The following is a 144,179-nucleotide window of genomic DNA, read 5'->3' as shown; positions in this document are numbered from 1 at the left end:
TCTTGCATTTTGTTTGTGGCACAAGAAACTCTCCGTTTTAAACAAGTAATAACATTGAAGAGCTCATATACAGCGAATGCGACTTATAACGTTTTCGAAAAACTCACGAAAAACGTTGTTGGTGGGAAAAGGTTTTAAACGGGAAATTTCAATAAGTGTTAGTAAAAGTTAGGATCACGAAAATTAGTCGTACTAAGCGAGAAAACTTTTTGAATGGGACCGTTAAGCGGAATATGCTGTAGTAATTTTAAATTCATCGACATTTTCAAATGTAGTTCTAACGTGTTTCAGAATGTTTTTCTTTATTTTTGTCAATTCCACACCCCCCTCCCCACATCCTGGAGCAGGGCCCCTAGGCTGAGAACTTTAGCGGGCCCACAACGCCAGACTTTTCACGGGCCCTTCTGTAATGAATTTATTGCGTGAAAAAAAAATGATGGGGCTATTGTCCCGGATCCCCCCACGGCTGGAGATCTGTCAGCAGTGCCGTCTTAACGTATGGACCCACCCGGGCACTGCCCGTGGGGCCTCAAGAGGAAAGGGGCCTCACAAAAGTGAGATATAGTTGAAATTTTCGAGGAGCATAGATGTAAATTTGCCTTGTAGGGCCTCAGAAAAATCACTTGGCCCGGGGCCCTATGGTGTTCTTAAGACGGCCTGGCACCCGAACAAAGTGATATATCTGAGCCCCAACCCCTTCCTTCTGGCTGGAAATGTTCATCTAATAATTCGTACGAAAAATGCAAAAATGCTCCGAAAAAAGTTCACAAAATCCTATTATTCTGAGCCTCCCCCCCAGGGGGTGCCCCAAAACCGGTTTTCTAGCTACTCTTTTCGAAAAATCAAGTGACGTCACCCGATTCCTCACGCGACCGCCTCCCGTTGGAACACTGAGTAAAATTACTGTTTTTTGATGATTTTTTTTGCATACTTTTAATTCACAAAACTCTACCATTTTCTCAGAGCAGATGCCACAAATACCGCTGATTATCAAAATGTATTTTTTTTATTTTTTTGAAAGATTTTTTTATTTTTGACAGATTTTTTTTTCGACCCATGTATGCAATGTTAAATCAATGGGAAGTATGCACGTTTGTAAAATCGAAAAGGGAAACGGAAAGGGAATTATCAGAAGGGGGGAAAACATTTTCCCCATAAATGATGGCCTTTTGATATTCAACGTTCAGTGGGAATATATTAATTGGAATAAGTTGTTTTCATCTTTTTCTTATAACTCGGCCTTACATTCGGAGCCACAACTAAGGGGGAGAGCAGGCGGTTTTGGTCTGGGGGGGGGCAAATTTCACCCTTTCACCTCTCCTTCAATCAACATTACAAGCAGGGCCGCAACTAGATGCTTGGTCACCCGGGGCAAGTGCGCATTTTAGCACCCCCTTGTAATGTTGAAGGAGAGGTTTGGGAATGAAATTTGTGCCCCCCTGGTCCAGCGCCCTGGGCACGAGACCCACCTGCCCCCCCCCCCCCCCCCCACGTTTCTACCTTGATTAATTACAAGGGAACGCCAGAATATTTACTTGCTTGGCTGACCAAGTATCGGTTGCGGCCCTGCCCACATTACTTGTTGAACATAGAACAGGGCCTGATTTCCGCATGGGGAAGTGAAACATTTTCTCTGGGACAGGACCGCAAATAGATGCTTGGTCAGTCGGAGCAAGCAAGTATTTTGGCTTCCCCTTGTAATGTCGAAAGAAAGGTTAGAGGATAAAATTTAGCCCTGGATCCGGAGCACCAGACCCACCCGTTCCCCTCCGTTTTACGGCCCTGCCCGGGAGCTCCAACATTTAAACAACATGCGTTCACTGATTAACAAAACGTCCTTGATCCAGGTCACGGATACCCCCCATGTTTGATTTGGGCCCCCGACATGGATGTTCAAACTCTTCGGTTTGCAGGCCATATGACAATGAAAACAGGGATAAAATTAATTTCAAAATGTTTAATTGATGCTTGAATAATTTCTGCATAGTTACTACTGCATCACAATCAATAGTGCATTATATAATATAATTTGATTTCGCATACGTGTTACCCAGGCGTGTACTTTTTAGCTGCGGGCCACAAACTCTCTCTGATACAATTATCGTGTTGTAAGCACTAGGTACTTTCTTAACAACACTTTTTCGTGAGCCGTATGGAATCTCTTGTCATCCCACCACTATGGGTGGGGGGGGGGGGCTGGTTGTCCCGTATATATGGGACTTTAGCCCTTATGCGAGAGGGGCAGTGGTTGTTGCATTGTATATTTATTAATTATGGGGGGGGGGGCTCAGCCCCCTCGCAAAATTTATTAGGGAGGGGCTCGAACAGCCTCAACCCCAAGTTCCAGTGCCTATGGCCTGGGGGCAGGACCGGGTTTAGTCATTCAGAGGCCTGGTGGTCAAGCGGCCTGGTTTTGCGGTCCTGGTGATAGGGGTTAGGCCCAGAGGTTAACTAATTTTTGCTCTATAAATCCACCGGAATTTCTTTTGGGGCGGGGGAGGGTCTTCGAATTTGAATCCATAAAAAATCTTTCCCAGGAGGAGGCCCCAGTAAGTAGGGCCGTTCTAGCGCATGGGCAGACTGGTTATGGGCAGTGCAGGTGGTTACAAAGATTCACGTTTACGAGAAATATGTAAAACAATATAATGTCTAACAGGGCTGCAATTAGGGGGTGAAGGCGGGTCTGGTGGCCCGGGCGCTGTGCTAGAGGGGGTGCAAATTTTACTCTTTAATCTCTCCTTCAACATTATGAAAGGGCGCCAAAATGCATGCTTGCCGCGGCCTGGGCCGTCTTACGAGTATCAAGGGCCCCCGGGCCAAGTGGTTTTTCGGAGGCCCTACCTGGTAAATCCTAGAAAATTTCAACCGGATCTCATTTTTGTGAGGCCCCCCTATTCTCTCACATTCCGGGCCCATGCGTTAAGACGGCACTGGCCCAGGCTGATCAAACATCTAGTTGCGGTCCTGATGTCTAATACTGTGAAATAAGATTTTGAATCGGGATGACTGGCGTTTTAGGTCTGATAGGGTGAGTCCCTTGCACCGAGGGCTCATCACAGTGTTAAGGATCAGCAGAATATCAGAATATTTGCGGTACAAATAGCAATGGCATCTCAAGATGATGTGGCTCACCATTCGGGAATCACAGCCCCGTCACTGTCTTGCCCCGTGATTGCTTACCAATTTGCATGCTTAATCTCGAACGATATCTCATTATCATGAGGGCCACCTCTGCGTGAGACCCCCAGACCGTGTCCGGGTGGGCCCATGCGTTAAGCCTACACTAGGAAAGAGCGAGATTACTTTTTTTAATGCAGTTAAAAAACGACCGAAAACCCCTTCCTCTTGTTGTTGCCCCTTACCCACGGTTCCGTGGCATCCTGTTTGGGAATCAATTTCACTACATTATAACTGTTTAAACAAGTTCAGGTGTGGGCGAGTTCAAAATAATGAATAATAATAAATAACTAGTAATAAATAATAATTAATAATAACTGTTATTACCAAGAATTTTTTTTTAATTCAACCAAAATAGTTAAAACACTTTCAAATGTATCTAATATTTTTCTTTCCCTGTATGTTTTTTTCTCCGTAAAGACGTTCGTGATAATTTCCCTCTCATGGAAGGGAGAAGCTGCTTCCATTGACTTAACATTGCATACATGAGTTGGGAAAAAAATTCATTAAAAATCAAATAAATTTTTTAAAAATTAAAAAATAATATTTTGACAATAAGCGGTTTTTGTGGCATCCGCTCAAAAAAAATGATGATGTCCTGAGCGTGAAAACTATGCGAAAAAATTCATGAAAAACCAACAATTTTACATTATGCTCCCGTTTGAGTGGGTCATGTGAGGAATCGGGTGACGTCAAAACCAGTTTCATTCTGAAGCGCGCGCTTGCTAATACTTAACCTTATACAAGTATATTCTAGAAACCTTCCCCCCCCCCCCGGGTGGATAATGGCCCGTAAAAGGGCTGGAGCAACCAGAGTCCCGCCTGGAGCAAATAGGGGGGCTTACAAAATATATACACTTATTTTGCATGATAATAAATCTTTTCAAGAGGCCCCAAGAAAGCCCAGGGCCCCGAGAAGGCACGCTATCGTCCTTGGGTGGACCCCATAGGCCCCTTCTCACAAGCAGGGTTGCAACAGGGTCGATGCTTGGTCAGCCGGGCAAGATCACATTTTCGTTTTCTCTCTGGTCCGGTGATAGGCGCACTGGACCCGCTTGCCTAGGCTGACCATATTTCTTCTAGAGAAATACGGGGCATTAGGATTCTAAATACGGGAAAATACGGGACATTGCCAATTATCACCAAAAACGACGCCACAATCAAACAAAGTTGCCAAATATTGTTGAAATTGCGGAAAATCACAATGGCGGGAAATGATGCATTACTGCAAATTGCAGTGGATTAAAATGTATTCCACGAAAAAAAACCATTCACCAAGGCAAATGTGGGAGATTAATATCAATTTTTTCAAATCAATTTATTCATTTACAACATACAAAGATTTAGATTAGTTTAAACAAAACAAAACATATTTATCATCCAGAGGCTGTGATGCCTGTACGGATGATTGAAAATTTACATAATTAATGAATAAAATATCTAAAAATATACGACATGAACAGAAACATTAAAAAAAAAGAAAAGAGACAGATATACAACATAAAAGAGACAAAATTATCACTATCAAATAAAAAAATACGTAAAGATAAAAAAAAAAATCAAGAACGAAAAAACGTACACAACACAAAAAAAGACAAAGTTCTTAATGCATGGCGAGAAATGTAAAATAAAACAAAACATTATAGATAAAAAATATATGAGGAAAAAAATGAAACTCGCACATACATAGACAAACACAAACAAGAACAAATTTTTTTTTATTGAAAAAATATGCATAATTAAAGTGGCAAAGCTAAATTGAATGAATTTTATTGCTCCTCCTAAAGGTCAAAATAAGAGTCTACATCGTCTATTGAAATTAATAATTTGAATAATGATTTTTTAAATGCCGCGTGTGTGGGTATATTTTGTATTTCTAGAGGTAGTGAATTATATAATTTCGGAGCTAAATAATAAAAATGTTTACGAAAAATTTCTTTCCTAAAAGTAGGAATACGGTAAATCATATGAGGTCTACGCTCGGAAACATTATCTTTTAAACTGCATAAGCCTTTATTACGGTTTAAGAACAGAATAATACGAAAAATAGCATTACGGCGTAAAGGAAGTAGATTAAGATTTCTAAAAATTGTAGAGGAATGAGGCTGACCCCGATTCAAAGTTTTGAAAACTCTTTTTTGTATTGAAAATAAAGGCAATAAATTAGTTTTATAATCACCACCCCATATAATTACACCATAATTTATAAGTGAATAACACCAAGCATAGCAAAGGTCTTTTAAGAAATTAGCGGAAACTTTCTTACTTATATAATAAAAATTATATAAAACAAAACGGAGTTTTTTAAGTAGTTCATGAACATGAGATTTCCATTTTAAATTGCTGTCTACATTTAAACCCAAGTATTTAATACTATTTACTTCTTGAACTGCATCGCAATGACAATGAGGTTGAAAATCACAAGTGAGGGTATGAAATTTTAGATTAAGATGTAAATCAGATTGCATAAGATTGAAATTAACGTATTTTGTCTTCTGTAAATTTTAATTTTAAATCATTAGCATAGAACCATTTTTGAATTAATATTAGATCGTGGTTAATATGATTCTTAAGTCTGTCAAGATCATCACACGAATACATTAAAACAGAATCATCGGCATAAGTGATCATGGAACCGTCAAATTCTAAATTACAAAGATCATTAATGAAAATCAGAAAAAGTAAAGGACCCAATATAGATCCTTGTGGGACTCCTCTATTTATATGGACATAATTACTGAAATTATCCTGTATTTTGACTCTTTGCTCTCTATTATATAAATATGAAGTGAACCAATTTAAAATATGACCCCGAATACCAGCTGAATTAAGTTTTTGAATGAGAATATAATGGTTCACATTGTCAAAAGCCTTTGAAATATCTAAAAATATTGCAACAGTAAATTTGTTCTTGTCAATGCCATTATAAATAAATTTCGAAAAGGCCAAAAGGGCATTTTCAGCACCTCGTCCCTTTAGAAAACCAAATTGGTTTTTAGCAAAAAAATTCACAGAATACAAAAAATTATATATTCTAATTGAAAGAATTTTTTCAATAAGTTTAGAAAAAATCGGTACAATTGAGATAGACCTATAATTCAGCAGAGAATTTATTCTTATATTAGTTGTAATTATCATAAAATAATGAGTTGAAGCATAATGTCAATCTTTGACTTCAATAAAGAATAAAAATTCAATTGTAAAATACGGGAAAAACCGGGATAGGCAAGCGGCTTGCCTATCCCCACTAGTTGCGGCCCTTCTAACAAGAGTATGTAGGTCTGCAACGACTGCATTCCTAGAAACATTTGAGGTGAATTAACAATGGCACTAACAATTTTAAGGGAATTAAAATTAATTTAATACTCTAGAACAGTGGTTCTCAACCGGGGGCCATATGGCCTCAGGGGGGCCCTAGGCAGGGCCGTCTTAAGACCATCGGAGGCCCCCGGGCCACTTGGTGACCCGAGGCCCCCCCGAGGGTAGGTCCTTGTGAAGAATTAACTCTCTATGTTTGGCACAGATGGCGCCACTATACTGGCAAAAGATACAATACCGCTATTTAGGTCATCTCGTCTTACTTGCGGAGCCCCTTTTCCTCTTTTTTATTTACTTAACAAGTTTACTGATTTATTTTATTTTCTTCGAGCTGCCGCGGAGCTCTTGGGAGGTGCACACGAAGCCCCAAGCAATTGAGAACAGCTGCCTTAGAGAGTCGCATATAAAAAAAAGACAAATATACTGAAAAATTGAATTTTCTGGATGTTATGCCGAAATTAATATTTGGAAAGAAAAGTGACTTGCTTCTCACTTGCGGGAATCAAACCTGGATCCCCCTGCATACCGGGAAAGTGCGCTAACCAATACACCTCAGCGCTTCTCGCTACTAATGCGTGTTATAAGGAATCGAAAACTGCGTCTCTGTGTATTGGTTAGCGTACTTGCCTGGTATGCAAGGGGACCCGGTTTTGATTCCAGGAGGAGACAAATCACCAGTGGCGGATTACCGCACAGGCGCATGAGGCGCGCGCCTGGGGCCTCGGCAGAGCGGGGGGCCTCCAAATAGTTGTGTGCTTCATCCTACATATGAATTTACATGCGCATCAACAAATCTCTTGAACTAAGTACAGTATCTGCTCTCCCTTTTTTTTTTAACCGCAATTTTTTTTAATTTTTTTTTATGTATACTGTACGTATGAGTTATGGAAGAAAAACGGGAACTGAAAGAAAATAACAATTTACAAGACGCAGCTCTCAAGGGCCAGTTCTTCCCCGACAAAGAAAGAAGAGACATTGTAAAGCGATCATTCAGGGAGGGTCATTTTCAAACAGTATTTCCCTAAGGGCACAAGCAGGAGGAGGGATGAGAACAGCAGGTCCTAATGTCTGGCCGAAATGAAAATTGGAGTGAAGGCATAAACAGGTGTCTCATTCCACAGTATTAAATGCTTTTATGGGCGCCGATAATACGACAGCTTTGGTGTAAGCTTTTGTATACAGTATAATGGCTCCCTTCGGGGAACCCCCGTATGGCGAATCACATTCGCCGGGTCGGGGTAAGTAACTCATACAGTATAATGGATGGCAAGATGGCTATCGGCAGGCGGCGACATCGACAGGAAGAGACAGTCGTACTAATTAAAATGAATGTAGTAGAGCTCTTATTGTGATTTTGTCTCCCACTTGTTTGAATGAAATACTATAAGCTGGTTCAAACAACATATACATTTGCAATCTATGACTGGAACCATACGACCATATGACAAAAAAAAAGTGGGGTTTGAAATGAATGCTGAATGACATGCATTCTGAATAACGTGATTTTTTTGTTTCTCTTCACTCCCTCCCCGGCTGAAAACAATCAAGGGGGTTTCTTTTCCTTCTTTCTAAAAAAAAGAGCTACATTTTTGGATTGGTCAAGGAGGCTTGGGTAGACAACATCTTTGTGTCAGACCGAAAAGTGTTTATTGTTAATGTAATTGTAATGTGTGTTATTGTAATGAAAAAAATTTTCGTGCCGATCCTCAAGATTTCCTTTAGGATTTAGATTGCAGAATCTCCAAAAATAACGGTAAGCAAAACTAAAAATATATAAATTATCTGATAAATTTTTATTTGAGCATTTCAATTCAACTACAGTAGTCTCTCGAGAATTCGGTCGTGCTCTAATCCAGCACGTCCAGTAGTCCAGGATATTTAGGTGGTGTGGTGTCACTTTTCTCCTGATGCCCTAACCCCTTAACACGTTCTAATATTTCTTAATTGCTGATCAAGTCCTGACTATGTCTTTGCACGAAATTTCATATATTATTTCAATGGGTTTCTTCAAAGTTAATCCAGCAATTTCGGTAAAATCTGGCACACCGTGGTCTAATACGTACCGGATTAGCGAGAGTCTACTGCAGGAACCTTTGAGGCATAGCAGGCCATATTGAAACATTTTATAAAGTACGCGGGCCACAATGTTATACTGTGGCATTTTTCGTTATTAAACGAAACGGGGGAGGGGGCATAATATAGAAGATTTTTATTCACTCTGAATACAAATAATGCAAAGGCAAAGGCCACAACAGGCAGAGTGCCCAACGAGGTGGCTGAAAGAGAAAATAATAATAATTAATATAATAATAGTAAAAATAAAATAGAATAAACAAATAAAAAATAATAATTTCTAAAAAAAAATTTTTAAATAATTTCTTTCATTGACAATAATTTTAATTCATTCTGAAATAATTTTAATTCATTCTGAAATAATTTCTTTCATTAAATTTAATTCATTCTGTAATAATTTCTTTCATTAAAAATATAATTCTTATATTTACTCTGATATAATTTCTTCCCTCTATTGAAGAAATGTTTTTCTATTAAATATTATCAGTATCTTTATATCAAATCAAATATATTATATTTGAGATATTATCAAATCTTTATTAATCAGTAATATTAAATTACTAAAACTATGACGGATCTCCATTTTTGCCGTGTGGCTGAAGGCACCAGGACGGACATCTTAGATTACTAAAAATATGATGCAGAATTTTACTGTGATTTTTTTTTTTTTTTAATGGGAGTGTGATTATTTTTCATCTAGTACCAGAGAATATCATTATATTTCCTTATCTTATTTTTGTGTTTATGGTTTTGGTGATGCAAAAATAAAAAAAAAGTTATGATTTTTCATAATATTGTTCATTTTAGTGAACCATCTCGTTCTTATTAGGGCCAAAAGGGTGCAGTGGTGGATAAACGCAAATTTGTGGGTGGGGGCGGTGGTTGTGACCATGTGTTCAATTTTTCAGGACGGTTCTGATTTTTTTTGGAAAAAATTCTGAATTTTCCCCCTTTTTTAAGCAAATTTATTTTCTTGGTTTGTTATTCAGTCAAAAACGTAGAAAACATTTTTTTTTTCCATTTAATTTTTCTGCTCTCGGGGGGGGGGGGGGGTGTGTGTGACAGCCCCTACCTTTAATCCGCCCCTGATAGGGGGGCCTCCAGATCAGGTTGCGCCTGGGGCCTCCCAAAATCATGATCCGCCACTGCAAATCACTGTTCTTTCCAAATACGTATTAGTTTCGGCATAACATCCAAAAAATTCAATTTCCCTACATATTACGAGCAGAAAAAAAATACCATCTCTTAATACAAAAGACAAGCAGATAGGAAAGAAAAATCTTCAAATTCGCCTCACTTTTCCTCAGGGTCGGGCTTAGGAATTTCGCGGTGTGGTGCAAAGGAAATTTTGCGACCCCCTCTAAAAGAAATTTTTGTAGTAGCTCCCCGACTGCCGACTGACAAACTTTTCCAGTTACGAACATAAATCTTGAAAGGGAAAATATTGTTCAGAAAGAGAGACCGCATCTCATTACACTCATTTTTTCGTTATTTCAGGATCGCGTTCATCGTTTGGATCGTAATCAAACACGATCCATTGAGAGGGAATTTTTATTAACTTGACAAAATTAATAAACAATTAGTAATGGTTAGAGTGGTCCACCTACTTATACTTCGTTGTGGGTCGAATCATATTGAACAGGCATACGTTACTAACATATGTTTAAAGCATTTCATCTTCATCAAATGTTGCAATTCTTTGATAATTTTTCGATAACATCATTTTTTCATTCATTCATTGATAACTTTGATTATTTTTCGAATTTTTTAATCTGTTTCTGTTGAATTAATGCAAGACCGTAACTATAAATTAAATTTATTTCGGAGGGGAAGGACTAGTATTTCGGGTACCAAAGTGATAGAGAACAATAGATTTTTCCATATTATCCCATAAAAATCAGTAATTTTCTAACATTTCGGGGGTAGGGGGGAATGGGATTCCCTGGTCCACCCTCTCGTCTAACAACAACAAATGTATGTGCGGAGAAGTCGGCACACCACTCCACTATGCCACCAGCTGCCCTTACACAAAAGTCTTCCACCTGATCAAACCAAGGCAAGAGCTGGTGAAGGAGTGGTTTAGGAGGATGAGCCGGCGCGAAAAAGAATCACGAACCCTTGAGAATCTCGTGCGCTACCTCGAAAAAGAGGGCATTGAAAAACTACACAGGAGGAGAATAGACATAGGCACCCACACATCTAGACCAGAGCAGCCTACGAGAAGATCCAGCAGACTGGCAGCACAGGCAGCAACACGGCACATTGAACAATAAGTGAGCGACCAAGTCACGGCCCAAGAGACCCCGGGACAAACTGTGATCAGGGCTATGAATGGTTGTGCATAAAAAAAAAAATGTCGGTTTACATAGTGGCATGAGATCTTTATGTATATATCATGTACATATTTTTTGTCTTGCTTTGTAAATATTTCTTCATAAACAATAAAAAACCCGCATTAGCCCCCCACCCCGAAAGGGATTCGGCAGTAAATTGTCCCTAGACGATTTGCCGGGGCTATTGTCGGCGAATTGAATTGGTCCACCCTCTCGCTGCGGCCTTGAATGAAACACGTTAGGACTGTATTTGAAAATGTAGATTAATTTAAAATTACTAGAGCTCTTTAATGCTATTACTTGTTTAGAACCAAGAGTTTCTTACAGAAATAAAATCCAAAATTGCAATTTCAATATTTGAATAAGTCAAAAATATGCCCTAGTATAGGTTGTCGAATATTAACAACACCAGCTGTAATCATATTAAACCTCAGGTATAATTTATTTAATAGTAGCAAACTCATTGTCTTAGCAGATGATGAGCTACCAGGGCTGCAACGTAGCTTATATCCTAAATTTTCGGGCTTTTGTGTTCTAAATGTATGCATGAACTCATATTTCATGAAACAAAATATCTCTAATATAGGTACTGTACTTTTCAAATAATTAAATTAGGAAAAAGAAAAAATCAGAGATAAATGCCTTACCTTTTTTTCAGAAGTTCAGTGGTAAAAAATTGTCAAAATTTAGAATTTATATATTGTATATCCGTCTTCCTAAGCATGCTGGAAGAAGCTTTTCACTGATGAAAATGAAAAAGGTATATAGCAGAAGAGAAGAAACCAAAAGCTACTCGAACATTTAAATAGTTTCGTTTGTGAATTTGTATAACGATGTTTTGTCAGCATCTGGCAGCTTCTGCATAACGCAGAAGGTATGAAGAGGACAAAAAAACGAGGAATCAAATAGCTTGCGAACAAATGGCGGTCTCTTTTCGCTTTGAATCAGTCGGAATGTTTGATCAGTCATAGTTTGAGCCAAGAACCGCGTCTTTTTAACATTTCAGCTTTTGAAACCTGGTAAAGATTAAAAGCACTACCCTCGAAATTCGGACAGGAATGAGGGTGGGAGGTATCATCTGTTCATTGGAGATACTTCCCATCACACTTGTTTATCCATTTTTGAATAGAGGAGAGACCCCTCTTCCCTTTTCTCTTGTACGGCTTTTAGCTGTTGTAGAGATAACGATGCTATCCTCCAGAGGGCTGTTGTGGTTTTGTCCATTCATATGTGTTTTTCTTTTTTTTAGTCTGTGTATTTTTATTCTAGCCTGAAGTGACCGGTCTTTTTCCCAGAAGACACAGCTCGTTGAAACTCATGTTTGCTGCGGTTGGTCAAATAATGAAAATTGGTATACAAAGAACATGTATACACACCCTCAGAGATAGAGGCGATATATCTGTGTCTCAATACTGCAATTTTATTTTTCTCTCAAGAAAGAAAACGAAAATTGTTTCCAGGAAGCTAAAACTGCGAACAAGATGAGGAAATCGTAAAAATTATTAGAGTCCAAAAATATCTAGCAGATATAACCCCCCCCCCCCATATTGGCAATGACCGTTTCAATTAACTTTTGAAACAAATAATTGACACATTCGAACATACTTGTATAAAATAAAATAAAATTTTTATAAGCATTAAGGAAATGTAATTTATGTAATATGTTGAAATTAATCAACCAAAGTTTTAAAAGAAATTAAAACATAAAATTAAATTTCATGCACGTGCGAGATGTTTTATTATACAGAAATATACAATTGCGTAAAGAATTTGAAATACAGTAGAACCTCTCTAACATATCCATGATCCGAACACTTCTGACGAGAATTTTTTTTCCCTCAACCGCGGACTTTGACGTTTTTTCTTTACTCAAATTCCGTTTCAGCTTTTGGAATCAGAAAAATCTACTATTACAATCTTCAGAAGAAATATTTTTTTCAGATCAGCCGAATGCATACAAAAAATAAGTAAAGGGATCTTTTTACACGTAACGTTATGTAATTTGGAAAAATGGTTTCAAATTAAATTATCTATTATTATATGCATATATACAGTCGATCGCGTTCATAACGTTCCCGGTTATAACGTTTTCCCTCTTAGTACGATTTATTTTAGCGGTCTCAACTCTAAGTAATTCTCATTGAGATTTCCCGTTTAAAGCGTTTTCCCGCTTACAGTATTTTTAAGACAGGTTTTGAAAATTTTACAAGCGCGATCCACTGTATATATATATTGGTTTATTAATTTTATTTTAAAGGAAAATATGAATCCAATTACTCAAAGAAGAACATTACTGCTTTAAATACGTCAACTTGGGAAATAACAAAAACTGGATCCGAATTGCCTAGGTCCCGAAAATGTCAGATTAGAGAGGTTCTACCGCGTAAATCAAAGTTAAGGCGTGCGCCTTAAGACGGCACTGTCTATATGCAATCCAAGCAGATAATGTATTGGGACTTAGTAGGACTAAGATTGACACCACATCTTTAAAGTTTTTTTTAATGTATACTGTAATGCTTCCTATTAACTGCCCTACTACGTAAGCCTGCTGCTGGCCTGCAACATCCCAAATAATTTCAATACAATTTTCCTATCCTGCAAGAACAATGTTGTGGGCATTAGAGAAGAAAATTCTAAAATGGCGTATGACCACATTTAAAGCAATTTAACTCCGTTTATTAGAGACTCACTGCATCTGCTGATTTCTAAAAAAAGTGCAATAAATTCTCACGTAAGTCTTCACTTTGAAATGTCCATAACCGACCGGATCAATGCGTATCTTTGTATCAGTCAACCTGAAATTTGATACCTAAAAATGATAATACGCATGCAAAACCAATTCAGCGACGCATTTTTCACAATCTGCAAAAATCTCGTGGATTTGAAAGTTGGAAATGATGTCTAAATGGCAAAGATTTGGAGTTCGAGTCAAAATGAAAGTGTCAAATAATTGAAATTGTGCTTCGTATAAATGAAATATTTTAATATTGAAAGCTATGTATAGAGGTTAATCGTGACCGTAGTCAAACGTCTCATAAATGTGAAATTTTGTCATAAAACTGAGAGTGAGGCCCGAATCCCCTTGCGCACAAGTGGAATTTCATGGCATTTACGCACAACAGAGCTCCTCTTGGCCATTTTTCTTTTTTTTCTCCCCACCCTTTCTTTCTTTTGTTTCCTTCTTAAATTTATAAAAGTAAAATGACATAATCACTATAAAAAAGACTGTTTTCAGTTCAAATTGCAAAAGTTCAATTACTTTAGTGGAAAAATATCAGATTTTTTTTGGTGGGAATATAGTCAAACCCCATTATAATGATCTCCATTATAATGAGCGGCCACATTATGAACCAAAAAGCCACTTGAAGGTAACTTGTCATCCAACGAAATATCAGATTTTCACCGTATCGAAATTCAAGTCAACAAACTGATAAGAGGGGGTTTCGGATTTGCTGACACTTTTGATGACAGGGTGGGGGGGGGGGGGTTGAAGGTGGCTACGTTATCGACCACCCCTTTTTGAAGATATGAAATATTCTAAGCTGCTTACGGGGGGGGGGATCAGTGTTTTGCTTACAAGGGGGGGGGGAAGGAGGTCAAAAATGGCTGAAAATCTGCTTACGTAATACTTGAACGGCCCCTTATTTATATTTTCCGATGGACTTGAAATCCTGATAATTAATCATTATTATGTTCACATGAACAGTTTTGTCACTGCGTTACGCAATGGCAAAATCCGTATATACCGGGTGACTCGAAATGTTACGTCGTCCGCCAAAGCAGTTTTTTTTGCCTTGTAGCATTTGCAGCGAATTCACAATGGCACTAACAATTTTAAGGGAATTAAAATTAATTTAATACTCTAGAATACTTTAAGAAATTCATTTTTAAAAATATTGTTGGTGCTGCTACCTACTTTCAAAATTAGAAGTACCTTATGTGGTGATGACGAAAAGCTCAGCTATAAAAAACTAAATTCTTCATTCAGCTACGCTCCTTATAAACAAAGCTTATAAACTGACCAGAAAGATCAAACTTCCAGTTCAGTAATTTTTTCAAGACCCAAAGAGACATCCAAAACAAAGGACCTCCAAACAAGCAGACGACAGTTAAGATCGTAAAAAGTGAATTTTTCCACACTGCACTTTATAGCAATGTGCTGCCATCTAATGTCAAATTTAAAAGTGACTCATGTGATGATGATGAAGTTCAAAGTGAAAAAAACTATATTCTTTATTCCGCTCAGTTCCTTATAAACAAAGCTCGTGAACTGAACTGGAAATTTAAACTTTAAGTTCGGTTATTTTATTTGAGCATAAGGCGACATCGAAAACAAAGAGCCTCTTAATGAGCAGACGACAGACGGTTTGTTCGGTTCCCTACAAGCTAAGCTCACAAACAGAACTGGAAGTTCGAACTGCCAGTTCGGTTATTTTTTAAGGACACAAGGAGAAGTCCAAAACAAGTAACCTGGAGAGAAGCAGACGACATTACTGGTCGGACTTATTACTAAGGGCGCATCCAGCCTCCGCGACTGCAGCGACATCAAATGCAAGGAAATTACGTGACTCTGTGAGAACAAACTTCCCGCCTGGCAATTTTTCCAAAGAAATGTACGGTTCGGTCTCTAAATATTGCGTTTTAAAGATTTAAAAAAAGGATGGAGAATTCATCTAAAGGTGAAAAAAGATTAAATTATTTTCATTTAATACCGGAATAATTTCCTTCATCATTTCTTGAATTTTCCTTCATCAATTCTGGATTTCCCTTCATTATTTTTTGAATATTCTTTCATTAATTCTGGATTTATTTCCTTTATTAATTATTATTTCTTTCATTACTTCTGAAATAATTGCTTTCATCAATACTGGATTTGTTTCTTTCATTTATGCTGGAGTTATTTCTTTTATTAATGCTGGAATTATTTCTGCCATTGATTCTGAAATTATATCTCATTAATTCATTAATTCTGGAATTATTTCTTTCATTAATTCTGGAATTATTTCTTTCATTAATTCTGGAATTATCTTTTTCATTAATTCTGGAATTATCTCTTTCATTAATTCTGGAATTATCTCTTTCATTAATTCTGGAATTATCTCTTTCATTAATTCTGGAATTATCTCTTTTTCATTAATTTTGGAATTATCTCTTTCCTTCATTCTGGAATTATCCTTCATTAATTTTATTATTATCTCTTTCATTAATTCTTTCACTAATTTTGGAATTATGTTTCATTAATTTTATTGTTATCTCTTACATTAATTATAGAATATTTTCTCCGATTAATGTTGAAATTATCTTTCTTTAATGCTGAAATTATAACTTTCATTAATTTTGGAATTATCTCGTCCGTGCTGAAATTATTTTTTCATTTATTGTTTTAAACTCCTATTTATGCCATAAGAAAATAACGGGGGGGGGGGGATCGTGTTTGTTTTCGCCGAGTCACGTGATGTTCCGACAAAAGATGTTGGGGGGGACAGTTCTTAGCACTGCCAAGGCGGAGACCGCTGACGTCATACTCTCTCCGGAGGCTTGATTTATATACTGCTGGTGCTGCCATTTAATCTCGAAATTTCAAGCAACTCATGAGATGATGAAAGAGAGATAGGAAGAGTTCTTTGTCATTTTTTGGCTTGAAATTTTTTTATGAGACGAAAATTTTGGTAACAAAATTCGTACATTTGCAATAATCGATTTTATGTAGAAAAAATAATTATTTCTTTCCACAAAAACATTCGGGCAATATGGATGATCGAACAAATAAGTGAAAATACTGATTATGTGGTCTTCAGATAGGGTTACCAGATTCAATTTACGAATTTTTCGAGAATTTTTTCAGGTAGGGCCCCCAAAAATTCCTTTGGCCTATGATGCTATTACGACGACCCTGCCTGTCAGCCCCACTCTTGTGGGGGTCATGAAATTCTAGTACCTCATTCCTTTACTTCTATTAATTTACATTAATTAAACAAAAACATCAATAAAAAATTCGAAAAATGATCAAAGTTATCGAATTGCAACGTATATTTGATAAAGAGATGATGAAGCGCTTTAAAAGCATGAAAAAAATTTATGACTGTTCAATATGGTTCGAGCAACGATGAAGTGCCAGCAGCTGGACCACGCGCCAATTATTATTAATAATCTATGAATTTTGTAAATTTTATTTAAATGTCATTCTCTCTCAATGGATCGTGTTTGATTACTATCCAGACTATCAACGCGTTCCTGAAATAATGAAAAAAAATGAATGTAATAGAATGCGTTCTTTTCGTGAAAACAAAATTTCAAGATTTATGTTCTTAACTCGAAAAGTTTGTAAGTCGGGGAGCAACTACATAAAAAAATTTTAGAGAGGGCCGCAATTTTTTTTTTTTTTTTGCATTGGGCCGTGAAATTCTAAGCCTGGACTGGTCTCCGATTTTGAATTTAAATATCTCAGGAAATAATGGAGTTAAAAACATATAATTTGTTTGTTGGGCTCAGAAGAGAAAGAGCAACAACTGTCTAATTGGAAGTTAGAGGACGGGGGGAGGAAGGGATCGTATAAAAATTTCATTTTTTATTTTGTGTACACTTTATTTTCATCCTCAAAACTCGTACAGGGTAATTTCTGGTCACATTTTGAGAATTTTTAAAAATTAGAACCATACCACTACGACGAACGGTTGATGAGATAAAGACTGTACCAACACTCCAAGGAGAAACCTTTGAATCTTAGAATGGCCATAATATTACCAATAGGCAGGGCCGCAAGTAGTGGGGATGGGGGGAGCAGGCGAATCTGGTGCCCCTGGCGCATTAAAAAGGGGGCGCAGATTTAACCGTTCAACCTATCCTTCAGCATTACGGGGGGGGGTGCCTAAATGAGTGGTTGCCCCGGCTAACTAAGTATCCAGTTGCGGCCCTGCCAGTAGGTATATTATTTCTGACGATTCACCGTTATATATATTGGGTATTTTTTATTTTTAGATACATTCTCAAGTCTGTAATTTACACCTGTTAGCATTTCTTTTACTTCTATAGATCAAACTACACAGTTGATCCACTAATAACCCACAAAAATCATGCCCTCATTGTGTAGAACTTGGTTTACCGCATGGGCCCACCTGAGCACTTCTGGCAACCAAGTGACAATTAGATCTGGTTCCGATTTTCAAGAGTAAATATGCAAATAGGTAGGTAGGAATTTTTAGCTAGGTAGTAGTGCCTCTCTCAGAAAAATCGCTTTGTATGCGGGCGTGTGATAATGTTAAGAGACAGCCCTGGGCGTACTTTATGAAAATTGTGAAAAGCTAATCAAAAAACTTAGCAAAATAATGTGGTCTAGTTTGCCATATTATTAGTTTCTCATCTTTTGTGCCATCCTTGTGATAATGATCTTCAACTACTACTAATCAAGTGTTCTTAAAATTTCAAGCCGGGTTTTCCTAGGAATAGGTTTGTTGCGCAGCGTGAACCGAATTAGACTATTTCGCGCCGACAGAAACGTGTTACACAATCACGCCACGCGTTTGTGTTTTCCTAGCGAGACGCATCAGATCAGGGCGGCTATATAAAGTATATGGCTTTGGCATCAGCTACTCTGTAGTCTGCATGCTCCGGTTTGAAGGGAAGGGAAAGAAAACACAGAAGAGTGAAGAGAATATCGGCAAAACCGCGGCGCACGACGCATTTGACTCCTCCAGAAGCAGTCGGCCAATCACGCCGGACGTAAAGCGCTGTCGTCAGGCGTATTGCGCTCTGTGGGAAAACAGTCATGCTGCTTTTCTTACTGGTGAGTGGACGGCGTGTCGCGCTGGGTGAATCACGTTGCGCGTGGCACAGGAAACCTGCTCCTAGGAAAACCCGGCTTTAGAATCTATCGGACGTTCAATGTTGAAAAAAAAATCGCGCATTAAAAAAAATACCATATGATATCTTTTTGTGATGCCCTTTTTGTACTGATGCCTTAAGCACGTGCTTATTTTGCTTAATGGTTAATCCGGCCCTGTGACTGCGCTCATGATTTCTCTGGAATGAATGTTTCAAACAAATATTTAAATATTTTTCACACGTACTTTAGTTCATTTTTTTTAAGTTTATAGTAGGGCTACAACATGAACCTATATCCTTGATACATGTATTATTGTTGAAAACGATGTGAAACGTTGAACTTTTCAATTGTGATTAATTTGGGTGGCTACTCTCTCATTACTACTTTTATCCGCATGAACAGAATAAAATTAATAAAACTGCTTGCTACCACTTTTTGCGATTTTTATCACTACAAGAATGCGTATTTTGGAAGCTACAACTGACATTTTCTCAACGAAACCATAATCATTTACGCAAAAATAAACTAATTTGAAATAATACAAATTTCATCCATGGTGAATTTTCCTACATGTGTAAGCGTAAGAGGGTTCTCATACTAGGGGATTTCAATTACCCAGGTATTGATTAGGTGAACCTTTCATCTAGAGATCAGTATGAAAGAGACTTTCTTAAGTTGGTGTTCGAGAATGTTTTGTATCAGCATGTATCAGAAGCCACTAGGGGTACTGCTATTTTGGATTTAGTTCTTACTAGTTCTGAGGATCTTGTTGAACATGTTTCGGTGGGGGAAGAGTTTTCTTCCAGTAATTATCGTATCGTCAGATTTCACTGTAACTTTTCCTCGGGTAAGGTCGATAACAAAAGACTGGTTCCTTGTTTTCGAAGAACTAACTTTGATGTTTTGAGAAGAAGGTTAGCGGAAGTTTTCAAAGACCGGTTGGAATCAGTAGGGGTGGTAAGTCAATGGGAAGAATTTAGTACGAAGCTGTCCTCTGTTGTGCACGACGTCATACCCTTTGTTCGAAAAAAGCGTATTTGTACATCGCACCCTCTATGGTTCACGGATAGCGAGCGTAACCTTTATCTTGAAAAGAAAAGAGCATTCAGAGAGTATAAAAGTGGACGAGGTGACCTATCATTGTTTACTGATAAAAGAAGAGTGTTGAAGAGAGTGATAACGGATAGTAAAAAGGAAGTTGAATCTAGGTTGGCAGATAACATTATCTTTGACTTAAAATCATTTTTTCGATGCGTCAGTAATGGATGTAAGGGGACGGTAGGCCACCTCTCGATAGGAGGGTCTAGGTTAGAGAGCAATGTAGCCATGTGTAGTGCTTTCAATGACTTTTTCGCGTCGGTTTTTAATGGAGATAATGATATTCGATATACGAGTGTTGGATGGGGTAATAAAACCCTCAACGATATTCAAGTAGAAGACGTGGAGGTCCTAAATCTTCTAAGAAATGTATGTGCAAGAAAAGCACCAGTATCAGATGATATCAATCCCAGGGTCCTCAGGGAATGTGCTAACGAATTGTTGGGGCCAGTCGCACAGATATATAGGAGTAGTGTTGCTGAGGGTATCGTCCCAAGGGATTGGAAACTTGCTAATGTTGTTCCGATATTTAAGAAGGATAGTAGAGAAGCGGTGTCCAATTATCGTCCAGTGAGTTTGACGAGCTCCATCTCGAAAATTTTGGAAATTATCATCAAAAGGCAGTTTGTGAAGTGGATAGACGAGAATAATGTATTGTCGGATAATCAGCATGGGTTCAGGAAGGGGAAGTCAAGTGTAACTAACCTCCTTTGCTTTTACGATCACGTGACTAAGGCTTTGGGTAAGAGCAAAAATGTAGATGTTGTTTACCTTGATTTCCAGAAGGAATTCTCATTGACGAGCGGCTTAGGTTTTCTGAACTTTGTTCAGCGGTGGTCAAAAAATCGAATAGAATGCTTGGTCTCATTTTCAAAAAGGTCTCTTCACGTTCTCCTAGTCATTCATTTGCTTTTTCGAGGCTTAGTTCGTCATGGACTGGAGTATGCTGTAAGGTTTTGGGGACCATACCTACAGAGGGACATACACTTGGTTGAAGGGGTGCAGAGAAGAGCTACGCGTGTCCTTATTGGCACACGGGGCTTGAGTTATGAAGAGAGACTTCATTTTTTGAATATGTTTACATTGGATAAACACAGGTGTCGAGGAGATATGATCGATGTATTCAAAATTTTCAATGGGATGGATAGGATGGACCATGAACTTTTAGTACACCGCCAATTGACTGCTTTTACAAGGGGACACAAGTACCGATTGGTGAGGGACAATGCAAGGTTGTGGTGTCGCAGGGAATTTTTCTCTAATAGGGTTGTTAATAAATGGAATAGCTTACCCCCGGAGGTAGTAGATTGTAACACAGTTGACACGTTTTTAAAAAAAATACGACAAACATGTTGGGGTAAATCGAGAAGCTATCCATTCTTAGATTAAGACAACCATAATATTCTTTATGGGCATTGTATAGTATTCTATAATGCATATATATATATTGTTTATAATTTTTGTTAATTACATTTTTAATTGGGTTGCTGTATTTTTGAAATATATGACATCCATATTTTTATGAGCATCTTTTTCTCAGACACCTCGTTGTGCGTTTTGCCTGTTGTGGCGTTGTATTTGTCGTCTTCAAGCGCAGAATTTACATTGATTGAAAATAATTTATTCTAATTTTTTTACTTTATTCTATTACGTTCATTTTGCTCTTTCGTTATTTTCATAAATTAAAAATTAATCAAATTAAATTCAAACATATTTATATATTTTAGACAATTTTTGAATAACTATCTTCTAATAGAAAAACGGGGGGGGGGGTAGAAAATTATTCATGTTCGCAAGAGGGGGCCATAGGAATAAGAAATGGTTGAAAGGGGGCCATGGACAAAAAAAGGTTGAGAACCACTGCTCTAGAATACTTTAAGACATTCATTTCTGAAAATATTGTTCGTGCTGCTATCTACTTTCAAAATCAGAAGTGCCTTATGTGGTGACGACGAAGCTCGGGTATAAAAAACGAAATTCTTCATTCAGCACTAGCGGCTAAAAATCCTACATTCCCTGGTGAACTTGGCCAACGCCATCTATAGCTAGTGTGCTACAGAAGGTGCTGACTTGGCCAATCACAGAGGAGCGGGAGTGAGTTACTCTCGAACCGGTCGTTACTTCGTGTAAAATACTTCGGAAACTGTTCGGAACTTACAATGCGCAAGCGCGTTCTCCGTAATTTTGTAATATTCTGCGCTCTTTTGTCATTTTTTTCTGGCTCTCATCTTTATTTTTTTCCATCAATATTTTCTACTTAGTTCTCTTTTTTTCATCAATTTCCTGCATTAAATACATTTTCCTGTTATTATTTTTTCTACATTAAGTATATTTTTTTTATTTTTCCTGCATTACGTATATTTTTATTATTTTTCCTACATTAAAAGTACATTTTCCTGTAATTTTTCCTACACTGTGTATTTTCCTGTAATTACTTTTCCTACATTACATGTACCTTTCTGTTCTTATTTTTCCTGCATATTAAGTACATTTTCTTGTAATTATATTTTCTACAGTAAGTATACTTTCCTGCAAAGAAGGATAAAAAATCTGAAAATCCTCTCCTTCAGAAAATTCTACGTACACCTATGCTTTCCTGTAATTAACAATGTCTAAGTCTCTTCGCGCATGTCGTTTCCATGATTTATTCAATGTGGAAAAAAAAGGAACCAAAAACAAAATAAAGCTGTCTAAATTCATTAACATTTTGCGAGCACTTTCAAAGTGGTTTACTGCAATTTCTGCTTGTATCGCTGAACTTTTGTGACAAGCTTATGACTTTTGAATTTAGAAAACTAATATTTCCACAACCCTTAAAGTTTTTCTTGACTTGGTACTATGACTACAACACATCCTCAGACCGATATTTTGGGATTAGCTCATGATTAGTGGTAAGTTATTAAAAGTTGTTTTAGCCCCACTGTTTGGGAGGGTCAGCTCAAGTTGGTTTTTCAATTTTAAGGTGCAAATCTAAGCCAAACTCCCATTTAACCCTTTAAGTGGTTTTTGAAATTTTCCTGGTCAGCATTTGAAATTGTCACATTTGGAATTGCAAAACCTTGCCATTATGTGTGTGGCTTTCTATGAAGAGAACCCTTTTTGTATTATTTATATATTGAGCATATATTTCTCTTTTTTTTTTCTCGCTGCTTCTTCTTATCTAACCTAGAACCATAGCTAATTTGACAAGATATCTCAGGATTGCCACTGAAAGGGTAAAAAAGGTCTCTTTGGGCAGAGCAACACGGTCTATAATATTAAAAATTTAATTCGTGGTCATGTTTATTTTTAATATTGTAGAATCGTGTCTGCAATGTCTTATTGATGGCCTTATCCGCTCGGCTGTTAGAATAATTGTTTATTCTACAGTTTATATCTGTTTATCTACTGTATATATATGTTTATCTTCAATGTTATAGAATGTCTGATCTCATATTGATTTTGATGGTCTGATCCTCTCTGCTATATCAGGAAATTGCTTATTCCATAATGTATACAAATTCAAAACACCACGTACATCTGCACAGTATTACAGAATACTATGAAAAATAGCATTTTCAATCTACGGAAATACAAGCAGCAATTAAAAAAAAAAATTTCAATTTCAGAATATATAAAATCATGTTTATTTCTAATTGCATTTGGGACTATGACATGGTGTGTGCAACTTTGTTTATTTATGTTAAACATCATTCAATAACATATGACTTAATAAAAAATTTTGTGTTCAAAAATTTTTTCCCTCTCACTGTGTATAATTATTTGTAAATTTCTATTATTCTCACAACCGTTCAAATATTACGTAAGCACCAATAGGAAAAAATAGGGTTTTATATTTGCTTTTAATAGCAAGGAAGGAAGGGATTGGAATGAAGATTATCTAAGCATTTGGATGAGAACATATTGGCATGGCTTTCTTCAAATCGGGTTTGCAGAAAATTGAATATATCAGTTTATCGAGGATATATAACTACAGTATCTTGGCTAACAATTTTTTTTTTTTCATAGTTTTTCTGCCTTGGCTAACGGCTGTGATTAATGAACATTTTCTTTGATATAAATGCAAGCAATGACATAAATCAGCTGCATCATGAGATGAATTTAAGCTAATCATTGTCAGAATGTCACTTGAACATTGATTTACTCACATCCCCTTTTTTGTAATGTTTTCCCCAGATGTACCAAAACACAAATGGATGGGGGACACCTACACACTCGATTGCGTTAACACTGGCTTAAGCAGAATAAAGCTGGTGTTTGTGTGCATAGTTTAAAATAAAAAGATCTGTATCTTATACTCCTATAAATTCTCATTTATAGCTCTCAAAGCTATTCATTTTAGCGTTTGGTCAGTTTTTATCGTCTTTATAACATTCCTTGGTATTTTAAAAAACAAACTTGGTATTTTAAATTTTGAGCCATACCTGGAATAAATCAAACAATATTCCATAGAAACTTGTGGGAAATTGTGTTTCAACAAACAAAAGTGATTGTGAAGCGAATTTCTTCATACAGTACTATATCCTCATTCAGAGCTGCAACTAGATACTTTGTCACCCAGGGCAAGCTGGAATTTTGGCGCCCCTTGCATGTAGAGGAAGCAGTCAAAGAGTGAATTTGGCGCCCCTTCTGGTTCAGCACCCAGGGCACCAGACCCGCCTGTCTTCCCCCAGTTGCAGCCCTGTCCTCATTTCCAACCAAATCTAATACAGTATCTCATACTACTAAAGACATAATTATCAAAAATTTCCTGTTAATTGAGCATTAATCGCACTGATATAGATTTTTAATAGAATCATTTTTCATCCTTTTAATCAAAGCATTGATATGTGATTTGGAAAATGATGCATCAGTACTTGGACCAGAGGCACTTAGATATGCTACACATATTAGTAAACAGCTCAGCAAACCATGCATTGAAGATTATTGTTTAGATCAGTGGTTCTCAACCTGGGGCCTTATGGACCCCTTGCAGTCCTGGGATATTCTAGGGGGGCCACGGGAGAAAATCAAAAGAAAGGTGATACATGACAGGTGGTGAAGGAAGTCATAGAGAGCTGTGAAGAGAAAAGCTTTAAAAGTGAAACATAGTTGAAAAATATTACTACTTTCAGAATCCATCAGAAGAAGGGGGCGTCTTAACCCTTGGGGTCTATGTGGGCATGACCTGGATCTTCATGTCTATAATGGAGGGACGGGGACTGCACTACTATATGGGATCTGCTACTATGATTTTCATATGTAAGATGTTACTTAAAGCTAAGTATGGAGGGCCGCCAGAACAACGGTTGATGTGTTGGTAGGGTCGATTTATCGTGCATGTTCGTTGAATCGTCCTGTATTTCACACAGACCATTTTTTACAATATAATTTGACTCCTGGGAGAGATGATAATCCACCATTTGAATCCGTGCCTAGCCAGGATTCCAGAGATTGATTTGATTTATTAAAATTTCATTCATAATAAAAAATAGAGAGTATCTCACTCTTGGATGAGGGGCCCTGGATAGGATAGAGGGCCACGAGAAAAAAGTGTGATCCATGGGGGGGGGGGGCCATGAGCTGAAAAAGGTTAAGAAACACTGGTTTAGATGAAAGGGGTTTTGAAACCAACTTGATCGATGCTCTTCTGGGCATTCGAAATGTACATGCACTATTAAGGAATCAAAAAGTTATTTTTTTAGTTTTGCTGGCAAAAGATGTAAGTAAAATATTATAAAGCACAATGGCAATTGATGGTTGTTTTGTTGATTGGTAGAGGTGCTCACCTCAGCAGTGCAATGTCCTGAAATCCCGATCTATTCTACTAGGTTGCTTCAGATCAACAAGAGAAGTAAAGAGGGTCCGGGGGGGGGGGGGGCTTACACAGGACCTACCTTTACGGGGGGGGGGGTACAGGGTAAAATATTTCCTCTCATCACAAGCTTTCAAAAAACATTTTAAATTTACAGAAATTAATGAAAACAGTACAGATATTTTTAAACGATATTTCATTAAAATTATTTGAATTTAAGTTTTTAAATTCAATTTTTATCCCTTGGAGGTCACTTGGGGTCATCCATTATACAATATATCATTATATCCCCCACCCGCGTATCTCTCGAGAATGGGGAGGGCAGCCGAAGTCTCCCTGGTTAATAACGGTGCTAATGTAGAAGGTTTTGGTCCAGTTTACTTGATTTTGCTGACAAGTGGGGTTGGGGAGGGGTAAAAACCCATAAAATTTTGCTTAAGTAATACTTGAACGGGTCTATAGTTACGGCCCAACCACTTCCTTCTGGAACTATTTTAACTTTTCTCCGGCTCGGAAGGTTTCAATCTGTTGTTTACACTTCTCTTACAGTGTTTACGCCGCTAAATTTACGGTTCGAGAGTAACACATTCCCGTTCCTCTGTGATTGGTCGAGTTCACTAGGGAATGTCGGATTTTTAGCCGCTAGTATTTTTTTAAGACCCAAAGAGACATGGAGGAAAGAATAATTTTATTTATTTATTTTATTCTTTCCTCCATGCCAAAGAGACATTCAAAACAAAGGACCTCCACACAAGCAGAAGACAGGTAAGATCGTAAAAAGGAATTTTTCCACACTCCACCTTTATGGTAATGTGCTGTCATCTAGTTTTGGACATGAAAGTCACTCATGTGGTTATGATGAAGTTCAAAGTAAAAAAACTATATTCTTTATTCCGCTCAGTTCCTTATAAACGAAGCTCATAAACTGAACTGGAAATTTAAACTGAAAGTTCGGTTATTTTATTTGAGCATAAGGAGACGTCCGAAACAAAGAACCTCTTAATGAGCAGACGACAGACAAGAAGTCGGTTTGTGTCCGGTTCCCTACAGGCTAAGCTCACAAACAGAACTGGAAGTTTGAACTGCCAGTTCAGCCATTTGTTCAGGACACAAGGAGGCGTCCAAAACAAGGAACCAAGGAAGCAGACGACAGAGTTTTTCAGGCTTGCATCGTGCTTATATTACTGGAGGGAGCACCCAGCCGCCGCGACGGCAGCGACATCAAATGCAAGGAAATCACGTGACTGTGAAAACAAAGTTCCCGCCTGGCAATTGGCCCATAGAAATGTACAGTTCGGTCTCGAAATATTGGGTTTTAAAGATGAAAAAAAAGATAGAAAACTCATCTAAAGGTGAAAAAAGATAAAATTATTTATTTCATTAATACTGGAATCATTCCTTTCATTAATGTGGAATAATTTCTTTCATTAATGTGGAATCATTTCTTTCATTAATGTGGAATCATTTCTTTCATTGATTCTTGAATTTTCTTTCATTGATTCTTGAATTTTCTTTCATTGATTCTTGAATTTTCTTTCATTGATTCTTGAATTTTCTTTCATTGATTCTTGAATTTTCTTTCATTGATTCTTGAATTTTATTTCATTAATTCCGGAATTATTTCCTTTATTAATTATTTTATTTCTTTTATTACTTCTGGAATAATCGCTTTCATCAATTCTGGATTTGTCTCTTTCATTAGTGCTGAAATTATTTCTTTCATTAATGCTGAAATGATTTCTTTCATTAATGCTGAAATTATTTCTTTTATTAATGCAGGAATTATTTCTTTCATTGATTCTGAAATTATATCTTATTAATTCTGAAATTGTCTCTTTCATTAATTCTGAAATTGTCTCTTTCATTAATTTTGGAATTATCTCTTTTTCATTAATTTTATCATTATCTCTTACCTTCATTCTGGAATTATCTTTCATTAATTTTATTATTATCTCTTTGATTAACGCTCATCTGAAATTTTTCTTCATTAATTCTGGAATTTTCTTCATTATTTCCTGAATTTTCCTTCATTAATTTTGGAATTATTTCCTTTATTAATTATTATTTCTTTCATTACTTCTGGAGTAATTACTTTCATCAATTCTGGAGTTGTTTCTTTCATTAATGCTGGAATTATTTCTTTTATTAATGCTTAAATTATTTCTTTTATTAATGCAGAAATTATTTCTTTCATTGATTCTGAAATTATATCTCATTAATTCTGGAATTGTCTCTTTCATTAATCTTGGAATTATCTCTCTTTCATTAAATTTGGAATTATATATTTCCTTCATTCTGGAATTATATATTTCCTTCATTCTGGAATTATCTTTCATTCATTCTGGAATTATCTTTCATTAATTTTATTATTATCTCTTTGATTAATGCTCATCTGAAGTTTTTCTTCATTAATTCTGGAATTTTTCTTCATTATTTACTGAATATTCCTTCATTATTTCCTGAATATTCCTTCATTATTTCCTGAATTTTCCTTCATTATTTCCTGAATTTTCCTTCATTATTTCCTGAATTTTCCTTCATTATTTCCTGAATTTTCCTTCATTATTTCCTGAATTTTCCTTCATTATTTCCTGAATTTTCCTTCATTAATTCTGGAATTATTTCCTTCATTATTTCCTGAATTTTCCTTCATTAATTCTGGAATTATTTCCTTCATTAATTCTGGAATTATTTCCTTTATTAATTATTATTTCTTTCATTACTTCTGGAGTAATTGCTTTCATCAATTCTGGAGTTGTTTCTTTCATTAATGCTGAAATTATTTCTTTTATTAATGCAGGAATTATTTCTCTAATTGATTCTGAAATTATATCTCATTAATTCTGGAATCGTCTCTTTCATTAATCTTGGAATTACCTCTCATTAATTTTGGAATTATCTCTTTCCTTCATTCTGGAATTATCTTTCATTTATTTTATTGGATTAATGCTCATCTGAAGTTTTCCTTTATTAATTTTTATTTCTTTCATTACTTCTGGAGTAATTGCTTTCATCAGTTCTGGATTTGTCTCTTTCATTAATGCTGAAATTATTTCTTTTATTAATGCAGGAATTATTTCTTTCATTGATTCTGAAATTATATCTCATTAATTCTGAAATTGTCTCTTTCATTAATCTTGGAATTATCTCTCTTTCATTAAAATTGGAATTATCACTTTCCTTCATTCTGGAATTATCTTTCATTAATTTTATTATTATCTCTTTTGATTAATGCTCATCTGAAATTTTCCTTCATTAATTCTAGAATTTTCCTACACTATTTCTTGAATTTTCCTTCATTATTTCTTGAATTTTCCTTCATTATTTCTTGATTTTTCTTTTATTAATTCTGTAATTATTTCCTTTATTAATTATTATTTCTTTCACTACTTCTGGAATAATTGCTTTCATTAATGCTGAAATTATTTCTTTCATTAATGCTGAAATTATTTCTTTCATTAATGCTGAAATTATTTCTTTCATTAATGCTGAAATTATTTCTTTCCGTTAATGCTGAAATTATTTCTTTCATTAATATGCTGAAATTATTTCTTTTATTAATGCTGGAATTATTTCTTTCATTGATTCTGAAATTATATCTCATTAATTCTGGAATTGTCTCTTTCATTAATCTTGGAATTATCTCACTTTCATTAAATTTGGAATTATCTATTTCCTTCATTCTGGAATTATCTTTCATTAATTTTATTATTATCTCTTTCATTAATGCTCATCTGAAATTTTCATTAATTCTGGAATTTTCCTCCATTAATTCTGGAATTTTCCTCCATTCATTCTGGAATAATTGCTTTCATTAATGCTGAAATTATTTCTTTCATTAATGCTGAAATTATTTCTTTCATTGATTCTGAGATTATATCTCATTGATTCTGAGATTATATCTCATTAATTCTGCAATTTTCTTTCTTTCATTAATTTTGGAATTATCTCTTTCCTTCATTAATTTTGGAATTATCTCTTTCCTTCATTCTGGAATTATCTTTCATTAATTTTATTATTATCTGTTTGATTAATGCTCATCTGAAGTTTTTCTTCATTATTTCCTGAATTTTCCTTCATTATTTCCTGAATTTTCCTTCATTAATTCTGGAATTATTTCCTTTATTAATTATTATTTCTTTCATTACTTCTGGAGTAATTGCTTTCATCAATTCTGGAGTTGTTTCTTTCATTAATGCTGAAATTATTTCTTTCATTAATGCTTAAATTATTTCTTTTATTAATGCAGGAATTATTTCTCTCATTGATTCTGAAATAATATCTCATTAATTCTGGAATTGTCTCTTTCATTAATCTTGGAATTATCTCTCTTTCATTAATCTTGGAATTATCTCTCTTTCATTAATTTTGGAATTATCTCTTTCCTTCATTCTGGAATTATCTTTCATTTATTTTATTATTATCTCTTTTGATTAATGCTCATCTGAAATTTTCCTTCATTAATTCTAGAATTTTCCTACACTATTTCTTGAATTTTCCTTCATTATTTCTTGAATTTTCCTCCATTATTTCTTGAATTTTCCTTCAGTATTTCTTGAATTTTCCTTCATTAATTCTGGAATTATTTCTTTTATTAATTTTTATTTCTTTCATTACTTCTGGAGTAATAGCTTTCTTGAATTCTTGATTTGTTTCTTTCATTAATGCTGGAATTATTTCTTTCATTAATGCTTAAATTATTTCTTTTATTAATGCAGGAATTATTTCTTTCATTAATGCTTAAATTATTTCTTTTATTAATGCAGGAATTATTTCTTTCATTGATTCTGAAATTATATCTCATTAATTCTGGAATTGTCTCTTTCATTAATCTTGGAATTATCTCTCTTTCATTAATTTTGGAATTATATCTCTTTCATTAAATTTGGAATTATCTCTCTTTCATTAAATTTGGAATTATCTCTCTTTCATTAAATTTGGAATTATCTCTCTTTCATTCATTTTGGAATTATCTTTCATTTATTTTATTATTATCTCTTTCCTTCATTCTGGAATTATCTTTCATTCATTTTATTATTATCTCTTTGATTAATGCATCTGAAATTTTCCTCCATTAATTCTAGAATTTTCCTTCATTATTTCTTGAATTTTCCTTCATTATTCATCGAATTTTCCTTCATTATTTCTGGAATTATTTCCTTTATTATTTTTTATTTCTTTTATTACTTCTGGAGTAATAGCTTTCATGAATTCTTGATTTGTTTCTTTCATGAATTCTTGATTTGTTTCTTTCATTAATGCTGGAATTATTTCTTTTATTAATGCTGGAGTTGTTTGTTTCATTAATGCAGGAATTATTTCTTTCATTGATTCTGAAATTGTTTCTTTCATTGATTCTGAAATTATATCTCATTAATTCTGGAATTGTCTCTTTCATTAATCTTGAAATTATCTCTTTTTCATTAGTTTTGGAATTATCTCTTTTTCATTAGTTTTAGAATTATCTCTTTTTCATTAGTTTTGGAATTATCTCTTTTTCATTAATTTTGGTACTATCACTTTCTTTCATTCTACAACTATCTTTCGTTAATTTTATTATTATCTCTTTCATTAACGCTGAAAATATCTCTTTCATTAACGCTGAAAATATCTCTTTCATTAACGCTGAAAATATCTCTTTCATTAACGCTGAAAATATCTCTTTCATTAACGCTGAAAATATCTCTTTCATTAACGCTGAAAATATCTCTTTCATTAATTTTGGGATTAACACTTTTATCAATGCTGAAATTATCTCTTACATTAATTCTAGAATATTTTCTTTCATCAATTCTGGAATTACCTCTTTCATTAATTCTGGAATTACCTCTTTCATTAATTCTGGAATTACCTCTTTCATTAATTCTGGAATTACCTCTTTCATTAATTCTGGAATTATCCCTTTCATTAATTCTGGAATTATCTCATCGATGCTGAAAAATTATTTCTTTCATTTATTGTTTTAAATTCCTGTTGATGTCATAAGAAAATAACGGGGGATTGTGTTTGTTTTCACCGAGTCACGTGATGTTCTGAGAAAAAATGTTGGAGGAGACAGCTGACGTCTACTCTCTCCAGTCGGGGCTAAGGCAACACCCAGTGCCGTCTTAACGCATGGGCTGCCCGGGGGCCTCACAAAAATGAGAAGTAGTTGAATTTTTCGAGAATTTTCCAGGTAGGGCCTCCGAAAAACCACTTGGCCCGGGGCCTCACGATACTCTTAAGAGGGTCCTGGCAACACCCACTAGAAAACATTCTCTAGTAGGTGTTGGCTAAGGCGACTTGATACCACCCATGGGCGGAGATACGGGCCCCCCCCCCCCAGAGTCAAACGTGGAGTTGACTGATCTAATGTGTATATGTATAGATGAATTGACATCATCATCATCGTGCCCCCAGCAATAATGACCTTGCCCCCCCCCCCAGACTTCCAAGTCAATCTCCGCCTATGATACCACCCCTATTGTAGTGGCTATAGTCGGGGCTAAGACTACTTCATATATTAAGGAGTGTATTAAGGAGTTCTAGTCGGGGCTATAGCCACTATAATACGGACGGACCTCATTAAGTCGCCTTAGTTCGGGGCTAACGAGAAAGAGAGTCTCTGAGACTCAGTTAACCCCGCTCTCCAGTAATATAAGCTGGATGGAAACTTTATTTATATACTGTTTGATTCCGAAAATCCAGTTTTCCCTACATATGCCTACTTCGAGGATGTGATTAATCTTTCACACAAAAATTGGCAATCATCAATTCGTCAATATTTTTATAATCAACCCCTTTATCCAGTTGCAGATCGTTTCTTCGATGCTGTTAAAAAATTTTCGTCCTATTTTACTAGCCGCAAGTTTGAATCACTCTTTTATCGTCTCATGACCAACAGAGCACCTACCAATGGTTACCTTCACAGAATTCATCAAATAAGTTCACCTAACTGTATCTGTGGCAACAATTGTGAATCTAACAATCATTTCTTATTTACGTGTCCTAAATGGTCAATTTTTAGGGAACGCTTTCTGCAGAATGTAGGCCTTAGTAATAATCAGATATCTGACTGGCACACACTCATTGAAGTGACTCCGAGCACTTTGATCAAGGAATTTGAAATTTTCATGGGAAAATGTAATCGTTTTTGACATTGACTGCTTTCATTTTTCTTGGAGCTGAGATTTTTGTGGTTTTTTTTTCTTTGCATCATCTACCAGTTTGTTTTGTTTTTATTTTTTATTTTTTTGCTAAGACTGTTTCTCTATTGTACTTTGTTCCCCACAGTTCTGTTGTTCCTGTTCATCTTCGCAAATGTTTTTGTACAAGATTGCACTCTGAAGTTTGAACTAAAGCTGTCCTAGAGCCCTAAGCAGGCATAGAGGACGTTAATCTATCTGTATCTGTATATACTGTTGGTGCTGCCATCTAATCTCGAAATTTCTGGTAACTCATGCGATGATGAAAAGAGATCGTTCTTTGTTATTTTTTAGCATAACATTTTTTTATGAGACGAAAATTTCGGTAACAAAATTCCTACATTTGCAATAATCGATTTTTTATGTAGAAAAAATAATTATTTCTTTCCACAAAAAAATTCGGACATTATGGATGATCAAACAAATAAGTGAAAATACGGATTATGTGGTCTTCAGATAGGGTTACCTGATTCAAAACTGAAAAAGGAGGATGCCTGGTGGGAACCTTAGGCAGTGGCGTCTTAACGCATGCCTCCCCCTTCCCGGGTCGTGCCCGAAGGGCCTCAAAGAAAAGAGGTGCCTCAGAAAAACGAGAAGTAGTTGAATTTTTCGATAATTTTTCAGGTAGAGCCTCCAAAAAATCCCTTGGCTCGGCGCCCATGATGCTATTAAAACGATCCTGCTTGTCAGCCCCACCCTTGTGGGGTCACGGAATTCCAGTATTTGAATCCTTCTATCAATTTACATTAATTAAACAAAAATAGCATTAAAAAAATTCGAAAAATTACCAAAGTTATCGGATTGCAACGTATATTTGATAAAGAGATGATGAAGCGCTTTAAAAGTATGACAAAAATTTATGTCTGTTCAATACGGTTTGAGCCACGATGAAGTGTCAGCAGGTGGACCCCAGCTAATTATTATTGATAATTTATGAATTTTGTAAAATTAATTTAAATGCCATTCCCTCTCAATGGATCGTGTTTGATTGCAATCCAGACTATCAACGCGTTCCTGAAATAATGAAAAAATGAGTGTAATAGAATATGCATTACTTTTATGAAAAAAAATTTCCCTTCAAGATTTACGTTCGTAACTCAGAAAGTTTGTAAGTCGGGGAGCAACTACATGAACATTTTTTAGAGATGGGCCACAAAATTTTTTTTGGATATTGGGCCGCGAAATTCTCGTAAGCCCGGACCTGTCTCAGATTTTTGAATTTAAATATCTCTGAATAATAGTTAAAAACATGTAATTTGTTTGTGTGTTGGGCTCAGAAGAGAAAGAGCAACAACTGTCAAATTGGAAGTTAGAGGACGGGGTGGGGGAGAGACATAAAATGTCTATTTTTCAGAAATCCGGATCAAACTTCGAATTATCCAAAACGTTTAGAAAAAATCGAATTAAGCAAGTAATTTCAACATTAAATTGAATAGGAAACTTCAAGGGAACAAACTCTTAATATTCAAATTACCCAACAATTCGAATCAATCAAGTTCACCTGTATCTTAAAATCTCAAAAAAGATACTGTAGTATAATCATATCTTAAGAAATAAAAAAAAAGAGTAATAAAATAATAAGGCGCAAGAAAATCCGATGTCTTTACACATAATCCGCTGATTATATGCAAAGAAATACGATGTATTTTTATTTTATTTTCGGCCATGTTTTGATGTGCGATATTTTTGTTGGCAATGATTTTGTCACAGCGATGTTTTGACATGCGATGTTTTTGTTGGTGATGTTTTGACGCGATACCGTCTCCCCAAGAAAGAAAGTACATTGGCTCAGTGCTTTCTTAACTCATGGGGCCCATCCGGGCACGGCCCAGGAGCCCTCGTGATAATCAAATTTGGTGTTATGAATTTCAAGAGAAAGCATATAGAAATTTATAAGCAAGTACTTTCAGCTAATTCGGGAGGCCCATGATGCTGTTAAGACGGAACTGCCTTGGCTCCCAGAATACATTTGTCGACATTAATCCTGATACCGTACTAGGAGAGCCGTTTGCACACCATATCACTATGTCAGACATGCTCATCTTCTGAGCAGCTGCTGATCAGAATATCATCGAGAAAAGCAAAAGCGAAATCAGAGCCATACAAAACTTCGTGTATAAAGCGTTGGAATGTCTGACCAGTGCTTGATAGTCCAAAGGGCATAAATAAAAACTCAAAAAGACCGAGTGGTAATGGTGTTGTAATAGCCGTCTTCGGCACGTCGCGTAGGATGGACTGGTACTTCATGGTTATGCCCTAGTCAAATCAATTTTTGACGTGTTTTTGCCAAATAATGTCTGGGAAAAATCTTGTATGTGAGGCAGTGGATAGCGGTCCTTTTGTGTTTGTTTATTTAACCGCACGATAATCGCCCGTAGGACGGAAACCTTACACAACACTAAATATGCACTCAGACTGTTAAGTAAGTACACACACTTCCGACAAAACTCACTCGGTTCGGTAGTAAATTGCCCATGACGGTAGAGCTGGAGTTGTGCTTGGTTTGAAAGAGAAAAAGTAATTAAATCTCACGCTGGTTTCGTTGAAAGTGCGGGAAGAAATCGGGGCATTTTTATAGAAAAAAGTGAGGATTACGGAAAAATAACGGAAAAATCCCGGGGAATAATTTTCATGTGGTCACCGTGGTCAAAACGTTACCGTATTCTGATTGATTGGGGTGACCGGACGTTCTCCGTATTTCAATTCAAATCAAATTTATTCATTTTCAACATACAGAGATTTAACATTAATTTTGTAAAACATATTTATCATAAAGAGGCCATGTTGCCTGTACAGATGATTAAAAATTTACATGATAATTAATGAATAAAATAAAAACTACGACACGTGAACAGAAACATTAAAAAAGACACACATACAACATAAACAAGACAAAATTACCAACGTCAAATAGAAAACGTAATGATAAAAATCAAGAACGAAAAAACATACATACACAGCATAACAAAAAAGGCAAAATTCTTAATGAATGACGAGAAATGTAAAATAAACAAAATATTAAATAGAAAATAATTATAAGGAAAGAAAAATTCCCCGGGACATTCCCATATTTTCCTGTAATTTTGCCCATCCCAACTTTTTTTTAGATAAATGTTTTTGTGTGCTGCCCTGGGGGATTGTTTTTTTTATATCCCGGTTTTTTTTTATATTAGAGACTACAAGTAGTCTCCACTTCAGTGCCTCACGCCACAGTGCGTGAAACAAGGAAGGCAGTCTCCAGTGGTGTAAGTGATAGCATGCTTTCCCGGTATGCAAGAGGGCTTGGGTTCGAGTCCCAGCGGCGACATGATGACTTTTCTTTCGAGTCACCTCAGCATAATATCCAGAAAATAAAATGTTTCCTTGATATTTAGGCTGAGAAAAAGCCATGTTCGTCTCCAATTAGCTGTGGTGCTTTTTTTTCTCGCATGCTACCCGTTCACCTGCGTTTGGCCTAATTGCTTTGAATATGCAGTAGAACCTCTCGATAACGGACACCCATGGGACCAAAAATTTTTGCTGGCGGGGAGTAACGATATACCACGGAACCTCATTTATACGAATTTTTCATTTACACGACGTTTTAGCTTCTGTGCTATTGGTTCCTATGCATTTTAATTACTGCAAAAGTGATGCACTGGTGGTTATGCATAATCACCAATCGCCTCGAAAAAAAAAGTTTGTTTAAATATCGCTACATTTTTAAAACTTTTACCGGCGACTATGTGTAATTCCCAAATAAAGTTAGAAAGTCTGATAAATATGAAAAACTTACAACCTTTTGTATACTATTATAAATTTTCATGTCTTCATTAAATCAATTAATTATTTTGATCCTTTTATGATACTCGCACCAAACATTTTTGTAATAAAAATTAAATTTAAATAAATGTGAAGAAGATAAAAACATTCATAACAACATTATCAGTCTTATAATGTTATATTGTCTTATAATGTCACAAGGTATCAACAAACAAAATCAACATTGCCATTCGAATTCACCATTTTGGAGCATTCAGTTAATAAAGCAATTAATTGATGATTTATCATATTTACTTACACGAGCTTGGGACATAATCTTGTTGAATGTGGTAAATTCACGATTTATGGCCAAAAGTTAACAAATTGGAGTTTTCCAGATTTTACTGTCCGCTATCGAGAGTGTCCGCTAACGGGGAGTGTGAAATACACTGCTGGCCACCGTAAATGCAACACCCTGAAGGAAGCATGCAAATAATATGAAATTTACAACATGCATTAGCGGAGGTGAGATATGCAAATGATTAGAATTTCAGCGCAGACGCACATCACGCGCGCCTGTGGCGCCACTTCAAAGCGCTATTTTAAAGGCTTGGAGATTTCGACGATTTGAAGTACGGCAATTGTGTTTTTCTTGTGGTTTTTTCAAAAAAACGATCAATTATGCCTCGTAGAAAACAGCGATCATCTTTTGATCAAGTATCCGAGTTCGACAGAGGAAGGATAGTGGCCTACCGAGATTGTGGATTATCTTTCAGGGAAATCGGTAGTCGTGTTGGACGAAACCAAACAACTGTAATGCGGATATGTGATCGTTGGATGCAGGAGGGTACGACGGACCGACGTGTTCGATCACATCCACCTCAGTGCACCACTTCACGTGATGACAGGCGTATTGTGCGTATGGCAGTGACGGATCGCTCAGCCACATCACGAACCATAGCACAACACATTCAGTCTGTACCGCATCATCCAGTGTCTGCGCGTACCATTCGACGCCGTTTACAGCAGAGTGGTTTGTCCGCAAGACGTCCATTGCTTCGTCTACCCTTGACGCAGAACCACAGACGTCTCCGCCGCCAATGGTGCGATGAAAGAAGGATGTGGACGGCAAAATGGAATGAAATTGTCTTTACTGACGAGTCACGCTTCTGTCTGCAACACCACGATGGTCGGATTCGAGTCTGGAGACACCGTGGAGAGAGGATGCTGAACAGCTGCGTTATGCACCGCCACACTGGTCCTGCACCGGGTATTATGGTATGGGGCGGTATTGAATATCACTCTCGCACTCCTCTGGTACGCATTGCCGGTACTTTAAAAAGCCAGCGCTACATCTCCGAGGTGTTGGAGCCAGTTGTCCTTCCTTACCTTCAGGGCTTGCCCACAGCCATATTTCAACAGGATAATGCGCGACCACACGTGGCACGCATTGTCCAAAGGTTCTTCGTCAATCGCCAGATTGAATTGCTTCCCTGGCCAGCTCGCTCTCCGGATCTTTCGCCGATAGAAAACATGTGGTCCATGGTTGCTCAACGATTGACCCAGATTACATCCCCAGCTGCCACACCAGATCAACTTTGGCAACGCGTGGAAGCTGCTTGGTCTGCTGTACCCCAAGAACACATCCAAAGTATCTTTGAATCAATGCCGAGGCGTGTGGCAGCGGTGATCTCCAACAATGGCGGCTACTCTGGCTACTGATTTTGGCAGGAACCACACTTCACAGAAGTCTGTAAATTTAATCATTTGATGCTTGGTCAACATGTTATCTACAAAATAAATATTGTTGCGATATCTCTTGTCTTTCTTGGTGTTGCAATTTGGTTGGCCAGCAGTGTACATTAAAGAGCTATTCTACGGAACCGGCAATCAGAAAAGTGCCGTTAACGGGGAGCGTCCGTTAGGGGAGGTCCATCTATATCATTCATCATCATTCATCATTCATCAATCATCATTCATTAAATTTGAATGTTTATTTATTTTCAATTAACTTTCATTCATTAATTAAATCTACTCTTTTTGATCAATTGTTTCTTTCATTAAATCTGAAATTTGTCTCGATAATTCGGAAATTATTATTTTCATTAATTTTAAATTTATGGAATTATTTCTTTCAAAAACTTAATTTTTTAAATAAATTATTACTTTCAACAATTCTGAAATTACTCTTGACAATTGAACCTAAGTTATTCTCAATAATTCTGATTTTTATCGGTAGTTCTGCAATTTTTGCTTCCAGTAATTTTGTGACTATTTTTTCATTAATTGTAAATTTTAATTTATCCTAAAATTTTTTCTTCAATTCGATTTTGGTTCGAACAACCCACGGTTCTCTTACGCGTTGAATGGTGTCACTATCCCGGATGCAACTAGGGTCAGCGATTTGGGAATTTTCATTGACGAGCGGCTTAGGTTTTCTGAACATTGTTCAGCGGTGGTCAAAAAATCGAATAGAATGCTTGGTCTCATTTTCAGAAAGGTCTCTTCGCGTTCTCCTAAAGTCATTCTTCCGCTTTTTCGAGGCTTAGTTCGTCCTGGACTGGAGTACGCTGTAAAGTTTTGGAGACCATACCTAAAGAGGGACATAGACTTGGTTGAAGAGGTACAGAGAAGAGCTACGCGTTTCTTTATTGGCACACGGGGCTTGAGTTATGAAGAGAGACTTCATTTTTTGAATATGTTTACATTGGATGAACGCAGGTGTCGAGGAGATATGATCGAAGTGTTCAAAATTTTCAATGGGATGGATAGGATGGACCATGAACTTTTAGTACACCGCCAATCGACTGCTTTTACAAGGACACCAGTATCGGTTGGTGAGGGTGAATGCAAGGTTATGCAGTGGCGGATTACCGCACAGGCGCATGAGGCGCGCGCCTGGGGCCTCGGCAGAGCGGGGGGCCTCCAAATAGTTGTGTGCTTCATCCTACATATGAATTTACATGCGCATCAACAAATCTCTTGAACTAAGTACAGTATCTGCTCTCCCTTTTTTTTTTAACCGCAATTTTTTTTAATTTTTTTTTATGTATACTGTACGTATGAGTTATGGAAGAAAAACGGGAACTGAAAGAAAATAACAATTTACAAGACGCAGCTCTCAAGGGCCAGTTCTTCCCCGACAAAGAAAGAAGAGACATTGTAAAGCGATCATTCAGGGAGGGTCATTTTCAAACAGTATTTCCCTAAGGGCACAAGCAGGAGGAGGGATGAGAACAGCAGGTCCTAATGTCTGGCCGAAATGAAAATTGGAGTGAAGGCATAAACAGGTGTCTCATTCCACAGTATTAAATGCTTTTATGGGCGCCGATAATAAGACAGCTTTGGTGTAAGCTTTTGTATACAGTATAATGGCTCCCTTCGGGGAACCCCCGTATGGCGAATCACATTCGCCGGGTCGGGGTAAGTAACTCATACAGTATAATGGATGGCAAGATGGCTATCGGCAGGCGGCGACATCGACAGGAAGAGACAGTCGTACTAATTAAAATGAATGTAGTAGAGCTCTTATTGTGATTTTGTCTCCCACTTGTTTGAATGAAATACTGGTTCAAACAACATATACATTTGCAATCTATGACTGGAACCATACGACCATATGACAAAAAAAAGTGGGGTTTGAAATGAATGCTGAATGACATGCATTCTGAATCACGTGATTTTTCTGTTTCTCTTTTAACACTCCCTCCCCGGCTGAAAACAATCAAGGGGGTTTCTTTTCCTTCTTTCTAAAAAAAAGAGCTACATTTTTGGATTGGTCAAGGAGGCTTGGGTAGACAACATCTTTGTGTCAGACCGAAAAGTGTTTATTGTTAATGTAATTGTAATGTGTGTTATTGTAATGAAAAAAATTTTCGTGCCGATCCTCAAGATTTCCTTTAGGATTTAGATTGCAGAATCTCCAAAAATAACGGTAAGCAAAACTAAAAATATATAAATTATCTGATAAATTTTTATTTGAGCATTTCAATTCAACTACAGTAGTCTCTCGAGAATTCGGTCGTGCTCTAATCCAGCACGTCCAGTAGTCCAGGATATTTAGGTGGTGTGGTGTCACTTTTCTCCTGATGCCCTAACCCCTTAACACGTTCTAATATTTCTTAATTGCTGATCAAGTCCTGACTATGTCTTTGCACGAAATTTCATATATTATTTCAATGGGTTTCTTCAAAGTTAATCCAGCAATTTCGGTAAAATCTGGCACACCGTGGTCTAATACGTACCGGATTAGCGAGAGTCTACTGCAGGAACCTTTGAGGCATAGCAGGCCATATTGAAACATTTTATAAAGTACGCGGGCCACAATGTTATACTGTGGCATTTTTCGTTATTAAACGAAACGGGGGAGGGGGCATAATATAGAAGATTTTTATTCACTCTGAATACAAATAATGCAAAGGCAAAGGCCACAACAGGCAGAGTGCCCAACGAGGTGGCTGAAAGAGAAAATAATAATAATTAATATAATAATAGTAAAAATAAAATAGAATAAACAAATAAAAAATAATAATTTCTAAAAAAAAATTTTTAAATAATTTCTTTCATTGACAATAATTTTAATTCATTCTGAAATAATTTCTTTCATTAAATTTAATTCATTCTGTAATAATTTCTTTCATTAAAAATATAATTCTTATATTTACTCTGATATAATTTCTTCCCTCTATTGAAGAAATGTTTTTCTATTAAATATTATCAGTATCTTTATATCAAATCAAATATATTATATTTGAGATATTATCAAATCTTTATTAATCAGTAATATTAAATTACTAAAACTATGACGGATCTCCATTTTTGCCGTGTGGCTGAAGGCACCAGGACGGACATCTTAGATTACTAAAAATATGATGCAGAATTTTACTGTGATTTTTTTTTTTTTTAATGGGAGTGTGATTATTTTTCATCTAGTACCAGAGAATATCATTATATTTCCTTATCTTATTTTTGTGTTTATGGTTTTGGTGATGCAAAAATAAAAAAAAAGTTATGATTTTTCATAATATTGTTCATTTTAGTGAACCATCTCGTTCTTATTAGGGCCAAAAGGGTGCAGTGGTGGATAAACGCAAATTTGTGGGTGGGGGCGGTGGTTGTGACCATGTGTTCAATTTTTCAGGACGGTTCTGATTTTTTTTGGAAAAAATTCTGAATTTTCCCCCTTTTTTAAGCAAATTTATTTTCTTGGTTTGTTATTCAGTCAAAAACGTAGAAAACATTTTTTTTTTCCATTTAATTTTTCTGCTCTCGGGGGGGGGGGGGGGGGGGGGGGGTGACAGCCCCTACCTTTAATCCGCCCCTGATAGGGGGGCCTCCAGATCAGGTTGCGCCTGGGGCCTCCCAAAATCATGATCCGCCACTGAGGTTATGGTGTCGCAGGGAATTTTTCTCTAATAGGGTTGTTAATAAATGGAATAGCTTACCCCCGGAGGTAGTAAATTGTAACACAATTGACGCGTTTAAAAAGAAATACGATAAACATGTTGGGGTAAATCGAGAAGCTCTATCCATTCTTAGAATAAGACAACCATAAGTATTCTTTATGGGCATTGTATAATATTTTATCATGTGTATATATTGTTTATAATTTTTGCTAATTGCATTTTTAATTGGGTTGCTGTGTTTTTTGAAATATATGACATCCATATGTTTATGGGCATTTTTTTCTCAGCCACCTCGTTGGGCATTTTGCTTGTTGTAGCGTTGTATTTGTATTTATTTATTTGTATTTGTATAAAAAGCACACATAGCCAATTAGAGACGAACTATTATTATTATATTTTTAACATTGCATGTTCACAAGAGTTTGAAGTTTTCATTTCAAGAGCTCGCAAGTCTTATTTAATCATATTTTTTTAGAAAAATAATTTAAACAGAGGCTCATCTACGTCCTATGCATCGAGAAGATATAAGGTCCTATGCTTAGAGGAGAAATAGATAGAAGGGGGGGGGGAGAGGACCTATGACGTTTTCCTTTATAATCTTGCTCAGCTCATGTTTGTTTGGAATCAGTGCTATCAGTCGTGACGTCACACTAATGCGCCCTATACCGCGTTTTTTTAGAGAAATATGGTCAATTCAACATTGATGACATATGATTCACAGCTCAGTGATATGGTCACACTCTCTCTAATATGTTTCAACCAATCAAAATAAAAGCACATGATTTTGGAAACTTGTAGGGGCGCACAAAACAAAAACTCCGTTGTCGAAAACCACAGTGTTCGTTATGGTGACATTGAGGCTGGTTTTGATTTGAGGAAAAATATTTGTTTTACAGCAAGCTCTTATAGCCGAGGACCGCAGTTCATGGTGTTGTATGAGAAATTCGTTTACAGCAGTTATTTTTATCTTCAATTTAAACTGCCATATTCTTATAACGGAGCGTTATATGGGAAATCGTGCCATTTTGTTGCACTGCAATGAGCGGAGATGTTAAAAAAAAACATTATTTTTTTTTCTCCCTGTAGTAGTTATCTCTGATGTTGCAATGTGTTTATTTCTCAAGGTATGGTTCGCTCAATTAATTAATTCATAGGTTAATTGATTAATTAATTAATATGTTTGTTGTGTATGGAACTCATGAACTTCTCGCCATATTTGTGCACCCAACGGGTTTTAGGTTCGAGTCGTAGTAAAGATATCAAAAAGGTGTTTGTAATATGAAGCAATGTTTTTCCTCATGTGATTTTATAGGGCAAGGTTCTCAAAGAGGGGTCCTTGGAAAGGAAGGTGGGTCCGATGTTTCCTTGTAAAAAACTCATTTTTGTAATAGTCCTTCGCCTTCATGGTCACTCCTGTGCTTTTGAACTCGCTATGTTATTATTTTGGCCGCTGACCTGGTTGCTTGCTTTCCAGGTCACTATTTTGGTCACTCACACACTTGAAAACTTTTGGCAACTGATATGCTTAAAATTTTTTTGTCACTTGCATGCTTGCAGACTGTTCTCGTCATTCGCATATGGTTGCATATTATTTTGATAACAAACTCTCTAGGTTGTTCTTTTGGCTGCTCAGCAACCTGTTGCCTTGCTTTCTAGGTCACTCGTTACTTTTCTTACATCACTCTTATAGTTCACGTGGTTGCAGACTGTTTTCAATTGTCCAAATGCTTGAACATTATTTTGGTCACATAGAGGGCTGCAACTGGTTGATCGAATTTCACCTTTTAACCTCTCCTTCAATATTAAAAAAGGGGCGCCAAAATACATGCTTGTCCTGGCTGTCCAAGTGTCCAGTTGCAGCCCTGGTCACAAACTCTCAAGGTGGTCACGTTTTTGACTGCTCACTGACCAGTATGCAACTGCCTTGGTTTTAGGTCACACTTTTGGTTGTGACATGCTTGCAAATCCTTTAGATAACTCATTTCGTCTCTCACCGACCAACTACCTCTCTAACAGTGGCAGATGGTTTTACCACTCGTGATCAGAGAAAAATTTTCAGCCATTTTTCCATTCGACTAATTTTCGCAACGACCAAATTCATTTTTCAGAATTTTCCGCTCCTCTTAATGTGCTGTCCTTAACTATAGCCCGTTAAGTCCCCTCTGTAAATACACCTCTGTCACGCTTGTTGTTTTTTCTAGGGGGCTCTGTGGGTTTCATATTATTGCCTCAAGGAGTTTGTTGAACATGAGAGAGGTCAGGAACCCTTGATAAACGAGGATCTTTTACTCTTACCTTTTTCATCACTTAAATTTTGATACACGGAATTGCAGTATCACTCTAGATTTGATGAAGGTTACACATGGTTGGTGCTTGAGAGCAGCACTGCTGTAGCTGATCTTCACCGACTGGAATTTGCAGACACTTAAAATAAGAAGCAGTAATTTGTTAAATATATCTGTTATATGGTAAATGTGATAAATCTAGTTATGCATAATAACTGGTTAGTATGCATAATCGGCAACCATTTCTGCAATTGTGATAAATTTCCCAAAATTTGTCACTTTTACTGCGATTATAATATGATGCGTCATTGGTAAACATGATAAATCTTACTAAATTCATCACATTTGCTGATTATTATGCATAATCACCATATTTCATATTGGTAAATATGATAAATTGGTCCCATTTCCTACAATAAGATTTATCATTATGCATAATAAATGCTTATTATGCAAAATTGCCAATCATTTTGGTAATTTGATAAATTTTCCAAAATTTGCTTTTTTTACTGCGATTATAGATAATACCTACTCGTCATCTGTAAACATGATAAACCATACCAAATTCATCACATTTGCCAGGGCTATTATGCATAATCACTGTTTCCAAATATTATGAACTGATCCCATTTCCCATGATAAGATTTATCATTATGCATAATACGATTTCTTTCAAATTGAGCACAACTCAGGTCTATCGCCATGGGCAATTTACTACGTAGTGAGTTGTGCCATAAGTGTGTGTGTGTGTGCGCCTTACATGTCTGAGTGCATATATAGTGTTGTATCTGATTTTTCAGTGCTTCCATCTATATTTCAGGAGTAAAGTGTAATGATTGAATATTTGTATTATTTGTAGGCCTGCTGCTCTCTGTGGCGAGACTTCTATTAATGAGGAGATAGACTCGTATTAGACACTCGCTCCTGGAAGTTAAGACCCATAGAGAACAAATTTCAGCCGACCACCACTGTGTCACTGGTGGGGTTCGAGCCCAGGACCTTGTCATGCAAGTCCATCATTATGACCGCCACAACAACTACTTATAATAGCCAGTTATTATAATCATACACCAGTTATTTATCCAAATTACGAAAATGGTTGGCAATTATTCATACCAACTGGTTATTATGTGTAATTGCCAACTATGTCTGTAATTTTGATAAATTTCCCAAAATTTGTCACTTTTACTACAATTATTCATATTACTGGCTCGTCATTGGTAAACATGATAAATCATACTAAATTCACCACATTTGGTGGTGGTTATTCATAATCATCGGTTCATATTGGTAAGTATGATAAATTGGTTCCATTTCCACGATAAGATTTATCATGCAGATAACCGCATTTGTGGTTGGTCCAGAGTCCGAACTGGATATGATGAATGCTCTATCTCTCTCATTTAAGGAACTTTTCCGAAAATCCCCAAAATAACTCCTATAATTAACTCTTGTTCAGTGGCGGAATGAAGTCGGTTGAGGCCCCGGGCGCAAAAGAAAATATTGGGCCCCTTGAATTAGAAAAAAAAGTGTAATGTTTGGGTTTTTCGGGGCTTATCACAAGTCGGGGCCCCGGGCGCGCGCCTGGTGTGCCCGCCGTTAAATCCACCTCTGCTCCTGTTTGACAAATTCTGAAACTCGACTCCGATGCAACGAACTCCTATCAAACAAATTCACAATTGAACCTCGATATAATGAACTCTCATTTAACAACCTTAAGTATAACTTAATTATGACCAACAACGCTTGGTTATTATGTACAACCACCAGTAAAAGTGATAATTTTTCTAGCATTTTTCGAATTTCCCCGGCGCGCGGGGCGCTTGGGTATTTTGCATCATCCATCGCCCTTAAAAAGTGATGAATTTATCAGAGAAACTGAGACGATTGGCGATTATGCATAATAACCGATTTATCGCTCTTACCGTAACGTCGATCTGTGGGAACGTGACCGTTTTTGCCAATTAAACGGTTTTTTCCCTTCACTTCTATCATTGCTTAAACTATGATACGTGTAATTGCGGTACCCTTCTAGGTTTGGGGGAACGTTGCAGGTGGTGCTCGCGGTCACTGCTGTAGGTGATCTTCACTGAAAGAAATTTTCTCATAGATCAAGGGTTTTTGACCTCTCATGTTCAACAAACTCCGCTGCATAATGGACAGAGGCTTATTTACAGGAGGGGAGGCGCCCTTACTGGGCTATAACCCCAGGGCAGCAAATTGAGAGGAGCGGAAAATTCTGAGTAATGAACCGGCCCGTCATTTGGAGGGGGGGGGGGCTGGCTTTTTACCCCTATTTGCGCTGTGGTGGTCAAAGGACGGACTCGCGTCGCGGGGATCCGGGTTCGAACCCCGCCGTCGCCACAGTGGTAGTCGACTGGAGTTGGTTTTCTGCGGTTTCCAACGTCGAGGCGCAAATGCGAGCCGATCTCCCCGTTGAAAAGTCTCGCCACGGAGAGCAACAGGACAGTACAAATATTCAGTCACTTCGCTTCTGGAACATAGATGGCAGCACTGAAAAATCATACATGACAGTAGATACGCGCTCAGACTGTTAGGTACACACACGTACACTTCCGGCTCACTAGGTAGTAAATTGCCCATGGCGATAGAACTGAGTTGTGCTCGGTTTCAAAGAAAGAAAGAAAATAAAGGCTTTATAGAAATATATATACACTAGAAATGGTTTTCATATTGATTGCATGTTCTTTGCCCCCCCCCCCCCCCGGAAAATGTTGAAACGACGACCCTAGTTATGAATTCAGTGGTCTAGAAAATTAGTAGAAGGGTGGAAAAATTTGTTCTCACGAGTGGTAAAACCATAAATGCCATAGTGTCAGGGAATTGATCGGTGAGTGACCAAATGAGTTACCCAGAGGACTTGAGCAAGCATGTGAATGATCTAGAGAGTTTGCGACGAAAATATTGTGCAAGCATGTGGCACGCGAGTGACCAAAAAGTATGCAAACGTGTGGGCGAGTGAAATCAATGGCGCAGCACACTTTAAGAACCACGGGTGTTGGGGGGGAATGGCAAAACTCATTCACTCCCCCTTTCCTCCAGAAAAAAAATCCTAGTTTCGAATCAGTTGTGGATGCTGACGATCATATAGTACATGTCAAGGGTGTTCAACCTTTAGAAAAGGGCGGGCCACACTTCAATTGGATAACGTGCCGCGGGCCACTTAAAAACATTTTTTTTTTCTCTATAATAAAACCGATGTTAATTCCCAATCGGCCGTTGGAATGTCAAGTGGTCTAGAATAGCGCCGCGTCTCACTTGAGTGATCCTTGGATATCCCGCGGGTCACTTAAGTGCACTGTAATGTGCCATGGGCCGCTCGAATGATCTGGAAGTGTGCCATGGGCCGCTCGAATGATCTGGAAGTGTGCCGCGGGACACTCAAGGGATCCTTACATGTGCCGCGGTTTGCTTAAGTGCTCTGAAACTTTGCTGCGGTGATGTGAAAATGTACCGTGGGCTACTCGAGTGTTTTGGAACCTGGAACTTTACCGAAGTGAAGATTTATATCTCAGTGACCGGACCTTAAGTGTCGTCGATCAACACGCACACATTTGCACATGATTTGTTTGGATGTGCGTTTGTACAGTTTTATGCCTACTCGCAATTCGTCGGAACGAACACGTTGGAAGTTCACGATTATGTGTTTTTTTTAAATTATGTCTTCGGTGATCTGAAAATGTGCCACGGGCTACTTGAGTGTTCTGGAACTTTACCGCAAGTCCCTCAAGTTATCCGATGTGCCGCAGAACCACTTAGGTGGTGTGGAGCTGCACGGCCGGTCATTGGGTATTTTGTCTGTTGTGGCGTTGTATTTGTATTAAGGTATCTGGAAATATCTCGAGGGGGGGGGGGATCTGTAAACTTGCCGGGAGCCACCCAAGTGATCCGGAGAATTTCATGGTGCAACGAAGTGGTGTCGAACTGCACCGCTGGTGACGATAGTGGTCTGGAAAGTGCCACCTTAGTTCATTTTTACAGAATCAGGTTTGAAGTCACGGGCCGCATCAGACGACTTCGATTGCCAGATTTGGCTCGCGGGCCAACGGTTGAGCATTCATGGTATATGTGGCCAACTTCTGTTTGTTTGAGGGCTAACATAATGGTCAGATGCAGAGTTGCGGGCAGCACCACGACCTCCTATATAACCGTTATATAGGAGGTCGTGGCCGCACCCGGAAAATCCTTAGATTAGTATACTCACATAAGAAAAAATGGTGAAACACGAACAATTTAGTCGTTGAACTTTTTTTACCCAGGGCATTGTATTCCTCCTTTTCATAAACTTTCCACTTATCTGGTTGCATTCTCAGCTTAGATGCAATACATCAAAAATTGCAGTTTCTTCTGAAAATTATTCCATTCACACACAGTGCATTCTTTTTACGTGAGCAGGGGCGTCGGAAGTGTTTGGAACTTGTGGGTGCTTTCTCGTCTTAAGCTTTATGAGCTTTTTTTATTTCCGAATCAAATCTAGATTGCTTGGACTCGTGCCAAGAATTACCTTGGGTGCTCGAGCACCCGGAGCATTCCCGGCTTCGACACCACTGTACGTGAGCTATCTCTAACTAGAATATCGGCGATTCGGTTTGAAGTGACAGTCTGGTGCAACAAGGAATGCCACCAACCTGACGTGTCGAAATCCAGAGATGAATGTTTCTGTTTTTTGAAATCGCCATGTCCCTGTGTGGGAGTTCCGGTACAAATAAACCCACTATCAAATATGGCACATCTTTACCCAGAGACTGCGTGGCTTAGTCAATTGAAGTTTCCAGGTGCCATCGTTCGTTGGCGTCTACTACGAAAAAGTTTCGTCGCCATGAGCATAACACCAAATAATGCATTCAGATATGCAATCAGATGCAACAAGCAACTTGCCCAACGAGAGGGAGAAAAAATAATAGAAAACGCCTATAACAAAAACTTCATGAGCAATTAGTGAATTAGTGTGAAAAGGCAGTATGGTGCGAAAATTATTTCCGTCACTCGAAATAATGAATGTTTGATGAAAATTGTTTTTTTTTGGGTTCGAAGACCGTCGTCCGTTTGAGTTAGTTCTCAACGTTTCCCCAACAGTAGTGGTTGGCATCATCAGAAGAATAGATAAACTGGATCAAAGTCAAGTTTTCCGGAGTCTCAGGTTGTATTTACGTACATAAGTGGCTTGACCTACACTATTCTCCTTATGATCATCAAATGATGGCCGCGAAAACCTTATCAACTAATGAATGTTAGTGATTCCAACCACAGACTTCCTGATTAACAATCTCAAATAATGATCACAAATTTATTTTGATATGCAATATTTTTGCGTTGTCACTGGCCGCACAAAATCGCATCGAGAGCCAGCTGTTGGCCATCCCCCAGGTATATGCGGCATCAGGGCTCAACCATAGGCGGGGAATGTTAGACGGGGGCAGTGGCGGATCCAGGGGGGGGGCGATGGGGGCGATCGCCCTCCCCAAGAGCCTTTAAACAATAGGTGAAGGGGCGATCGCCCCTCCCAAGAGCCTTCAAGCAAACATAACTCCAGTTACCTCACTTTTTTTCTTTATTAATCCTTAATTTTTTTAATTAATTTCCTTTTTTTCTCAAAGTTCCTTTCCCTAAAATTTGTTCCCCAAGTTCCACCTTGACATTTCTTCTGCTGGTAAGGTCGAAAAAATAAAGAAGTCATAGCCGGAGTCAATTGTATTCCCACCAAGGTTCTACAGGGATTCCATGCGATTCGGCTGTCACGCTGCCTTTTCGCTGCAACATACCCCCTAGCGCCTAAGGGCTCGTGTAGAGAGGCAAAAAAATGTACACCCTTCAGTTTTCTTGGTAACGCGCAATAAAGCACAAGCCATCCAATAAGATGAATCATCGTTTTCTAGCCTTTGTTATCTCTTTTTTTTAAAATTCAGTCCTGAAACCCGCAAGCTTGACGTGGATCAAAAAATGGCCATGTCTTCGAAAAAAACTGTTTTCAGTAAGCAAAAATTTTAAAATAAATGGATCTTAAGAAAATTAATTCTATTACTTTTTGTAGCACATCTGGGGTTTTCCCAGAGAACGAAGCTGCATTCGCTTACGGATTCACTGATAATGACATTAATGGGGGGTTCCCCCACAGAGTGAGGCTAACAGGGCTCAGGACGATTCTTATTTTTTGATTTTCACTCTGCAAATTCCCTATAGTGGGGCCTAAAAGTATGAAAAATCTCAGCAAATCCCCTCCCCCCCCCCCCCCCCCCCATCGAAAACGTAGCTCAAAAGCCCTGCGCCAGAAGGTGAGCATTTGAACACACATAGCTTCTCTATAATATCTATGAAAATATAGGCCTCGGCCCCATCTAATAATTAAAGCCTTTGTAATTTGAAGTAAGTACCTGGATTAAACATTATAAGTGGATCGCGCGTATAATGCTTTTCCAAAAACCGCCATAAAATCATTTTAAGCGGAAAAACGCTTTAAACGGGAAATATTACCTATATTTCCCGTTCAAAGCGTTTTTCCGCTTGCAACGTCTCTATGGTCTGAGCATTAGTTGAAGATGGAACCACGAAAATGAATCGCACTAAGCGGGAAAAGGTTCTAAGAGCCGTGCCGCAACCAGTTGCTTGGTCAGCATCTTGGTGTCCCTTGTAATGTTAAAGGGCAGGTAAAAGGTTGAAATTCACGCTCCCCCCCCCCTCCGGTCCAGCGCCCGGGGCACCAAACCTACCTCCTCTTCCCATGTTTCGGCCTTGAGGAACGTTATAAGTGGAATCCACTATATAGAATTGATTGTGTGGTGTCGGATGTTCTGCGGGAATTAAATTTAACCACCATCTTTTCAGACAAAAAATCTGAAAATTAATATTGTGCACTTGATAATCATAATTAAATATTAATGAAAATCATTCCAATTTGCATGAAAGTAAGCTTTTGCTATTTAACGTATCTGTGGCGAAAAACTGTTTTTGAATAGGTTTTTGACAACAATTGTCTGCACAAAATTGAATAAGAAATTTATTATTTTAAATCGCGCAATATTAGAATTTCATTAGAAAGTTTTTTTACTCTTAAATTTTTCTTAATTATGCAGACAAATTAGTACCCACATATTTTATTGAAATATGCGTCAATTATTTCTTGTTATCGAAAACACTCTACACTTGTTTCAATAACTTTTCAATGCTATATTTTCATATTTTATCTTGTCCTATTCGAATAAGCAAGATTTACCATTTAGTATTTCGTGTATTTGTGTTTCCAAGATTTTATATTTCCTGATTAGTAATTCTCTGAAACTCGTGCTAAGGTGGTTCCAAATTAAAGTTTTCATCCTTTATGAGTTGTTTATTTGAAACCGAACCAGAGATTCAGGTTAGGAGATTGAGAGTAATTTTGATGTTCAGTCAGAAGCGCATTTATGGTTTTGCCGATTTGAAGGCTATTCAAATTTCACCGCCCTTCCACTCTAGTCTAATTTTCTCGACTACTCTATCCACGAATTTTCCATCCCATGTTATAGCCCCCCCCCCACTCCTGCAAGTACACCTGTATTAAAGTCACTCTTTTAAAGGTCCGTCCCACGAGAGTTTGCTAGGTGACGCTGGATAAGATAATTAAAGTTAAAGATAATAAAAGTCTTTGTCAGGATCCGCGGTCGCCTCGGGGAAGCAATAATTTTTAAGGCTTTCAATACAAAGGCAGAGGAACGAGCGTCTTCCTTTGTGAATGACCGAACAAGCACGGTTTACTTCACGCCGGCTGTTATTTTTGCGGTTTATGTCCGACAAAGACTTTTATTAACTTTAATTATCTTACCCAGCGTCCCCTAGCAAACTCTCGTGGGACGGACCTTTTAGTCATTCCCATGTTTGCACCCTGTTTTGGTCACACACGTGTTTGACGCTGGTTTTGGTAATTGTTTCGTTACTTACACGCGCTCTAGACAATACCGTCTTAACTCATTCCCCGCGGGCGGGGGCTGAGGGGAAAAACTGAAAAATTACCAGCAAAAAAAAAAAGGCTGATGGAATTCAATTTTTCTAGAACTAATAGATATGAATTATTAGTACAGTAGACTCTCGCTAATCTGGCACATATCACACCAGGGTGTACTGGGTTAACGAAATCGCCGAATTACTGCAGATTGATTGAAAAAGTCCATTTAAATAACAAACTTCTGCTCATAAACATGTGCGCACTATGTTTTCATCTTCTATGCTCGGAGAAAACCGGCCTAAAAACACCGGATTACTGGAAGGATTATTGAAAGTCTGACTCTATACGTAGTAGGATGGGAAACTTTATTTGAAGACAAAAATGGGTTTCAGACGCAAAATATTTTCATAAATCGGGTATACAAAGCTGGAAATTTGTAATTTTTTAAATTTTATCGTCTCGTTTGAAAATTATAAGTGATAAATGAGGAAGTTAAAGGTATTATTTGCAAAGACAGACAGATAAATGGGTGTTTTATTGTGTGTAGTAGTTATTTTCATTTTAAGAAAGGATAGTTTGGAAGTTTGGTGTGTTATAAAATTGTTCACAGAAAGAAAAATTAACTGTCTAGAACGTGAGTAACTGAAAGAAGACTGCTTAATGTTCTCTACACCAATCGCCAAGTCCTCGAAGCGTATATGTGAACACGAAAAGTTACTGGAGTGAGTGTAGCTCGGCTTTGGATGCTTGAGTTTCCAGCAGCGGTTCCGAACCTTTTCAGTGCATACGCCAAGCAGATCATGAGTAAACACCAAACAAGGTATTGAGCGAAACAAGAGGGACCACCTTAGGGACCCCATGGATGGAAACAAAGTCCCTTTGGTCGGGTCCAGTGCCGTGTGGGGAGTACTGAGCTGATATGAATTAGTACGAGACGAGCAGAGCCAGTTGAGGGCCCCACATGGATCTGCCGGCAAATAGATAGAATTCTCGATCGAACGAGACAGACCACAGAGGGCTCACCTGGAATCACTGATGTAAACAAAGCTCATTTGGCCGATCCCATCACCGGCATTCAAAATCTGAACAGGGAAAACATCTACCCTGTGCTGTACTGAAACCGAAACTGCCTTATCACGGACCCTACATATGAGAGGACAAAAGCTGCGCCGCATAGGTTCAGCTTTTTATCTGAAGCCATGAAGTCATTTAAAGTTTGGGCGGTCACAAGAATTTTTCGCAAGCTCAGTGCGACCCGTTACGGGTAAGGGGGCTGTCGGTGTGCGCGTAGTAGCCTACGTATTTATTTGATAACTACTTTGTTGTTGTGCGTAAATTTCATGCTCCCAAGGGTGGAGCTGACGGGGCCGGGGACGATTCTCATCATTTTTTTTTTGTTTTTTTAAGCTATAAATTAACTATAAAGGGGCCCGTGAAAAGTCTGGTCTGGGGGCCCACTAGAGGCTTTAGTCTAGGGGCCCCGCTCTAGGATGTGGAGGTCATGGTCAGGGCTTTAGATAATTTTTTTTTCCTTCAAATGTTCAAGGATCGTCTCTCTTAAACGAGGTTTCTTGTATCCGAGTTAGCTTAGAATTCATTTCCTCTGGTTGACCGAGATCCTTATTTTATTCATATTATTTTGCCTAATTGTTATTCATAACGTCACAAAGAGAAACGTTTATGACATGAAACGTTTAATACTTTCACAGGGATCAAAAAAACTAAATTTAAACGGAAAGTATCTCTCTACTTTGACTTGAAAAGCTGGAAAAAAGCATTTATCGAATACATTCAGATGAATTTTTGTTTGTGCACATTGGTTTGTCCGGTTAACTGTGAGCTTTAATTTTTAATTTTTATCAAGCGAAGGAGGAAGAAGTAGTATTCTAGGAACATTTTAAAATACCAATTCTTCATACGCTTTTCATATTCTGCTCTCTTTTCATCTGCAAAGTTTTTATTTATTTGTACAATTGCTCATGATACTGTTAATAAAAAAACATTTTTAGCTGGTAATGTGCGTCAGAATTCCTTACAATGTTTATAAATATAACAACCCATTATTCAGTCTGCACCTCCAACTTTTTTTTCGTACGGTATTTTTTGCGAGGGTAGCCGGCACAAACGTTCAAATTTATCAAAAACAGCTTATTCATTAATTGTAACACCAGTTGCTGCAAGCAAGTTTTTAAATAAGTATGTTGCATATTGAAAAAATATAATTTTTATAAATATAAATTTTAATTTAGATATAATTTTTAACTGCCTTCATTTTTTAATTAATTTTTATTTTCAATTAAAATGTAATCGTAATTAATTTTAATCAATTAATTTTTTAAATGAAAATTAATTGAAAGTTTTAAGTAATTTTAATTCTTAATTAATTTTTTATTGGTTTTTTTATTTTAAGTACGTTTGGCACCTGCGGACACTAGGTTGGGTCTCACCGATCGACATCTTCATTGTAAAAAATCGCCCCCCCCCCAACACATCACCCTGGATCTGCGCCTGGACGGGGGGGGGGGCATGATGATGGCAATCCATAAATATATGCATCAGTCGGCTCCGTCATTGAAGCTGTTTGCCCCCGTGTGTGCCTTCGCCCATGGGCCCAACTTTGACATGAAAAGGCATTGGAGTACGTTTAAGGGTTTTCCCCGCGACAAGCGTCCAAAGTCAGTGAATAAATATATAAAAAAAAATTCTGCCCTAAACTTATGGGGGGGGGGGGGGGGGGCTCTGGACAGATGCCTTCATGGAAAGCAGGTCTAAGTGAGAATGAAGCATTATCATCTTTAGAAGAAAGAGGGAACTCTTCCCTATAAATGGGAAAAAAGGAACTGCTAGTGGCACTGATTGGAAGCGTGCCTAAAATGAGGGAGAGGAGACTGGAATGTTGCAAAACTCGTGTTTACTTTAGAACAAATAGCTCTCGTAATGGAAAAAAAAAAAACCCTTCCCCTCTCTCTTGTAGTGAGAAAGAAAAGTGAAAGAAGCCTCTACTGTTTTAATGAGAAAAAAGAAAGACTACGAACTTGATCTGCAGGCGTAGAAAAAGCTGGTCCTTGAACTAGTCGCGCCATTGTTTCTAATTCATGCGTAAATCTCATTTTAATCACGCGAAAGTTCTGTTTGTTTTCTTACTTTAACGAGCAACGATGATACATAGATGGCGGCCCTTGAATAATATGGGAATGGTTTGTTGTGGGGGGACGGGACGACGATATATGCATTCAGTAATCGCTGACGCGCGGTTTATTAAAAGTCATCCTTCATTGAAGACATTGTCATTTTCATATGTTCCGGCTCTCGTTAATTAAAATGGTCGTGGATGGATTGTCTTTGAGAATCCCGATTGCCGTTATTTTGTTTCGTCTTCGATGGATTTCGTTGTAGTTTCGCCAGACCGTGAAAAAAGTAATTCTGAATTTTTATTTTAACGTGCATATCGGACGATGAAATGATGCATCTTACGGGGATGGCAATCCTTTGAGCCCGCGAAAATGGGACGTGTACCAAAGCCTCCTAGAAGTAGTATCTAAGAGGCTTTGCGTGTACCCACCCGCCCCCCCCTCCTGTCCAATGTTTTATTAGTGCCAGAGCCGCGCCTTTAGGCATGTGTGACAGGCAGAGCCGTAATTTGGGGGGGGGGGGAAGGGAGGGTTGAAGCAGGCGACTGGTGCCCCGGGTGCTAGAGCAGAGGGGGCGCGAATATCACCCTTTAACCTCTCCTTCATTACAAAGGGACGCAAAAATGTGTTCTTTCCTGGCTGACCAAGCATCTAGTTGCTGCCCTGGTGACAGGAGCAGTCGCCCCTCACTTAGGCCGGTATTACACTGTAAAAGTTTGATAAAATTCCTTTTATAAAACTTGCAAAATCTAACCAATAAGGTTATTGGTTACATTCTAGAAAATGCAACCGGTGACCTTGTTGGCTGCATTTTTAAAGTTTTATAAAAGGACTTTTACAAAACTTTTATAGTGTAATACCGGCCTTACGGTAAATTATATCGACGGTTTCACAAATTCTGAAATATATTTTTTTGTACCGTTAATTCTGTGTACCTTCATCAATCCCGGAATTTTTTCTTTCATGAATTTTGAATTCTCATCAATTCTGGAGTTTGTTTCCGTAAATTCTGAAGAAATTTTCATCGATTCTGGAATTGATGGAATCGCACGCTCCCTAAGGGCGGCTTTGTGTAGACGGATGGTGTTATGCTGACTGCACGATTGCCAGGGCCGGATCTTGAACCCTGCGAACTACGCAGTCGCAGAAGGGAGGCCGATTTTTTAGGGCGCAAACTGAAGAGGGGCGATTTTTTTTATCACCGGTTCGAAATTCGTGCATAAAAACTGTTTTTTCGCAATTTTTGTAATTATTTTTCTCCTTCACCCCTGATTCAGTGGCCATAGGCAGCCTAGAGGCATTCTATGGTGGTTTAATCTAGAGCCACATAGAATATGGATATATAAAGATGTCTTCATTCCGATTCTCACAAGTAGTCGATGGGAGAAAATGTCTTCAAATATTTTCAAAATATTTTGAAAAAAAAATCCGTCTTTTCGGAAAAATATGGAAGAAAAATTCCAAAAACATCCAATGTTCGAAAAATCAAATCCAAAAACATCCAAAACATTCGATGTTCCAAAAAAAAGAAAAAAATTCAGGAGATATCAAAGAATTTGCAAGTAGTAAAAAAGGGAAGGGGTAGAGACTTTCAAAATGCCTGTGCTTAGAAATATTCACATCACAATTCTGTCTTAGGCCGGGATTACACTATAAAAGTTCGTTTATAAAACTTGAAAAATGCAACCAATAGGCGGATCAGTTAAGTTCTCTCGAATGTAACATGTGTTTATTGGTTACATTTTTCAAGTTTTATAAAATAACTTTCATAAACCTTTTAGAGTGAAATCCCATCCTTAGATTAGTCTCACTTCTGAAGTATAAAATTTCATTTTTTAAGTTTATAGACTGAATATCGAGTAAAATATACTTGTAGGTATCGAGGGAACCACCAAAAATATTCAAGTGCTAGGGTCTTCAAACGTCGTAATCCGGCCCTGAGTGAACACCGTACGTGGATAACGTTGTTTAATAAAAGTATTTTTTTTAAAGTTTAAAAAAATTAACAGTTAAAAAATTTAAAAAAATAACAAATATTTAAAATAATATTTCAGATATTTATATTTTTAAATAATTTTAAAAATTTAAAAAGAAAAAATTAAAATTTTTAAATTTAAAAGTTATTAAAGTATGTAGTAAATTAAATATTCGTAATGGCTTATAATTTTGGTCCCGTCAGTGGCCGTTGTTGACAGGTTTTTTGTATAAAATTGTGAAATATGGACAAAAGGCAGTTAAAGTTGCTATATCTCCATCTCAGAAGGAAACGGAGGGATAGACGTATGTAGGTACATCATATTTGATGAACAGGGACCCTCGTATGGTGTTTTTAAGGGTATTTATGGCAAATAATTAAAAAAATTCTGTGCAAAATCACCTTCAAAAAGTAGCCAAAGATGCGGACGAATTCGCTCCGCATCCGCATCGTGTGAATAGCTCCGAATAAACCTATTGTCAAAACTTCTATGTGCGGATGCGGAGCCCGCACTTAGGTTTTGACACATGCGGACGACGTCCGGACCCGCATGAACATTTCCTAGGTGCGGAGATTTTTCGGCTCGTGTGAAAGGCGCAGTATATTCCAATTGTTAAAACTTCTTCCGGACCCGCATCCGCTCCGTGTGAAAGGGGCCTTACGTGACACGCAACAATCTAACGTGTACACCAGCACCCGGAAAATTTTCGCACATTACCTCTCTACTTATTTGTAGCTGATGTGCTGCACGAATAATTATTGCGATCCTGTGATTCAAAAAAAAAAAGATCATATAGGGATCCTGCTGGGTATTTATTTCTATCCTGGTCTCATTTACGGAATGTTGCAGGCATGCGTGGGAGACGGTGTGATTGGTCAACGTTCCCAAGAGCCGAGTAATAATGGGGAAAATTGGTCTCCTCCCCGGCTTCATTAGCAGCTAAAGATTTCTGTCTCGAAGATGTTTGGTTTCGCTCAGGGGAGGGGGGGGGGGATCGCCCTCAAGAGCCGAAAAATATGAGAAAATTTGTTTGTCCCGTAAAATACGGGCTGATCGAACGAACTTTCGCAATAAGTCGCTCCCTCTCGGCGCATCGCCCTGGATTCGCGCCCGCTTGCAGGTAATGAGACCATCGTTCACCACTCGAAGCGTTGGAGACGTTTTCGGGGTGAAAAAACGAATGATTGGATTTCCCAGCTCAAATCATCCGTGAGGGAATTTCTTTCCAGCCCTAATTATAAAAAGGATACACGTGAACTGTCTAATCACTTTTCAGGCTTCGTGCATGGCCCAATGCGGCTTTTTCGTTTTAACTGCGGATCTTCAGAGATAGCTCTGCCCTAGAAATAGATGACATGGTTGAATGGATGCACGTGCGTTCCGTGATCAGATTAAGATGATCGTGCATGAAATAAACCGGTTCTGATCACTATTGAAATGGTCGTCATATTCAATCTGATTCCTTACGTTTAAAAAAAAACGGGAAAATTGGTGTCGAGTGGCGAGCACCCTCGCGTTAATCAGGATAGATTGCATTTTTCCCGTGACCTATTCTCACCATTAAATTTAACACTTGGCGTGTTTTTGTTTTCCCATAAGATGATTTTTTTTACCGCACTTCCTCTCCCACGCGCTCGAGGAATGTGTTGGCGGCAGCCGCTGTTCAATTACTGCGTGTGTGTGCACATAATTCTTATTTGTTTTCTTTTGTTGAACGCCGGGGAAAAGGCCATATCCGCCTTGGAACTGATAGCTCCATATCATAGGAATATGGGAGGGGGGGGGGTGAACCTACTAAATTATGAACACGTGTCTTCCGTCCAAAATATTACATTGTGTTTGTTTTTGCCATTCGCTGACGATAGTGTCAATCATGAAAGGAAACAGAATTCTTGTTAGCTAAGTAAATACAATATATCTTTTATGTGAGATTTCCGCGTTGGATGTTTCTTTTTTTTTTGAAATTTTCGCGCCCGATTTCTCAGCGACCTGGAAAGTTTGGGAAATGCAGTAATACCCTGACTCTTGACCGATTTCACTCTCTCGCGATTTTCTGGATTATTGTTGCTCTGATAATAGAATTACGTGTCAATCAAATAAGGAAGCGTTTTGTTCGATCTCAGAACATCATATCGTCCCCCTCATGCTGGAACATAGTAAGGTTGGGCATTTTGCCGGCAAAAAGGCATTTTCGCCGGGATGGGAGAAAGCCGGTAAATACCAGGGCAAAAATGACGACTGGCAAAAATGGTTTTATGGAAAAAAAAACATTTGTTTCAATGTGTATTATGCAACTGAGACTTGAAATCATTACAACAATCAACTTTATACTTTTATATTGAGAAGTTAAATCTACAAATGGATATACAGTTGATGTTCGTTATAATGCCCCCGCGTTATAGCGATTATTCCATTACAACCTGTCGGAAAAATCGGTTTTCCTATTGGTGAAGGGTCTTATAACAATATTCAACTCTTTTGCATCGATTTTTTGTTACAAAAATCGAAATAATTAATTATTAATTCAATTCTAGACATAAATTAATGTGTAAAGTATAGATTTGTTTTATTCTTGGCAAAAATATATTTTTGTCGGGACGTTTTTCACTCTAGTTTTTCCTAGCTAGTGCAAAAACTTACTATTTCTATAGAAAACTGTACCCTGACTTACACTGTTGTTGCTGGTTTCACCTATTGCATAACTTCAGGGCATTACTGTGCTTTGTGTATTTTAAAAAGAAATAGTTTACTTTGGAAAAAATTCGCACTTTCATTGCGGGAATGGTAGGGTATTAGAGGTTTTGAACACTTTCGCAAAACACAATGTATGCTCATTCTTTAATTGATAAAAAAATTAATAAGCATATATATATATATATATATATATATATATGGTTTAATATAAGTCTTAAACCAGAGTTTGTGTTTCGAACAACTTTTTTTGAAATGATGCTAGGAAAAAAAATCTATAAAATATAAATTTTTGATGTAAAGTTTTTGGGAAAATCCTATTATATTGTCAGGATATTTTTTACTGCAGTTATTTGCAGCAATGGCAGAAACTCACCAAATCAAAAATTTATTAATTCTTATAGTAAAGATTGTGTTAAACGCTATCTTATTTGCATTTAAAAAATAATCAAATGCACAATAATATCGCATGCATAAATAGGAGAAAAATCAATTTTTTGCCGAGATGGTTCTTGCTGGTTTTTACCGCTGTTTTTTCCAACCCTGGAACATGGTTTCCAAAACTTTTTGTTCTATCGCCCTCTTCTGCAGAATTTTTTTTCTCATCCTCCACTAACTCAAGCTAACCCACAGGATCCCATGTTATACCCGTGCTTCTATTCCCCCTATCCGAAATCATAGGTGGAGATAGAATTAGAAGTGTGGGGGGCACGGTGATGATGTCAGTTCATCTATACATATATGCATTAGATCAGTCGACTTCACCTTTGATGCTGGGGGGGGGGGCACGCCCCTCCGTATCTCCGCTCACGTCCGGAATACTCCATCGCCCGCTTTGAGAAACACTGTACTAGAAACGCAAATGTGCAAATTTTCACCAGCTGATTTGAATACCTTATCTTGCTATCTAAGTTTTGTCTGAAACACGAACATTAGCGTACGCAAGGAGGGGTTGGGGTTCTAACCCCCCCCCCCCCTGAAGCCGAGATATAATGTTATTTTGCGTGAAAAAACGTAACCCCCCCCCCCTTTTGAGAAAATTCTGCATGTAAAGATGCACAAAGTGATGGGCTTATAATCCTTATCGAGACAGCCCGGGCTACGCCTGGTTTCTACATTACATAAAGATGAAAACGTTGCAGTGATTTATACATATAGAAATTGAATCCCAAGGCTGGTATGGCGTCTTCCATTTTTACAGTGAAGGTTACAATTTCATGCCGGAAGTTCAACGTTACAGCCAGTCTCGAAAAAAAAAACCACTTTTATTGTGAATTTAATGGCAATTCTACTCTATCAATTGTAACGTTTGAATGACAGTTTCTTCCAAGCACAAGCAGCCGCTTTTTTTCGATAGACCGCGTGATTTTCATTTTTAAAGATTTTAGGGAATACGGTCCTTCTTTCTTACTGGACCGGATTGCAGTCACAATGCAATTAGAATTTTATGAAGCCATACGAAAGTACCATAGTAGTGCAGCCACGGTGAGAAGGAAAAAAAAAGTATTTTTCTTAAATTTCGGTCCCAATTAACTTGTACGCAAAATCGTACCCCGACTTACGTGGTTATCGTCGGTCCTACCTATTTCATAACTTCGCGGTATTACTGTATGCAAATATTTGATAAAAGTCTGGGAATTTTTTTTTTTTGTGAAGGAGGGAGGAAACAAACTTGGAGAAAAAAAAAAAAAAACATTGGGAAGGTTAAGAGAATTAAATTTTTCGCTTCAGAAGTTTTTTGGTCAGGAAAATGGTCAAGTAGCCGAGAGTGGAATCAAGTTATTTCCAAAGACATGAGATTATGTAGAACTACCTTTTCGCATCGATAGTCTTGCCAAAAAGAAATCTTTTGCCCCATAATAAAATTTCTAAAAATTTAATTTTTTGAGAAATAATTGAATTCAATTTATTTGTAAACAAATTTCTAAAATTACTAGTGATCGCGATGGTCCTGGTCAGCTGTTAAGAATATTCAGCATGGGATGAATGATAAAATGCAGTATATTGCTTTTAATAGTGTTGCCGCCCCCCACGAGTTTCTGGAATGTGAGATTAAATTGTGATATAGGAGCATTTTGATTTTTTATTAATCAAAAAGAGGGGTTTTTTTTTAGGCAGTGTAAATGAGTTTAATTTCTTATGTCTGAACAAATCCTGTATCATCACTGTCTCAGAGTTGTCTTATCATTGATTACATATTATTGATTATGAGTCAACTAGACTGGCTCCCAAAATGCATCCATAGACATGTATTATTATGTATATGTCTGAACTCCACTCCAGATAGTTTTTGTTTGTAGGCTTAGTTGGTTCTTTGAAGAAGCCATTCAGATATAATAAAAACAAAACTAATATCATTGCTTCTAGATCCCTCTACCCAGAGTTGATCCTTCCATTGCCTGTCATTATTATCTGTCCATTATGCAGTGAAGAACTGGCACTCATTTGACATAACATTTTTATTTTCAAGTATGTGCAGTCAAAACTTCCAGCTAAGGGGACACTCATTTACCTCCAAGTAAGGGACAACTCTATTTAAGGGATGGAAATTCTGGTTTAATGGTGAAACTTCAGAGGTTTCATTGTATATCATGCATAGGCCACAGTGAATGTGATAAATCCGTTAATAATCCGATAAATCTTGGTAAGCTTGATAAATTTATCACTTTTACTCATGAATACCAATACGCATAATACTGCATAATACTCAAGCCTCAAGGTCCGAAGTCTGATAAATAATGAAAAAAATAGTTTTGCTGGTGGTTATGCATAATACCCAAGCATCATTGAAAAATTTGATAAATGCTTGAAATTTACCTCCTTTATCTGTGTTTATGAATAATACCCTTTTGTAATTGGCGCATTTGATAAGTATGAAAAAAATTCCAAATCAGTCTAGTACGTGTGTGATGAATATAGTCCAACCCCAACGTAATGATGACTAGGGATGTACGTAAATTTCGTATTTACGAAATAACCGCGATAAATGCGAAATTCACGAAATAAATGCGATAAATGCGTAATTTGCTAATTTTGACGAATAAATGCAAAAATTTGAATTTTTACTACTTTTCTGCGAAATCTTGATAATTTAAATTTTATCGTTAATTCTTCCGTGTGTTTCCGAGCTATAATTGACACCTTAAAAGAATACGAAACTAAATACGAAAATAAAGGATCTAGTATCGGATTCCACGCGGTACATGACCGCGTGCTTCAAATTATTAAAAACACTTCTTGGTGGCAATATTTTGCACTAACCAATGCTGGGCGCATATAGTTAATCTTGTGGGTGACGCATTCATAAAAGAATTCAAAGAATTTAATTCTGTTGTCGCCAAGACGAAGATAACTTTTCTGCACTCAAGAAAAAAGGAAAAGTGCGTATTTAAGCTACCAAAAAGAAAAAAGTTATCACTAATAAGTCGTGGTTCAAAGGTGTCATTCATCTGATCGATCGAATATCATATATTGCAGCTTTTCTCAATAAATATCAAGACATCTCCAGCATAAGTTTCTTAAAACTAAGTTTTGGCAATGAAATTCTTGCTCCTAAAATACGGGTTCAGTTGACTTTCGTTTCCCCGTTCTGTAGAAGAATTATGCTAATAGAAAATTTGAAAACATCTAACTCTCCATTCGCACATGTTTTGTGGAGTAAGTTAGTAGATTTGAAATCTTTTGGGCTCAAATATTTCAAGGGCATTTTTACGAGAAAAAAAAATAAAAAAAATGGACAAATGAGTACAGTAGTCTCGCTTATCCGACATAAACGGGTCGGCAGAACGTCAGGTAATACGGAGGTGTTGAGGAAAAGCCTATTAAACGTCAAACTATGTTATGATTTTGCACATTACGAACCTAATAATCATGTTTACAGCAAAACAACAGAAAAAATTTAGTGAGAAAATGAACTAAGGGCCCTTTCACACGGAGCGGATGCGGATCCGGAAGAAGTTTTAACAATTGGAATATACTGCGCCTTTCAGACGAGCCGAAAAATCTCCGCACCTAGGAAATGTTCATGCGGGTCCGGACGTCGTCCGCATGTGTCAAAACCTAAAAGGGCCCTTTCACACGGAGCGGATGCGGATCCGGAAGAAGTTTTAACAATTGGAATATACTGCGCCTTTCAGACGAGCCGAAAAATCTCCGCACCTAGGAAATGTTCATGCGGGTCCGGACGTCGTCCGCATGTGTCAAAACCTAAGTGCGGGCTCCGCATCCGCACATAGAAGTTTTGACAATAGGTTTATTCGGAGCTATTCAGACGATGCGGATGCGGAGCGAATTCGTCCGCATCTTTGGCTACTTTTTGAAGGTGATTTTACACGGAATTTTTTTAATTATTTGCCATAAATACCCTTAAAAACACCATATGATGGTCCCTGCTCATTAATATAATGTACCTACATACGTCTATCCCTCCGTTTCCTTCTGAGATGGAGATATAGCAACTTTAACTGCCTTTTGTCCATATTTCACAATTTAATACAATAAAACCTGCCAACAAGGGCCGCTGACGGGACCAAAATTATAAACCGTTCTGTTCATTACGAATATTTAATTGACTACATACTTTAATAACTTTTAAATTTAATTTAAAAATTTTAATTTTTTCCTTTTTAAATTTTTAAAATTATTTAAAAATATAAGTATCTGAAATATTATTTTAAATATCTGTTATTTTTTTAAATTTTCAATCTGTTAATTTTTTTAAACTTTAAAAAAAATACTTTTCATAAACAACGTTATCCACGTACGGTGCCACTCAGGGCCGGATTAAGACGTTTGAAGACCCTAGCACTTGAATATTTTTGGTGGTTCCCCCGATACCTACAAGTTTAATTTCCTCGATATTCAGTCTATAAACTGAAAAAATGAAATTTTATATTTCAGAAGTGAGACTAATCTAAGGATGGGATTTCACTCTAAAAGGTTTATGAAAGTTATTTTATAAAACTTGAAAAGAGCAACTAATAAATTGCAAGTGCAACCGATAAATTTATTAGTTGCTTTTTTAAAAGAATTATTATAAAATTTTTATAGTGTAATCCGTACTTGAGGTCGGGATTATACTATAAAGTTTTGTAAAAGATCTTTTATAAAAGTTGAAAAATTCAACCAATAGGCGCATCGGTTGCATTCAAGCAAATGCAACTGGTGATCTTAATGGTTGAATTTTTCACGTTTTATCAAAGAGCTTTTACAAAACTTTTATAGTGTAATCCCGGCCTAAGACAGAATTGTGATGTGGATATTTCTAAGCACAGACATTTTGAAAGTCTCTACCCCTCCCTTTGTTTACTACTTGCAAATTCTTTGATATTTGCTGATTTTTTTTTTTTTTTTTTTGGAACATCGAATGTTTTGGATATTTTTGGATTGGATTTTTCGAACATTGGATGTGTTTTTGGAATTTTCTTTCATATTTTTCCGAAAAGACAGATTTTTTTTCAAAATTTTTTGAAAATATTTTAAGATATTTTCTCCCATCGACTACTTGTGAGGATCGGAATGGAGGCATCTTTAGGCTCAATGATAAAAACCACCAAAGAATGCCTCTAGGCTGCCTATGGGCACTGCATCAGGGGTGAAGGAGAAAAATAATTACAAAAATTGCGAAAAAACAGTTTTTATGCACGAATTTCGAACTAAAGATGCGGGCGATTCGTCCGCATCTTCAGTGCTCGTTTGAAAGGGTATGCGGACCCGCATCCGCATCCGCTCCGTGTGAAAGGGGCCTAACAGTTGCAGAATGTTTTGAAGTTAAATACAGTACTTAAAAAAAGTTCAGTCCTGTGATGATTAAGAATTTTTTTAATCGTAGTCTGCTTTCCTGACGAGTGCCGTTTGTTCGCTGCCAAATCTCGCCATCTTTGCGGATTATGTTGATTCCTGTAGCTGCTTTTTGTTGCTCAATGTATTTAATTGCAGTTTCTAGAGCCTTAACTCCGCCGTTATGTGAAATTGCCGTTTATGTGAAAGCCCAATGCTTGTAATAAAGCTGGTGCTTGATCTTTCTTTTTCTTACTGTGGGACGTCGGATAATACGGAAGGTCGGATAAACGGGACTCTACTGTATGTTCGAATTGATGAACGGCATAGTATTCTACTGAAGACACAGCAACAAAAAAGAGTTAAAATAAATTGATTTTACACATGACATCCAACTAGTGCCGTCTTAATGCATGGGTCCGACCGAGCACGGCCCAGAAACCTCAAGTGCAGAGGGGGGTCTCATGAAAATGAGATCTGGTTCAAATTATCGAGAGTAAGCATTTCTAGCAAGGTGGGGGAATCAAGGTGGGTCAGAAAAATCATTTTAGCAGAGGGCCTATGATATATGCTATTTTTTAAATATATTTTATTTATTTTTTTTAACATTTATTTTTTGTAAAAAAATACATTTTTTCTGTGAACGAATACGAAATTTCTGACCTGAATTTTTTTTGCGAATAAATGCGAAATTTATGATTTTTAAATTTTTTTTTGCAAAATTTCAGAATTTTTTGTGCGAAATTTACGTATCCCTAATGATGACAAATTTTGCGATCTTAACCCTATAGAATGATAAAATATATGTATGAACTGTAATGTATTTATAGTGTATCATATAGTATGCTTTATCATGCTTACGAACGACGTGACACTTGGATATTATGCATAATTGCCGGTAAAAGTGGTAAATTTAGGGAAATTTATCACAATTACTAAAATGCTTGGTGGGTATGCATAATAATAATGGGTTACTATGTGCAATAACTGTATTCATCACATTTACTGTAATATATAATGCACCATTAGGGGTTACCAGTCAACACATTTATGACTCCATTTTAATTGTCCATATATCTTTGTACAGTACTGTTTGTTTTTGAAAAGTATGGTTTTTACTTTCTCTTCATGACAATATTGCAACACAATACAGAGATAAGCTGTGTCTTCTTTAATTCACATACCTTGCAATCTTTCTGGAGATTCCCAGAAAACCAGAACCGATGTTGGCTCCAGGAAGTGCAGTCAACAGAGAATGTCCTATTTGCCCAGACTAGTTTGGGATTCCAATAGGAAGAAAACTGCATTAACCATTCCAATATACACATCATTGACCATTGTTCTCTTCGTGAAAGCTAATGCCATGAATAGGAAAATGGGTGGGAGTCATTTCCTTCATTAACAGAGAAATTGAGGATATAGAGCATAGTTTCCCAAACTTTTTGTTCCATCGTCTCCTTCTACAGAATTTTTTCTTTCTCATTGCAACCCCAACTCAAGCGAATCCATAGGGTCCTATGTTATCCACCTAGCTTTTATCCCCCCCATCCCCAGATCATTCCATCTCCCACTTTGGGAAACACTGATATAGAGGAACATTATGCGCAATGCTATGATAAAACCAGGGGTCCCATGTTAACAATGTTTCTCGCATGATAAATTATAATAAATGAGAAAGGAGATTTTATTATATATGTTTTACTATTGTTCACAAATTATTTTACCTGTTTATGCCGATACTCAAAATCTCGTAAAAATGCGGGAACCCCTTCTGTTGAAAAGCACTCTTTGATATCACCCAATGGTAAGTCTCAACATTTAAAGGCTTCAAAATATTTCGGAAACGTCAATAGCCTATTTGTTTCAAAACTGCTGCAAGATAGATTAATGGAACACTTATTTAAAGTTATTAACAGACAACAGTTTATCACCATATGACCAAGTCCTAAATTCACAGAGATGGCGAATGGGTGGCTGAGAAAGTGACTGAGAAAATGATAAACCAAGTAAAAATGATTGCAAGAGCTGGTAAGCCATTAAATTATTCGCTCGATCTCACCTTTCTTCATCATTCACTTGTTTATTGGCTCATTTCACTAGTCGTCGATTTGCTTTTTAATGAATTTTGCTGTCTGTGAAATGATGCCAATGAATTTTTATGCCAAAAGCAAAGAATTTCTCGGACTGGGACATAACACTTCTCGTAACATCACTCGCATTGCATTGTGCAAAACACATCAAACTCACTTTTAAACTATGCGGGATGTATTTTTTGCAGTCTTTGTAACCTATTATTTGACAACGCTATGTATATGATTAAGCCTCTCTCTCCACAGCTTGATTAAAGCAGGTTTTAAATACTTACCAATCAAAGTAAGAGAATCCATGTTCAGTTACAGGTGTGTGTAAAAGTATTGCGGCTGCTACCCACTTAGTAATGTTGTCGATGGTAAAAAACCATTTAATTTTTCTTATTGCAGGCGTTAATTTTAACTAGATAAGATGGAACCTGGCGCTATTGGGGAAGCAGTGGATGACTTCGTGGCCGAAAATGAAAAGGACCTGCCGCTTCAGACAGGTGACATAGTGCTGGTCACAAAAAAGCTGGATGCGCAGTGGAGCCTTGGACTTTGCAATGGCAGGGAAGGAACTTTCCCATCGAGCTACGCAAAAGTACTCCCCATTCCGCCTCTAGAAGACGACCAAGTACTTTTTGCACCCATAAGTGAATATGTTCCTGAATTTCCTGAAGATCTGTCGTTCAAGAAAGGTGGTGTATGACTAGTTATTTACCCATGCTGTTTTTTTGATTGCTGTCAAATTTTAAATTCTTTTTAGTGCAAGCATGCTATTACTATTGAACCCTACAACGCACTTTGTACACATTCCTCTGCAGAATTTCTAACGAATTAGCACGAATTGTGGCCTCTAACATATTTATGTTAGAAATGCTTGTTTCGTGTTATACTGGTGCTGTCATCTGGTTTCTATATTTTTGTATGAAGATGGTAAATGCTTGAATTATCATGTAAATTATGAAATTTGTGAGAGTTGTGACAGATGATTGAATTTTAATGTTACATAAGTATCATGTTGAAGGTCTGTTTGCTCTTTAGAGACTACTACTACACCATACATGTACCTCGTCTATATTCCTCGGCAGAACCTCTAACAAATTGGTATATGGTGGAATGTGCATGTACATGTAGTGAAACCTGACATGAAGAGTTTTTCTGTGTAATGCTGTCATCTGCCACCAGTTTTTCCTAACCATGAGTGAAGTGTTAGAAAAAACTCTTTAGAGACTACTTTACTGCACACCAAATCCGGCCATATATCGCCATACAGCGATTTCCAACCAGTGCAGCTGGGTGGGAAATGAAGGCTTCATCCATCTGTGGTCGCCCCAGGCTTAGTAGGTAAAGAACTTGCTTCTCTGACTGGATTTGAACCTGTGGACCTAGACGGTAACCTTCATAGTGGAAGGTGAGCATCTTACCACTGCGCCACTCGAGTGCCTCTTTAGAGACTAGGACTGACTTCTTCAAATGGGAGGGACCGGCTTGCATTTGCTCCTCGAAACCAAGAAACGGCAAAGAATCAACTGTCAAATCAATCCTCACAGAGAAAGTCCAGCCCAATGCCCAGATGACCGCACCGCAGAATTGCAGTCGTGATACTAGATAATATTTTTGACTGTATTAAGCATTGTTTATACCATAGATCAGTGACCTAAAAAAGTGGGCACTATCGTCCCCCTGAGGATGATAAAAGTTTAGAGGATAGAAGCTTTAAGTTTAGTATAGGAACCTATGTTTTTGGTTGAAATTGGGGCACGATGAGAAGAAAAATTTTTTATCAAGAAGGGAGCAATGAGACATAGTTTGGAAAACTATGCAATCACAGTGAAGCCCCTCTTAACGGACACCTGTCAGATGTATGCATCTCAAACCCCTGATTTACAGTCACCCATCTTGCAAAAAAAAAAATTTGTCCCGCCAGTGTCTGCAAAAGGGAGGTTTTAGTGTATCTGACCTGTAAAACCTGAGGGGGGGGGGGCATAATTGAAATCCAAGCATGTGGGCAGAGTTGGTGGGGAGGAATCAATCGCTGGTTTTTGTTTATTAAAAATAGTCACGTTTTTGTGTGTGGTAAACTGAAGTTTTCATTGAATCAAATCAGCATATTTGAAATCGGAAACACATTGAAAAATATTTTTTTTGCAAAGTAATTTGCAATTACTTATGATGCAATCTTGCTGTTAGATCAATTTTCTGAAAACATTGTATAAAATGCATATATTTTCCAATATGTAGGCGATCTTGTTGTCGGCCTTCAAGTCGTGGATTCAAACTGGTGGAAAGGGGAAACGTGGAGAGAAGGGAAATTTGTTGGAAATCACGGTATTTTCCCTCTGACATTTGTATGGAAAATTGATCGCGACCTCTTGCAAAAACCTGCCGAGAAAGTTTCCTTGATGGCTCGTGTAAAGATGGATCTCAAGGCCATGGAGAAGGAGGAGATAGATCTGACCAAAGGCGATATTGTACGTGTAACAGAGAAAATAGACAAGCGCTGGTACCGGTGAGTAATTCATGGAATTGCTGAGTATTTAAATTGCAATAATGAACATGAATGAGTGTATCATTCATGTTCATAATATCACAGTCATATGTTCTATATTTACAATGTCTTATCATGTCATAGTTTATAATTGATACATGACCGCTTGGGACTTTTATTACGATAGGAAATTTCTATTTGAAACAGGCTTTTCTGTGCAGAAATAGGCAAATTGTAAAATTATCTTGAGCTCATGACTTCATATTCTGTTTCAGTGGTGAATGCAATGGGCGAACTGGTATTTTCCCAGCTCAATTTGTTGATCTGATAACGAATGGGGTTCAAGAGGTACCCGTTCTTACTTCAGCGGGTGAACATCAAAAGGAAGAGAAAGAATCGCTCGTAACAAGCAATGATTTCAATACATATGGCTACGATTGTGTCAATAGCGGCATCAGTTCCTATTGCCAGACCAAGTATCGATTCGAAGCAAAATTCGATAATGAGCTGAGCTTTCCTCCTGGCCAAATCGTGATTCTCTACAGGCACGTGAATGAAGATTGGTTGGAAGGCGAGTTTGATGGGAAAATTGGTTGTTTTCCCAAGAATCACGTCGAAATAATAGTTGACTGTAGTTCTGAAAACAAGTCGTCATCTCAAGCTCTCCAGACAATGAGGTACCCTCCTGACACTTATGCCATGGTGTCATCCGATTTCGATCCACAGTCAAAAGATGAAGTGAAATTGTCAAAGGGTGATACCGTTATATTGATACAAAGAATCAACGAGACTTTCATAGAAGTGCTTACAGAAGATTATAAGACATGTCTGTGCCCGGCTTCCTGCATAGAAGAGATTGGTTCGGCACCAGATATGTTGCCACCATCTTATTCTGAGGTAGTGAAGTCGGACAGAGAAAATTTATCTCTCAACCAAAACATGAAGGGGCTGAGTGGCTGTGATATCAGTAGTTTTCCTTGTCGTGACAGACCCGTTTCTTATCCGTCTTCAACTTCCTCAGCATTAAATGATGTTCCTTTCAAAGCTTCTTACAGTATTGATGCAAAAATTGCTGAGAACCTCTCGCTTTTGGATTTGAGTTGTTCATCGGAATCATCACATAACAGCAGCAGCCACCAAAGTTCTTTCAGGTCATCATCACATCTGAGTGATCGGAGTCCGTCAGCACACGACAGAAGCAACTTGAGTAGCAACCAAAGTTTGTCGCCAATATCTTTCACAGTGACAACAGATGGCAGGTGAGTTCATGAAATTTTTTTTTTGTATTTCATTTTAATCACTGAAAGTTGAACTGCGAAAATAATATTTTTTGACGTGGAAGTCTCAATTTCCGTAGAAATAGCACAAAAGTTTAGCTTGAGAGAATTGGTATTGGTTGAGATACACTAGTGTGCAAAATCAAAGGCTAAGTAAAGAAACCAGATCAAAAACAGAAGCAATTTGATTACAAGGTGACAGAAATGGTGACTGTAATGAAGTCAGGATCCCATGAAAAAGAAAAATTCACACAACAGGATATTCAAATCGGGTAAACATTCAGAAACAGTGCACTTTTAATAATTTTGTTCCTATACTTTAAAGTAAGTAATTAACAAATTATAATTTTATTCCGTGGCTTCTGTGTATGTCGAACATAAGTGGATACAGAGTTGATCCCCCTCCCCCGGGTCCAATAAAATTTTTTATTATTGACATAAGTTGGAGGAAGGAAGTGGACATTTGCATTCCTATTACACACCCTGGGTGATTTCTCCTCCTTCAATTCAAGGAATCTGCATGTTACAGAATATGTATTTAATTCCAAAGACATTCATTCAGAAATGGGATAAAATACAGTAATACCCTGGTTTTATGAATTTTTGGGCTAATTTTTATTGAGATGGATGTTTGTGCTAAAATAAAGCAGTCGCATCATGATCTGAATTATAGCAGCAATCATCATCAGAATTACTATCACTCGAGCCCGATTAACTCATGTCTGCCCGAGGTACTTTTTCCAGGTGTACCTCCGTTTCTTTTTCTGAAAGTTTTTGAATCTCATTTCATGTAAAATGAAGGATTCAGCTGATAGAAAATGGAGTGAAAAAAAAATGAGCCTATTTTTTCAAAGCACACGTTTTTTCATTGCAAGACTCTTAGCATCAAACTGAACAGTCGGGACACATTCTAGGAGCTTATCTTTTTCATCTGCATGTATCAGACACAGAAATGAGCTAACCAAATAACAAATGAATGGGGGACATCTATAAACGGGCCTGGCTTCAGTACACTGAAGCTGGTGATGGTTGTGCATATACACTGCTGGCCACCGTAAATGCAACACCCTGAAGGAAGCATGCAAATAATATGAAATTTACAACATGCATTAGCGTAGGTGAGATATGCAAATGATTAGAATTTCAGCGCAGACGCACATCACGCGCACCTGTGGGGCCACTTCAAAGCGCTATTTAAGGCTTGGAGATTTCGACGATTTGAAGTACGGCAATTGTGTTTTTCTAGTGGTTTTTTCAAAAAAACGATCAATTATGCCTCGTAGAAAACAGCGATCATCTTTTGATCAAGTATCCGAGTTCGACAGAGGAAGGATAGTGGCCTACCGAGATTGTGGATTATCTTTCAGGGAAATCGGTAGTCGTGTTGGACGAAACCAAACAACTGTAATGTGGATATGTGATCGTTGGATGCAGGAGGGTACGACGGACCGACGTGTTCAATCGCATCCACCTCAGTGCACCACTTCACGTGATGACAGGCGTATTGTGCATATGGCAGTAACGGATCGCTCAGCCACATCACGAACCATAGCACAGCACATTCAGTCTGTACCGCATCATCCAGTGTCTGCGCGTACCATTCGACGCCGTTTACAGCAGAGTGGTCTGTCCGCAAGACGTCCATTGCTTCGTCTACCCTTGACGCAGAACCACAGATGTCTCCGCCACCAATGGTGCGATGGAAGAAGGATGTGGACGGCACAATGGAATGAAATCGCCTTTACTGACGAGTCACGCTTCTGTCTGCAACACCACGATGGTTGGATTCGAGTCTGGAGACACTGTGGAGAGAGGATGCTGAACAGCTGCGTTATGCACCGCCACACTGGTCCTGCACCGGGTATTATGGTATGGGGCGGTATTGGATATCACTTTCGCACTCCTCTAGTACGCATTGCCGGTACTTTAAAAAGCCAGCGCTACATCTCCGAGGTGTTGGAGCCAGTTGTCCTTCCTTACCTTCAGGGCTTGCCCACAGCCATATTTCAACAGGATAATGTGCGACCACACGTGGCACGCATTGTCCAAAGGTTCTTCTTCAATCGCCAGATTGAATTGCTTCCCTGGCCAGCTCGCTCTCCGGATCTTTCGCCGATAGAAAACATGTGGTCCATGGTTGCTCAACGATTGACCCAGATTACATCCCCAGCTGCCACACCAGATCAATTTTGGCAACGCGTGGAGGCTGCTTGGTCTGCTGTACCCCAAGAACACATCCAAAGTCTCTTTGAATCAATGACGAGGCGTGTGGCAGCGGTGATCTTCAACAATGGCGGCTACTCTGGCTACACTTCACAGAAGTCTATAAATTTAATCATTTGATGCTTGGTCAACATGTTATCTACAAAATAAATATTGTTGCGATATCTCTTGTCTTTCTTGGTGTTGCAATTTGGGTGGCCAGCAGTGTAGTATGAAATAAAAAGATATTTAGTATCTCTCATTTTTCTGTAAATTCTCATTTCCCAATTACAAAGCTGTTTGTTGTGCCTTTGGCCAGTTCTTGTGTTTTTTTATAGCGCTCTTTGATGTTTAAAAACTTATCTTTAAATTTTGGTTCGTATCTCAAACAAATTGGACAATTTTCCATAGAAGCCTATGAGAAATCTTGTTTCTGCTAATGAACATGATTCCGGAAGGAATTATCTTCGTTATCCGAGTTATCACTGTATTCTCGTACTACAGAGTATATTGGTTTTCATTGTTCAATGAAAATCTTATGATTGCTGCTTTTCTTAATTTATATTTCTGTTACCATTCAGCGTGGACGACAAATGCTCAAAATGGTTCGGCAATAAAGAAGTTACTGCATGGGATGTTGAAGATGAATCATCAAGTAAGTTGCACTTTTTTGTTTAGTACTTATTAGCATTTAATAGTTTTTGATATATTCACAATCGATCGTGTTTTGTTTTATATCGCAACATGTTTCTATCTTAAATGGGATGCAAATATGTTAATGTTGTGATAATATGTATCTGTTTAGGCTTCTGTGGCCACCATAGATGAAAGACAGCATGTCTCTTAAGAGCTTTAGGTTGCTTCTCATTGTTTTCCAACACTGGAAGCTAGCATCTTAGGAAGTTTTGAAATAGCATACACAGTAAAAGAATCGTTACTATGAGAGCTCATGATCACATGGAAAATTGTCGTTATAACAGACTTCTCATTACTGGCAAATTTATATTTTTTGCTCTGTCAGGTTATGAATTGTAGAAAACTGTTACTTTATCTACGTTAAATTATATTTTAGATAATTCCATTCTAATATTAGAGAATGTGAACAGAACTTTTCAGTCATGAAAATTAATTTTTGATCTCGTGACACTTGATCCTCAAAGGTGTTTTTTTTTGCATAGAATTTTATACAATAGACTCTAATCCAGCACATTGAACCAGGGTGTGCAGGATTATCAAAATCGCTGGATTACTGGAAGTTAGTGGGAAAAAGCCCATTTGAATAACAGTAGATGCCGCTTATTAGAATAACAGATAATACTATCATTCAGAGATTGTTATGACTTTTGCAAAATATGGAACAGACCAATACATTTAGACCAATATCATATTATGATATTGGTCTAATTATCATAGACCAATATCATTAGACCAGTATCATAACATCATATTGGTCTGTTCCATATTTTGCAAAAGTCATAATCTCAGAATGATAGTATTATCTGTGATTCTAATAAGCTGGGCATGTACTGTTATTCAAATGGGCTTTTTCCCACTAACTTCCAGTAATCCAGCGTTTTGATAATCCTGCATACTCTGGGTCGATATGCGCCAGATTAGTGAGGCTACTGCTTTGATATTTATAGTTATAAGGATTACGATTTATGTCAGCATTTTTTTTTCTGTCACCAGTTTTTAGTGCAAATTTTGATGCTGAGGTTGAACCAGGCCTTCTTTCTCGATAAATGATCATTATTAACCTGCAAGACTATATATTCAGGAAGTCCTTGCTGAGACAATAGTTTTCGTACTGGGTTCACAATGCCCTATTTGGACAGTAGTAGTTGCTAAAATCCACATATGCATGAAGTTACTTTTGCAATGGCCCACCTGTTGTGAATACAAGTGTACTGTAAAAACAGAATCTTCTTGCTTCAGTTCTTGGTTAGTTTCTTTCACCAGACCAGATTGTCTGGTGTACTAGAGCAGGTAGACCTTCAACATAATTATAAAACATGAAAATTCAAACATTTACCATCTTTGCTTCAAAATATGAAAAACAGATAGAATCTCCAGCAAGGACACGAAACAAGGACAACTCTAACAACATAAATGTTAAGGCCATGCATACACATATATAACGTGTTCGGACATGTACTGATTCATTAGAAATTCCTCAGAGGAATGTGTACGAGGTGCATGGTTGGTTAAGTAAGTAGTAGTAGACCAGATGCCCAGTCCGCTGGAAGACCTTCTCAGGTTATCTATAGAATGCATCATAAATGAAAAAATTATCATAATTCATAAAGCATATAAGATAATTTCATCCAAATGCCTCATAATGGCTGGATTATAATAATAAATGTGGGATTTTAGCTTAAAGCAAAAAAAAAAAATTTTAGAAAAATATAAGAAAAGACAACCAAGAAAAGAAAACGCCACACAATTGAACATTTTGCAATGAGTTGTGTGGAAAAGAACTGATTGTCCTGTTTTTTAACATTCTGTTAGATTAAACTGTAGATATGGTCATCATATTTGCTTTTGCATTTCTTTCAGATATAGTTAGTAATCGGTTATTGTTATCAGAAACCTCACCTAGAATTCCTATGTGATTACATTAAGCGCCGTGAACTGTATGAAATTCCGGATACAGACATACAGTGACATGTTTTCCTCTTCTGTGCTTGAGGAAAAAACGCTGCATTGCTGTACGGGCAGGATTAGTGCACAGCCGGATTAACGAGAGTCTGCTGTATTCTCAAATAGATTTAGCCTACTAGTTAAATAACTGAAATTATCAATTATTATATCATTGCTAACTTCTATGGCTTCATGAACTCATTAACATTTTCTCCGTAAATTATTTAAGTTTTAAGTTAATGATTAAGTTTTTTTAAATAAGTTTAAATAAGCCAGTGGAGAATTAAATAAGCCAGCCTTGGAGAATTTAAAATCAAATAGAATTGCCAATATTTTGTGCGCATTGTAGGAAAGCCTAAAAATAGGAAGAAAGGGGAGGAAAAACTTTCTTCTTCTGTGTTCATTCTTTGTACCTCAGAAGTACCTCAGAGTATTGTTTAAGAGAAGCATGTGTGCGATGATAAGGGATAATAATCCATCATTTTTAGTTTAAGTTTTGAAGGGAGAGAAAGAAAAACTAGCATTCTCTCTCAAGAATTTTTTTGATGTTATGGCGAAAAAGTTCCAATTTACAACTTGATATAATTGAGAGAATACTTTTGTATCTTTAACATTATATCTTTGACAATCACTTGCAAATCACTCATTATAAGTCATACTTGTTATAGTGGACTTTTACTGTATTTATTGACTAATTAGCATATAGTTGTATACTGACAGCCATCACAGGCTACTATTGAATTTTTTTTCACTTACTGCCTAGAGATGCTAGCCACTAGTATTGTAAGAAATGTTTTTGTATGTAAATGCTGATTATTGGAAGATTTATTTTTGCTTGAGAATGTACTCAAAATTAGGAAGACCCTAGAAAAAAAAGGAAAAAAAAAAAAAAACGCTTTATACAGGAATATAATTGTTGTATCAAACATGTGTAACTTCCAATTCTTTTTTAGACAGAGTGATTTTTCAATAAATTTTCACTTGTCCCCTCGAGCAAGAAAAATATCAAGTAGAAACTCAGGGACAATGACCGAACAACTAGATATTTTTTAAATTCTATTTATACTGCATGCATGTTTGTGTCAGATGAGGACAGTAAAATTGGAGAGGTGCATTTTACTTAGCTAATAATCAGTTCTTAGTGAGTAGCTGTATTTATATGTTGTAGGGGTGTGAAAGTTGTCTAGAGAGTATCGGGCAAGAACAGTTTTGGAAATATAGCTTTTATTACAGCACAAATCACCTGGTCAGTGTATTCATCAATTTCTTTTTTCATTTAAATTGTGCATATGTGCAATAATTACGTAATTTCATGACTTTAAATGCATCTTGCATTGTCAGAATTTTGTTCCTTTGAAATTTGCAAACAACGGACCATTTGAGTTATTGTTAATACTGTGTTTTGCAATTTAAACAGGAACACCCTCTGATGTCGTTACCCCTCTTTTACACACAAATTTTTATGTGCAGCGAGTGTCCGCAAAAAAAAAAGGTTTCATTGTAGTATCATTCACATCATTGCTTTCTGTTCAGTATCTGTTGTGATGTTACATATTTAAGAATTAATTTTCATTTTACCCAACTCTTGCATTGGATAAAGCCTGGTGGGGTTGATAAAATACTTGCCTACTGTACCAAATAAGGATTTTTTTTTGGAATTCAATTCAGTTAACTAACACGGTATGCTGCCACAAAGTCCTTGTACAGTCGAAGAAAACATTATCATGAATCTTTATTCTTCAAAATATATGCTCAGCTATTAAAAATTGACTGGTGCCAAATTTTTTTTTAGTTGTCTATCAGATAAAGCTGTACACGTTTTTAAGAAGTCTCTGAAAACTTCATGAACACAAATACAGAATTTGAAGCCGCAACAGTGAATTACCCGATACATTGTTTTATACAGTCAAATCCTGTTATAATGAACTCCAAGAAACTGGGGAAATGACTTTGTTAAAATAAAATTTCTTTATAAAGAGATTCCAGGTTTTTGTATTGTTCCTATGTAAACTTATATGGGGGATAAGAAATGTTTGTTAGAACGATATTTTAACTATAGTGGTATTCATTAAAATGGGATTCAATTGTATAATATTATTTAAATACAGGGTGATTATAAAAAAACTATCCTGACATATGGGCCCCTAACTATCATACCATTCACAGAAACTGAATGAAATTTTGGCATAAGGTATTTTGATGTATGCGCTCAAGAATGATATGGAAAACAACAGTGTCACTCTAACAGTTACGGTTACAGTGAGAAAATTTCGAAAATATCAAATGGCAACACCAAGTTTTTTGTATTGGAATGTGATCTCCATTGTGAAAAACCCTAAATAGCGTTCGAACGGCAACTGTAGCATGAATATCACCGGCGGTAGATAGGCTAAAAGTGAGGACAACCAATAAGGACAGAGAAGCAGCATAAAATAAAGCATTTTATTGTGTTTCACAAATTTTCCACATGACCTTGTGGAGGACTAATCAGGCTGGGATCTCAGCCGAAGAAACGGTGTGACGAATGAAACAAACTTTAATGCTCTGGTGCACGGCAAAGTCCTTTTTACTTTTTCCTTGCCTAGCTCCGGGGATTTTCGTGCTACAGGTGCCATTCCAACACTATTTAGTGTTTTTCAGTATGGAGATCGCATTCCAATACAAAAAACTTGGTGTTGCCATTTGATATTTTCGAAATTTTCTCACTGTAACCATAACTGTTAGAGTGACACTGTTGTTTTCCATATCATTCTTGAGCGCATACCTCAAAATACCTTATGCCAAAATTTCATTCAGTTTCTGTGAATGGCATGATAGTTAGGGGCCCATATGTTGGGATAGTTTTTTTATAATCACCCCCGTATTTTAAAAATTCAGAACATAACCGTTCCTTCCCCCACTCCGATTCATGCCTAAGCCAACAAAAGCCATTCAATTGCATATTACTCATGTTGATGGATAACATGTATCAATAATTATCATGTAATCGATGCTGCATAAACTATAATTATTTGTCTCTTTTGAAGCTGAACTCTTACACAGATTTGACATTCCATGGATCTATTCTCATAAATCTTGTTTATTTGTAATTTCTTTTTGTAAACTTACCCAGGGACTCGTGCTTCAAAGGCTCCTGTCAGACCCCCTCTTCCAGCAAATGCTATCCCTGCACAGAGAGTGGGAACTTCAGACTATAGCTTCTCATCTGTTGGTCAAACTGGTACTTTAAATGGTAATTTTCTTAATGTTTAAATCTATTTGAGGTGAAGTAATTAATGTAGAGCAATCTCATCAATGATGGCACATGACCAAATAAAATGTTTCGTGTACAGTAATGTTTTGTGATTTATTAACTTTTTCTAGCAGATGCATTGAAGCAGAGGTTAGCGGAGAAAGAGGCAGAATTGAAGGTTTGTAAATTTGTTATTCCTTATTTTGATGACTGGATTGGCGAAATTTCAGTGATTGTTCTGTGAATATCAAGACAGCACTTTTTTAATCTGATAAGAAATTCAAAGTAAAAAGTAATGAATGCACTATAATACTGTTAACATTTTGTTTTCAACCAATTTTTGAAATTTTCATATAACTAAAGGTGCATCATGCTATGTGTTGCCCTTTAGTGGTTTGCTAAAATTCCCAATCAATGTGTACTGATGTCAAGAAATATTTTATTTGCGTGCCAAGCAATGTGACTATATGAAAGTTAAACTTGGGAGTACTTATAAGGACAGTCGGTACATTAAGAGACTTGAGTTGCGTATCTTGGATTCTGTATAGAAAAAGCGTTGCAATTGCAATCTGTTTGTCCTCGAGAGGGGAGAAGAAGTGGAAAAAAGCAGAAGAGAAGCGAAAGTTTGGTGTGTTTATTTGTTACTCCCTTGGTCAAGTAAGCATGTGTAGACATACCTTAATGATTAATTGGCAATAAATTGTAGGTCCCAGGCTAATTAGCCCTATGTGCAGAAAATGACTGGTGCAACAAAAATGATAATGATCCTTAATGATTGCTTCTGTTTGGAATGTGTTTGCCACCTGCATAAATCTTCAATAATTTGCCTTGGACGGATGGTACCTAATTTTGTAGGCAAAGCGGAAGTGGACTATGTATGTATGTTTGTACATGTCCTGGTGTCATTTTAAGCACGTATGTATATGTTATGTTAATAAATTTCAGTTTGCATTATCAGGTTTTAAGGTCTGCAATGTAGATTTGATTTATGTACTTCTGTCCAATGAAGTGTCTTAGATTCATGTTTATATCACATCTAGTGAAAATCCAGATACGATATGTTTCAAAAGAAATTTGTTGTCTTTCTTGAATGCAGAAACTGATAGCATGCAGGTCGAAGTTGGAAAATGAGAAACATAGCAGTCAGAATGATAAGAGTGTTAAGAACATAATCCAGTCTGATGTTCTGAGGTTTAACAAAGAAATTCAAAATTTAAATGATGAAATCAATACCTTGAAGAGTAAGTATCTTCAAATACTTTTCATTTGAAGTGTGAACTTGTCTCTTGATGATATATAGATATATGTAAATGCTTCCACTAAATATGTATATGCTTCCACTATGTAAATTTTTTATTCGGCTTTAAGCAAATAAAGAATTGTTCATTAATACTCAGACTATAGAGAATACAGGGAGTTACTCGATATTCTTTGAGAAATTCGTACTCTTTAAATTCCAATGCAATTCTAAGATCATTGTCGAGGTGGTGACAATTACTAAGTGGTGATGAATTAAGCATGGTTTAGTTCACCAGGACACCATTTTAACACTAGCACAACAAAAGCAGTCATTCCTTCTGCAGATCGTAAAGATCTCTTGGGAGTATGTGATGGTCACATTATTATTGAAATTAATTTTCTCAAGCATATTATTGTGCTTCAATTCTCATCAGTGAACTGTCAAGTGAAAATGAAGCCACAAATTACAAGAGCTCAAGAAATCATTGTCAAACCTCATTTTAAGGTAAAATGTGGGATTAGTCTTTGTCGTAACAAGCCCTTTGGTCCAAAATTCCACAAGAATTTTGTACTTGTACATGAACAAGGGTTTATTGCAAAAATAAATCGGAAACTGAATAGATACTGTTTTAAGAAGTGTAAAGAAAATTTACAGTTGTAGTGAAAATTACAATAATTATATTTTATCTTGATTTTTTTCCCTATTCCAGTAAAAATAACTATCTGTTGCACTAGGTAGTTCGAAATTCATGTCGTTCCAGTGCTAAAGAAAGTACATTGACTTTTGAGAGTCCACAGTGTAAGCTGATGAAGCTTTTAAAGACTGAAATCATGCCATGAATAAGAAATGAAATCCCAAGGCTTAGATGCTTGGCTTGTCAGTTTCATACCTGAAGTTCAACCTTATTGCCAATGTTTAAAAGAAAGTTTAATGTGATGCTCATTGAAGACAATTCTAAATTAATTTTGACCCACAGGTATAAGTTTTTTTCTAGCTTTCAAAAACAAGCAGTTTACTGTAGTTTTACTACCATGACGCTCATTTGCAAAGAATACTGACTTTTAAGGACTAAGTTGTAGCCACAGGGCAAGTTAGATTTTATGAATTTATCAGTATCAAAATAACTGTTTTCTCCATTTTAATATATTATGCTGGAATAACTATTGTTTCTATTGAAATTTTTACTGAAAGACAGGTGTTTGTCCAAAAATCTTGTTTCAATCAACTAACATTTATGTACGAAATCATACCTATCAGTACCGTTTTAATGCATGCCCCTCCCCTGAGCACAGTCCAGGGGCCTCAAAAGAAGGGGGGCTCACAAGAATAATTGGTAGAGATTTTCAAGAATTTTCCAGGTAGGGGATCTCGCGAAAACCACTTGACCAGAGGCCCCATGATGCTCTTAAGGCAGCCATGATACCTGTACTATGCAGATTTGGCTTACATGATTATCGTCAGTTGCACTCATCCTATAACTTTGGGGTGTTACTGTATATAAATCTTTAAGGAAATAATAAAAATGTTAAAATAAAAAAAATAATAAAGATGAATATAAAATAATTGAAATCTGTCAATTCATGACTAGCTTTAACTTATTTTCCAGAGGACTTGCAGTTGTTAGAAGAAACCTCAGCTTCGACAAACATTACCAATGCATCAGTAGCAGTTGCACCCAGTGTACAAAGTTCTGGATCAACTTCTGAGATAAGAGGGGATGAAGAAAGGAAAAGAGCTGAGGAGAGAAAGTGAGCTTCCAAAGTTAATTATACGAGTATCTCGGAGGTGTTAAATGCTACAAAATTGTATTTCTGATTGAATTGATCCAAATATTTTTGACTGATCCTGATTCCTTCCCCCCCCCCCCTTAACCAGTCAACTGTCCAATTAATTTCTCCGAGCGTTACCCGCAGTGCCCACTTTTTTTTGAAGATGTGCACGGTTTTTCCCCTTTTTTTCCTTTTCTTGGAAGTTTGAAATATTAAAATATTTTTTTTATAGCATGTTTTTTTATAACTCGAATGTGTCAATACGCAATATGACATCCCAAAAGGGGGGGGGGTCCATAATGTCCTGTGACTAGAAGAAATGCTGTTGATGGATTTATGTGGAATCATAGTAGTTGAACCTTTGCTAAAAGATATATGAGTAATAAAACAGATGCATCTTCGCAAGGGAATTGGAAACCGAGGAAAAGAAAAAGCGATGGGGATGCAGCTTTGCAAAACATGACAAAGATAATAGTAATAATAATCTCAGACCTTGAAATATAATTTTCAACTCCATCTAGTGATGAGATAATAAAGTAGAAGGATGGCTGTACAGAGATGGCAGCACATGTATGACAAATTATTTCGTCATGTCTATGTGAAAAAGACAGAAAACTCTGTGTGTCTGCAAATGCCGTCGTAGGCAACACCATTACGTATATCAGCGACGGCAAATGCCGTCTTAACCACTTGAATGGTGAAAAAAAATGAAAAAAGTATGCGTGTCTGCAAATGCCGTCGTAGGCACCAACATTACGAATGGCAGCGACGGCAAACGCCGTCGTAACCACTTGACTGGTTAAAAATTAGATACTGCTAATACATAATTGAAATCTAAGCTACATATTCTCGACGCTCATTTTACAAATTTATACTTCAACTATTTTGTAACTAGCAAAGACATTTAAAGGAATTAGAGAACTAGCTTGTATGGAAAAGTGTCAATTTGTAAATTGGAAGTTCATAAAATCAAAAGCGTCAACTGTATATCCATATCTAACTTTAAAGATTCATTGGAATAATGATTTGTAGATTTTTGAATTAAATTAAGACCCCCTAATTATTAGAGCTAATGTCAACCAGACCCACCACGTATTACTGAAACCTCGTTTATCCAGAACCTATAGAATTTTGGTGTTAAATGAAATAAACCCACGATTGGTGGAAATTATGCTTACACAACACTTATATGTAGTGCAATAAAATAATCAAATTAATATATTAAAGTACATGTGAAAGTACTAACAAATATTTACAGTTTACAAAATTTTGAGGATTACACACAGTGCTTTTAAAAATAGTCATTCTCAATGTCTTCTGTCACAGAGCTGTCTTACCATTCCTTAAGCTAGCCCACATCTCTTGTTGTAACTTTAAATTCTGCTCTCCATGATCCTGCAATGAATCATTGCACTCCCAAGTCCCATCCAAATTAAGCAGACAACAAAATGAAATAATCAAAAATCAATTTTTTACCAGAAGACATTTATTCACATTAAATTTTTTAGTTAACATTTAGTTTCTTAGTACAACACAGTTCTCAAATTCAAAATCACATCGATTTGAATGATATCAAAATTCTAATCACATGACCAAATGCAAGAAAACTTGCCACAAATATTAAAGTGGATTTCACCAAAGTTTATAAATTCCACGTCACAGCAGAATGCCTTTTTCCTCCCTTGGTTTTCAAGCATTCCTGACTACCACCAATTTTCTGGTTTATACTAGCCAAGATCTGGTAAGAAGATCTAGTATACAGGACTACTTCCAGAGCGACGTTATCATGAGCCATCCAGATATATGGTTCTTGTATGATGATTGACCAAATGAAACATGACAACAGCAGACAACAAGGCCGCTGTGGTGGTCGAGTGGTTATAGTGCGGACTCGTGATGCGAGGATCCGGGTTCGAACCCCACAGTGGTGGTCGGCTGAAGTTGGTTTTCTGTGGTTCCCAACTTCAAGGCGCAAATGCGAGCCGATCTCCCGTTAAAAAGTCTCGCCACAGAGAGCAACAGTCCTACAACGGTAAATCATTCAACCATAACACTTCACTCATAGTTAGAAAAACTGGGGGCAGATGACAGCACTACACATAACAAGCATTACACAGAAACAAAAACTTTACGTCAGGTTGCACTACACGTACACGCACATTACCGCATGTACCGATTCGTTGGGGGGTTCCGGGGGGGGTGCATTTGGGGTGTAGCAGTAGTAGGTAGGGCCTCCAAAAAATGGCTCGGGGATCCATGATGTTCTTAAGTCAGCCACCTCGTTGGGCAATTTGCCTGTTGTGGCATCGTATTTGTATTTGTATTAACAGGAGTTGATGAATGTTGCTATTTGAAGAGGATCCTAGCCTGATCTATGCAGAGAGGTCATCAAAGATGTCGCCGAGCACACAGACCACAAATCATTGTTGGAGATGTCAAATGATATGAGGTCGCTGTAACAAGCTCAAATCAGATTTAGATTTATATGTTATGAAGCTGGCCTTGCCGGAAACACGTAAAGGTTGATGCACTGGTTATCAACAGTATTACATCGTACACAAGGTTGGTAAAACAACTTAAAAAAAAACACCAACCAACCACATTTTTTTCTTTTGAAATAGCATTTACATAGAAAAAAATTCTGAAAAATCAATCAAACTTCTAGTAATTAAAGTAAATTTTTATTAATGTAATTAACACTATTCCCATATTAATTAGTCTATCAATATTTCTTACATTTTAACAAAAATCAATTTTTGCTGATTAATTATTTTTGTAGCTTAATTTTAAAAACTCCAGTAACTTTTCAATATGCTTAATTAAAAAGCTATTTTGCAAAAACTGTGATAAAAACTAGGTAAGTCTGGCCCTGGGCTTGGCTAATTGGGCCCTACTTTACTTCAAATGCTATTGAAACAGGAAAAACCAGTCAAGAAAGATCCATCCCCCCAGTAACATTTCCATGTGATCCACAGATAACTTGTATGTCAAGAAACTAAGAATATTAAAAATTATTGTACTGAAATATTAGAGAACCTTTTCTCTCTGTTGTATGTGTGTGGTGAGAACACTCCCCATATAACTAAAATTCTATTGTATCCAATTACATAAAAATTATATTTTGTCAGATTTTGATATTCAGTTTTTTTATTCATCAGAAAGAAGACAAAAGAACAAAGATCATGTGTAGTTACAGAGATATTACAGACAGAACGAGATTACCTGTCAGACCTGAAAATATTGTATGATGTATTTCTGCGTAACCCTAAAGAAGGAAAGGCGAGTATATTTGTCAAAGTTCAATTTTTTTTGGTCCTTTTATTTTATTTTCACAATTTATGTATCGATGTATGAAAAAAAAAAAATTTAAAATGAAAAATATAACATTTTTTTTCATGTTCTTATCACTTATTATTAGGGCTCAAATTTCTATCTCTTTGCATACTTTTGTACTTTTTTGCATACTTTTATACTTTTTTTGCATACTTTTATACTTTTTTGCACTTTTCGCTATTTTTACGATAGAGCATATTTTCAAAATTTTAAGGCATATTTGTATATTTCATGATTTTCGATAAAGTAAATTTTTTCCTCGCTATTCCAATTTCGCTCCATACTCAGGGCTCCCACTTGTCCTACTTTTCGGTAAAATGTCTTACTTTCTCGGTTTTGTCCTACTTTCTAGTTTTTGTCATACTTTTCCTATTTTTTTTACAAAATCCTATCGACAAAATTTGTATAATTGATTTTAATTGAGCAGGGAATCATTGTTATATTGCCAAATATTACAAATGTTGGAGAATGCAACTAATGATTCTGCCAAAGCAGAAATTGTATCGTTTTTAAGATTACTTGGGGGGGGGGGGTGTATGTGGACCATTTGGTTGATTAATTTTTCATTTGCTTAGTTTGAGGATTGAACGGTAGAGTAGTCATTAAAGACTTCGGTCTGGATGGAAAAAAGCATTAAAAAAAAAATCATCATTCAAAATTATGGTGGACATTTTGTGTATAGGTGAAACAACAGTTTGTATTACAAAGCAGTTGGATACATAAACCTATTCTAGGTTTGGTGATTCTGATGCTACCCAGTAGCATGCATTCAGTGGTTTTCTGTATTTTTAAGGCATGAAGAGGCATAAACAATATTTACAATACTCAGCAAAGGGCTAGAAATGGAAGTGCTTCATTTGTCAAAAAATTACACTGGCATTGAACAGTAAAATGTGAACCAATCCCTTTAAAAAAGGATGGACAACGCTGTAAAACTATTTGGTTCACTTTGCCTTATTTACATCGAATCTTATAATTTACACATTTTGCATTGCACTTTTGAAAGTGGTTTCGAAAGAGTATCATTCTTAAAAAACGTATGTCTTTAAAATTTGCCATGCATTATCGAAGAGAGTTGACAAACTCTGCACTTTGGAAGACTCCAAAAAAAGAATGTAATATACATATATGAGGAGAGACAGAAAAGAATTATATCTCTGTGGTGTTGCTAGTATACTGTTTTATCCAAAAAATTGGTTTTGTAACCAAGTTATTTGTTATTTTGCTTTAGCTTGAGTCAATCTTATAGGAAACTGAAATAGTGCTATGAAAAAAACGTTGGTTCAAAATTTAAAAAAAAATTTTTTTTTGCAAAAAATCTTTTTAGGGATTTTTTTCATTACACTGTGATTATATTGTCTAAGGCAGTGGTCGGCAAACTTATTAGTCAACCGAGGCAAATATCAACAGTACAATGATTGAAATTTCTTTTGAGAGCCAAATTTTTTTAAACTTAAACTATATAGGTAGGTACATTGTTATTAACTTAATTATGGTACTCCTAAGCTGGCCTTTGCTAAAAACGTCCTCGATCTGATTGAGGTACGTTCGCTGAGGTCGACCTCTTCAGACTCTACGTATGACTGATGTTGGATGCGGATGGAGAAAGGTGGCCACGGGAGAGTCATCGTGAGAGGTAGTAGCCTAGGAACGTCGTCTTCAGAGGTGTGACCCCTGGTGGATGGCTCCTAGCAGCGTTGACCGAAGGTGGATGGCTCCTAGCAGCGTTGACCGAAGGTGGATGCAGATAAAGAGAGGTGACCAAGGGAGAGTCGTCATGAGAGGTGGCCCAGGAACTTCATCTTCTGTGATCTGGTCGTGTAGAGGTTCACGTTCCTTTGGTATGGAAAACATTGCATGCCCCCCCATGTTCTGAGGGGAGACTCGTCTTATGCATCTATCTGCTCCCCCAGTATCTTAAGAAAGCCTCGTTTTCGACAACTTTTTCCCGAACTTCCTAGTTTCGACCCACCTGATTAGTCACTGAAGTGTCACATGACAGCAGCGCCAGGCTTTTGGCAAAAAGCTCACGAAAAAGATGACTCAATAGGAAGGGGAAAGGAGTGAGAACAAAATGGGCAAAATGCGTGTCTAAACCAGTGCCATCTAAACGCGTGGGCCCACCCGGGATCCGGAACTTTTGCCCCCGACATTCCGTCCACGACAGTTTGTTCCCGACATGTTGCCCCTGGAACGTTTCGTCCCCGTTACATTTGACCCCCGGAAATTTCGCCCCTGGCGCGTTTGGCCCCGAAAAATTCACACCTGACATTTCACTTGCCCTGAACGTATGAGTGACCGTATGAGTGATTGACTGTGTGAGTGACCGTATGAGTGATTGACTGGGTGAGTGACCATGTGAGTGATCAAGTGAGTGTGAAATGGACTGTAGGAGTGCGTTAGTGACTGTACAAATGACTAATCGAGTTGCAGATTGACTCACCACATGAGTGACCGTATCAACTAGTGTGCAATTGACTTTATGAGTGAATGACCGTATGAGTGACCATGTGACTGACCGAATGGCCGTATGAGTGACCAAATGAATGACCTCATGAGCGACCAAGTGATTAATTGTATGAGCGATCAAGTGAGTGATCGAGGGATTGACCGTGTCAGTGACAAAGGGAGGAATTGAGCAATGGAACGTTTGAGTGAATAAGTGACTGACCGAATGAGTGACCAAGTGAGTGGCTAATTAAATACTGGTGTAAGTTTCCTAGTGAATGATTGAGCGTGTGAGTGACCGAGTGGCTGACGGAATGAAAGACAGAGTGAATGCTTGAATAAATTTTCGAGTGACTGAGTGATTGAGCATATGAGTGATCAAGGGAGAGACTGAGTGATTAACTGTATGAGTGACCGAGTGACTGACCGCATGAGTGACCGAGTGGTTAACTGCATGAGTGACCGAGTGGTTAACTGCATGAGTGACCAAGTGAGTGACTGTATATGTGACCAGGGGAGTGACGGTACGAGTGTTCAAGTGAGTGATCAAGGGAGTTACTGAGTGATGGAACGCATAAGTGAATGTGTGACCAAGTGAATGACTGCATGAGTGACCGAAAGATTGATAAAGTGAATGACTGCATGAGTGACCGAAAGATTGATAAAGTGAATGACCGCATGATTGACCCAGTGAGCGATTGAGTGATTGACAAAGTGAGCGATTGAGTGATTGGCAAAGTGCGAAGGTGGAGTGTCTGCAAAGATGATCCTCCTCATCCCCTCCTTTTTTATAGGTGGTTACGTAGCACTGAAAGACCAAGTGACTCACACTTTAATGGATTCTAAGAATTTGGAATTTTCAGTTTAAGCATAAAATATTTTTCCCAAATTTACTACTCACACCAGTGTGGTCACTCACACTATCATTCATATATTCACTCATACGGTCACGCGTACGGTCAAGGTAGGCAAAATGACGGGGGGGTCAATTTCCGATTTACTTGATTACTCACTGAGTCACTCATATGGTCACTCACTAGGTCACTGATATGGTCAGGGCAGGCGAAAGGTCAGGGCAAAATTCCCGGTGTGAAATGTCCGGGGCAAAATTTCCAGGAGCTAAATGTACCGGGGTGATGTCAGGGACGAAATTTCCGGGGGCCAAATGTACTGGGGACGAAACGTGCCAGGGGCGAGATGTCGGGGACGAAATGTCGGAGGTGAAATATCAGGGGCAAAGGTTCCGTGAACCGGCCCACCCGGGCACAGCCCGGGGGCCCTCAAGGAAAGAGGAGCCTCAGAGAAATTAGAACCGGTTGAAATTTTCAAAAATTTGTCAGGTAAAGGGCCTCAGAAAAATCACTTGGCCCAGGGCTCCATCTATCATGCTCTTAAGATGACCCTGGTCTAAACACGATTTTTCAAAAATCTGGAGTTTTTGTGTGCCCGCACGTGATATTTTGTGGAAGAGCCACACTCTAGGCGCCAAAGAGCTGCATGTGCCTCGCGAGCCGCAGTTTGCTGACCACTGGTCTAAGGGGGTTACCCTCCCCAGTCTTACTTTTTAGTCCTGCGTTTTTCTACTTTTTCTCATTATTTGAGTGGGAGCCCTGCAGACTGGTTTTTGTAGTTCCCACCTCTGACGAGAGCTCTGAGGGCTAAGATTTTTATGCACTAAAAATGGCACATCTTTGCTAATTGGTGAAAATTCCCGAAATTCAGGTTTTTCAACCAATAAACAATGACATTGAATTGCTAGAGCATAATAATACTAGCCCTTCAATGACACTGGTGTGTGGCTGTAAATACATTAATCATCTGAATTGGTCTCTGTGAGGGTAACTCGTGGGAAAAATTGGCTAAAATTGATAAATTGGAGAATTTTTTAGCATTTTTGTGGGAAATTTTGAGCATTTTTATCAAGTAAAAAGAATTTTAATTTTGTGGGATGCTTTTCTAAAGCTAAATACCATACTTGGTCAGGTATTTTCACCTATAGATGGCAATGAATGAATGAATGCCAGAACTTTGCCACTGGACTTATACCATTGTCGAGATCTCTTCCAGCCCAGATTTGTGGCAGAGACCTATAGATGGCAGCATATTAATTCTGAATTTGGAGGGGAAAAACTTGCCCAAAAGGAAAATTTTTGATGGAAATTTTATCTCGATGATATTAGTTAGTAAAACAAAGAATTTCTGTTCATACAATAAATAATGGTTCAAAATAGTTTAGACAACATCAACACTCCTCATTATATTTTGCTACAACTAATACTATTTGAGATAAGAATGGAAAAATTTTTTAGGACATATTTTTTTTTTTTATAGGGCATATTTACAGTTTTTTAAAAGTATAAATTCACGTTTTATAAAGCATTTTTTAGAAGTTTACAGAGCATAAAAGTCCTAGTCCTACGTATCATCTATTCCGCTAACTATTATCCATGTCTTCCAGGCACAAATTTGGTAATATGAAAATTATACTCACAGCGATGATTCTTCATATAACATTTGAACCCCTCTTTGACCCTCTTGGGGGTTGACTTTTCAGAAATCCTGTCTTAGTGGGTCTCTACATTGTAAAATATACTACTACAATACTGACCACACAAATTTCATATTTATAGCTCCAGCATTTTCGGCTTGGCCATGATTGCCCCATATAACTTTTCAACTGCCTTATGACCTCCTTAGAGGTTGAAATTCGAAAAGTACCTATTTAGTGAGTCTTTACATCATAAAATAAAACTACTGACTAAATTTCATACTTATAGCTTCAGCAATTTCGACTAGGGTGATGATTTCTCCATATAACTTTTGAAATCCCCCTTGTGGTAGAATTTCGAAAGCCTTTTTCTTAGTGAGTCTTTACATCATGAAATAAAACTTCCGCTCAAATTTCATATTTATAACTTCAGTGGTGAAAACACGTCACTACATGATGTAGACTGACTAAAAAGGGTTTTATCCCAAATTTTCTTATCCCAGAGGGGGGGGGGGGGTCAACTATAACAAAATTTAGTTTTATTTTATGATGTAAAGACTCACTAAGGAGTGACTTTTAAAATTTCAACCTCTAAGGTCATATAGTGGTTCAAAAGTTATTTGTGGAAAATCAAGGCTGAACCGAAACCGCTGAAGCTATAAATATTAATATGACATGAATGTCGCTCTCCACTTGTTAATACAAGATATACAGAAGACTGGATGTTGTGAAGATATTTATTATTTGAGATGTTAATTTTTTAAGGAAGGAAAAAACTCATCTCTGCCTCTACCGGGAGTCGAACCCGGGTCCCTCGTGTATAAATATTAAATTTGGTCAGTATTACATTTTATAATGTAGATACTCACTAAGATGGGATTTCTGAAAATTCAATCCCTAATTCAAGCTAATCACTTCAACTTTTGCCGGGGGAAGGAGGCAGTGAAGAACATATACTCAGTGTATGGGTATTTACATATTTGTAAATACTCTGAATACCTTTTTCTAGTGTATTTTTTAAAGCCGGGGGGGGGGGGGGCACAAGTGCTCTCTGACACCCCTCCAGGTGACGGGTTTGCCTTAGGAGGGGTCCATGAGGCATTCAAATATACGGGGCAATCATCGCTGAGTAATTTTCATATTATCAAATCTATCCGAGCAACGCCCATACATTTAATATATATAGATTCTCGCCTGAGAATTACATTTTTGAATGTGAAGTTTTCATCAATCTGTTCTGAAATCAATGTTTAATTATTACTTCAATTGTTTATAAAATGACATCATTGCAGGACAGTGGAGTCGATCTAAACACTTTGTTTGGTAACTTGGAAGAGGTCATAGATGTTGCATCAAGATTGCTGCAAAGGCTGGAGAAAACTCGATGCTGCTCAAATCCAATGATAGGTATTGTGCAATATATTTCAGTTGCATTTTCAAATATATGTCAGGCATGTCAGGAAGCAATTTAACTGATGGCTTCATAAGTTTTAATGTTGAATTTTTCACAGTGGTTCCAATAAAAAGCATATCTTAATGTTCATTATAACTGTGTTTTACGTGGTTCATACTCTTATGTTTACACTTAGCGATTGGATTATATTTTAGTTTTTCATCTTAAATCAGGGGTCTCCAACCTTTCAGACATTACGGGACAAATTAAAACCCATGGAGCCCAGGGGGCCACCAAGTCCACGTCTGAAAAATTCACTGTGTAATTCACAGACAACAATTCAATGCTAGGAAAATTTAGAGTCAAGAAAAATCCCCGAATGGAAAGTTCATGGACATTAGTTTCACATGAGTGAATGAAGGATCGCATGAACAAGTGAACGAGTGAGTCAGGCTTGTCACTAGAGCTAGCTCACTCACCGGGTCACTCAGTCAATCACTAGGTAGTTCATTCTATCACTCACTCACAAACACCAACTACTGTATCATTTACTGACTGACTGACTCACTAACTACTGTATCATTTAGTGTGTCACTCATTCCTCACTCACTGACTTGTTGCAAACTGTTGTCGGTTAATTTTCCATCAATGAATTGGTGGTTGTGAATTTTCTTACCAGTGAATTGTTGCCTGTAAATTTTCTGTAAACCCACCAAGTCATACCTTGTTATTCCCTGATATTTAATTTATGCAAAGATTGAGCAATTAGCTGTACTAATAGGAACTTTCGATTAGGCTGAGCTCTGCACTGGACAACCATTTTTGTTGACATGAAGTAAGCATTATGAACTATTACTAACCTGAAGTAAAGTGTTATAATTAATCAATTAATTTACTCTGAGCAAAAAATGACAGTATTTTGAAAAACAGTATTTTGAAATTTTTGTCAGTATTTTGAAAAATGTTATAAACAAGATCCACTGTAAATTTTTTTTTTTTTTAATAACGTGATCCTCACGTATTCCCAAGGGATCAGCATGATCCGTCCAGGGAATTTGTTAGTGTTAGTAGACATCCATGCCCGAACCGGGATTCGAACCCAGACCTGCACAGTGAGAAGCTAGTTCCCTAACCAGTGTATGTCGAGTATGTATACAAAATGCTTTTGTATTGTTCTTTAAGACATGAATGTGTTATTGGGATGCTAGTCGGCTGGGTCATTCCCCAACCACAAACGTGTTGAAATGGGGGGTATGGGACTTTTGCCCCCGTATGCTCTCACTACGGTGATTATTTTGGAATTCATTCACACGAGAGATCTGTTCCTGCATTACAGCATGAGTACTATGCCCTCATGACAAAATAAAATTAAAATGGTAAATTAACAATACTAATTAATAAGTTAATGATTTTGCTTTAATTTTGTCATGACAGTTCACTGCTTATGCTTTTGCTCAGGAACAGTGATTTCTTGTGTGAATCACAAATTCAAGATAATCACTACAGTGAGAGTTGGGCAACGGGTGCTTAGCCTTCTCGTCATATTCGCGGTCCCCTTAAACTCCTCAGACTAGTAGCCGAATAGTGCACCGTTTTAATATTATGTGTTAATAAATTATAACTTTTAATTATAATTTTATAAAATATTAATTATGTTAAAAATTATTTATTTACACATAATCAAAATTATAAATCATAATTAAAAATATTGTAATGATATTTTTAATAATGATCAATTATCAATTGTTTTTAGCTCATGATTATCATGGGAAATTTCGTTATCTTGGTGGTCAATGCCGTTCATAGTGAAATCAATGTGTTTGGTTAAGGGTAGCCATTACTGTTGCTGCCGTTTTTGTGCCAACAAAGCATTTCTCCTCGAATTTTATGTATCGTGCCAAGAGGAGCCACTTCAGCAGAATAGTACCAACATTTTTTTGTAACTTAACCATTTTTCTGCGTAGCTATTCTCTAAAAATGATTGGTGTGTCACAGCAAAAAAGCTCCCAGTTCCACATTTTGTCTGCAGTTCATGGATTGAAGACCTCTGTATTAAATATACACATATTTATGGTATCTCTTGGTCAATGAAGCTATAGGTTTCCATAAAAACAACTTAATTTTTTTTTGTGTGTTTAATTTGAAAATTAAAATTTAACTCAAGTTAAATTTTTTTTAAAAGAGAGAAATGCCTTTTTCTTGTTCACTTTTTACAAGTAAGATCATATGAATACATTCAGATTTAGTTATGTTACTCTTTAATAAGATTGGCCGGCTGCTTTTTTTTAATATTGATTTACGATAGTCCATTTTAATGTCACAGTTTTGAATTGGTTTTATAACCTTGATGATTCCTCCTGGCCATTAAGCCAATATCTGAAATTGAAAACAAAACCAGATGCTTAATCTGCAGTTGTGTGATCTTCAAGTGCCACAGTGTAGTTCTGCAGGTATCTAGTTGGCATTATATTGCAAATGATCCCCACAAGCAGGAAATTAATGGTTCGCTGGAGTTTGTGTAATGCATGTATGAGCCAACCTTATATGAAAAAAGTGTCTCCTCAGAGAGCAGACAGACTCCACGGTGGACGAGTGGTCGACTTGCATCGTTAGGACCCTGGTTTGAACTGTACCAGTGCTACAGTGGTGGTTGGCTGAAGTGTTTCCCAACTTAGAGATGTGAATGCCAGCCGCTCTCCCTCTTAAAAAATTTTGCCACAGAGAGCAACAGCCCTACAACATTACAAATGTTCAATTATTACATTTCACTCACAATTTGGAGTATAGATGGCAGTATTAAAAATTCACCCACAACACCATATACACACTCAGACAGTCAGGTATATACACTAACACTTCTGGTACAACTCAATTTGTGGTAAACCCATGGCGATAGACAAGAGTTGTGCTTGGTTTGGAAGAAAGAAAGAAAAGACCTCTATGGTTTGTATGGTTCTTGAAAAAGTTCATTTTCAAGTCCTCAAAAGTATCTGAAATATATGGGGTGTATAGGTAACATTGCATATGGCATTTTACTGGTAAACCCTTGTTCCTAGAGACACCTCCAATTCGAAGAAGTATCCAAATAACTTATATCACTCGGATATGCAGATATGTCTTTATGCTGCAAGGGGTTATATAGTTATTAAAATAAAAAAATGGTTTTTTTATACTGTTCCCGTGTGCCCAAACACACAAATACAAAGTTCTTGCCCTGCCTCTCTTGATGACGACAAATAATTCCACATTTCTAAGTGAAGTATTCAGTGACATATTTGAACTCACAAATGGAAGAAAGTTAGGAAAAAACAGCATTGAGAATATGGGTAAAACGGTTTACCTGTATTTAATGCTGTTTTTCTGCCAACTTTTCTCCATTTTTTGAATTTGAATATCTCTGTGAATAACACATTTAAAAACATGGAATTTTTTTTTTGGCATCAGGAGAGACAGGGCAATAAATTTCTGGTGAGTTTTGGGGACAGTAGGAAAGTTAGCTTTTTTATTTCAATAACTATACAACCCCTTGAAACATGGTTGTTATATCTGACATATCTACACATGATTTGGAAATAGGAGGCATACTACCAATTTTCTAATTGGTAGTATGCCTCTAGGATTAAATGTTCAGCAGTCAAATGCCATGCTCCCTGTTACCTATGCATCCTGTATATAAGTGATTTTAAAAAAATGGTTAGATTATGTCAGTGCATAGCCATAAGTTTTACATGAATGTGTAGCTGGTGCATATTATTTAATTAGATTTTTATGATGAATAATGTATTAATTCCATTTTTTTTTAAATTACAAGATTATCAGTCAATATGTTTACAGCCACATGTATTTATATTGTTAAATTGCTTGCCTGTTGTGATGCCGCAAACTTTTTCTCCCAGTGTATTTTTGTAATTTTTGCAGAGCTTGCATTAGTGTGGGAGGTCAGATTTGATACTGACAGACATTTTACATTGGGAAAACTATGACTTGTCATTATTTCCATTTTTTGAAAACTTATTTTTAATGGGCAAGTAGTCATTGGAAACTCTTTTTATTGTATGCAAATAAAGAGACCGAGTCCTATTCTGTTTTACTGTTGGATTTGGAACTGGAATTGCTGCAGTCATATCTGATTTGTACTCTATTTTCAATTTTCATATTTTTTTGGAAGGGAGTGTATTTGTGAGGTAAGAGTACTACATATAGTGTTAATTGTGAGGCTTTATTATTAAAGGTTTTGGCAAATATATTGATGCCATTTTTCTTTTTGGAAGGTGAATGCTTCCGTGATATGTCGGAAGAGATGAAAGAGGTATATGGACATTATTGTAGGAACCACGACGATGTCAATGCTGTGCTAGAAAAAGTACGATTCATATATAAATTCACATGATTTTTATTTTATTTTTCTTATCAATATCATTATCTTAGTTTTTGCCTTTTCTTTAATTTTTGCCTACATCAGCATTTTTTTTTGTTGCACAGATTATTAATTATTTCACTCTTTTCTTACCTGTCTGATTGATTTTTGTTTATTATTCACTGATATTTTTCTGAAATCTGTACGTACTAACTACCATAAAACTAAAGATTTTAAGGCAATTCACAGCTTTTACAAAAACAGCTGAATTAAGCTCCAAAGATTTTATATTTCAACAATTTACTGCCTTTTACTTTTCAATATACATGTCTAAACACTTTGGCTTCAACCCAGATCAATGTTCATTGAACAGAAGATGCTCAAACCTTTTCTGTGACCCATTCGTTTGAAATCCTGATTAGGCTTCTATGTCTTGAATCAGCCACATTGCATGGACTTTAACATTTAATCCAGTAACTAAGTTCTTTTTTTTTTAAATTTCACAAGAAAAGTACATAAGTTGAGCCAATTGTTTTTGCAGTTTTGGTAATTTTGGTTGTTTCTGTTTCATCTTCTGATCATCAACTGAAGACAGAATGGAAAGTATTTTTGGCCCATCTGGTCTCTCTCTGTCGTCTAAGCATTTTTCTAATTGATCTTACTGTTTACACAAATCTTGAACACTTGTCTGCAGTTTAGTCAAGTACTCAGTACTGCCACTTAATATTTCCATAAAACTCACGAAATTTTGAATGAACATTGAATCTGAACTCAGTCGTATATATACACATCCCCATTCATGCTAATCACTTTCTGTTACAGCAAGAAATCAAATTTGTGTGAGATACACAGCTCGACCATTATATCTGATCACCTTAAAAAATGTTTCTCGAAGTTGATAAAGATTTCCGTAGACACTGAATATTCCTATAGTAAATCCATCATTGCATTACTTTTGCAAATGCTATGCCTAGAAACAATATCAAGGTCAAGTTGTATTGAGAAGATTAGCTCTGTAAAGAAGCAATGAATTTTAAATCACAAATGAAGAGGATTTTTAAAAAAGATTTTAGAAAAATAATAAGTGAAAATTAACCCGGACTGGAGAGCCAAATTCTGGGGAAAAAGGGTTTGAATTTTTCTGACATGCCAAAAAAAAAAAATATATGTGCTGCTCAACCTGGTCATTTCCTGGCATGCTGCAAAATGTGTAGGAATATGATATGTAGATCAGAGATTTCCAGCATTTTTGTTTGTGCAGATTATTAAATAGTTATGAGACACTCTCACTGAACTCAAAAGCAATTAGTATTACTGTGATATTGATCTTTTTCATTTCAACACCAATGAAAAATTACTACCATTTTGATGCAAATTACAAAAGCTCTCTCTGAACTCAACTTGGAAACCTATGATCTCGATCATAATTTCCCAAACTTTTTGTTCCATCGCCCCCTTCTTCATAAATTTTTTTCTCTTATGGCCCCCGACTCGAGTGAACCCATAGGATCCTATGTTATACTCTTAGATTCTATTGTCCCCATGGACCCTTCCATCGCCCACTTTGGGAAACACTGATCTAGATCATAGTTTCCCAACCTTTTTTGTCCCATCTCACCCCCCCCCTTCTTGAAATATTTTTTTCTCCCATCTCACCTCCCGTTCTTGAGAAATTTTTTTCTCCCACTTCCCCCCAATGCAATCTAACCCATAGGATTCTATGTTATACCCATAGCTTCTATCACCTCCTGGAACATTCTATCGCCCACGTTGGGAATCACTGATCTAGATGTATAAATTTCCATAAGTGTGTGCTCTACTCATATAACCATAACCGGTTTCAGAAATTCTGAAATTTTCTGTATTTAGTATGAAGAAAAATCATCTGCGGGTCAGTACTTGAAGCACAAGGTGGAGATGTTGAAACGTCAAACCAACTGTTTTGATCTACCCTCAATGCTGATAAAGCCTGTGCAACGAATCCTCAAATATCCTCTTCTTCTCAATGAGTTGGTCAAGGTAAGTCTGTCGCAAATCAGAACTTGATTCAAAATGAATAATTTTCAAGGCTATTAATTTCAAGTACAAGGTTTAGGGACTGTTCAAGTATTACGTAACCAAATTTTTAGCCATTTTTGACCCCCCCTTGTCAGCAAAAGTCAGCAAATTGCTGATCCCCCCCCCCCATTGATGACGTAATAATTGAATGGCCCCTTAGGGATATTTGGGAATTTTCATTATGCTCTTTTATCATTACCTTCTATGACATTTCATAAGGATTGGTACCTCATCTATTCTTGGGTACTCATCTTTCCCTGTGTTCAGTGATTTTTTTTTTTACTTGGCTTAAAATTATCAATATCAAACTATTAAAATTCTTATAATTTATCATTCAGTATACAGATGATGTTGATCCAGATAAGCCATGTCTTGTACAAGCGATTGAGCTGATGACAGATGTAGCTACAGCAATCAATGAATTCAAACGAAGGCAAGATTTAGGTAAATGTCTTTTAAGTTGTTTTATCTCTTGAATGTAAGTTATGTTAAAAATTGTTTAGATAATGGTAATTAAAATATTATGTGTATATATATATGTGATGAAATATGAGCATTTTTTGTGTTTTTGTCTTTTTAGTTTTCAAATATCGCAAACATGCTGATACCAGCTTGTCTGGTAGAATATCAAAATTCAGTTTCCATTCTATGTGGAAGAAATCATCTAGGTTTGGGATGCGACTTTCGAACACTATAGGCCTCACATCTGTGGTAACTGTTACATTCGTTTTTTAAATATATATATATTTTTTTCAATTTTAATTTTATTGTTACAAAACACACACATCAAACAAAAAAAAAAAAAAATCCATCAAGGGACCTATAGGATCCATATTGGTGTGAATCCTGTTTCTCAAATGCTATTTTTAAATTTTCAAAGGGAATCTAAACATAAAAAAATTACAATGCATCCAGTAAACTTTTTCAGTATATTATGACCTTACGACAGGGCGTGACATATCCAACTGGGTTTTCACAGTGACTAAAAAATTTGTGTTGACGATTTATACCATAGTATCTATAATACTGTATGTGATTAGAGTCTGTCATAAAAGCGCGCGCGTGCATGCACGCACGCCTAAATATATATATTTTTAAGATTATTTAATTAAAGGTTTTTTTTTATTTTTAAATTAACTTTACTCTATTTACTCTATTTTCACTTTCCTCACTATTTTCCTCTATTTTCTACTGTTATCTCTATTACTTCTTTGGCAAAATCCCTTTGTGAATATTATTGAAGTTTGTACCAGAAAAAAAGTCATAACTTCACTGCTCTCATGTCTTTGTGCTTACCATGGCGAGAATATATTCCATTATGCAAAGACTTGACTGGGTTAGGTCTGTTTCAAAGACTTGATTACTGATATTTAGATTTCTGGATTATTGTATGAAGTGTGAATGAGGAAGCAGAAATATTATTTTAGGTTCTTTGTTTTTGATAATATGTATATATATTTTTTTTGAAAAAAAGATCAAAGATGAACAGTTTGAGAAATTGGAGAGGGAATTCCATGGTCTGGAGAAGATAGTCAAAATCTTCATCAAGGATGTCAATGGTTACATCGAGAAAATGGAAGTATGTGTAAATTTTTTGTATTTTCTCTTTATCTTTGTGTTTTGAACCACAACCTTCAGTGGCATATAAGGCCACTGAAACCTTCATGAAACTTGCTTTTATAATTTTCTATAAATTCCCAATTTTTAAAGGAAATGGTAAAAACAGCATTCAGTTTGGCAGAAGATATAGCAGAGTTTTATGGTGACAGAAAAAATCAACAGGAAGTCGACCAGTTTCGTTCTGTGCATAGGTTGATAGTTACACAGTTCTTTGAAGCAAATGTAAGTGATCAAATGAAAAAAAAAAATTTACAAGTTTCAAAATTTTTGTAATTGAAGACTAGTATAAAAATGAAATCATTCACATTCATATGCCTATTCATTTTAACTTATCCTAGAGAAGTAATTAACTAAATCATCTGATGGATGGATAATATTTTTTTTCATTACAAGCTTGCTGACATTAGATGGCTTTTTGTTCACATGCTTTATCTTGTTTCATTTGCGTTATCACATGGGTTTGAACACTGTTATATATTATCTTACAGAAACAAGTATTAGAAAGGAATGTGCTGAACATCTTGAAAGATTTACTTCAGACTTTTCATGGACCAAATTTCTTGATTCAGAAGCGCTTTGACAAATTGTTAGACTACGAAGCATGCACGAACAAAATGGAAAAGAACAAAGATGCAACTAAGATCAAAGCTGTGAGTACTAGTTTCATGTTTCCTTGGCAATTCTTGCTTTGAGTTTTGCATAAACATAAATTTGTTTGCATAATCACACACACATTCAGGATAATATAACTATTAATATAATGTATGCGAATATGTGGTTCATATTCAGTTAAATTGATAAGAAAGAATACTTTGTTTAGAAAGTGAAATCATGAATATCTTGCAACATTATTTTTAGAAAAATAATTTTTATGCAATCAAGTTTCTGTACATGGAATTTTTCTTGTGCAACTCGCTATTGATTACTGAGATTTTCTCAACATTGTCACTACAACCTTTGAGGGATGGTAGAGAACATTTAAACAGACAATATAAACCCCACTCTACTGGCCCCGATGGGATCCCCAATCATATCATAAAATTCTGTACCGATGAAATTTGCAACTATATCCTCATTATTTTCGACGTGTCACTGAACACTTCTAATTTACCCTCTGACTGGAAAATTAACAAGAATTCCCATCCATAAAACTGGTTCACTGTCCCACCCTCTTAATTTCAGACCTATCGCAATCACCTCCTCTTGCTGCAAGCTCTTTGAACACATAATTGCAAAGAATATCCGTACCCACCTCGATTCGATTAACTTTTTCTTCCCTAACCAACATGGATTTCAATCATCGTTATCTGTATCTACCCAATTAACACTTTTCATACATGACTTAAACAGACTCCATTGACAAAAACCTTCAATCTGATATCATTTTCCTAGATTTTTCCAAAGCATTTGACAGAGTGCCCCATAATTAACTTCTACTAAAACTTTCAAACCTTGGTCTAAATGTTCAACTGCTGAAATGGGTGGGGGCCTTCCTTATTAACCGTAGCCAGTTTGTCTCGTACAAGGGCCAGAACTCCCCATTCCTTCATGTCAAGTCTGTCACACCCCAGGGCTTGGTCCTCTCACCATTACTTTTTCTAATTTACAAAAATGATCTACCCAACTCCATAAACTGCTGTATCAGACTCTTCGCTGATGACTGTCATCTATAAAACAGTGTCCAATCTTTCCGACCAAGAATCTCTCCAACACAACCTTAACATTATTTCTGAATGGTGCTCAACCTGGGAATTACCCCTCAATTTCTCAAAAACTGTTTTTATGAAAGTTACCTGTGAATGAATTCCCTACGATTGCCCTTATTCAATAAACAACTCTTTGATCTCTGAGGTTTCCCATTATAAATACCTGGGCATTGTAATCTCTTCCGATCTCCGCTGGAACCTTCACGTTGATTATATCTTTAATAAATGTCTCCAAAAACTTTTTCCTTTGCCGTAACCAGAAATACTCCACCCGTCATGTCCGTCACTTGTGCTACCAGACATATATTCTCCCTACTCTCTCCTATGCCTGTGCACCCTGGGATACCCAAACCAACATAGATAAATTAGAATATATCCAAAATAAGTCCACTCGTTTCATTTTTAACTGTTGGTCTTCACCTATCTCCATAATGGAACTCAAGCATCAACTCAATATCCAATTGCTCTGCTCTCTTCAACTTATTTCTCGTTTAAATTTTCTTTACAAAATCCTCCATGGGTTTTTTAATATTGACACTTCCACTATTCTAATCAAACCTTCATATTTCTCTGTTAGACTCAATCATTCTTAAAGATTACAGCTCATCATTGCCTCTTCAGATTGTCACAAATTTAGCTTCTTCCCAAGAACTATTATCGATTGGAACAACCTACGATCAAATATTGTATTGTACTATGATTTCCGAATTCTCTTGTTCCATCAATCATCACTTTCGTCATATATAAATTCCGCATCATCTTGTATAGGACTTGGCCAATCAATATTGAATAAATGAATATTAAAATTAGAATGTGCTAAAATGCTATCAAAAAGTGATAGGTGACACTGTTTGTTAGCATGGTGAATCGTTTGTGTGGCCTCTTGATTTCACTGGACTTATCAAGCATTGATTTCTCTTGGGGTGGGGGGTGCTTAAATCAGTGGTGTATCAAACTACTTCTGATAAAGAGAGATCATGGCAACAAGATACTTTTGGTGGCAGAGCTATCACATTCATGTTCATTCTACCTCTGGCAGTTGCTACCTTCTAGAGTTGCTTATTCATAGACTGCGGATAGTGTCTGTCAGACCAGACAAGGCCCAGGCTGTGTCCCTTCAGGAATTTTAGGACTTCTGGCATTCGATACAATGTTGGTTGAGTTAGGCCCCGTTGTGAGAGTAGTGAAAGCTTGGAGCATCTGTTGTGACATCATTTGCTGTATCCAACATTGAGCTATTAAATTGGGTGTAGTTGAACTTTCTTGCCATTTTTGAATTTGGTCTTTTCTATCATGTGAAGGCAAGTTTTTTCAGTCATATGGAAATATGGTTAATTTACATATTGCCTATCAAACCTCAAATTTTGTATGTGTAACTTTGAGATGCCCCAGATGAAAGTTCATGTAATTATCATTGAATGTTTTTTTGCTTATGTAGCCGGATGCTGTTTGGAACGTAATTTATTTAAGCAAAACACAAATTACATCGAAGAGATAACAGCACCTACAATACAACAACATGGGGTGGACATTATGACAAAACAACTTTTTTCTCACACTCAACTACTCTTTCCACGAAAGCAAATCGCAGGCGCACCACCTACATTCATGAAGATGCCCGCTCTTTACCATCACAGACTCCCCATCTGGTTTCCTGAAACCGTCTCGGTATGAAACCAGGAAGAATTTTCGAATAGAAACAATTGGGTGCATAATGCAATCATAAAAATATGTTACATATAAATAATAATCAAATATCTGACGAACACATTAAAATAATGGAGGGTGAAAAAAAATGCACACATATTCAAAAAAATATTTATATAGTTCATTCTTCATGAAAACTATGACTTGTAGGCTGATTAATCTGTGACTTTTTCGAAGGACGTCCTCTCTGACGCATAGGCATAATCAGTGTTCCTGCAAAATTTTTGCAAGCTCAAAGTGCTGACGTATGATAAACTGCAAGTGGTACTTGAGGTTAGGATGGCGTGCCCACAGAATGTCTACATGGGGATCGCTGGAACATCTCAGACGTTTGGAGCCTTGGCGATGAGCATCTACAGTTTTCATCTTTTTATTTCATCTTGTGGAACTCTATGTGCTTCTGGAAGACGGATTCATTCTCAAAGGTCATCTCACTGTACTGACAGATGATCACCTAGACATGAATGGCTGCTGCGACTCTGGCAATGGCAATATCATTGTTTCCTCGTCCTCGGTGCATGCTTTGTTCATGTGTGTCATGATGTGCTTTATCATCAGCAGTTTCTGACAATGTGGACTGGAAGATTCCACAGGTGTAGGTAGCCTGTGAGCAACTGGTGGACACGATCTTGCCACTGCTTGAAGTTGGTGACTGTGTATACGGAATGGCTCGGAGTGTTGCTTGTCAACATGTCTCTCAAACGAACTATTCTGGGTGGAAACGAAGTGGCAGACCTGACATCAGAATAAGTTTCTGGTGTCAAGCAGAGGATTCGCTGTCACCCTTCGTTTTTGGCCACTGACCAGTGTCGAATGTTCAAGCTTATGACTTACCAGATGCTGCTTATCTGAGGCCATCCTGTTGCAGACATTGCATTCGAAGAAAACTTTCTCATCCTCATTCCACTCAAAGGATTCCTGGTCTTTACGGTGAAATACCTCGTCAGGGTTTCCAAGACTTCCTTCAATCTGTGCATCTTCATGTAGTCAACAAAGGTGACCGTCGTTGGGAGAGGAAATGACGCTCGTCGCACTCGAAGCTCTAGACTAGCTCTCTCAACAACCGCTTGTCACTTTTCCTCCTTGTACATGTTTCTCTTCATCTGTGATGTGGTTGAAGAAGATGTTCATCAGCAAGCTGCACACGACCCCTTCAGACTTCCTGTCCTTTGCGAGATTCAATGCAAACATGTTCTGGAGTAAGTCCACGTTCAACTGAGATTTAGGGGTGGACCCTTGCTTTTTTGTCTCATCTCTTCCGGGCATAGCTGTCCTTTCCATCATAGTCTCGGCCTCTCTGAATCCTCTTGCTCTCTGGTTTCAGATGTTCATGTGTCCTGCCGGGACAGACTTGTACCCCTTCTTGGTTTTCACTAGAGACATTCAGTACGGAGACACACCTGTTGGTAAACTATCACTGGTGTTGATGTGATACTGAACAACTGGAGTAGGCTCCCCCCCGGTTTGACGACATGCTGATCTTTGATTAGCAGGGTGCTAAGTACAGTGCACTCAACCATTGGAACCTGTTGGAATGAGAATTGGCTATGAGGAGTGTCACTGAAAAACCAACATTTCCTCTTCAGATCCACAGCGATGTCTGCTGCCATCAGGAAGTTCAATCCTAGTAATCATCGGTTATCCTTTGCTTCTCTTGAAATTGTTCGGGTTTATTTGGAAAATTGTTTCAGTTCAAACAATTGTTGTGTCATTGGTATCCAGTTTATCTGCAAGAACAGCGGGTGAGATTACTTCTATCCACTCACCCATTAGATATTCTTTGCATTCAGGAAGAACTTTCTTTTTCATTTGGTCTGTGATGATCAAGTTCTTTAAGCCATGGAATGTTGTGATGTTCAGTTCAGTTGACCAGTTCTCAAAGAATGTCCTGAGCTCGAAATAGTAGTCACGCCAAGTACTGTCTTTCGATTTCTTTTGAGTTGCAAACAGTTGGCATAATTTTTTGGCAGATAATTGGAAATGTTTCAGGAGGATCTCTTTTACATGTTGATAATCAGATGCTTTATCAATCAGGTTCTCATGTGATGAGCCATGTTACACTACTCGGCAGAACTGTGATGAGGTGTGATACCCAAAATTCTTCAGGGACCTTCATCAATTTGAGTTGTCATTCAGCTAGAGATAGAAACAATGATATGTTGTCCTTTTGAACGTTGAAACTCTGGAGCAGTTTTTGAAGTTCAAATTTAAGTTCGAGGACATGGACGCAGAGCTGGCCACTTATGATCCACTTCATTTTGAAGCTTGAACTTCTCAAATTTGAACTGCATCTCGAACTTTCGGACTTCAAATTCCTTTTCCGCTTGAAACTTGGCTTGTTCCCTTTGATCTTGGTGCTTAAAGTCTGAAATTCTCTCATCTATGACAATTAGCAGGAATTTTTTCATGAAGTCCTCATCATAATGGTCGTGGTTGATTATGACAGTTGATTTAACCGAACGACTTATGTCAATTGACATGGCTATTCCCAATGCTTGAGCTAGAACGATGAGGTCTTGCTTCTTTTCTTTTGCTAAGTAAGCCGTATTGCACTATATAAACCAACATTTCAATATCAATAAAAAAAATTGTCACTTTTGAGACGTGTGAAGCAACATAAAAAAACAAACATCTGACAAACATTTTGACACAAAACACTCGACGCACACTTTCACGAATTTCGAAACAACTGAGCGATGAATTCCTTTCAGGTTGAAAATAAACATTGACCGAACATTTTCACAGTTGACAAACACTTTCACGAATTTTAGAACAACTGATGCCTTTCACGTTGAAAACGAACATCTGCGATCGAAGTTTCACTTGCCAATTGGTAAGTACGTTCAGGCTGAACTCTGACGATTCCTCTTAGTTTGAAAAAATGTAATCTTTCTCGTTGGGTGCCAAATTGTAGCCACACGCTGTTTGGAATGTAATTTATTTAAGCAAAACACAAATTACATCGAAGAGATAACATTTCCCACAATACAACAACATGGCGTGGACGGCATGACAACAACTTTTTTAAATGCTCTCTCACTACTCTGCTCAAGAGAGTGATTCTCGGGCGTGCCACCTACCTTCACGGAGACGACCGGTTTTGACCATCACACTTACCATTATTGAAGTATGAGAAATTTAATGATGCATATCTGTAATATTAAGACTTTTTTTCATATGACATTATGAAGAGTAGTAGATGTATTTTTTTCATAAAATACACTGTGCAAAAGAGGAATAATGTACAGTGAAATGCCTTTATAATGTACTCAAGGAACTTTAGAACATTAGAAAGTTCCTTGTACTTCAGTAAGAGAAATGCATCGTTGTAAACAAGTTGTTGTTGTGGATGGAATATATTAACACTTCTTCTTAAACATGCATGCACCTCCTACACATTCCTCTGCAGGATTTCTAATAAATCTGTGCTTGCCGGAACGTTTTGTCAATGCTATGCATATACACACACATACGACATAAACTTGTTTCAGAAAACCACTTCAGCTAATATATTAATACTATGAAAAGTGCATTAGAACCAGAGAGTGATATTGTTATATAGACTATTATAATTATACTATGAAAAGTGCATTAGAACCAGAGAGTGATATTGTTATATAGACTATTATAATTATACAGGGTATCGTAGTATAGGATTTTCACTGTGTTTTCAAAATACAAGTATGTGATGTTTTTGAATTTTTTTCCCAGTTTCAAGATAACCAACAAATTGCTAAGAACACGTATGAGGCCTTGAACATGCAGCTACTTGATGACCTTCCGAAATTCTATTCAACTTCTGTCGAGATCATATGTGACTGTGTGCGTTGTTTTCTGAAAGCCAGGAAAAATTTCATTGGAAAGTGTGCTCGAGAGATGTTGTCCTTAGCTAAGGTGAACAAACATTTTATACATATTTTAATTCTTTGTGTTTACTGCTTGAAACTATCCAGTATTCAGTAAGCTTGGTAAGTTGCAGTCATACCTCGATCATAACGACATCAAAGATTCTGTGAAATTTTTTCGTTACATTTCAAGACATTTCAAATTGAAAAATGTAATCAGATGTAATCAAACACACAAAGATGAAGTTATTTCATTATGATTAGGGTGATAAACACAGGACATCACCAATTTTGGAAGAAAAATGTTGTTAATTATCAAACTGTCAATTATTGCCAATTATCTTTTGGCAGGAAAGAAAGTGCTACAGTAACTCCACAAGGAGTTGAAAATCATTTTAATGGAAAAAAAAATGTTTCACAAATATGTGAGATGAGCATTTATATATGTATAATCATACATTTATATATTAACATAATTTTTAAATTATGAAAACTATCTTCATCCTTGATATTAGTACAGTGCACGCCGCTTAATGTGATCACATCTGGACTTAGGGTTTCTGATTACAATAACCAATTGATAACTAGGGCTCAGATTTTGCCCAAAAAGCTTCAAAAATATGTAAGCAATTATGACCTAAAAAAAAACAAACATGACCTTGAAATATGAAAATATTACTTTAGAATTATAATTTTCCTCATTGTTTCATCTTTTCTCTAATTTTTGCTTCCTACCATAGTAGATTAAAATATTAACATGAAATGTATCAATTTACCTGATAAAAGAGTTTCCAATGATTTAAATTGAAGCTATCACATAAAATTCAAATTGAAACCAAGCCAGCTTTATGCAATTACTATAACCTTCTAGTAGGTTTTAGCATTGCACTGAATTAGGAGATACTTTTCTCAAATGTTTCAAAAACTGCTGTCACATTGTTATTTTGGCAGAATTCATTTAAGTATTTCAGTCAAATTTTAAGCTTCCAAATGGAGCAACATATGAAGCAGTCTTGCCATAAAGCAGATGTCTGGTTTCTTCAATGATTCCTCCTTTAGCTGAATTGCAATGTTGCTGCACATCCAATTATTTTTACAACATATTTTAGAAAAAAATAAAAAATAAAATAAAGTACAATGCTTGTCTAACAATACTCAAGGGACCAGAGGAACATATAGTTGTATAGGAGATTATCATTATAGAGGGTATATCGTCGTGTAGGTTTTTCACAGAAGTTCCATCGGTGATGAAAATATTATGACCAAATTTTTGTGGAAGAAATCTTTGAATCATCAACTTTAGGCAGAACCAGAACTATGCAAAGAGGATAATTTTCCCTGGTGGCAATCATGGGAGGGCAGCAAATTTTCAGGATAAAATTAAAAAAATGATTTTTACTTTGAAACATAATGCTAAAACACCGCTGTTATGGAGTTCTACAGTGATGTGGGGGGGGGGGGGGGAGCGACAGTGGCAGAATCAAATTTGATTGTCTTATCAAGAATCTTAGTTACAGCCCAGACTTCAGGTATGATTTTTCTAAGAAAAGGGGAAAGAGGTAATAATCCATTGTGAATACATTCTATGTCTCAGAAGAAAATGCCCACAGATTAGAATTTTTGGTTATAAAATGACTAAAAAAAAATTGACCAGTTCCTAAAATATGAACAAAAAGCCTGAAATATGACTTGTTATAGAAAAATATAATATGCCAAATCGGAGTCCTGTTGATAACCATATTCAGGAAAAAAAATTCTAGTGGTTAGTATGATGATCCTATGTCCCAATCGGTCAAACTGGATGTGTAAGGTTTTTTTAACCTAGTGCATGACTTCACCCATAGAAAAGAAATTGCAAAAGGAGCACTACACAAACAAAGATTATAGCTGCTGTTAAGATCTGATTAGGACATTGTGAACAGTGTATGCAAATTTTTGTCCATAAGGGAGCCTTCTGACCTCCTACATTGTCTTGCAGATTGATAATGATAACTTATAGGGAAAAAATGAGTCTGGTTGAATCTTAGCCTCAAGATATGCAAAGAGAGAAAAAAAGTTCATTTGAAATAAAATTGATAACATTAACCAAAGTCATATTCGAAGAATATATTAGTCATATTTGAAGAAGTCAAACTCATATTATACAAAGTAACGTTATATCTGAGGTCCTTGGGTTTTTATCGAGATTAGCAGCAAGGTTAACATTATTCTTACATGAGAATTGGCCAGGGCCACCAATTATTTACATTATAGCCAGGCCCGTACTTGCGAATGTGCGGAAGGTGCAATTGTACAGTGCCACAAAATATCGAGGGCTGTAAAACTATATTTTATTGCATTGACTATGCATAATATTTTACGATAACTCCTTTAAAAAGCCAGAACTTGAAACTCTGTTGATGAAGAATATGTCAGTTTATTAACAGACACATATGGCAGTGAATTCGTGACCCCCCCACATCCTTGAAGGGAGCCTTTATTTTTGACAAGACCCCAGATTAAGATTTATAGCTGACTTCTCATACCGATTTTCAAGAAAATTTATAGTTTTAAATATTTTTAAAAAATATGACATTGTTCTTATACTTTTTAACCTTCCAAATGGGGGTGGGGAAGAAAGGAACATGGTCTTCACAGCACCATTAGCCCTGTGGGAAAGAATTTCTTTGGCCTGTCACCCTTCAAATCTTACTTCATGTATTAGACATTATTTTGTTTTGCACATGTCTCGTTAACATAAGTCTCTTATCAACCTATGCTATTCAGTATGCCCATACGTTAAGACAGCCCTTCTTTCTGGAACTTCCTCAGAAAAGGCTGCAGAACTGTTCTCGGACCAAGCTGTTGAATGACTAAATCCAGCCCTGATTATAGCTTAGGTGTTGCTACAACCGAGGTCATTATTGTTCAGTTTGACTGTATATGAAATTGATTGAAATTATTTAATTTTATCTGTGTTATACTGTTCTAAATATATAATTGATGTTTACACTTATTAATCTGCAAGTTTTTATTGGATTTTGCTATACTGTGACTTATAAAGTTTTCCCCTTTTTTTGCAGTTGCCACTTCTTATTGGTTCACAAGTCGGATGTGAGGGTGCCAGTGGTATAATATCAACTTTCCAGGTGAAGCATACCTTAGTTACAGATAGCCTTTGTCAGATGAGCATAGTTCCTAACCAGTTGTTCCCTGCATCAGGAACAGGAACTCTAAGGAAATCGTCCTCACCATCCATAGGACGTGTCAGCTTTGGGACTTCAATGACGGGAAAGCAGGTGAATGAAATATAACTCTGTTATTTGAAGTAAAAAATGTGTGCTGGCCAACCTTTTTCTTACAAATGCCAATCTCAATGCTTAGAAGTCTAATGCCTGCTACTCTCTGACATATAAATTTGTTTCGCGTGTTGCAAATACCCCAGTTGCATTCCTGGATTTTTATTTTTTATCCCATTTAACAGACAGCAATAGGATTTGACTCAAAATTGAATTTCCACAATAAGGTATTAACACTACACAAATTTTATACAGTTTAGATCAGTCTTTAGTTAAACATAATTTGAATTAAAATTATATTTTTGGCAATAGTAAATTACATTTAGATAATCTCTAATTTCGTGACAAAGTCAAAGATTTCACCAAACTGTCAGGTTGTCCATGTCCTTACCGCTAAATTATCAAAGCATGGCACAGTCACAGAAGCGATAAGATCACCTTCTCCCGATATCATGAAGTTGTTGGAACTATCAGTGAATCATGGAAGCAGCACCAGCAGACTCAACCAGACATCATCGGGAGAGAGATGCAGATATCTAGCATTGATGAAGTCAATAACAATTCCACAATGAGGTTGTTATACACTGAAGAGCCAAAAAAACTGGTAAACCTGCCTAATATCGTGTAGGGCCCCCCCGCGAACATGCAGAAGTGCAGCAATACGACGTGGCATGGACTCGACTAATGTCTGAAGTAGTGCTGGAGGTAATTGACACCATGAATTCTGCTGGGCTGTCCATAAATCCGTAGGAGTAAGAGGTGGGTGAAGATCTCGTCTGAACAGCACGTTGCAAGGCATCCCACATATGTTCAATAATGTTCATGTCTGGGGATTTTGGTAGCCAGCGGAAGTGTCTAAAGTCAGAAGAGTGTTCTTGGGGCCACTTTGTAGCGATTCTGGACGTGCGGGGTGTCGCATTGTCCTGCTGAAATTGTCCAAGGCCGTCGGAATGCACAATGAACATGAATGGGTGCAGGTGATCAGACAGGATGCTTACGTAACTGTCACCTGTCAGAGTCGTATCTAGACGTATCAGGGATCCCATATCACGCCAACTGCACACTCCCCATACCATCACAGAGCCTCCACCAGCTTGAACAGTCCCCTGTTGACATGTAGGGTCCATGGATTCATGAGGTTGTCTCCATACCCGTACACGTTTATCAGCTCGAAGCAATTGGAACCGAGACTCGTCAGACCAGGCAACGTGTTTCCAGTCCTCGACAGTCCAATGTCGGTGTTGTCGGGCCCAGGCGAGGCTGAAAGCTTTGTGTCGTGCAGTCATCAAGGGTACACGAGTGGGCCTTCGGCTCCGAAAGTCCATATCAATGATGTTTCGTTGAATGGTTCGCATGCTGACACTTGTTGATGGCCCAGCATTGAAATCTGTTGCAATTTGCGGAAGGGTTGCACGTCTGTCACGTTTAATGATTCTCGTCAGTCCCGTTCTTGTGTGATCTTTTTCCGGCTGCAGCGATGTCTTAGATTTAATTTTTTACCGGATTCCCGATATTCACGGTACACTCGTGAAATGGTCGTACGTGAAAATCCAAATTTCATCGCTACCTCGGAGATGCTATGTCCCATCTCTCGTGCGCCAACTATAACACCATGTTCAAACTCACTTAAATCTCGATAACCTGCCATTATAGCAGCAGTAACCGATCTAACTACTATGCCAGACACTTGTTGTGTTATATAGGCGTTGCCGACCTCAGCGCCGTACTCTGATTGGTTCCATATCTCTTTATTTGCATACGCATGCCTGTACCAGTTTTTTTGGCTCTTCAGTTTAGGATCAGCATTCAAACCTTTCTCTTTCCATCCACTGAAATAAACTCGAACAGAATCTCAGGAGTAATATTTAATGTATGTCCTGGTGTGACCTGAATCGAACAAGTGTGTCTAGGCACGGATTAGAAATTATGTTAACATATTAATAAGTTGGGACTTCATGCCAACAGCAAAACAAACTGTAATAGTAAGTATAGTCGAATCCCATTTTAACGAATACCATTATAGCGAAATCTCGTTTTAACGAACACTTTTCTAGTACCGCAGATAAGTTTACATGGGAACAATACAAAAACCTCGAATTCCTTCATAACAAAATTTTGTTACAACGAAGTGATTTCTCCGGTCTCTTGGAGTTCGTTATAAAGGGATTCGACAGTATAAGGTTATTACTAAACTTAGAACAAAGAAATGTGATTGTACTCTACCAATCAGCATTTATGCACATCATTAACAGTTTTATTTTCGACACGATCCGACCACACACATCTTCCATTGTGAAAGAGGAAAAACTGTCATCACTTCTAATTTGAAAAATAGTATACAACAATGAAATATATTGAGTATTGATATTTTGGAATAACAACAGAAAATAACACCATAAAAACTAAGACTAACCCAATATGTCAACAAGGCCTATATTGTGTGGTAAACAAAGCAGCACATCGGCACCAATAGAAGTTTGTGGTCCTCCGCTATCAAAACAAGGTATTTATATTGTTATTTCAGGCATAATTGAATATATACATTATTAGGGATCAGCCGCCGTCTGTGATCACGTGACTGATTGTAGGCATGTTTTGGCCTAACCCCGGATGGCGGGTAACAGGTATGTTTACAGTATCACGCGACTCTATTTTTATCATTGATTTGATTTAGAGTTTACAGATATCCCGAGTGAAGGGGTGATAGTACCATAAACTTTCTGGTGTCCTAGAACCATTGAATTCAATTTAAAGAAATGTGAAGTATATTTTCAATTCCTTTGAAAATGTTTTTTGTAGCAAACCTTCCTGTGTTACTCTTAGCACCACAATATACTCGCCAGCAGTGGCAAGTGTGCTGCAGGTTTGGCCACTCCTGGTTCAAATTATAAATTTAATATTTTTATTTATTTTTAATGCTTATGACTAGAGCTCAGATTATATGTATATCCATTGGCATATTTTCGCCTTTTCCAGCATTAATGTACATAAATGCTTAAAATCAAAGAATTTTCAGAATAAGTGCATATTTGTGAAGGTTTATTGAAGCCCAATTAATTTTTCATAGTTTTTCAAATGAATATTGTTAATAACATTTTCGTAACATCTGCTTGTTTTTTCTTGCAGGTAGGATTGTTTTTTCCCCCAAATATCAACTGTTTCATTGTAACGCTATTTCTAGAGATTCTTTTAGAAATAGCCCCAAAATTCTTTTTTACTGGCATTTTGTTAATGAACACACACAGCCACAACTAACTAGAAGTTAAAAATGCTTAAATAAAAAATATCTAGAAGTTGTTTGAATATGCAGTATATGCATATGTAGGGATATTTTGTTGTAAATGAATATTCACTAACAAATAGAAAATATGCATTTTAAAAAGATATCTGCTTTTTTTTTGCATAGTGATTTTTTAATGCATATTTTCTCACTTTTGGTACATATTTTGGAATTTTTAACTTTTTTTTCAGGTTTTTTAAATACAAAGGCCACAACAGGCAAATTGCCTAACGAGGTGGCTAAAAAAAGATACCCATAAAAGATATGATGTGTGTAAAAATAGTATATATTTTGACATTTTTAAGTGCATATTTTAGCATTTTAAGTACATATTTTAGCATTTTAAGTACATATTTTCAGAACATATTTTGCCACTTTTTAAGTGCATATAATCTGGGCTCTACTTATGACTATATTTTTTCATGCCTGAAATCAACCAAAAGCCTCAACTTCAGTTGTATTAATTTTTTTTACTCAAGACATCTCAGTCAGCTAGTCAGAAAGCATATGTGATGTCAAACTACTCTCAGGCACAGCTATACACTGCAAGTTCAGATTTCGACGCTGTTGATGTTCTGGACTTGAGCTTGAAGAAGGGCGATGTTGTCGGTGTGCTGAAAAAGCAGAATTCTATGGGAAGCAAGCTCCAGTGGTTTGTGGACAATGGAGGTATAATTTAAATAAATTTTAATTGCCTTGTTATTGATCTCATTATTTCAGAATTAACAACAGATGTAAAGAAAAATATTTTATGTGCGGTAGTTACTCTGTTGTGGATATAGATGATTTCAATTCATTGCCATTGATTATTCACTTTTTATAGCTCTACATAAGTTCTTTTCTCTTCCTTGTACCTAGTTTCCAGAGGATTTGTGCCAGCGAAGGTTCTCGAACAGTCCTGGCTGGATATTTCTCCGACATCGCCAACTACACCTTTTGTACCAGGTCAGCCGCAACACCAGTCATTTGGCAAGGCCAGCATAAACACAACTTTTCCTCCATTCAGCAGTAGTCTGCCAAGGAACGCTCAGAGTAGGCGGAGCTTGCCAAATGAATCTGTGGATAGGAAAAAGATGCAAGACAGCAGTCATTTGCTTAGCAAAAGATTGGCAGCAACACCAAAACCTGTTCGACCGGCCCCTCCTCCTTACGAACAAGTTGATTCCCTGCATCCAGTGGCCAGGGAAGCAGCAAGACCTGCTCTTTTGGACGGGCAGATGAGTCAGAGTCAAAATGTGCCACTTCCAACGATAGTGATGTCGGCTAATTGTGATGACCAATATTCTAGCGATTCTCAATCCCATAGATATGAAGAAATAGATGAACTGAATGATAGATACGATTTGATCGCTGAAGACACAGCATCAACAAGTTTGAATCAATCTCGCTATTCTCCTAGTGCGACAGTTCAAGAATTTGACCCCTATGCACCTGTTAGCCAGCAGCAAGGTTTCTACGATAATGTTCTTGATAACGAGCAAGCATGTGGTGAGAATAATCGATATGAAGTGATCGATGAAGGTGATGATGCTGAAGAAGCTGATACCTCTGAGGCAAGTTTCATATTGATTTTATCCAATTATTCTGAAGAATTTTAAGAATTGAAAATATTTAGAGAAGTCAGACATTTTACAATATATCAGGGGTGGCTAACAGCTGGCCCAGAGGCTGCATGTAGCCAGCAACTGGATAAAATTACTGTGTGTATATAAAATTAATTTTATCACTATTTAAGCTATCATTTTCCAACAGCAGACCTAATTAAGACTATTTATTCATTACTTTTAATGACAATAGTAATTAGCCATGTTCTCATCACACTGCGTTTTTTTTAAAGTTTGTTTATGGGCATTTTTTTTCTTTTCGCCACCACGTTTGTCGGTTTGCATTTTTGTGACCTTTTGTAGCCGAATGCATATTTGTTGTTCTGATAACTTTTTTTTCGAAGTGGATGCCAGCTCACCACTGCACCTATAAATTTCACCCGTCTATAGGCTGTGCATATCCTAATAACTCCAAAGAGCAAAAATGTGTCATATTGGATGGTCAAGTTCATATTGTGCCATTGAATGAGTTCCACACCCAGACATGACTTTTTATGTGAAAAATACAGAAGCCATCATCTTTAAATTCCAACATAGCAGGTTGGCGACACAGAATATCAAACCAAATACTGATATTCTGTTCGAAGAAGGTAACTCAAATAATAAGAATACATGTATCACACACAAATCTGGTTCTGTGTAATCATGTGGACATACAGGAGCACGAGGTAACTGTGCACGTGCTATCTTTTCACATCTAAGGTTGTCTGTCTGGTCCATGTGAAGCTTATCAATTTTATTTCGGTACAACCATGTGTTTATCTGTTCTAGATGGTCAATACCGTATGCACGACTGGCTTTTGGCACACATTCCATTCCAATAATAAAATTCCCCTCAAAATCTGTGGGCTTGTGAACAAATTTCTTGAGCTATTGAAACTGTGTCGTCTGATGGTTGCCAAATCAGGGGTAAGGAAAAAATAATTACAAAAAAATATGGAGAAATTGTTTTGCCTGTAAAGTTCAAACTATGTATGAAATTCAATGGACTAATTTGCAAAAGAAACAGAAATTTTTAATGCATTGCATCTACTAGGGGGGAACCAGAAAAAAAAGGTTATGCATCAGTTTATGAAGAAGTAGAGCGCAGGGTAAAATTTTAATGACTGAATTGCCCGTCTTTTGCCATATTACTTATGGCGAACACAAACCTGTTAGTTTTTCTTGGTCATTTACTGGTGCGGCTTATACACAAGTGTTGTCCCTGGTGTGGCCCGGGATGCTGCAGCTGACCATTGTACAGTGAGAAATTGGCCACCCCTGCAGTATATCATCAGAGCTGCCAACTTTCCAGATTTAGCCCAGCAATTCCAAATTTCACAACATTTTCAGGGAGTTCCAAATTGTGAATTTCATATATTGCTGGTTTTCTATTACTGCCACCAACCCCTTTTATAGAAAAGCTCTCGCAACAACAAGCTGTAGAATTTTTAAATTATTTTTAAGGAAATTATACCTGAACTTGTAGGCCTGTAAGTCATACGGACTGTGGTCAAAGCAAATCCAAATCATTCAATGAAAACAAAACATAGCAACCCATTTGAGTGTGAAAACATTTTATATTTCTTTGTGTGTCTAATCATACGATAGCTGGTGGATAATTAAAGGGTAAAAATGGTAAATGTGTAAGGGGTCATTCAAGTATTAGGTCAGCATTGATGGAGGGAGGGTAGTTTCCGATTTCCTGACTTTTGATGACGGGGGAGGGGACATTTAGATGATGCTTATGTCATAAATCCCCCATTAAGATATTAAACATTCCATTAAGATATTAAATATTCTTAATGGAATCTTATTCGGTGTGCCAAAAACAGGAAAAAACCTTTCGGTAGTTATTAAGCACCTGAAGTAACATTCTACCCATTCATAAGTCCCCTACAAAGTCACTTTAATGATCTCTAAATGTTTCACGGATCCTTCAAGTGCCCTGGAAATGTTTCCGGGCCTCTTAAGTGATCTGTAATTATGCCACAGATCACTTAAGTAATCTGGGAATGCTTCGCTGGTAACTTGAGTGATGTAGAACCGCTGGAGGCTGTTTAAGTGCTCTAAAACTGTGCCACATGTCACTCAATGGGATCTCTAAATGTGCCACGGATCGTTCTGTAACTGTGTCACAGGTTGCTTAGGTGATCTTTGAATGTGAAAGTGATCATTGAGGCCTACTTCAGTGATCTGAAAATATGCCACGGGCCTTAGGTTTGGGGGGGGGGGGGCAAGCCACATCAGATAATCTTCAGGACCACATTTGGTCTGCGGGTCTAGGGTTTACCATATATGGCTTAAAGGGTGGGTCACAATGAATTTTTTAAAGAGAAATTTTGAGTTCTTACCCTTTAAATAGCATTGAAATTAACAGAAATCGATTATAATAACATATAAAGATATATTCTTTTGTAATTTTAATTTCTTTTAATTTTATTAAAAAGTATAAAAATGTATAAAAATTGTAATTAAATTAATTATTTTAATTTGATTAATTAAATAGCCGCTGTGGTGGTCGAGTGGTTATACTGACGGACTCGCGATGCGAGGATCCGGGTTCGAACCCCACAGTGGTGGTTGGCTGAAGTCGGTTTTCTGTGGTTCCCAACTTCAAGGCGCAAATGCGAGCCGATCTCCCCGTTAAAAAGTCTCGCCACAGAGAGCAACAGTCCTACAACGATAAATCATTCAATCATAACACTTCACTCATAGTTAGAAAAACTGGTGGCAGATGGCAGCACTACACATAACAAGCATTACAGAGAAAACAAAAATTTCACGTCAGGTTTCACTACATGTACACGCACATTCCCACATGTACCGATTCGTTGGGGGTTCCGCGGTGGGGGGGGGGGGGGTTGTGTGCATGTGTGGTGTAGCAGTAGTAGGTAGGGGATCCATGATGTTCTTAAGTCAACCACCTCGTTGGTCAATTTGCCTGTTGTGGCGTTGTATTTGTATTTGTAAATTATTTTAATTTATTTAATTAATTTAAAAATTTTAATTAGTTAAGTTTTTTTATTAGTTTTTTATTTTCCTCGAGTGGTCATCGAGTTCTTGGAGAGTGCACAAGGAGCCCCGGTTGAGAACCGCTGGATTAAAATAATATTTTTCCATTTGGGGGGAGGTGTACGAACCCCTATTCCCCCTCCCACGTATGTTTCTGATCCCACCATTATGCCTTAGGATGTAGGGGGCAGTGATGACAAAATTTTGCTGACAATGGGGGGGGGGGTCAAAAATGGCTTAAAATTTGCTTATGTAATACTTGAACGACCCCTAAGTGCCAAAAGAAGAAAAAAGTATGCTTTATGATGTTGTCAATGTGTAAAGTGCCTGGTTGCATCTACTGAGTGATTCAAAAGAGAGTGTAAATGTAATGATAGGAGTCTGTGGCTGGTAGAGAGGGACCACCCTATTCAAATAGGTGCTTTAAAGTAAATTTTTGTTATTAATTGAATAATTTTCACCTAAATATCACAAGTCAGGTCATTTGATGTCTTCCCAAGGTCGTCGGAAATTGTGGTGCACGCCAATCCCGTGCGATAGGTAAGCATCGCTCCCGAGACATTCAACTGACTGTTTGTGGTAAAATGAGCATTCCCCACTGCTACCCCATCACTATTCCACTGTGATGAAAGAAATCAGGAATATATGCAAATCAGCGATGCAATCAATGTTGGTTGGTTGCCTCTTCAGTATAAAAGGCATAGATAATGTCATCTCTTTGCACTTGTAATTCTGCTTAACTCATATTCAGCCTTACTTTCCCACTCGTTAACTCCACCTGGGGAGTTAGGATGTCAGTTTGAAATATCTCTGCAGCCCTTCAGGTTAGTTTGAAATATCTCTTCAGCCCTTCTCGTAGTGAATGGAGATATGGATCGACAACGTGGCTATATCAGTTTTTGTCACAATTTGTAAAATTTCTAAATCAAATAAACATTCTATGTAAATTAAATCTAAATTATTATAAGTTCTTATTCTTGATGACTGTTGTTGTGTTTGCTTGTGATGTTTATTTTCGATCCCGGTCGAGCCCCGAATTTTGTGATGTCTTGTCACAACCTTTGTGTCTTTGACTTGATTTTGTCACAACCAGGATCAAGTGCATTACTACATTTTTGGCCATATTAGTCATTTTATAATTAGTCGATTATTAAGGGTACCTTTCAATTAATTAAAGTGAGTATATCTACACTAGTGGAAATTCCATGTCACGATTTGATGAAATATTTGCTTTGATTGTAATGAAAGTGTCTAAAACTTTACTGGTCAATTGACCGGTACTAGATGTTGCCCAACGTCCGTTCTTATTGTATGTAACTGGTACATACAAAACTATGGCCAATGATGTTCTGTATACTGCTATGGGAAACCCTCCGCTCAACCTATATGTTGAATATGACGCTCGTCGATCTACAATCCTGCATTTGGGTAAGGAGGTTTGGATGGATGGAATTCTTATAACACCTGATGCCTACGAAGGGAGCAATAGGAGTTGGCTTCATCATCCCAGTGTGGACTTGTTCCAGAATCAAGTTTCGCTGCCTGGTATGGAACAATGCTCATTGGATGAAGCTATTAGTATATTCACGGACGGCTAAAAAAAAAAAGAGACATCCACGGCCTGTGCATACGTAGTTATGAATGCAGAAGGATCTGTTGAAGAGGTTTGTGTGTGTGTGGAGTCGACAGTTGCATCAAGGGAACAGCATCTTTCAGGCGGAGGTTCTGGCCATACTAGCTGCAGTAGAATGGGTGATTAAGCAAAATCAGCGGACGACGATATATACTGACAGCGCATCTAGTATTAATGCGATTCGTGACAATCGCACTCCACATGAAAATACTCTGTGAATACACAAGTTTTTATACAACCATCCATCTATCATTATCAAATGGGTCAAAGGCCATGCAGGAATAGCGAGGAATGAAATTGCGGACAGATTGGCCAAAGATGCTCTTAATCTCCCAATGGAAGAACAACTCTTGCTACCACGCAGTCACATCAAACAAGTGCTAAAAAGTGACCTGTTACAAAATTGGCAACAACTATGGGACAAGAATGCACATGAAGATGCCTATAAGATACAAAAACGCGTCCGTTGGAGTAGTACCATTTGGTCTAGAGAGAAAGTGATTATGATAACTGAGCACGGCCCATTACTGACATATTTAGAATGTTTCAAGAAGTCAGACAATGCCATGTGTGCTTGTGGTGAGATTGGATCTTTATGGCATCACCTGACATCTTGCCCATATACAAAAAAATTTCATTTTGGTGCTATTCCCAAAAATGGTCGACTATGTTTCAAAAGAAGAGTTTTGAAGAACCGTATGAGCCTTGCTCGGGTGCGGTGGATTATATTGTTCCTCGATAACAACTTACACTGCATACATACTAAGAAGACTGGAAGTGCCTGTCTGAGCGGTGGGAGTGATGATGAGTTCAAACCGGCAAGAGCCCCAGTGATTGATCTTAAGAGGAAATATGATCTTCGACCATGTTGGCGTCAACAAAAGTAACCGATAAATGGAAAACAGAAGCATGTTCACCTGCAAGGAGATCAAGTCATTGATGGCAATGACGAATTAAGTGTGATTTACTCGGCTATATAGTGAATTGTGCTGATCTTAGTCACCTGGTGACGATTTCGGTAACGACTTGCGGCTTAGACGATGATGATCTGCAACTAACTCACTGTGATTCGAAATTTTATATTCCAAGATTATCGGCAATGATTCGATCAATTGACGATTACTAGATTCTTATGGGATGGACGGCTATACACCACCATCTTATAATCCTGTTTATAATTTTGATTGCCCATTGATGTTGATTGTTTTGATTTTATTTATTTGTTATATGACTTCAGGGGTTGATGATCAATTTTTATGTAAATTATTTAATTTTGCTGCCTTCGTCTGAGGTGGCCATGTTACATTGTTTTTAATAAAACGTTCCGGATACACCCATCCTTCGGGAATGCTTCGATATCTCTGAGATGGGAAGCGGGGTATGTCCGGTCTTCAAAGGTCAAATTGACCAGTCATGGTCTTTCTAGATATAAAAAATATCTCTGCCCATTTTTTTTCTTCAGTATAACGTTTTTCAGTATTTCTAGGAAAAGTTGTGCAATTTTGGCAATCTAAACTGTCTGGTTAATTGTGAAATTGAGTGATAAAATCAAAAACCGTCAAAATGACTGGCATGGCTCTTCTAGTTTTAAACTCCTCTTGATACAACAGTGTCTTTTACCTGTGGTTCCCAACTTTGAGGTTCAAATGTGAGCGAATCTCCCTGTTTAAAAGTCTCGCCACAAAGAGCAACAGACCTACAGTAAAAGTATTCAGTCATACACTTCATTCACTTCACTTCTGAAATATAGATGGCAGCACTGAAAAATCAAACACAACACTAGATACACATTCAGACTGTTAGGTACACACATTTACACTGCCGGCACAACTCACTAGGTAGTAAATTGCCCATGGCGATAGACTTGTTGTGCTCAGTTAGACTGAGTTGTGCTCGGTTTGTAAGAAAGAGTCTTTTACCATGATGAATTCTTATATAACAATATTTTTTAAAATATCTTGCACAAAATTACCTTCAGTATATTTTAAACATTTAATTTTTTGTACTGAGGGCATCTATGACTTTATTTCTCACCACCTGCTTCCCAGAAGTTTTAACGAAGCTGTCGCTACAATCTGTTGCTGTTGTTATTTTCTATATGAGACACAAATAGTGTAAACTTTGTACTGAATTTCATTAATAAACTATTAATTTTTTTTTCTTACAGTATTATTATGCCATGTACGACTTCAACCCAAGTGGATCGAATCAAATGAGGCTCACGAAGGGTCAAGTCGTTCTGGTTCTCCATAAATGCGATCTCAACCAGAATTCGGACTGGTGGTTTGTAGAAGATCGGCACGGAAACAAAGGTTATGTGCCGGGAAATTATTTAAACATTTATCCTAAATTCGCTGCGAATGTCACGTAGAAATTCGTAGAACTGTATCTTAATTTTTTCCTTCTGTGTATCTAATGCACTTCTAATAGTTCAAAATGCACTCGTTTGGTATTTGTTTTCCTTTTTATGTTCGACTTTACCTTTTTCTCGAGTGCTTTTCATATTATGTACATGATTAAGAAAAAATCATTGAGCGGAACATCTCTCTAATCTATATGATAATATATTTAAGAATATTCGAGAGTGACTCCGCATCATGTCGGAACGAAATATTTTATTATATCTGTAAAACTTGATGTTTTTTCAGGGATCCATTTTAGGATCTATGCTGTGATGCTCAAAGCACACACCCCTGTAGGTGTAAGCGGATGTTTTAAGAGTTTTCGATCATCAGTGAGCATGCTGGTTGTGCATATTTTTTTTTGCAAATGTGGTAGCTATGTACATTGGCGAATCAAAAAGTAAGTAAAACACTTAAGTCAAAACAATTAAAATTAAAAGACGCACACAAATTGTTCAAAAGATATAGCCTTCACTTATTTTTCTATGTAAACGTCAAAGTAATTCAAACATTTAATTTTTTTCATTCTTGTGGAGAAAATAATCTCTCCATCATAATGCACGGAAATTAAAAGTACAGTTTTCATGATAATGACCCTTACAGTCTGTGAGCTTTTGCAATTATTCGAAGTAAAACATTGTGAACCTCTGCATAAAAGCCAAAACAAGACAGAAAATCTAAATCGGTGCTCATCTGTCCATTGTCATGCAACTTATGCATTCAGTTCACAAAAGTCTGATTCCTCTACATGGCTTCAATTCAGAACTAGTCTAGTGCTGACTTGCCAAATGCCAAGCACAAAACACCCGGATGAAGAAATCACTTCTTTCCCCCAAACAGGTACATATATTCATCATCCAATAAAATTGAGCATTGTAATTTTCACCGAAAAGTGTAAAGTTGTGATCTACTTTTTGATTCAGCCTCTTGTACCTATATATATATTGTGTGTGCATTCTTATGTTCCACAAATATCCATGTCATCAATGTAATTATCCCATAACTTAAATACCACAATAGGAAATTTATAAACCTTTTTTTTTTTCTCCGGCAAATGCAAGAGTTTACACTTTGACGATTCATCTGGTAATAAAATAGCTGAAATTCTGACCAATTGATCATCTGATGTTTAATAGAAGAGTAACACATCTTGATCTCATTCCTATCACTTCACATCGATATTAATAATGTCTTCCAATAAATAAATTATTCATTCATGTAAAAGCTCCCGTTTCGGCATTCGCCACAGAAAATATTTTTCAATACACGTATTGTTGCTTTGCAGCTATTTAATCATTTCTTCTTCTGTTTTTTATGTAGGATTGGTGCAGGTAATCTCTCGTGTTTATGACGGGCAAAAATACAGGTCAACGCACCGATTGTGTGTTGACAATGTTTGTTAATGTTGTATTGATAGGTTCTACTGTTGAGTCATTTATTCCCTTTTTCCCTTTTTTATACAAGATATTCTTTGAGGGAGAGGAGGAAAAACAAACCTTGCTCTATTTAACCTACTTTTTTAAGTCTTCAACCACTTAAGGTATCCGACTACCTTTCTTGTCACTTTTCTTTAAAGTGATACTGGAGTGAACTTTAATAACATTTTTTGATAGAAAGTGTCCCAAAATGGTGAGAACAGTAATAAATTTTGAACTGCCTATGTCATTTTGCTATGAAAAAGTCATTATTATGTGAAATTTTAAGCAAAATTTATACGATATTGCAAACACGATTGTAAAAAATTCTATGAGTGGAATGTTTTGTTACTTTCACCGTACATTCAGCTGGTAATGGTGCAGGTTATGAACTAAAGTTTAAAGGATTGTATGCTCATAAGTTATATTCAAATCTGTTGATGTACGTGTGGTGAACTTTTGCAAATTTTATTCCACATTTCTTCTGTAAAACACTGTAATTAGACAAATACAAGGCACGGTTTAAAATTAAGGGGCAATCACAGTAATAAAATGAAAAAAATTGAAAAAATGACAAATTTATTAATGGTTTAAAAAATTTACATGATTACTTTATCTTTCTACATAATCACTATGTCGTTCCAAACGTTTTTGATATCATGAAACAAGCTTCTTCAAACCTTCTTCATAAATTTCCGCCGCCTAGGATTTCAACCAGTTTTGCACTGCGATTTTCAATTCCTCATTTTTTTCAAAACGTGTAGACGCTATACAGTTTTTGAGATGTTGGAAGAGAAATGGTAGTCATTGGGGGCGAGATCAGGACTGTAAGGGGGATGATCAAAAATCTCCCATCCAAATTTTTGAATTGTTTCGGTAGTGCTTGCAGCCATGTGTCGAGACGTGCATTATTGTGAAGGAGAACAATTCCTGAGCTTGTGATTTTTTCCCCTCATCGTAAACATTTGAACAGCCTTCCTTAAACTCGCGACACCTCACTTCTATTTTATTTCCTTTATTTAGGATTTTTAAAACACAGTTACAAAACATTTGGGGGGCTAAGCAAGCTTGTGAGCCCACAAAACTATCCAATACATATCTGTCGACATAACTAATAACGAGAGAAAAAAAACAAAGAAAAAAAACATATATATATATATATAATACCAAAAAGTAAGTGGCAACAGGAATGAAGAAGTTGATAGACGAAAAAATTTGGCATTTAGCAGCCTATGCAAGATAAGAGACGATTACATTACAATATCAAACATATAATTTAAATCTTCTTGAGTTAATTGATAAAAAAAGATGTACATGAAGATTGTTCTTCCTTCACTCATTGCGGTAGACCCATATGTTTTACTGAATTGACAGTGAATTTGAGCAGCATTATGTTTTCTTGCGTTTAGAAATCTAATCACTGATCAAATTTTATAACTGGCGGGATTTGTTATTACCGCACTCATTTTAACACACTGTCTTGCAAAGGCAGACAACACTCAAAGACGACAATATGGCGGTTACATTCCCAACACCAAGTAATGCTCCTACGCATCTGCGAACCAATCGGTATTGCCCTTAATTTTGAACTGCACCTCCTATATGTGATGGACCTTAGATTTTAGTTTATGACCTCAGTAATATATAGCAGAATATCATATTGAAACATTGCAATGATACAATCAAAAGATTTTTAGAAATAGTGTTTTAAAGTCAAGTAAAATGTCAAAAATAGCATTTTTTATTGAAGTGCAGTTTTATTCATTTATTACTTGTATGTAAAAATGCAACACTGAAGTGGACATAACTTTGGTTCTAAGCATCATACAAACAAAACATTGCATGTTTTGGAACTGCAACAAACAGGGCTTTCATAAAAAACAAAAAATGATAAAAACTGATATTTTCTTCGAAAATGACATTTTCAATGTAGTTGGATACCTTAATACCATAAAATAGGTTGAGATTATGCCACTTGCGGTGAGAATGTGCCATTCTGGGATTCAGAAAAAAGTGCGACTTCTATTTACTCATTATTAAAGCTCTTAGTTTTACCAACTTATTGCTACTTCCTGCTAATCTGGAAAACTATTAGTTCTAATTAATAACGAGCCATCAAAAGGCACTTGTTTGCTGAATCCAAGGATGGCGCATTCTCACCCGAAGTGGCATAATCTTGCCCCATTTTACATTGCTCATAAATGAGTGGCATTCAGACACTGGTGATTGGTAGATTTGCTCTTGTGCCACAGTGTGATCACTACTCTTCATAGAATTATGTATTTGTGTGAGCTTGTGTTATAATTAAATGCTGTATCTTGTCTGGACTAGTTCCATTCATTATCATTCAACCATAGCCAAGATAAACAGTTCACAAAACTTAATTGGCCATCTTGATCTCAGGTATTTTCCAGACTTTTAACTTACTCTAGGGATAGATATTTTCAGTGTTGACGCCAAGTTGTTAACTCTGTATTTATACTTCCTTGCATGGCTTGTACTGAAATTTTCTAATTACAATACATTTCACTTATTGGGATCACAGATAATGTTATCATTCAGTACCATTGACCAGTTTCACGTCATCTTGGCAGAGAGAGAGACTTTCTCAAACGTATATGGATTCCTACATTAAAGTATTGTAATCCATATTGAACAGTTTTATTCTAACCTGTAGTATTGGCTGAATTAGAAAAAACAGGATCTTATCTTAAAAGAAAAATAATGTTTAAGAATAGTACGATGTGTTTCCAAAAATAGTTTAGCGGAATGCAGCAGCACGATTGAATGTTTACCAGCCATCTGGGATTTTCTGGAATTAGTGAGATAGGTTTATACAGTTGAACTTGGTTAATTCAAAGTCAGAAGTCACTGGAAAAAAGTTCGAATTACCGAATTAATCTTTCCAGGGTCCATAAAAGGACTACAAATTGCAACTTAATCATCAACATTTATATAGGATAATAATTATAAATAATTAAAATTTTATCAGTTGTGAAGCTGTTTCCCAAATTTTTATAATTATAATATATAGTTTATCTTTGCTTCTACATCATCAAACTTTTATGGAATTAGCATCAATGCAGAATTTCTTGACCATGTTCAAATCCTGATTTATGGAAATGGTTCATGTTATCTGTTACGATACTGTTCCCCCAAATTTTGCTTATCATTCTAATAATATCAAGGAAATATACTTTTATTAACGGTTTTTCAATCTGAACTTTCTAATACTTTCAATAGTCTTAATGACAACAAAAAGATTCAGATTTCTTAAATGTCACACCTTGATCATATAGGTATAAAAGCATAATCGGTATTCAGTGGTAACAGTTTAGATGCACTTCAACTCAACAATGTTTAAATGGGCATTAAATTTTATTTAAAAAAAGAAGAAAAACAATTTCCAAACTCTTGGTTTTTAAAAATTTGTTTAACAATTTGATCGAGAGAAAAGCAAAAGCGGACGGCTTCTTGTAGAACTTTTCCAAATTGAATTTGCTCGAATAGAAATCATGATTTTTTTTCCAACTTTGAATTATTAAAAAAAATTGAAAAAGGTTCAAATTAAAGAAATTTTGACATTAAATTTGATGGAAAACACAAGGGAAGTTCGTAAAAGTTCAAATTAACCAAGTTCTATGGTATATGTCTGTAGCTCCTATGGTTATCTCTTATTAGCATCTCCATTTTTTTTCTTTAGATGTAGTTATCAATAGCTTGTTTTTATTGAAAAATCTTGGTCCAGCCAGATTTGATCACATTAAGTGGTGTGCATTGTAATTGAAATCGCTGGTGTTGTTTGATTCGTCAGTGTGTGTGCCCACCTCTTGAGTCAGTGAAACATTGAGGCAAAACATTTTATCACTTTGGCAGCACATTTTTCTTTTGTAGTGTTATGGTAATTCTTTTATGGCCGATATAGTTTGCCTCAAGTTGGCATACACTTCTAACATACAAAATTAGTCAATGTTATTAGTTGTTATATGTTGTTATCTGTTCTCACATCACACAAGTATATATCTGACATTGAGTTCAGTAGCACAAGGCTGTGTTGTCAGCAACAATATTTTTTAAATATTTGTCATTTGAGCAGGGGACACATATTCAGAAAATGTTTAAAGTAAATGCAGTGAAACACCAGCGTGAAAATCTTATCGAGTTTTTTTTTAAGTTAGCAGGTTACATGAATCGCCACCATTAAATCAAATGCATTTGCCTAAAGTATCCTAGGCCTATTTTAAAGTAGTGTTTGGGCCACATAAGTTTTTTTTTCTTATTAAGAAGAGATTGTTCTGCACAGGTCAGAATATGAGCATTCATACCTGAACAGGTTTCGAGAGAAACCTGTTCTTTACTATTTGTGGTACCCACGGAATGGACGGAAACCAGTTACCTGCGAATACCGTGGCCCTACTGTATCGATCCATTCTCTTAAAATTGACTTCCTGAGTGAAATTTTTCAACCAACAAAAAAAAAAACCAAACCTCACAAATCAAGAGACTGTCCCATGTGTTTTAATACTTAGTGTTACGAAATTGACACATAAAGGTGTTTATGAAGCATGTTAGATATGCGGGTGTATAGAAACGTCCAATTATACTTGATAACTGTTGATCCTAGACAGATACTTATAATAACTTGTAGACCTCCGATACGTCATGCACATAGAGGTCGTATAGTTACTGAAATGAAAAAATTTAATTTTTATTTGGTCACCCTGTCCTAAAACACTCAATTAGAGCAATTTGTTGCCCTGTCTCTCCTGAGCTCAAGGAAAAAAGAAGGGGGAGCAGGCGGGTCTTGTGCCGCGGGTGCTGGACGGAAGGGGCGACGAATGCGCCCTTTAACTGCTGCTTCTATATTACATGGGGGTGCCAAAATTCGTCCTTGCCCCGGCTGAAAAAGTATCTAATCGCGGCCCTGTCTTTAAGTGCAATATACGCTTAAATATTTTAATTCGAAAATGCCTGAAAATAAGGAAAGATGATTGCCCTAAAGCAGAATGAATAGCATTGATCTGCAATGAGTTCTCAGCTGACCGGAAATGTTCTGTGGTAAAACTTTCCGTAATAGTGTTTTTTACACTTTCCTGAAAGTTCTTTCTGAGATTGTTGTGTGTAGCCACACTGATTGTTCCGCAATCACAGTTTTCTGCTTTGTTGGTGAAGAATAGAATCAGTTTGTCCGTTAGTTTATATAGTGTATTTTCCCTTCATTTTCAGTGATTTTTTTTAAATTCAAATATCTTAGTAGAATATTACATTTTTAGAGGAGTGGGATTAATTTTTTTTGTTGGGCTCAAGAGAAACGGGACAACAAATTGCTTTAAAATTTTAGAGTAATTTGTTGTCAGGTTTTTAGAACAGTGACCAAATGAAAAATATTTTTTTAAATTGCAATGACTGTGCAACCTTTTACAATATGAATGTCGGAAACAGGTCTACAACGGTTCAAATGTTTCATTATTACACTTCACTCAAAGCTTGAAAAATTGATGTCAGCACTGCAACAAGCATTACACAGAAACAAACTTCACGTTATGTTCGCAATATGTATGCATACGCACATTCCAACATGGTGATTCGTTGAAGTTGCGCAAAATAATATGGACAAGAGTCATGTGTTATTTAGTAGTAATATGAATGACATATCTGAGGTCTATATGTTATTTGGATACTTTTTCTAACTGGAAGCGGACTGCTAGGATCAACAGTTAACCAGTAATTTGCGGCAAAGGAACTTTAGCGTTTACCCTGTATATGTCTGCAAAATGATAATCGCTCTTGTAGAAGTTTTACACTATAGCGATATAATCAAACATTCAATAAAACTTGAATCTAAATTTTTATTCCCCGTGAGAAATATGAATTTTATATAAATGATGGAGCTACAGATGAATGAACGTTTAATTTGTGAATATTTGAAACAGCAATGGTAAAGCATGCACCAAAAAATATGGTTTTTTCAATCTTCTATTCAAATTCTTTGATAGCTATGGTCATGTTTCTCGAGAAGCTGATCTTTTGTCAAAATTTTTAGTTTTAACTAAAATTCTGACATACACTTTTCATAGTGTTTAATTTCCACATTGTTTACCCATGTTTGCATGATCGCACATAACCCAGTACAATCTAAAGTTATTGGAACATACTTATTACTGAGCGCTATATCTTTTAGCATTATTTTTCTCCACAAAAATCCATATTTACCTCTCTATGTACTTAATATACAAATTCTGCTCATTATAATGCCCTTGAAATACACAGTTATTTTCTATTGTTTTTTTAAGCTGATAATTATTTTTATATGTATGTGTATTTTTATTGCTGCGCTTTTCCCGTTCCGGTAGGATTTCCTAGAAATCTGATGCTCAGCTGAAAGCGCTAAGAGTTGGTTTTTTTAAATTGCTTATTTTAAATGAGGAAATTATTATAAGTGCTACCAGTAGCTGGGCTATTGGCTATATTGTATTCAGCTATATTATGTATACGATATGAAATGGAGCTTGTGAAAAATTTGTTAAATGTGACTAATTCGTAGCATTTGATGGTTTCGTGATACTAGGTGGGCTGGATTTGTTGACTATATAACATGCCAATTATTTCAATTTTTTCTAGGGAGAGGGAAAGAATATATACTCTATGTATGCATATACCATTTCTAGTGTATTTTTCAAAGCCGGTGGGGTAGTCTTCCCCCCGACCCCCCAAATGATGGGCTTGTTATATACCATTGTTGAGTATAAGGCATGTTTCTGGTTGACTATCCAAAGTATATATTAAGATATGTAAAATTAAGCCTTTTCCCCCCATTGACATTTTTCCTAGTGGGAGTACAATTGATTCAGTGCCATTGCTTGTAATTTTCCACTTCCATTGTTGCAGTAAGTTGGCAGAATAAAAAGAAATATAGTTGAGATATTCCCATGTTAATGTCCAGGGTAATATTCCCTGTCCCACTGTTTTTTTTTTCTTCGAGTCTCATTTATACATCCGTGATCACTTTTTTTCCCATGCTATGTCAAAAACAGCAAAAAGTTTTTACAACCCAACCACTTTTTATCGAGGTCACCATAAGGTTAATAATAAGATGGCAGATGACATTTCAGAATATGTTACGAAACTACACATTGTGGGTTTTTTCAACATGCCTTGTACTAACTGGGTATTATTAATGTCATTATATACTATCTTAACCCTCTAGCAGCAGGCAACATGAATATTTTATTGCGTTTCATGTATTCTGTAAATTTTTGTGGATCATCAGATTTTGTGGATCGGATTATTATCAGATTCTATATACATGGTTGATGAAAATACCCCGCAATTTTGTACAGAAATTCAAAAACCTCCCGCTGCTGGAGGGTTAAATCAGGGCTTGACAAATCCCAAGCTCCAGATAATTAATATATAAATAATAATTTAACATAGTAATAATTATAAGATAATTTAACATATATTTTGTGACATTTTATTGAAGCTTCATGTAATTATGTATCGTAATCCCTGTTTTAATTTTTGAGATTTAGTTGAATCAAAAACTATATTCTTCTGCTCTTTTCCTTTTTCTGCTCAATTCCTTGTGTGTGTGTTTCTTCGAAATGTGCCATTTTTCTGTATCTTTTCGAACAATTTCTATTTGTCAAGGCGAGGAAAATGTTTGTTTTTCAGGATAAATTAGTCTTTATTGTCATTAATCTTCCCCCCTCCGGAATTGATAGATTATAATACAGTTGAACTTGGTTAATTTGAAGACCAAAGTCACTGGGAAAAAAAAGTTTGAATTATCCGGATAATCTATCTTGGATCTGTAAAATGAGTAGAAATTAAAACTTGATCGTCACCATTCCAAGGATAAAATTAATTAAACTTTATCGTCAGTTATGAAACTGTTTTCAAAATTTTGCTTATCATTTTAATGGTATCAATATGAAATATACTCTTAATGACAATAAAAAGATTCAAATTTTGATGCACTCCAGCGGAACAAAGTTAAAGTAGGCATCAACTTATCAGAGAAAGAGTAGAGAAAAACTGAATTTTCAAGCTTTTATTTGTCTTTAAAGATTTGTTTTAACAACTTGGTCAAGAAAAGTCTTTCTTCTTGTAGAATTTTTTTTTTCCAAACTGAATTTTTGCTTATACGAAAATCATAATTTTTTTCCCTCCAACTTTGAATTATCCAAAAAAATTCGAAAAAAGTTCAAATTAAGTGAGAAGTTTTGGCATTGAAGTAGATAGGAAACTCGAAGGAGTTCGTAAAAATTTGACTTGCTCAAAATTCAAATTAGCCAAGTTCTACTGTATCATCTTTATTGCCTCCTAATAATAGGAGAGATTTATTTTTCCTTCTAATTTCCAACACAGAAGTTGTGGTTTCTGCGATTTTATTGCATTGCAATTAACCCAATTGTCGAAAATAAGCATGGAATTTTTGTGTCTGTGACGGTAATCTCGGTGCTCATATGTAGGTTTACATTATATCCATGAAATTCTAGCGAAAAAAGGCACCAAACACGGGGGAAATCGCCAATTATGTCTAAAATCAATGATAAAATTATGAGGCAATAAAGAGGGGAACATAAAGCACGATGAATCAGATGTATTTCACTTAAAAAAAGTCTAAAACAACATGACAAGTATGTCAGATTAATATTCATTCCTAGTGATCATAAATTCGTGAAAACAAGGGAATGCTCTGTAAAATATGGGATCATATAGTTACTTATTCATATGAAATGCTTATAACTGATCAGATTTTCGTGGCTGTAATCAGCAGAAAGAAAGTCATGGATTGAATGGCTGTCATGGTTCATGCTCAAAGTTTCTCAGACACTTGTGGTTGACATCACCTAGAAGATGTCTGTTTATAATTGTAGCATGCATTTATGGGATTTTGTTTGTGGCTCGGCAGTTACTGTTTTGTCTTGATTGGCTGTTGCAGACTTGATTACTTGATTTTGACCCGAATCCAAAAAAAAACTAAACCTGCAAAGATTAAATGATCATAAATATATGCGACTATGGCAGAACTGAAACCTAGACATTTGATTATGTCGCTATCATTGATGAAACATTGGAAACAAAATTTTATCTACATGATGGTCCTTTGGCTCCAGTTTATTCCTTTCTATAAAAACTTGTTCTGTTATTCGATCAGACTGAGACAGTTTAATGTCTCGTGTTGGATTTCTCTTTTGTAGCCTATTAAAAAAGGCATACACAGATTACCTTCCACGTGCACTGGTAACGCAGCTGTTGAAGCAGATTTATGACCAACAGCTATTTTAGAATGGTTATATCTTTTACTAAAAATTGATCAAATATCAGGCAGTTATCGCAGGTGTTCTTTTCATTTTAGGGAATAATTATTGCCAACTGTGTGCGCAGGGGGGGGGGGTCTCTTTCGGTAGCTAAGTACCAAAGCATCCTAGATAATACTATCTAGGAGGCTTTGCAAGAACCACGGTAAAAAGCATAAGCTACTTTCGTGATGGAACGTTAATTCTGAGGCCTGGGAACTTCCGCTAAATTTTGTAAGTATTATTTTCAATTTGTTCGAAAGAGTTTTCAGAAGCAACTCAAGATTCCAAAACTTGGTTTTCGTAGCATCAGATTTCTCTTTTATGAAATTTGTTCTTACAGGAATGTCATTATACATCATTACTATGGAAAATGTAATTATATGTTGTATTATTTGCATTTTTTATGAATTAATATTATTTTGTGTGTATCTGTGATATTAGCTTGAGTTCATTATGAATTTTTGATTCAAGGTTTTTCCACTAGTTACATTGCAAATTTTTGGTTCTTATGATGATGATGTGCCATTGATGATGCAAATGCTTTGTATGTGCTTTTGTTTGCTCATGATCAAATACGACACAGAGTAGATTAGCGTTGTCCAAAAATATGTAATGTCACGTGTTTAAAAGTTCTATGTAGTTGCCATGGTTTTGCTCGATGTATTTTATTTGTATTTTGAATGTTCTTTATCCATATAATACAATATTGATCCAAAATCAGTAATGTAAGTTTCATATATGCAATGTTTCTATTCTAAAATTTGTTCTTGGTGATCATAGACATGGTTAAAACATATAAGCAGTCGAATCACATTATTAAAACCTAATAAGCATAATTACATCTTTTCGTGGCATGAATACAAGCTAGATGCTGTGTTAGTAGTGTAATGAAAGACACCGTTTTCATTTCCCCCTGGTTTACTTGGGGTGTTCAACTGTAGCTGCCCTTGAGCCCATAGGTGGATTTATGGTTTTGCCATCATGAGCTAATTTAATTTTGCGGCCCTTGTTCTATTTTAGTCTAATTTTCTTGACCACTCATTCCTCAAATTAGCAGTTTTGGGATATAGCTCACTTAGTCTTCCCCCCCCCCCCCAGATACACCTGTCTCTAACTCACTCTTTGGTTGCTTACATGCTTTCACAATCTCTTGGTCGTTCATGTGCTTTCATATTATTTTGGTCACACACTAACCCGATTCCTCACTCTCTGGGTCGCTCGTTTGGTCATTAACATGCTTGCACACACATGCGCTTTATTTTGGTTCCCCACTGAACTGTTCCATTTTTTGGTCACTCACATATTTGCGTATTGTTTTGGTTGGTCACATGCCTGTATACTTTCTAGGTCAGTCTAGGAGTCGATGGGCTTGCAGTACAGTAAAATTCAACGACAGTGACATGCGAACTTCACATGAATTTTTACAAACTGTCCAATTTTAAAACTTATGCTTGGCTATACTAAACTGAAGGTCATCCCCTTCTCATGAAAGTTGTTCAGCTGGTGAGAGTAATGACATAAGATTTTAAAAATACTCATATCCCACGTATCATACTCACACCAACCCTGCTTCCGTCATGTGCTTTATTTCATCAGCTATATGCTGTTGATGTCTTAATGATATGACTCGACTGTATATGCGTTAACATTCTGCGATTTCTGTAGTTATCACTTCACCAACCTCCGAAATTGAAAAATTTTAAAACTCTTCATCTAAGCCAATGATTTCCATCACACATGTTGAGAAAAATAATGCATAGTTTTTACGCCATCTGCAGAGAAGTACTCTGCCCTTAACATTTGGACACACGTGTAGTTTTGAATATCCCCTCTACAGTCTACACACTCAATTCTAATGTAACATGGAAGAATGATGGACGTTTTGTCTCTGTTGGGAACAGAAATTCGTCAGCAAACTGAAAATTTTCAGATTATTATCAGAGAATGTTTCTCTTATGTGCCATGCTGCATTTCTGAATCGATTTCAGATATTACCAGGCGATTTCCCCTCCAGCGAGACACTTATCTCTTCCAGAAGTTACTTCAGTTTTAATATTTAAAATATATTTTGAAATGTGTGCAGCAAATGCGTTGATTGGATGTGTCGTTTTGTGATAAATGCTTATATGCAACTGGTTTCGCTTGTATACGTGTTAGTGTTGTTATATCATCTTGGAGAAATAAAAAATTGCAACACGAAAGAGACATCTGAGATGTAACATGATCAAGACTGACACGCCTATCATCAGCTGAAATTATTTCGGTAACCCAGAGTAATTGTCTGGTTGACCCCGAAGTCCCAATGCAATTTCTATTTCTATTTCTGTCTTGCAATTTTCTCCACTATACCTGATTTCTGTGTGAGCAAATATTATTTATCTAATGAGTTCCTTTCAAGGACATTTATTTTAGTATAATTAAATGAATAAATAAATAAATATATATATGTATACACACAACCAAGATGTACCTATAAATCTATATCTATATATGTAAATAAATAAATTATAATATAAATATATTTACTCTCGATATATGTATACGCTGTGATCTGATTTTTGTGGAAATGTTGAAGGGAATGAATTATTACATTTACTGGCCAATGTACATTTTGCGATTTTATACATTGTTGGTTGAATTAAAAACAATTTTTTATTGCTCAATTCATGATTTTTCTTTTTTGCAGCCAATATTATTATATGATGGTTATTTTAAATTGTCTCGAACATTTCTTCAGCCAATGAAGCCCAGGCAATCCAAAAAGTTTGAAGATGACATCACAAAGTAGATGCAGTACCTTTTTTCTAAAAAAAGAAAAGTAAAACCAATACTTAAGTTAGTGATGGGAAATCTACGTTCCGCTTATAGAGGATGTATCTGGCCCGCCGCAGATTAAAATTTTCAATTCCAGTTTTTCAAAAAAAGTTCACTTAAGCAGGTTTTTTCATTTTTCTTTATTTGCAAAATATAGTTGAGAATTTAAATAGATATTGATTTAAAACCATTTATCTCTGACTTTTGTTTTTGATTCCTTATTTTGTTGGCTCACCCCTAAAAAAGTTGCTCATGACTGGCGAATGTTTTTGTCCAAAATCTGCAAATTACGCAAATAATTCCCAATTGAATAGTGAATTTATGCATTCATTTTATCGCCACCCTCTGCTAGCACAGCGTGTTTGAGAAACGTGTTTGAATTCACATGGGAGGCGAACAAAAAAAAATTGTAGGATTTTGTAATTTAGTGCATAGATATATTTTAATACATATTAAAAACATGAATGATAAATTTTTCACTTCATTTTACCATGATTGAGTAAGTGATTAAACAGTTCAGGAGGATGCAGCAGGCTCCAACAATTTCGTTCCCAAACCATTTGCACACTGTATTTCAATCGGCTACATAACGTCTTTGACAGCATTAGTGTACCTAGACAAAATAATTTTCTCACTTCTAAAAACATTCTTAGGCTTGACAAGTTCGGTGAAGAATATTCCCGTGCATCCTTTACGTCCGAGGGTCATTTGATAAGTAAGATAAAAAATCTGTTCACATTTTTTTCCCCGAAAAATTCTACTTTTCAACTCTCCTCCAAGCTCCACGCTTTTTTCAATTATGTTAAAATTTCTTTGTCCCGCCAGAAAATTACTTTTACTCTCAACTCTTCAAAGAAGTCATTTGTAACTGTGAATGACTGCATGCAATGGAGAATTAACTTAATGAATAATTTTTTTCATCAAGAGAAACTTTCAATATTGAAAGGAGGAAAAAGTCACGTGGGAAATGGGCAAATCCGTAGAATTTAGTGGAGAGATTTTTGCTAAAGCCGAATTCCTGAAATGTGGTCATTGCAATGGTGTACCTGAGAGATGGAACATTGGCTTGGTAAGGTCTGAGAGATGGGTTTTTTGTGCTTAATCTTGGCCGGTTCATCTGCAGTTCTTTAAAATTTCCCAGGGAGATATGGCATAATATTCTCCAATTCCCTTGGCCAAATTAAACGCCCTTCTGGACGTAGTCTCTGTGCCTTGAGAATAAAAAAAAAAACCAATGTTTTTGTGCACAAGCCTTTTTGGTGGAACCAGTGGCGTAGCCAGGTTTTGGTCCGTGGGGGAGCGAAATTGTGAAAGGCGCCATTTTTTTGTTCGTGCTTAAGGCGCAAACTTAAAATTATGCATTAGGGGGGGGGGGGGAAAGAACTTTAAATTTCCCAATTTAAAAAAAATCAACTCTATTTTGTTTTCAGTTGATGTTATTTTTCAAATTAGATTAATTACCTTTCAATTGGTTAATGTATTTTAATTTTTTAATCAATTTTAAATTCCATTTTATGTTTTGTGTACTTATATGCAAACGTCAAAAACAACTGGGAAGTCACCCTAAAAGGTAGTTGGAAAAAATTTAGATTAAAATAAAAAATGATAAGGACAATAAAATAAAAAGGAAAAAAAAATAAATATATTTTTTTCTCTCTCTCTAAAATTATTCCAAGATATGAAAGTACAGAGAAATCTTCATGCTTCCATTTAATCGCTTTTATCACGTTATACTCTTATCTAAGCACGTATCACATGTACACTACTTTTACTCAATCGTGCATATACTTCCAAGACATTTCTCTTATGGAATTTCTCTAACAAATATGTTATGCGTGGTTTCAGTTCGAGAAGTTTTGCTATCTGCCTTCCATATTAGAAGTAAAACTGGCAGATGCCTGAAGTTTCGCGTTATGCAAATACCACGGTGAAAGCCTGCCTGCTCTCTGCGGGAAGGCTTTCCAAACGAAAGATCGGTTAGCATTCGTACTTAGACATTGAAAAAAAAAAGACTCGCTTCAGTCAAACGCCACTGTGTCACTAGTGGGGTTCAAACCGGGATGAATCCATCATGATGCCCACACGATCGCAGTGGTTGTCACCCGGGGCAAAAGCGCATTTTGACACCCCCCCCCCCCCCTTGTAATGTTGAAGGAGAGGTTTCAGAATGAAATTTGCGCTCACTCGTGTCTCATGCCCCGCCTCTAGTTGCGGCCCTGGTTATCACATACTACTAGATTGCATACGCACAAGCAGAGGGTGTCTTGAATCCAAAAAGGTTTAGGAACCACTGCTTCAAACGAATTAGTGTGCACCAGAAATTGGCGTATGTGTTCGTAATCTATTTAAGTATCTCTGATTCGTGTTTGTAATGTCACTGCTCATCTTCCAAATCGAAGTGAAAGTGGCGGGTGTATGGATCAATTGAAATATTTTTTGTTTTATTATCTACCGGCTTCCTTTGGAGATACTATTTAAAGGGGAGTTCTCTCTCTGCTCGAAGTTGAAAAACTTAAAAAGACATTGTGCATAGTATATGTATATTTATTTCTAGTGAAATAAATTCATTCGATGTGTTTTATAACAAATCAGAGAAGAATGGTACAGACTAGCGCAGGGGTTACCCGTTACTTTAATCAATGCTTGCCCGCGGCTCCCTAGAGCAGTTTAACAAAGAATCTCTTTGAAAAACCTTCGGGATGCTCCGCGGTGCCCCGACAAAGGTTAGTGACGCACAGTTTGAGAACCCTCTGGACTAATAAGTTCTTGGATTTTTCCCCTCGTAATTTGACCAGAGGGCATTTGGGTAAGTGCTGTGTGGCAAACCTCACGCAATCATAGTTCATATTATAAAGTATTGTAAGCCCTCGGATAAGTGCTAAATGAAAAACACAAGAAAATCTTTCAAGAGTAGACAGCATTTCGTGTACACTTTTTGCTTTTCTGAAATAGTATACGTAATACGTATGTATCTTCAGTTACTTTTGAACTTTCCTTGTAATATATGGACAATTTCAGGCCCGGTCCAGGTGCCTCAAGTGCAAAAGGGACTTCACGAAGATGAGATCCAGTTAAAATTTTGAGAATTTTTTTTTAACTGAATGAGTGAAATGTTAGGCAGACATTTCTGAACAGGTGGAGGGCCTTTCAAAAGTCCCTTTGATGCTCGTAAGACGGCTCTGCGTAGACCACCAATGTGGTGTTGTGGGAAATAAAGAAAAAAAATAACGCCCGGAATTCTGGTTTAAAAAACGATGAGTATATATATAGTGCATTTTTATTATTTTAATTTCGGAAATATTCAACGGATTCTCAAAGTGTGTGTGCTCGTGGCTCATCGTCACCCTTGTTTGAGGGACGTCTCAACGCGTTGGTGTATTCATGCGTGCTTATTCAGTTCTTTGCAGTGGGTTTTCTTTTTACATTAGACCAGGAGGTCCTCAAACTGTGCACTGCGACACCCTGGTGCACCTTTAATCTTCGTCAGGGGCACCATGGAGTGGCGAGCCTGACAAAGGTTTTTCGAAAATATCTTTTGTTAAACAGCTTTAGAGAGCAGGCGGAGCTCGCGGATAAGTATCGAATAGGGGGAAAGGCGGGGCCGTCATTTCAACTTTTTCCGGGGGGGGAGGGCAAAGCACATGTACTTAATGTAGCTATATATATATATATTTGTATATATATTTTTGCCATTTTAGCGTATTTTCAAAAGCCGGGGGGGGGGGCGATCCCGCCATCCCCAAATGACGGGCCTGGCTTGGGCTCTTCGAAAAATCTCAGCCTGGGGACCCGGCTGCAGAATATGGGATACTGAAAATGCGTCCCCTATCCAAGCAATTGCTGTTCATGTACCCCCAAGTGGATTTTCAGACCAGAATTTTTAAGTACATCTTTCAAATACATTTATCGTATGGGAAAAAAATTTGACCTTTGCTGACTTTTTTAGCCTCCAACGGGCAGGGGGGTATGTTTACATTAAAACCTGCAGGAAACTTCCCTCGGTTGGAATGTACACCATTTATCATTCACTTTTTAATTATAACAGAAGAAAAAAAATCTAACGATTCGGTATTGTTAAGAAAACTATTGTATATTGGCTACAGCTCGTTATCATAGATTTTTTCCAGGGTCAAAATTTTTTCTCTTATCCTTTTTCTTTAGGCATCGTTTCCTGGCTCCATCTTTTTTACTCTTCATGAATTTTATAAACATCAAATATCCTTATGTACACTAGCACCATTCCTTAAATACCGTGACAAACAAATTGATAATTACAGTTCTATTATCACGTTAAATATATTTCTACCAGGGGGCAGCTCGTCATGACGGCGGGAAGAAGTCCCCCCCCCCCCCCCGACTTCCCTAGAGCCATCAGTTTAATGCCCTGAAACGTCTAAATGATAATTCAATGTATTCGAGAGTGGATGACATAAAGCATGGCAAAAAAAATAATAAAAACAAACAACAAAATTTAGTTTTAGTGCAGCGTATGCACAGCCGATCATTCATTTGTTACGCAAAGCTGTTTCCTGCATTACATTTGTATTCCAGGAAAATATAAAAAATACTGTATATATATATATATATATAACATTCAGATGACTGAAAATAGACTTGATTTTGTGCGACAAGGTTTATGTGGATATAGATGTTATGTAGCAATAATGTTTTTCACAAATTAATGAATTTGTTCTAATTAATTTATTAGATATCAAAGTTAATTAAAAGAGTAATGTTTTTGAAAATTGACCTCTTCCCCCCCCCCCCCGTATCTAACAATGAATATTTGATTCGGCAACCTTCCCCCCCCCCCTCCATCCTGAAAATATTTTCCTGCCAGGAGTTGCCACTGAATTCTACCTCGGAAATACTGTATAGCGGCACCGTGCCCTGACATATCTCACGGCACACCTCTTCAGGAATCACATCACTTCTCTACTCGGCACTGTTTAATTTCGAAAGTCAAAAATATCGCTTCAAATGAAACCATGGCTCCAGAAGCGCACACAGAGAAGGGACAAAGACGGCCCTTGCTCTTCCTCGGATGATCAGAAATAGATTATTTAAAAAATTCAAAGAAAAATATCTATAATATTTTAATAAAATTCCTTCATCTTGAAATGCTAATTTTTTAACGTTAGTAACGCAAGATTTTCCGTAAGATATTCCCTGTATCCCCCCCCCCCACCCCGCCATGGCCTCCCACATGCTGCAGCAGGACTCCCAGACCAGACTTTTCATGGGCCCCTGCAAAGAGAATTTGTTGTAAGGTGAAAAACTGGGCTCCTGGGCTGAAGCAAAGCCTCCTCGATACTACTCTCTAGGAGGCTCTGGAGTCTCTCTAGGAGGCTTTGGCTGGATCCCTGTCAGCCCCGAATTCAGGGGAGCCATGATTCTCTTCACTCCCCAAGTAAATTCAAGTAATCAACTAATTTGCATGCTATTGCGATTCAGTTCTGAGCGTCTGTCAGACCAGACATGGCCCGGGCTCTGTCTCTTCAGGGATTTAAGCCTTTTGACTGTATGGGCCATGCTGGGTAGTTCTGAGCATCTAGCAAGGATGTTTTAATAAATATTTTTCTTGCGTAATACAACTATGCTGACAACTTGCTATACAACTTGCGTAATACAACTATGCAACATACTACTATGCTGACGCAGTGCTTGTTCCAAGAAATAGGAAGTTTAGTTTTTATTTTGCAGTTCTAAACTGTGGGTGCTCAAGTAGCCATAGCACCCCCGGGTTCCGATACCACTGCTAAAACATATGGTATCTGGATACCCTCCATCCCTTAGGCAAAAACCGGGAATCTTTTACACAAGCAAAAATTGTGAGAAAGAAGGGTATGCCCTCTTTATCTTCCTTTATCGGTGTCTTTAAAGGCTATATCAGTTGTTTTGAAACCAAAGGCTCCAGCAAGATTCAAGACGCATTATGAGGAAAATGGGCAGTTCTTTTTTATATTACAATTTTTTTTTCCACGCGTTCGGTATTTGCGAAAAAAATTAAAAATCTACGTATGAGATTTTTATTTTTGAATCAAATTCTGTGGGTGCTCTGCCCCATTCTACAAGAGAGTGTGGGTGCTCGAGCACCCACAGCACCCCCGGTTCCGACGCCACTGCCATGTCAGGATCTGAATCCCAAAAAGGTGGTGCGCGAAAAGGAACGCGAGCAATACCGGCTTCTTCAACCACGGTGTCAGATTTTTTTTTTTAAATTTTGTATCACAAAGACATCTCCCTATGCACCACACAGTATAACACAGGTCCATATACACTGCTCAAAACAATTAGGGGAGCAAGCAAAAAAGTGAAGAAAACCGTGCGAGACAGCCACGTATTGGCATACAATGGATAGTACACGCGTATCAATGCGCAATACAGAAAAAAGACGTAAAAAAATTTGGAATTAAGCTTTAATTCTTTGAAAATATGGAAAAAACATGAAAAGATGATTTAGGGCAACGATTTGGTTACATGTAAACGATAAAAAAAAGTACTGTTTAGACATGATGAATGAGTTTTAATAGGGCGTGTGGCCTCCTCGAACAGCTAAGACTGCTGCACACCTGTTTGCCATGAATGCGATGAGGTTATCGATCAGACTTTGGGGAATACTGTTCCACTCCTCAAGAAGTACAATCTGCAAGTCTCGGACAGTAACAGGCGGCCTTGGTCGCGCAGCAATGCGTTGTCTGAGCATGTCCTAAACATGCTCGATTGGATTCAGGTCAGGAGAGCACGCTGGCCATTCCATACGCTGTATTGTTTCAGCTTCAAGCATGTTCTCCACCAGACGAGCTCTATGCGGTCGGGCATTATCATCCTGGAAAACAAAGGAATCTCCAATGGCTCCAGCGTAAGGGATGACATGAGGTCGCAGTATCTCGTCTGCATACCTTCGGGCCGTCAAAGTGAGATTCGAAATGATATGCAGGTCCGTACGTCCGCCTACGCTGATTCCACCCCATACCATCCAACCAGCTCGTCTGTATTGGTCACCTTGTCTCAAAAAAAAATACTGCGCAATCGAATTTCACAGTTACGGCAGTAAAACAGACGTTTCTGCAACATCCCGATTTCTGCCCTTATCTCCTTTTTCTGGTTTTTGACGTCATGAACTTTGATTTGAATATGAAGTTTTCTTCTTCCGTTTCCTGCTAGGCTTTAAATTATGGATGATTCATTTTATGTTACTTATCGGTATACATCTTTGCGTAATTTTGTTATCTTTATCTGAAACCGACTATAGCTCAGGCCTACCACGTAATTTTGTTAAAACCATGTGTTCCCCTAATTGTTTTGAGCAGTGTATAATACAAATACAACGCCACAACAGGCAAATTGCCCAACGAGGTGGCTGACTTAAGAACATCGTGGATCCCCGAGCCCCTACTTACTACTGCTACACCACACATGCAACCCCCCCCCCCCGCGGAACCCCCCCCCCCCCCGCGGAACCCCCCAACGAATCGGTACATGCGGGAATGTGCGTGTACGTGTAGTGCAACCTGACGTAAAGTTTGTTTCTGTGTAATGCTTGTTATGTGTAGTGCTGTCATCTGTCCCCAGTTTTACTAACTATGAGTGAAGTGTTATGGTTGAATGATTTACCGTTGTAGGACTGTTGCTCTCTGTGGCGAGACTTTTTAACGGGGAGATCGGCTCGCATTTGCGCCTTGAAGTTGGGAACCACAGAAAACCAACTTAAGCCGACCACCACTGTGGGGTTCGAACCCGGATCCTCGCATCACGAGTCCGGCACTATAACCACTCGACCACCACAGCGGCACATGATACAATCAGTATATTTACCGTGCAAAACAAA

The 144,179-nt window shown here is 36.9% G+C and overlaps 1 protein-coding gene across 1 annotated transcript; it reads left to right on the top strand.

Annotated features, from left to right (window-relative positions):
* Window positions 1-42,808: 42,808 nt before the first annotated feature.
* LOC149083490 (dynamin-binding protein-like) lies at window positions 42,809-125,350 on the top strand. Its single transcript, XM_089234010.1, has 23 exons — window positions 42,809-43,069; window positions 68,223-68,512; window positions 70,059-70,326; window positions 70,581-71,564; window positions 74,366-74,439; window positions 79,537-79,656; window positions 79,788-79,834; window positions 80,753-80,897; window positions 82,503-82,644; window positions 85,824-85,944; window positions 92,227-92,341; window positions 96,599-96,690; window positions 98,554-98,703; window positions 99,081-99,186; window positions 99,323-99,453; window positions 100,217-100,321; window positions 100,453-100,584; window positions 100,851-101,012; window positions 107,487-107,669; window positions 110,683-110,898; window positions 114,658-114,847; window positions 115,037-115,731; window positions 122,577-125,350. Exons 2-23 carry the CDS (start codon window positions 68,245-68,247, stop codon window positions 122,778-122,780), a joined length of 4,650 nt encoding a protein of 1,549 aa, XP_089090136.1. The 5' UTR covers window positions 42,809-43,069; window positions 68,223-68,244; the 3' UTR covers window positions 122,781-125,350.
* Window positions 125,351-144,179: the final 18,829 nt, after the last annotated feature.

This window comes from Pholcus phalangioides, unplaced genomic scaffold, assembly GCF_987345545.1.
Source record: "Pholcus phalangioides strain wild (caught in Gottingen) unplaced genomic scaffold, Ppha-v1.0 ptg000008l_1, whole genome shotgun sequence".
Classification (NCBI taxonomy): Eukaryota; Metazoa; Arthropoda; class Arachnida; order Araneae; family Pholcidae; genus Pholcus; species Pholcus phalangioides.
This window is presented reverse-complemented; position numbering and strand designations above follow the sequence as displayed.

Bases quoted from the DNA above. Each gene is read 5' to 3' on its own strand.
- LOC149083490 (XM_089234010.1), top strand. From the start codon at position 68,245: ATGGAACCTGGCGCTATTGGGGAAGCAGTGGATGACTTCGTGGCCGAA. The intron at 82,645-85,823 runs GTGAGCTTCCAA...TTTATTCATCAG, and splicing joins AAAAGAGCTGAGGAGAGAAA to AAAGAAGACAAAAGAACAAA. The intron at 99,454-100,216 runs GTAACTGTTACA...TTTGAAAAAAAG, and splicing joins CTATAGGCCTCACATCTGTG to ATCAAAGATGAACAGTTTGA.